The following is a 112335-nucleotide window of genomic DNA, read 5'->3' on the forward strand; positions in this document are numbered from 1 at the left end:
TTTTTAATTAGCCTAATGCATAAAGAGAGGATCTATTCAGACACTTTGTTGTCCATTGTCAGTGCTTCAGAATTCCAGTGACAGATTGAAGGGACAGAACTGTAACTGTTTTGACACATGTACATAATCATAGGTAGTCAAGATAGGGAAGACAGGCTATATTTGAAGGAAATGTTGACATAAACTACTGTTACTGATTTAAGTTTTACTCATCTCTGTATAAGGATAATACTTTTTCAAAAGTTACCCAAATCCAGAATCAAATATATTTGGTCATATACCTCATATATCGATGACATATCTTTTAAGCAAATTAAAGTGCAAGGCACGTGTTTGATGTTTTGCTTTGGTTTTTTTGGGTTTTTTTAATCAAGAAGAGGACTGCTCTTAAGTGTTTTCTGAATAAAACTGTATATGCAAATTTTCAATTAAATCAAATGTGCACAATCCCAGGACCTCCAATGAATGCTTTTTATACTTTTTTTCTTTTTTGGCTTGGTTATTCTGGGTGATATTTCCTCAGCAGGTAAGATAAAAAACTATGAGTTTTAATATCAGCTAGTGGCCCAAGTTCAAAAGAATAGAGTACATGTGGGTCAAGCTAAGCTTGGCTGTTTCTGGCTCAGTACAAGTCTTACCCATTCTGAAATGGGAACTCCTTGCTTCATTTTGTAGCTCTCACATTCCTAACTACATCACTCTGTTACATACACAACAGACAGATTCCATAGGATTTAGTTCTACAGCCTCCTCAGTTTTCTCAGCAGGTCTTACTCTGTATGACTAAAAGGAAAATGCTAAAATTATGAGATGAGTGATTCTCAAACTACAGAACAACAACAAAAAAAAAAATAAAATGCAGTTCTCTGTCTGCAATGATTGTGGTACCATCTAGTGGAATAACAACAGTTTTACAAGAAGTTACTGCAACCCATAGGTCAAAGGGTAAAAGGAGAGTTTGAATCTCTAACTGTGCCAGTGTATCCATCCAGCAGGGAAAAGTACACAGCACATAAATATTTTGGAAGTTCCGTGGGGTCTTTAACTGCAGTCATGTTACAGCAGTAAATTGGTGGCACCTGAGAGAAGGGTGGTTTCCATACCAAAGGGGTGTTAAGTTTCAAGGAAGGGAAGGGGAAACAATCATTCTCACTTCACCCCAAAAATATTTGCTTAAAAGTGCTGCTGAAAACATCAAGCTGTTGAATTCCAGGCAATGTATTACAAAATGATAACCTGCTCTACTGGCTCAGTACCAGAAATTTTACGACCAGTAAGTCACTGCTTGCAACAGAGAACTGAAAAATGAAAATTGAATTGAATTCAATATGAAGTGTTTGTGCTTGGAAGAGGATTGTGCCAAGCTGAGCTGGTAACTGGACTTCCAGGGAGAAAAGGAAAACAATTAAAAAAAAAAAAAAAAGCAAAACAAAAACACACCAAAATTCACAAAAAAGCCCAAAACAAACAAATAAAAACTCCCCAAAACAAACAAAAACAAACAAACAAACAAAATAACCCACCCAAAAATATTTTAAATCAAAGACTGGAGTACAATTATGGCAAGTAATAAAATAGGTATAAACCACTCATTATGGGCACATTTTAAGTTGCATGGGTGTCTAACCCTCCAAGGCCTGAGACAGAACAGTCTGCCTGTAGAGTGGAATGAGAAACAAGATAATTAGCTCTAAAGTGCTCACATAACAGACCTGCCCAGGACTGATGGGGTTTGGAGCTGCTGATGCAGGAAATCTCTTCATGCCATATTTCCAGATCTTTTATTTTCCTTCTAGATTTGCCATGAAGCAACACCTTGGAAGACATCATTTCAGTTGCAGAACCTGAGTCTGAATTTATCCTACAGTGAGCATATAAATCCCTGCTTCTGCTTATTAATTTTCAACCAACTAGTGTTTTTTATAATTAATTCAATTTTCTTTCTGCTGAAATTGTTTTTCAATAAGGTGATGCACTGTTTCTTCCCATGTTTCATTTCCCAGTCTTGAGGGAACATCCCAGTCTGACCATCCAGGAGGCACTTTGGGGGTCACATTCACACCACCCAGAGACTTTAGTGGGACCAAGACCCCTTCTCTGTGGGTGACTCCAGTGACCTGACAGGTGCCTCTTTCACTCCCTACTCACTTTCCTCTCACAGTCAGACCAGGTTTCCTTACTGGCTAGACCTCGCAGTTCCTGTAGCAGCAGCTCAGAAGTACTTAGAATAATGTAATCATGTTGCAAAAAACAGAATGACTCGAGTTGCTGCCTTGAACAAAGGACTGCTTGGGCTTTTACCCCCTCACAGGGTGCTCCATAGTCAGGGCTCTCCCTGCTGAATCCTCAGCTTCTGACATACTTTTTGTGTGTCTGGTGCTCTAGCTGGGCCACAGGTCCCAGGTACCTCTGTTGTGCAGTGTTTCAGCTGTTCACATACCTTGCCTCTGGCTCCTACCATGCAGTGCTCAACCTGCAGCTCTGCTGCAGCTGCACCCAGAGCTACCTTTGCTCATTTTGCTCTCATGTGGAGCTTTATGTGTTGTGCTCCTGTGATACAGGAGTAAGTGGCATTAAAATGATAGGTCACCACTAATCTGGCCTAGAGATTTTCTTGTCCATGTTAGCAATAGAACTCTTCTTACAGACTGTGATCAAAACATCATTATAGAATGTTTTAAAGGACAACAACTTAATAACATCTGAAATCCTGTCAAGATAGGTTTGTACAAAAGGAGGCAGAAAAAAAATTCATTTTCTGAGCTCTTACAAAGATTAGCTATGCAACCTGAAAAGAAATATTTGCATTTCTCATTACAACAGGTTGATTTATAAAATAATCAATAAAAGTGTGTAGGTTTGAACACTAATGGAATCTTTCATGTACATTAATTGCTCCTATAGAGACATCAGGCTCAGAGTTTAACTGGTTTTAGCACAGCAGTGGGAGCTGGGAAGCCCACAGAGAGAAGTGTGACTTGACAGCCCCTCTTGAAGGTGTAAAAGGTGAACACATGGCTCCCAGCCCCATTTTGGGGAGCATCCTTTGAATCTGCAGGAGTGCACTCCTGGTGTGTGCTGGCTGTGCCTCGTTCTGCAGTTCCGTGGTGATACCCACAGAGGGTACTCACGGATCACCCACAAGGTAGCCATGCCAGGAGTGGGGCGCAGCTTCTCTTCTGCCCTGGAGGAGCCGCAGGGATTTTACTGCAGCTTACACTTTGTAAATTTGCTTTGAGGGGGATCAAACAGATTTATCAGTACTCGTCGAGATTTTTAATTCTGGGCTTACAGTAGTGTCCCCTAATAAAAAAGTACTTAGGTTGGAAATGTTGTTACAGAACTAAATGGATTGAGACTTGCTCATGCTCCTTGTATCCCCTCCAGCTCTTTGCATCACCTTCTCCAAATGAGCCATGCTGAATCTTTTCAATTCAGATCCTAAGCCATTTATACCTCAGAATAGTAAACAGAAAATAAACTTAATGGACTATTGTGCCAAGACCTGCATTTAACCTCCTACTTTCCCCAGAATCTCCACAGCACAACTGATTTTTGACTCTCCAAACCTTTCAGGAACCATTATGGCGTAACCAGGCGGAATGTATTTCAGAGGCTCTGCCAGGTACTTTTTGAACATTTACTGTGAAAAGCAGCAAAACCTCTCTGCTCCCAGTCCTCTGGCTCCTGGTTGATTAAGCCAGGATACCAGAATCTCTTCACTGTTCCTTTGCACAGCCTCTGTGTTGTCCTTCTCTATTTCAGCAAGGTAAGCTTGCTATAGCCTGCTATAAACAGCTTCTAAATTCTAAATTTCTGCTGCTCTGGAATAAATTAATGGAGATGGTAAGAAACAGTAAGATGTTTGAGGTCAGACACTCTATCCAGAATAAATAGGTTTTTAACTAGAGCTGTTCCTTATTTCTTCTAGGAATCTATGAAATCTTATGTGACAATATCCACATTAAAAAAAACAAAAAACCAAAAAAAACAAGAAAAAAAACCACAAAAAAGCTGATTTCACTACAAGCATTATATAGTTCATTGTTGCAGACCTGAACCTCACTACATCAACAAATTTGTTCACAATGGCTACTACTATACACAGCTTTAACAGGGTCACTGACCTATACTTTCCCACTGAACCTGCCGAGGCAAACTTCCAAATCACAGACAGCTTTACACACCTGGGAAAAGAGTGGATCAAACACACTTGCCTTTCCTCAGGTTCCTTTGCGTGGAACAGATGGGACTTCAGCATCAGGGTGACACATCCCATGCTTTCCTTTTGCTGCAAATGAATGAATGTCAAAATGAAACAGAAACAAGACATTTACATTATTATTCAAAATCCAGCTTCTTGAATAAGTAACACCCTACCTTCAGTGCAACATAATCTAGTTATTTCTCAGACATAACAACCCCAACCACAAGCTCTTCTATCCTTAAAAATTCAGGGTTTCAATCTGCATATGAATCAGAATTCAACTCTTGAATTTATTCACCTGGGAAAACAGTAACCTTAGTGGAGCCTTTGTGTTTTTTTATAGGACAAAAACAATCCCTATCTGCAGCAGTTGGAATCTTTAAATTAATTATTTCACAGGTGCCACAGTGGGCCAGACTTGTGAGAATATTTAGGGCCTGTGAAAAATCCTCCAAAATATCAGAAACTACTGTAGTTATCTAAAGGTACACGCAGTGAGGTAAGCTCTCAAAAACCTACTGATAACTGAGCACCCCCCTACACCATTCTCACAGGCAAAAGGGCTACAAAAGTGAGGGAGGAGGTAGAGAGATAGTGTATCTCAGCCTTCCCAGTAAGCAGACAGAAAAGGACGTTGCAGAAAATCTTTGGCCTTCAAATGCTCATGTTTGGTCTGGGAAGGACTGATAGATGCATGACCTCTCCCGCACACTGCTTCAGACAAGGCTGGAGGAACATCAAGTGCTGGGTCAGTGTGGTACTTGCTGGTTTGAAGGCACCACAGAATGAAGGGCAGAGGTTAAGGTGGACATGGAGGCCACAGACACACCATGCAGGGCAACTTGTCTGCCACAGAGCTATGCAGCTATCAGATGTTACAAGGTTTCTTGTCTACTCTCCACAGGCACTTTTGTGGTCAGCATATTTTCACTGCAAGGACAAGGACAGGTAGTGATGCTTAAACTTTCCCCCTGAGCACAAGCATCCAGACAGTTGTTAGCACAAGCACAATGGACAAAGAACTGAAATGTCCCATTTGATGACAAGTGCCTGCTGCTGAGGAACTGGATATCCCCTAAATCAGTAGTTTAAAGTGTTTACTAAATATGCAGAGTAGGCAGCTGGAGTTTTTAGACAGGTGGGTGATGTGGGTGTACTACAGGTGCTTGTTGTTAAAGGTCAGCTGCAAGCAGATAAGCTCAGCAAGCCACACACTTGGTTGAAAATAAAACAGTTGGACAAAGACATCTTTTCTTGTAATGTCAGCACTGATTTCTAGTAGAATAGTCAAGTACCTTGATTTTATAATCAGATTACTTCACTTTTGAAGCTCTGAGGAGATCCCACATCTTGCAGGTGGCTATGCCTAGATAAATGCATTATTATCCTCTCAGCAGAGCACCTTAGTGACTCCTGTATCCACACCGGACATAACAGCCTGCCTTCAACTTCCATAGTTTCTTTGCTGTTTAAGCATCTGAGTTAACAGAATGAGAATTAGCTAATAAAGAATCTTCTTCTTTTTTTCAAGTCTAGACACCTTAAAATTAAAGCAAATCCACTGTTCCGGCAAGAAGGTGAGGGTTCTTGCAAGTCAGCCACAAAGATAACATTGAGGATAGTTTTGCAATCTTAAGCAAAGACTGGAAATGCAGAACTTAGGCAGGCCAGGTCCTCTGTGATATCTCTTTTCAGGGCAAAATCAGAATTCGTTAGAATCAAATCTGGCCTTTTAATGCATGCCATCTCACAGGCCCCATGCATCACTGAAAATTCTGACTTCAGCCCTACATCTCAGGTGAGCAGCCAACAGCCAAGTTAGTGATTGCAGTCATTGACTGAAAATTTAGGAATAAGCACTTAACCCAAGCTTTCCCTACCAAAACTAGAGAGTGAAGACAGTCTTGTTCTCTGCCACAGTCCATGCATAAAGCAAATGATCAAGTTGAGAAAATTCTCATGAGACCCACACACCTAAAATATGTACAGAAACAGAGTGGCAGGGCATTTGAATATGCTGGTGCTGCACATTTTCATGTAATATCACACAAATATTGAGATACAATTTGCATAGGTGGGTAGTACAGTGAGTTAGTAACTGGCTGCACTGCTGGGGCCAAAGGTTTTTGGGGGTGATCAGTGTTACAAGCTGGTGTCCAGTCAGGAGTCTTGTTCCTCAGCGTTTGATACTGCTTAGCATTTTTCTAATTAGCTGGACAGTGGGATAAAGAGCAGTCTCAGACATGCTCACAGTGTATTGGAGAGAGCAGTTCAGATAATGGGGGAAAGGATCCAGACAGCTAGAAGGGAGCAGCTGATGAAAACCTCATTAAGCTCAACGAAGCAAAATGCAAAGTCCTGCAGCCAGGATGCAATAGCCCACACAGTGGCAAGGGAGAGGATCTGACTGGGTGGAAAAGAGGTTCTCTTTTGAGGTGAAAAAAAAATGCAGGACAGGGTCAGGGGTTTGCTCTCACGGTGAAGAAGGCTGGGCTGTCTCAGCAAGCACACAGTCACTAGGATGAGGAGGAGGTTGTTCTCGTTCAGGCCACATTGCAGTACTGACAAGCTGGAGGAAGCACAAGATGGAAATTGAAAGCTTTCAGTTTGGAGTAAGTCTAGAGAACAGCTTCAAGGTGGTTGGGGCCTAGAGCATGTGACATACAAAGGGAGGCTGAGGGAGATGTGTGTGATGTCCAGCCTTGAGAAAGCTCAGTCTGGCCCTTCACACTTACTACAGGTCACAAGGCACAGAGAAGGTGAAGTTTGGCTGTTTCAGGGATGACATAAAAAGAAAAGGACACAAGTTAATGTGAAATCTGTATTTATATTACATGTATAAGATACTGGCACGTTTAGTCTCATTGGGACCAATTTTTCTAATTGTATTTCTTCAAAATTAGCATCAAAATTTGTCGTATGGAGATGCCACTCAGCAAGACTAAGACCATCAGGGCCTGATCCTATATTGAAGAATACTATTTATTGTAAATACAGTTAGCTTAGATTTTTAGGAAGCATGAAACCAAGAAAGAAAAGTATCATGCAAGCTCATGATAACATTCACATACTGGACAACTTAGTCCAGTTGGATTTATGAAGTTACCACAGTTTAATTAATTTCTTGTAAAACGTAACTTTTACTCAACCAAATTAAAGGGTAAATACAAAATACTTTTTTTTTTCCTAAAAATTATGGATTCCTTCTGCAAGAAAGAGGCCTTATGAAATAATTATGGGCTCATGTATAGCAATTTCATCTGTATTACAAAGATGCTATTAGTTTGTGAAACAAAGCAGAAAAGCCTGCTTTGAAAGCCACATCACATATGCACAGAGAACAAAGAAGTGATGACCTTTAATATATCTCTATTCAAAAATAACCTCCAAGACCAAGTAAACACTGCTGAACTGTCTCACTAGGGGCTCCCATGAGCTCTTTCTCCAATAACAGAAGGAAAGAAGAAGCATATATACAACCCTCTGGCTCTCTTTACAACTGTACACATGTCTGGGGTACCCCTGGCACACAAGGAAATGAGGTTTTGATCCTCAGCACTAGCTCTGATCATGGGTTTACTCTAAAATCCCATCTGTGTGATCCTTTAGAGTTAATTTCTCTCCCTCACAGCTAATACATGCCCCAAAGAGCTTCCTCCTGAAAATAACAGATCTTTCCATTCAGCAGCATGTACACAGAGAAGAGTGCTGTACTTCTGTATTGTATAAATATCTTCCTTAAATGCTGTTATATGCACAAGGTGCTTCACATCCAGTTCCTTCCCCTTTCCATTTATGCAGGAGCAGCAAACAGCACACTAGGCATGTGGTCTGTGCTGCTGACCAGAAAGACATTTTTGGTTTGCTGTTACTGGATGCTGTAGCTAGCGTGCTTCAGAACTTCTGCATGGAGTTCCAAAAAAGACAAAACATATCACAGTCATCCCACCATGCACACACACATTCTGCCTCCCTGGGCCTGCAGAGAGTCTGCACAATACCACAGGAGCACCCAGCTTCAGAATCCCTGCTGCAGGGTAGTAAAAGTTTCAATGTCGTATGCGTTTAATTTTTAACATATACATGATTCTACCATGAATCAAACCAAAGACAATTTCCTTCATGAGTAGGTTTGGCTGAAGAATTTAAGTTCTCTGGCAAGAGTGCTTGTACCTACATTTATAACACATCTAGAAAGAGTTTGGAACTCAGTATTAGCCCCTGCGAATGAGCCGATGGAGGAAATAAAGAAGGCCAAGAGTTTTTACTGACCGTGCTTACAAGCAGGAAGAGAGAAAGTCCTCTTCCCCAAGCATCAAACCTCCTCAGGACATAGCATATCCCATATGTGATGTTCTGTGCTTAGTAAAGTAATGTAAAACTCAGTAGAAGCACAGCCTTTTTATACATCAGTAAGAAATGTAAAGCACATCTAGATTTTCTGCTGAAGCAAAAGTACTAAAGTTAGCAGTTTTAAGAAACTTGTTCACTGGTTTCTCAAAGAAAATGCAATTATTAGTGCCCTCCACCAGCTCCCTGTGACAAAGTCAGCTTCTCACACTGTGGTTTATTCAAAAATTTCAGAAGCAACATTTGAAAGTATCCATTTAATAGCAAGACATTTGAAATATGACCAGGCACACCTTTGAACTCCATTGCACTGAAATTCAAGTGGGAAAAACAATTAATAATCCCAAGTATCAGTTTGGCTATTTTAAGACGTTTGTCTCCTTGTCACTATAACAAAATTTTGTTTTTGCGTGGGTTTTCTGCTTCATCTACTCTAGGCATAAATTGGAAGTTCTACTTACCATGTACCCAGGTGGATTCATCTTTATACCAGCTGAATACTACCTACCATAAATGAAAAGATACAGAGGTCAGGCACGGGCATGTGTAGCTTCCCTACCTCATCCCTAATCCTCTCTTGGATTGACTCATGCAACAGGGCCATTTCTACTGTAACATAAATGAGGAGAACTATCTTCATTTCAGGGAAACTACTCCAGAAAAGGATAGACACCAGGAATGTTTTTTCTAAGAAGGTAGAAAGGGTGGCTTTTGGGCTATTTCTACCTTTGTAAATAAAGAAAGAACATGTAGTCTATGCAGAAGAACTTGTAAGTACATATGAACAAACATAAAAAGACTGAAATATCAAGAATAAGAATGAGAAAAACAATCTGTTCCTAAAAAAATTCTAAGAATTTCGGAAATTCAAAATACAAATTTAGGAAAAAAAAAAATTAAGCCAGTTGGTATTACTCAACTGCTGTGGTATGACTCACATGACTGGATATTAAACTCATTGGTTACAGTCTATTTAGGAAAGACAGTGGGGATATTACATGGTTTAGAGCTGCAAAGAGTTCAGAAAAACAGAACTTTGATTGTATACTAATTCACATACTAAATTATAAATCACAAAATGGGATAGTGCTAAGACAACATAACAATTGAATAGCCTAAGGAAATAAAATAGCAATCCCCTTCCTTGTTAAAATGTTGAGGGAAAATGTGTTCAGCTATAGAGTGTCAATTTAGGAGGTTTGGGTGTTCTACAAGTAGAAATAAAAGTAAATCAAGCATCTGTCATTTCAATGATGCTTTCCCCATATTGAAATAGGATACAGTTATGATTAATATATGTACTGGGTTCTTTAAAAGATCCAGTCTCTCAAAGCTGAAGAAAAGACTGAACAGAAATAGATATTTAAGTACAAAGAACAATTAGGAACTACTTTTGCTTCTGCATGGTCCTTCCAGCAACCAAGTTCTTGAGTTAGCTGGGCACACCTCACACAAATGTCTACTCCACCTACTCTACATATTACAGGCAGTGCAGTTTCTGCCAATCTGACATGTATGGAAATTCTTTCTTAACTGGCCACCTGGAGGAAAAATTAATTTTTAGTACTTGAGGAAACATGAAACGTCCATAAGGTCTATAATAACACCTGCACCTTGCCTAACATAACGCCCATAATTGTAGCCATTTAGTAAGTATTTAGTTGATGACATTCTTTGATTCTCTCTGGAGCTCACAAATGATGAAGAAAGAAAAACTGTCTCCTACATCCCAGGGTGATCAGTAGAAGTCCTGTAGAAATCCTGGGACTGATACAATTTGGTTTAATAACCAGAACAAATGCTGATCAGGAATCCTTCAAACCTACCTTGGGATGACAGAAGAATAAAGTAGTTGAAACTGGTCAAATAAGGCTTTCCTAAATGCTCCAAACTGATAAGGATTTCTGAAAGTGGCTGTAACTATAAAAAAAACAAAACAAATCATCAAGAGGAATGAAGACATTTATAATGGCTGAGTATGAATGTGGTATGGAAAACACTTGGCCACTAGAAAGGATAATATTGGTTAAAAATACTAATAAAAGTTAAAGAAGTCAGTGAAATTCCACAGCCATTAGAATTAAAGAGAAAAGGATAGAATTACTTGAACTTGCCGTGGAAAAAAGTATTTAGCCAATAGTTATTAATTTGGTAAAACTATTGAGGATGATAACTAGCGATAGCCAGCAACAGAATAATTTATACATCAATTTGTAAGTTCAGCATCTTTTGCACTGAGCTTGGTGAGAAGTCGAGTTTGGAATAAGTTCCTATTCCAGTGAAACTTGCATCATCTTTGTTCAAAAGTTGGTCTTACACACTGCAAATTGCATTTTTGTGAACTTACAAAATGTCAAGCTAACAGCAGTCACAGGAAAATCAAGGAAAGTCTGTTCCATCAGAGAAGTATTGCAATGTTATAACACAATGAATGCAAATCTTAGCTTATGGGAGACTTGAGTAGCTGATATATCAGAAAAAGTATCAGAGAAAAGGAAATGTGTGTTTCTAAATATAATTAGTTCTTATTGAGGAAAATAGTAAAAAAACTCTAGCAATATCTAGCATTTATCAGTATAATTCATTGGCGGTGTAAATGAGATGTGAACTGATCAGTTATGTAGGCTGGCTGTGTGACTTCCTAAGGTACATTTGTTTCAGCAGCATCACTTCAACACAGCTAAATCCTATGCCAGATACCAAGAAACACAGCTGCCAGGTCCACTGTTAGGGCAGGAGGTGGCATCCTGGAAAGCAGCAGCACTGGAAAGCGCATTGGAACTTTGATGCCTGTGCAAGAAGCTAAATGCAATTCACAGATGCATTAGCAGGAAACCTGAAGGTGGGAGTAGGGAAGTAATCTAATACAGATATTACAGAGCCTCTCACTGGAATAATTTTTCCAGATTTGGTGTCAACACTTTCTTTTAATAAGGAAGCTGACAACTTTGAAAATTTACAGAGAGGTCTGCAATAGTGATTCAGTGAATTACAATAAGAGACAGAGGAAGTTCAATTTATTTTGCTTGTTCAAAAGAAGTTGTAAAATAGGCAGGGCAGAAAACTTTCCAGTAAGGTCAGAGTGTGTGAGGGCATGGTACATCATGTAAGATACAGTCTGTCTGGGCTTATAGCACATGGAAAAATTACTTGAACTCCAAACTTGTGAAAACACAACATTTGAACCATCTATTGCTTTCTAAATTTCTGTTGGAAACTCAAAATCAAATCTGAATTTTTGGCTGAAGTTAATCAGGAATCAAGTTCTTCAATTCCATGTTAAGTATCAAAGGAAGATCCTTCTGACAGACAATAAGTCTGCAGTTCAGGGGAAAAGAAAAAAATATCATTTGATTTAAAAGGAAAGAGTAGTTTTTTCTTTTGGCCTAGATTTTAAAATACACAAAATTCTACCAACCCTCTGCCTTTTGAAAAGTTCCCTGTTATGTGTCCTGAGATATGGAAGAAAATTTTAGTGAACAGTTGGGGTATAACAAATCAATTTATAGTCTGATAGATTATTATCTTTATATTAAATTCAGAACTATAATTTCTAAACACAAAGCCCCATATTACCTGAGCTAAAGAGAAGTAGCAGCTATAGCTTATCTTCTGATCCTCTAGAACATGCCATTAGTAGATGAAAAAAGCACACTTTGCTTATCAAGTGAGTCCTGTTACCTTTCCTGTAATGATGAAATTGTCCCACCCCACCTGTATCATTACTTCACTGAGTTTTGGTGATCTAAATTTATTTCCATTGTTAAAAATGTCTTAATTTTCCCTTGAGTGGAATTAAAATGCCTATAGCAAAAGAATTGCAAAGGCATGCAGGAAGAATATAAAGTGACTCATTTTAGAACTTGTAAAGGAGCCCTAAGATCTTGGATTTGCAGTCAGATGCCTGGAAACATAAGTAATCATAATCCACAGGGGGAAAACTGGAGAAAGCAGTCTTTTGTGGATGTCACAAAGGAAAATCTTGTAAGAAATACTTTCTTTCATGATTTTTCCACTCTCAGGATCTGAAAGCTAAGTGAGGTCAGGAATTACTGGTTTGAATTTGCTTATGTATATCAGCAGCTGCTCATTTAATAATCACGTTCACAAGCAATAAAAGAGTTGTGAGTAATATTCTCAGAACAAAAAATTAGGTTAAACCAGAATTTTTATTTCTTGGAGGCCTTTGTTTTTCACTACAGAAATATTTAACTCATTCAGTTGATTTTTTTTCAGTACAAGTAAGATGCACTTCTTTGGAAAAACATGTGATGTCATTCAAAGGTACACATTATGTATGACAAATGGACCATGTCTCTGTAAAAAAAAATCCATGTTTTTTCAGACAAAATCTGAATTTACATTGCCATTGATCTTCTCTCAACAATACGGCATCCTGCTTCATATAGCACAACGATTATGAGTGATTGTGAGTCAAAGCCTTTTGTCAGGTACAGCAGCCTAAATTCTGGATTAATTCATTGACAAGTCTGAGTAACTGAGAGCACTGTTCAGTTTATCATGGTCCTGTTTCTGGGAACTTGCTGTATCCTATGAGCCTTTGAAAACCTACTTGAATTTTTTTCTTAAGAAAATATTACTACAGAAATTTAAGAGTCTATGAAGGCATATTTGCTGTGTCCTTGTGAGGGATTGCACAAACAAAAGAATATAAATTCTTCCTGAAAATTGCATCCTGTTGGAATCAGTTATCTGATACTACATAAACTTTTCCGTGATGACTTTAAACTGTGACTTATTTCTGTTTTGGTAAAAAATCACACATTTTGTATTTAACTATTTTTCATTCTATATTATAGTGAAGTTTCTTGATTAATGGCTTGTTATCATATTTATCACAGTTTATCTTTTGTCCTGTGCGGAAAAAATACATAGTTTCTTGCTTCTTCTAAAGTAAATTGTTTCAAATAAGCTAAAAGGGAAGAAAACATATATTTAAAAGAAAAAAAAAATAAATAACATGAAAATTCTCCTTAGTAATCTTTTAAATGAGATAACAGGATCATTTTCCTCTGTAGGAAATACCATAAAAGAATCTGTAAAAAATTATCCGCTGAGAGTGCAATCACATGATTCCCATGGGGAAGGAAAAGGCCTGGTTGTTTAAGGTCACAGTTCAAGGGACAGAGCAGTTGATTCCTGTATGACATCAAATCTGGGAGCTTGAATTGTACTTACAAGACACTCTAAACTTATACCACAATGATAAGGTGTGGCTGCATGTTCAGATCACAAGGCTAAGGAAAAATACCATACATTTTGTATGTCAAATTGCTTCTGGGGAAAACAAATTATTAATAATGCAGTAATTATTTTTTCCCCAAATTTCAGCTGAAATTTATTGTTTTAAGGAATAACATTTGTGCAACCGTCTGTAACAGCACTCTCAGAGGCATTTATCTCCACTTTTCCAAATGGAGCATGTTAAGAAAATAGTTTCAAATGTCAGCATTGCAAAAGACCTGAAGAACTCTTTTTAGTTAGTAGCAATCTGTAAAAGAATTGGGAAAAAATATGGAAGTTATTTCACAAAATTTCCTCCATATGCATTTTGTATTACACTGAATCTTCATTTAACTATATATTATAAAATTATAACTGAGGACAATGTCATGTTATCATCATTTGTTTAATAGTATACAACATCTACTTGCATAAAAAAATCATGACAGTATGTTCCCTATGAAATTTAGTGAACAAAAATCAATACTTACACTGAAAAAAAAAAAAATAAACCTGTTCAGCACATTCATAGCTGGTGGGCTGGAGCTCATTTATATGGAAGCCTCTGAAACACATTTTTCTGGACCAAAGACCCATGTTTATTTCTGGAACTCTGAAAAACAGAGAAGGCAAAGGCCTGGGGTTACCTCTGCTCCCTGTGTCACCTCTTTTCTGTCTCACAGCACTCATTATCTCAGAGCATTGAAACCTCTGAAAGATGTTCAATTCATGCTTACTCTCTTAACCTGATACAAATTCCTACCTAATGCAAAAGAAAAAAAATTTGATTATTTTATTAGTTATTTATTTGATATTTAAAACTTATTTATTTTGTATTTAAAGATATTTAAAGATATAAAGATATCTCAGCAATGTAAAATATTTATCAAGGCCTCTCAGAGCAAAGGAAAGTCAGAGTAACCAGTGAAGCATGATGGTCCACGCTGGAATATTTTGAGTCCATCCAACATCTCTCAGCCACTAAATGCCTACACAGACCTAAATCTGCAGAGAACAGTGTCCTTTGCCATGCACTCTCACTTTTCTCCCATTTCCTCTGAGTGTCTGTAAGGGATTAATGAAGAGGGGAAAGAGAAAACCCCACAACTTCAAGACTAACACCTGGAATGAAGAATGTTGAAGGGTCAGTTTGTGATAGAATGAAAAAGGTAGAAATCTTCCTATGTAACTAGTGGGTCTGATTGAAACAGATATATTAGTTTGCTGGTTTTGATTTTGTTTCTTGGTATAATTGCTAAAACATTTTCTTTCAATATCTCCTGCCAAGTCTCTCTTCCACGCTGCATAAATCCATTGGTTAAAGTAGCACCCAGGGTGCAGAACAACAGATTCAAAACTCCTTTGTCCATCTGGAAGTTTGTCTTATTTGTTTGGCAAGCACCCTAAATTTTAAATATTAAGTGGGAAGACCCCAGTCTTCCCTACAGAAGGACCAGCAAAATAATAGGCTGCAGCAGCACAGATGAAATTCAGAAGAGGTATGAGAGAAGAAAATGGAAATACCAGTCTGAAAAACTTGAATTCCCCCATTCTGTGGAAGACTTGGCTGTAAACACTGCAAGGTGACAGCTGCCATCATGGTGACACTGACACTCATGCACTTAAACAAGTTACCGATGAGCCAACCCAGTGGGCATTGGGGAAAGATATTAACATGGGGAAAAATGGTGTATAGAAGATGGTCAGTGAAACCATCTTCATTCCTTCTCTCCAGCATCTGGTTCTGGTCTTTAAGTCCTGTCTTTGCCTCTGACCTTTGAGACTCAAATCACAACTGCTTAACTGTAGGAAAAATAGAATCATTAAGAGAAAATATTTTTAACTGTGATCTAAGGAACACAACACCACCAATGAGGAAGGACTTATCTAAAAATAAAATAATCACATATCCTAGAATAACTTCCAGACTGTTCCATTTTATAAATGAGGACTACTGGCACATTGTCTGCATCTCAAGGGATACTGTTTACTAAATACCACTAAATAAACATCGATAATCTCTAGTTTGACAGAATCTGAGTAGGAAAACCTATGCTGGAACACTTATTTGACATATTGTTCTACTTTATTTTTTTTTTTTTCTGAGGGTGATATTGGCAGCTTTGCTTATTCTAAAAGGAAAATTTCCAAAATTCACTCTTGCCCTGCCAGCACATATATTCATGCTACAACTTGCTGGCACATAATACTGAGTACTCAGAATGATTACACAGTATTGCATTTTTTCTTAATGAATGGGGCACATTCACAGAGTATTAATACTAAACTTTAATTCATATCCTATAGTTATTTTAAATTTTATTTCTGCAAAATATAGAAAATTTAGTTTTCACAGCAGGATTCTTCTTACCTAACAATAGCTATCTCAAATTAGAAATTTAATATGAGGCATTTGTACAGTTTCCCTTTATAATCACTGATCTATCCATCTGAAAAGGCATGTGAGCTGAATTTTCTTCCAGCCGGTCCCATGCATCTCCAGTGTAGGTAGAGGAAGCAACTAGTTCTGCTAAAGTTAGCTGAGACAGATCCCAGCCAATGACTTGGTAATCTGTACCAAGAGAATGCTGCAACATACAAATTACAATCATTACCTCAGAACAGGATGACTGATTTTCTTTCTTGAGGGTCATCAGTCTTGCATAAATTCCTATAGTGTTTTTAAGTTCATGGAGCAGATCCTCCTGAATTCAGCTGTTTTTTAAGCTGACCAAAGAAGCAATGGCTGGCAGAATCACTTTTCCTGTAATTCAGCCACTGCAGTATTAGCATTATATAGAGTGAAATAGCCTATGGAGTCTTTTTGACACTTCACAACAGAAAGAGTGTTTCCACTGAGTTTAGAGAATACCAATATATTATTTTAGAAAACACATGGCTAGTCTGGGTTTTTAGCTCCATAAATTACATGAGAGTAATGGGCAATGCTGATTGTCAGATTCTTTCACGGCAGTTCTCCAAAAGAAGTGATTCTACATAGGAAATTAGAATATTTGGGGAATAATTGATGTCTAGATTCACAAAGGAAAAGCAAGTAGCCAGTGGTGTTCACCCTGTGCTCTCTCCACTTAGCTATCTGAGTTGCTGGGCATTGTTGGGCATTTAGATGTGAAAACATAAATATGTAGAACCAATTGGCCCTTTTTGTCTTCATAAATAGTAGTCATCATGTATTTTCCTCATCTCCAGAGCCCGTTCCCCTGTCATAAACTGCTCCTTTACAACCCAACAGAAGTTGATGACATAAACATATCCCTTTCCTAAACACTTGGGTTGTGTGTGATATAACCTTTAACTCCCACTTGTTGTAGAAGGTTAGATGTCAAATATTTCTTGCTAGCCTTTGGCAAGGGTTTCAGTATGTTTTTGTCCCTCTTCCCCTAAGCAATGTAGGCTGCAGTTGCAGAAGCATCATAGGAAGGTTTCCCTTCCCCCTCTGGCCACTTCCTCCAAGCTCAAACAGGAAAACAGGGACAATGCAGAGGGACCAGCCATGGGCTCACAGTAAATCTGCAATTACTTGAAATGTCACTTCCTGTTTTTGAAACCTACAGAAGAATAAATACCCTTCTGGGCTGTGCTGTGAAGCCAAGGGGCCCTGGTGTGTGCACTGCTGGTGCTGCTGGGCTGGGGGCAGCAGGAACAGAGGGACGTGCCGCTCGGCCAAACACTCCGACGCTTCCAGAGGTGACAATCAATCTTCCTCTAGGGACTTATAAATGCTGTATGACCTGTGTAAATGACCTTTTTTTTCCCCCATAAGACTGCTACTTTTTTTGCCTTAGGAAAGAGCACTTTGATATGGAAGGAGTTTCATATGTATTAGAGGCCAATTTTCACTGCCAGTCTTTATGGACTTTAATTTGTCAGACGTTCCTGCCACTTTGTCCCTCAGAAAAATCCATATAACTGTTTTCAGTAGATCCTGCTGAAAAATAACTCACCACATAGTTCTCCCCCTAATGTCTGGGGTGAATTTTTCCAGCTGTATGTCATATTTAGTCAGGTTTACCAAAATGACAGCCCAAAGTGGGCTTGAACATAGGCTGCAGAAAGGGCAGGAATGGGTTAAGTCAACAGTAGCTTAAGAGAAAGCTACTTATAGAAAGAACTCTAGTGTTAGTGTAAAGGATATTTCAACTCTGTAAGCAGTATTCAAGCTGTTGAATAAGAATTTGCAGTAAGTTTTGTCTTTACATGAATGCTTTCCCAACCCTAAATGTAGACCAACTTCTGTTCTTTTGGAAAACGCAGAAGAAAGCTCTGTGAAATATCTCACCCCTCTGAGAAACATGGCAAGGTGCACTTCCATGTCAAGCTGATCATGCTTTGCCAGACTGAAACATACTTCATTCACAAAGCAATACATTTGAATGTTTAATTGTTAGCACCTCATGACCTAAGAACACCAGATCAGGCATAAAAGGGAAGCCAGTGCTGCTTGTTTTGAAAGGCTGACAATGGAAAATGCGTTGCCAAAGAGAGCAGATGTTGCGTAAAGTCAGAAACTGTTCTGTGAAGTAAATACTGCCCAAACTGTTTACAGAGAAATGCTACTTCAAGAAAATTGCACAAAGTTCTTCAGAAGTATTTAAAAATGCTTTCTTTGTTTTCTTCCTGGAGAACCCTACTGAATCCCAAAATATACCAGTTTTTAATTTCTTGGTTTTTTCTGCATTTATATTTACTATGGAAATGGACTGTGAGAGATTGAAAAGTTAATGGTTAATGATACAAAAGCCTTGACTATCTGTGGAAGTGGCAGGGTGCTTTGCTGAGGCCAGATTTGCAGTCCCTGAGGAGAACAAGGAGGTGAGATTTTGGGCATGTACAGGCAAGCCTCTGGTCCACACAAGAGAGAGAGGGTGAAAACCCACCACAGGAGGCTACAAGCCAGATAAGATGCAGACCCTGCAGAGAAGGAATGGTGCCTTTTATCATGGCAGCTGCCTTCCCCCACAGAAACTCAGGCTCAGTTGTAAAACTCCCACCCTACCCCCAGGGAAGGCCTTATCCTTCTGATGGGGCATAGCTGGCTTAGCTACATCCACTTGAGAGGCAGATGTCATGGTCTAGAAGGAGTCATAAATCACCAAAGACCCCCAGAGTGCCCCCAGATTCATCCTTTAGGAATTCCATCTGGGAAACTGAGAGGTCCCTCCACTAGGGGAGGAACACGGGCATTCCACCTGAACCTGAATGTATATTAAACCACTGGACTTGGTGTTTCCTGGGGTTTCCTTGGTGTTTCCCCCACCCCTAATGAATTAAGATGGTGACCATCACTTCAGCCAATGAAATTGCTACAACCAAATCTTGTCACTGGACCCACGGGTGGTGACTATATACCTTTCTACTCTATCTGTTATTCTTCCTTCCTTCCTTCCTTCCTTCCTTCCTTCCTTCCTTCCTTCCTTCCTTCCTTCCTTCCTTCCTTCCTTCCTTCCTTCCTTCCTTCCTTCCTTCCTTCCTTCCTTCCTTCCTTCCTTCCTTCCTTCCTTCCTTCCTTCCTTCCTTCCTTCCTTCCTTCCTTCCTTCCTTCCTTCCTTCCTTCCTTCCTTCCTTCCTTCCTTCCTTCCTTCCTTCCTTCCTTCCTTCCTTCCTTCCTTCCTTCCTTCCTTCCTTCCTTCCTTCCTTCCTTCCTTCCTTCCTTCCTTCCTTCCTTCCTTCCTTCCTTCCTTCCTTCCTTCCTTCCTTCCTTCCTTCCTTCCTTCCTTCCTTCCTTCCTTCCTTTCTTCTTTTCCCAAGTGCTATTTTTACACTTTTATATTACTGTATCACTGTAGATAACAGCCAAAAAGGCTACATACATGCCTGCTTTCATTGCAACCAAGTTGCTCCAAAATAAACCCTACCTATATCTATATTGGTAAACATAGCAATCATTCTGTGTCATTTCACACTAATATACCTCAAGGGATTTAGTAACAAGAACCTGAGTTACTTTTGCCTTCTGGGGCAGTTTAGGGATGCTGATCAGCAGCAGCTGAACATGAGCCAGGCTGTGCCCAGGTGGCCAAGAAGGCCAATGGCATCCTGGCCTGGCTCAGCAATAGTGTGGCCAGCAGGGGCAGGGCAGGGATTGTCCCCCTGCACTCAGCACTGGTGAGGCTGCACTCTCAATACTGTGTTCATTTCTGGGCCCCTCAATTCAAAAAATACATTGAGGTGCTGGAGCAAGTCCAGGGAAGGGCAACAGAGCTGATGAAGGGTCTGGAGCATGACTTTGATAAGGAGCAGCTGAGGGACATGGGGATGTTTAGCCTGGAGGAGGTGCAGGATAGACCTCATCACTCTGTACAACTGCCTGAAAGAGGAGGCTGTAGTGAGGGAAACAGCATCAAGTTGCTCCAGGGTGGGTTTACACTGGATATTATGAATGATTTCTCCATGGAAAGGTTTGTTAATCATTGGAACAGGATGCTCAGGGAAGTGGTAGAGGTACCGTCCCTGGAAATATTTAAAAGACCTGTAGATGTGGTGCTAAGGGACAGGGCTTAGGCAGTGCTGTGTTAACAGATGAATTTGATGATGTTTCCCCACCTAAATGATTTTATGATTTCATAAAGCTTGCTACAAACTCAGTTTGGTTCCTGTTCCAAGGGAACCTAATAAGAACATAAGATGCATTCCCATAGGGCAAGAAGTGGGGGATTTCACCCAACTCCTTGCAGATCAGCTGCCTGCTCCAGAAAAACCCAACAAAGCATTTGCTAGGGGATCAGAACTGCCAAATTTCAAAAAAAGTTCCCTGACTCTCCAGGAACAGCTTGGACAGGCTGATGACCTTGTGCTGAGGGGATGGTGAGGCAGGCAGGACCATGGCCTTGCAAAAGCTGTCCCATCCCACAGCAAACAAACAAAATGGGAAGGGAAGGAACCTGTGCATCTAGGAAACCGGGGCCTTCAAAGACAAGCATCCTCCCATAACAATGCTTTTTCCACCATGGTTTTGTAGGATGGTTTTGCAGGTGACCAAGGTAAATAAGGAAGACTTCCATGTCCTCACAACTGGATCAGCCTTGTAGGACTGGCCCTGGCACTGGAAGTCCAGTGCACTCTCTCCTTCACTGACAGTTTTGGCATTTAGGGGTTTCATCCCATCCTTAAATCAAATTTCAAAATACTAAGTCCTCCACACCACAAATATCCTTACAGAATACTCTAAATTATGTAGCACTTTAAAAATGCAGCCTGGAATGCTGCATTTACATTAACACCATGTTAGGCATTCAAATTCTCATTTAATATTTTCTACATCATATAGTATTCACTATCATATTGTATTCTCCATTTTTATGTATACAGTTAATTCATTCTACCAGTACTTGTCTGATACTGTTAAGAATAAGGCTTTTTCTTCTAGAATAGATCTTCATGTCTTGAACATATCCCTGGTGGGAATTCAGAGTGAGTAAAGCCTTACTTAAATGCCTTTTTAGCTCGTGACCACATAATAATGAGAGCAGAGGTGAATGTATCAGAAAATCCTAAATATTGTGTGCATTTGCAATTAAAACCATTCATTCAGAAATACAAATGGAATTCTTGAGGATATAAAGATATAAAAGGCACACCTTTATCCACTGTTTGTTTTTGGTTTTTTTTAATGGTATCATTTTCATGAATGAGTAATCCTGCCAAATATATTGGAAAGGCTTTTTTTGAAGCCTGCATTGTTTCCTGCCAGATCATCTGCTGGCTCTGGAGGTTCTGTGTTCTTAGACAAACTTAAAACCAAGATCATATCAATGTTAGGGATGCCAAGCTTTTGATATTATTAGGGAGCTGGAGCCATGTCCTGCTGAGGGCTCTCAGGGTCCACACCGAGCTGCAGACCCCCTGTGGCAGAGTTAAACTAGACCCTAGGGTTTGGACACTTTCCACACATTAGCTGGCAACCTAGAAAACTAAAAGATTCATAAATTAAATTTGAACCTTCATCATGTTAGAAACTTCTGTTCCCTTTACAAGGTCCTACATCTGCATTCTTCCAGTTTTAAGGTCACTTATTTAGCCAGGACTCCAAAGCAGTGGGAGATCTGAGGGACACCAATTATTCCTGGCTTATCTTGGGAAAAAGAGTTAAAAAGCAAAAATATTTTAATTTTTTCAATAAACTCAGACATTACCTTTCTGAAGAGACTATAACAATTTCAAGAAAATTATATGTATAATTTTCTAATTACAATAAATTCCTTGGGTCAGGAAATGCTAATTGATTTCTTCATAGCTTATATATTTCTAGACCTCAAGAAAGTCTTCAGATTTTTAGGGTTTTGTTTGCTTGGTTGGTTGTGGTTTATTTTCTTTTAACTGGGGGGGGGGGTGGGGGGGGTTTGTTTGATTTGGTTTAATTATTTTGTGAGTGTTTTTTTTTGTTTCATTTTTTTTATTTCTGTTATTGAGCAAAAATTTAAAATTAGGCAAGCCTACAAAAGCAAATACATTGATACCCTTAGAAACCCACTATGGATGTGCTGACTCCCAGAGGGTTACATAATTTTAGGCTGGAATCACTCATGGGGTTCCAAAAAATCAGACACACAAATGAAACTAACGACTGGAAAACTCACAGGAGATATCTTTCAACTAAGTACAAATTATTTCTGCTAGAAAAAGACATGGATTTTTAAAAAATTATGATTAGTGAAAAAAGTGCAAATATTAAGTGTAAGAGCAAAGTTTTCACTCTAATTTTCACTACTTTTATTAAAGTCTGCCTGTCTACAGATTGCACTCATTTGCATCAGTGTCTTTGAATGACTTTTTAGATCTTATTTCATTGATCATTTCTGACTTTTTCAGACTCAGTAGGGCAACCTACATATATTTATAACTGGGAGTAAATGCAGAGATTTATGTTTAACTTGCCATTCACTTCTGGGGATTTGGTCAAACCAAAGTTCATATTTTCAGACATTCCCTTAAGACTATAATATGATCACCCCTGAAAACCAGAGGATTTAAGAGACTTGGTGATTTAAGAGGCTTATTTCTAGTTTATATGAATACAATTAATATCTGCAAGGAATGCTAATTTTACTAGGTACTTCCATGCTAGGAATCTGTGAGACCAAATTCACTGTAACAATGATTATATTTTCACATTGCTTCTAACTAATGGATTCTGTTTCTTTCTAATGCACTGCTAATACTAATACACACACTAATAACTGTCCCTTTCTAATGCACTGCCTCAAGTGCTGTATAAATGAAAAGCAAATTTCATTATAATCTCACAGAAATGTTCAGTTATCCTTTGATTTAGGCAAATATCTACATTTAGGAAGTCATTGACATAATTAACTTTATTCGTGAGTACTCACCAAGAGAGAAGTCTCAGATCCTGCCATGAGCTGATCTATTAAAAAAAATCCTTAAATTTGGCATTTAATCTCAGATTTTATTGATTCAGCCTGGAAAATCTGTACAAATAATCAGGTGGAAATAAATTCCTTTGTTCCTCACATCTCTGACTACACTAGATTTTCCTATTATTACTATTATAATATCATGCCATAGTTTTTTAACCACTATCCCCAGGTAAAATGTATCCCTACCTTGATATTGAGGATATTTAATTTCTTTGTGGAGGGACAAAGATCAGTAATATTTTCGTACTGTTATTGTTTTCAAGGGGATAGAAGTGGCTTCTCAGATTTCAACATATTCTGGAGAATTTCCAAGGCCAGTCATAAACTAGAAGATTATATGAATTCCATAAATTATTAAGGGTCATCATTGGCCAACCTTTCTTTTAATTTCCTTTTGAGAGGAATAATAACTTCATTATGAAAAACTCTCAAAAGTATAGGAATGTGAAGAATAGGCAGCCCAAATCTGTTTAATAAAGGCAGATTAAAGTCCAGCTGCACTGTAATTTATGGGACAGACTGAATAGTATTGAATAAGCGTTTATATAAACAACAATCAAGCATAGGAAATAGCACAATTTCTGGAAATTTCAATTTGTTTGCCATTAGTTCATACTTGTGTTAAACATGAAATACCTTAAAAAATATGAAAGTGATATGAAACTTCTGCCAGCCAAAGTTGGCCTTCTAGGCATACTGCTTGTCTATTTTGCAGTATCTGTCACACAAAGAAATTAAAAAGCAAACTCCAGCCAAAAGGCTCTTTAAGTAACAGATCTTTTTCTACTTTATTTGGGCTGCTAGCTTGGTGATCCAATGGTCCTTAATTCACTTCATAGCTTACTGTAGAAAAAGCAGACAGCAAAACAAGAGTTATCAGCTAAGACAAATTTTGAAAAGTTCCTGGCAAGGCAGAGTGGGAGGAAGCCCTCATGTGATGTAACTCAACATGGCTCAGTTGAAATCACCAGTCGAGAAACTTTATAGCTTGGCGAGGATTTAAAACAAATGTCTCAGAACACATGCAGCCTTTATGAAGACTCTAATAAAGTAAACTTTCCATTTAAAACCAAATATCACAGAATCACAGAATATGCTGAGTTGAAAGGGACCCAGAAGGATTATGGAGTCCAGCCCCTGCCCTGCACCAAGAGTCACACCCTGGGCCTGAGAGCGTTGTCCAAACAATCCTTGAGCTCTCTCAGGCTGCTGCTGTGACCACAGCCCTGGGGAGCTGTTCCAGTGCCCAAACACCCTCTGTGAGAAAAGCCCTTTCCTGGTATCCAACCTAAACTTCCCCTCACACAATTCATGCCAGTTCCTCAGGTCCTGTCATATGGATCATACCTGCATAAAATGGTTCAGCTCCCTTTTTTTCCTGGCATGACAAACAGCTGTTGAACTTTTGTGGTCACTTGAAAGTGCTGAGGCTTCACCCAGTCTAATTATAAAATTGCTGTTGTTTGTTTTATACCTGTATCTTTATATGAAGGCACATTGCAGGCTTTGCCATTCTATCAGTTTGTTCCTGTCTTGCCAGATTTCACTTCATTAATGTGAATTACTGTGGCTTGCAGCCTGCCAGCCTCCTAGCAGCATGTGTGAAATGAGTGGGGTTTCCTGGGCTTTGAAGGGATGAGCAAAGCAGTATGGAGAGGTGTCCTACTGTAACAGGGAAAAAAATATTTAAAAATACATAGTCTAGTTATTGTAGATTTTATTTCCTCAGTTCTGACATTGGTAATATTCTTCAGGAAACTAAGTGATGTCATTTCCTTTCTACAGGCAAGTTACATAAATGCTGGAATATAGCCATTTCAAACAGTGTTCAAACAGATGTCTGTGTGTGTAAGTGCCAGCAAAGTGAGAGCAGCCACTTGCAGTAAAAAATGTTACCCCACACATGGTATAATGTTTATTTTATAACCTCTCTTATGGACTTACATGGCTCATTTTTCTAATTTTTCCAGGCACAAATCCCTTTGGAGGTAGCTGCAGAATACCAGAATGAAATGCATAAAAATTATATAAATAAAATATGGGCAGAATAAAGCTTAATGTCTCAATAGATACCAGTCACAATGCAGAATAGAATACAGACAGATCTCAATATCAAATACTTCATTTGTTAAGTTACTCCAGGATCAAATTTTGAGTACTAAACCAGTGAGATTTAAGAAAATCCAATTTGGTTCAAAGTATTCATAAAGCTTGGTAATTTAAGTAGAGGTGTAACAGCCAAATCCCTTGAGCATGAACTCCATTTACTGTAAGAAAAGAAAACCTGTCCATAAGTTGTGACCTAATCCAGAAACTGTACTCAGTATACACAGTGAGGAGGAGCAAACAGTAGTTTTGTTCTTGGAAACACAGCCATAAGGATGAAACCCACTACTACATGACTAACCTTCCCAGAAAAGCTCTCACAGCACTGTGAGCACAGTGTTTCATGTCAGAAAGGAGAAGGGAGATGGCACAAAGGAAGGGAACATCCTCCAGGACACACTGCAAGCCACCCCAGGAGACCTGCAGGCAGGGCAGTTGCTGGAGGTAGTTCTGCTTCTGCCTTTCTGTCACATGTCACTCCTTACATTTTACCATTGGGGATTCAGAATAAGGAAATACCAGCTGGGTCAGCTGTAGCATCTTACTGTGTCATGAAGATAATCAAGGGCACCCTGAAAGTACAGGGCCAACATGAAGAAATCAGAGAGGCCACCTCCTGGATTTATAAAATGCCACAATTATTTCCGTTACCAAAATCTTCTGACTTGATAAAACCATGCACTGAAAGCAGTGAGTAAGATATTTTTTAAAGGGTTGAAATTGTTCTGAGTGTTAAAATCTAAAACAATGGGAGAAGTCTCTAACTTCAAAAGGAATGGCAGAAGGCCAAAGCACAGCACTTCTGAAGCTTCTATCCAGGCAGCTTTGGGGGTGCTTTCTTTCATATCTGTATTGTGGGAGAAAGCTTTACCCTGGCTCCAGAACTGTGCCTCCAGTGCCATGTTCCTGCCTTGTGAAGATTGGGTTCTTCAGTGTAGCAGACTGATTTTTCTCAGGTCAGAAAATCAGTGGCAGGGAGATCTGGAAGTATATTTGCACCTTAATTTAATTTACTCATTCGCTGCAGCCTGATAATGGAGGCAACCACAAACCCATTACAGGCAATTTCTTTTTTCAAAGGTTTCTACACACAGCAATGTCCAATTCCCAGGAAAAATTTCTAACTCATCAGTCTCTTCCAAATGCAGGGATAAAGTAAAAAACAAAAGAGTTCTCGTGGATGCCACAGCTTATTTCAAGGACCTTAGCATAACAAAACCACACAGCTTATCTTCAGAGTAGATAGGGGCACTGCCATTTGAATTCCTGCTAGCAATGATAACAAATTGAGTCTCAAGATATTGCCTAGTATCATGTTAAGCTTGTTGGACAAGGGTCACTGAAGTTTCCAGGGAGCTGTGCTTGAAGGCAGAGATGTTTCATTCTCCCTCTTTGCTCTCTGCTCCCCATCCATTACAATGTCTCATGTCTGAGACATTTTTCTGGAGTGATTTACTCTACTGCAGAGGTTATTAAGAAAGCAGCATTTACAACATTAGAATCCTTCCCCACAGATCCTGCATGACTTGCTAGCACAGTATGGCATGAAGTTATAATCCATCACTCCTATAAAGGTCACAAACTTGCTAGCCTGCTAAGAACATAATTGTGAGATTCTGTGTAACAGCACCACACCTGTCACAATGCTATGCACCTCAGTTCTTGATTCAAACACTGCAGTAACAAAGGCCTCCCTATACCACAGCAGCAAAGGTCACCATTTTACCTTACTTTAAAGGGTAACAATCCATTTTTGATACTTTGGTATGACTTTTTGTCTCCTTGCATTACAGTCACGTAGAAAGAGAAATATGTATCTGTACTCCTTGAGTACAGATATATCAACAAAAAAAAAGTCTCAGACTTTAGCTGTCTATCTTCTTATGGGACAGAAGAAGATGGTCAGAGGTCCTAAAACACCCAGTTGTATAAAAGAAGCTGCACAGGATCAGGGTGTTCCTTTAATTATTTGCAGGAGTGATCAAAGCTAGTAGCATGGTGTAAATACCCTGCACAGGCCACAGTTTCATGCTCAGAGAACTGTCAAAGCAGATGAGAGAAAGGGAGATAGTAATAGGTGTTGCACAGAGCCCTCCATCCTTAATTCTGCCCCCAGAGAAGGACACCGTGTAACAGTCTGCTCCAGGAATACCCATGGAACAGCAAAATCCAGTGTTATCTCTTGCTGTGGCTGCCAAAGCCAAAATTTAATCTGAGTTATTTGCTCAGTTTGTCTTATCATTCAACACTGTGAGGGAAGATCAGCTCACTCTGGGGTCATCCTGTTCTCACTGTGCAACAGGGACAAGGAAGCACTTGAAGAAGGTACAAACAGGTGCTGGAAAATGGCAGCTCATTTGTGTTTCCCATCTGCAGCACTGTCTTTTTTCATCTCCAAGGAGACTGATTGACCCTCTCTGCCAATGCACCAGAGGCACAGAAATCCACTGCAGTGAAACCTCGACTCAGAGCTCCTCAATACAGCTTGAACTGTTAAAGAGCCAAGGATCAATACACTCTGCTGAGGAAACAGAACCAAACACACCCACTACTGCTGCAATCAAACCACTGGTTTTTCACTGCTATTACAAGTTCTTTACTTAAGGTCTTGTGACTGTTTGGAATGTAAAATGTTCTCCATTCAGTATGTTTCTCCCCTGTATTCTGTATGTATTTGATTGCAAAAAACAGTTTAGAGATCCTATTACCTTAAGGTAGAATTGTGTTCTCAGATGTTTTTATGCTTCTCTTGGGCTCTGCTGCCTGAACTCCACCAAATAGTCTAATAAGTTCCATATGCCCATTTTTTTGAAGAGCACATTTTCAAAGCAGCAAATGTTTTGACGGATTGGCTCACAGAGAGTCTGAATGCTGTTATACACATCGTTTAGCATTCCACAAGGCCCCCACTGTTAAATTCTGGGAATGTGGCCAGAGTGACCTACCTAATACTGCACTAACTAGCTTTAAAAAAAAGAAAATAAAAGGCAAAAAAAAAAGAAAATAAAAGGAAAAAAAAGAAAATAAGACATTCTTAACCATTGTGCTTTACTAAAGCATATTTGGAATTTGAATGTGTAGTTGCTGCTCTGGTAGTTTGTGTTTGAGGTGTGTGGGAATGAAGCTGACACATATCTAGACTCACAGAAAGAATGTTTTGCATAAAGATAAAAATATTTTTTAAAGTCGCTCACACATATCATCTAAAGCAGAAGCTGGGGCCCCTGTCTTGCAAGAAGTTAAACACCACCTGAATGGCTGAGCCTCCCACACAGTGAGTCCAGGCAAACACGAACCTGTCCAACACTCTCTAAAGAAAAAACAATTTGTTAGAGTGCTCGGCACTTCATTCAGAGCAAAACCAAAAATATTTGTCAGTGTGCATCAAACACATATTTCCTGTAATTAAACTATGTATTATGAGTGCATACAGGATTGGAAAGCAAAAACCAACATTCATTTTGATTAAAGAAATGTTCTATTTTTTTCAAAGACAACAACCCCAGTTTTGATTTTTCCATCTCCTTTTACTATTGGAAACTGTGTATTTCTCTCTTCACATACTACTCCCAGGTCAAAACATTCTGGAAAACCAGTGTGGTTCTGCTGAATTTTTTACATGTTGAAGACTAGGCACTTGAGCAGACAAGAAACAAATGACCAGTTTAGTACTGCAGTCTCTTATCTCCCATGTTGAAGCCAAAGACTCTTCTTCTTCAGGCAGAAAAAAGTAAAGGAATTACAATGCAATTTTTTTTATTTAAAAGGAGAAACTTCCTGACCTAGCACACTTATTCTGTGTATATAACCCAGACAAAATTCAGTATCTAACATTAGGCCAAAGAGAGAGGAGAGAAAACAGTGAGTAGGACAGATATATGGATGAAAGATATTCTGTGTCTGCACAAATGATGAAAGGCAAGGCAGGGTTCATGACTCAGGAAGGTTCATCAAGATCTAAATTTGGGAGCAGCAGTTATTAGACATATTCAGTAGCTGGTGTAGAAATCAGATATGTAGTTATCACAGGCCTTATATTCCTTATATTTCTTTCACAGACATAATTTCTTTCACCCAAGCCACTTGTATTGCAAACACAGAAGGAATGAAGTGCATTGTATATGTTTGTGTGCAAGTGTGAGTACATAAAAGCAACACTTTAACACAGTAATATATGTACCTGCAACAGTAAACTGGATTTCAAAAGCTATGCTACTGTTGGACCGCTATATTAGTGTCACACCTCTAGGCTTACTTGTTGAAGTTAGCCTTCATTCATGTAATGCTTGGTCTAAGAGGTGTTACAGGAAGGAAATAATAGACTGTATGGACACAGTAGACTGAATAGCTCACACAAAATTTGGTAATATTTTATGGGCTGATCCTAATACCTGCTCTGTTTCACATACAGATTTCTGTTGTCACCAGCAGCTATTCTGACCTGTTACCCCAGAGTTTGGAATGCTGATAGCTCTGCCTGTCATCAAGATGCAGAAGGAAAAAAATGAGACCTTTGCAAGCTCCTAGCAGTCTATAATGACAAATAGAACTTGTCTGGGACATGCTGTCAAAAATAAGACACCAGCTCTGGACAAAGATCAGTGGGGGATGTATTTCTGCTAAAGTACAAAGGTATAAATGATGTTGAAACAATATATTTAAATACACTCAACGGCTACAAACTGGAAGAGGGAAAATGAGCAAAACCAATTAACTGGAAATCGAACAACTTTTTGTTGGACAACTTTTTGTAAGATCTTCTTTACATTCTTCATACTATCTTGGAGTGCCTCATACAATTTACTGTGTGGTTAGAAAGGACAAAGTCAAACTTCTATCTTTTAAAAGACTAAGTCCTTGTCATCACTGCCATGTAAGATACTCATATCCTTCCCATACATTTCTCATTCTCACTCCTTGCCACTCTCCTCAGTTGTGCTGGCACAGCTGTTTGTGCAGCAATGTCATAAGGCATTGTGAAAGATCTTGTAAACAAATCTCATTTTTAGAAACACTCCCAAAAAACTGTGTTTTCTGATGCTGATGATGTCCTTGGTCTGATCCATCAACAGCTGCACAAACTATGCCATTGGAACATCTGAAGGGATGATGCATTAACTGGTATAATTAAATGAGGATAATTGCCAAAGACTTCATCTTCTGAAGTCACAACCTATTTTATATGTGTATTATGAGGTTTTTTTCTCCTAGGAAACTTTTTAGTATTTCTCCTTTGAGAACTGTCTGCAAATTACTAAACCAAATTATAGAGCATTCTATAATTTGCAACAACTATTATATGCAACAACTATTTTACTGTCATGTATTTTACTGTACTGTCATTGCCTTCTCAAAAGTCCTGAAAGACACAACTCCTGTTGCAGCAGAAACACAGAGTTTAGAAAGGGTACCTCTTCCAAATCACCAGGATCACCAAGAAATGCAATATACAGCAAATTCTGCAGTGTCAAGAAAAAATAAATATAGAGGTTATTCCAGAATTAAATTTTGGTCTACTATTACTATTTAGGTCTAATTCTAGAACTAAATTTAGGTACTGGGTTGCTCTGACCTCATTAAGCCAAATGAGTAGCAAATGCTGATTTTCAGTTGGTTCTTCTGCTCCTGCTGCCATCACCCCTTCAGAATTATTCTGCTTAAAAAGGTTTAAGGAATAACTTTGAAAATATTGTTGAATCTGTTCTGCATTTTGTCAGAACACTTGTTTTTTAGAAGAAAAAGGAAATCTCAACAGTGTTTTTGAACAATCCATATTTCAAAAGCAAGGATTGCTACAAGAAACTTTTTTACTTATCCAAATGATGATGTGATCCCAAACTGTTTGCATTTATGATTTCTAGACTTAGGCACAGTGGAAAGAAGCTTAATCACATGTTTTTTCTGTTCAGCCATCTACTCACTCATGAACAGCAATGAGCATTTTTTAGGTCACCTCTTAAAAGGCACTTTTCTCTAGAGAGAAGATCAAAACAAAGTTATTCTTATGTAATTACAGAAAAGACTTAGAATGCTTTTTTTCATGCACACAGACTGCACACACAAAGCTCTGTATTTTAGACTTCTGGCTGTGGTCTTAGCTGACCTCTCACTTTAAAATACTTGTTTATTTAAAGTCCTGCATGCCACTGCTTGATGTTTTCTTATTGTATTTTGGATTCAGTAACCAGAGGTCTCCTTAATCATTCGGAAATCTTGAAAAGTTACAGATTATGGCCTGTGATAATTCTGGGATTCATGGACTGCCTCAAGATGAAACCCCCAGGATCCCACACTGTCCCAGTGTGTCTCTTCCTGAGGTTTGGGGTTTTCCTTGTTACCTCACCTTTGGCCATAGCCAAAGTCTTTCCCAGCACTAAGAGAGTGAAAGAAGAAAAAAGATAATTCTCCAATGAATATGAACAATGTCCATACATCACACAACATAACTTAAGGGACAGTTTATCACAGTCTGCTGTGGGAGGAGGAGACAGGGATGCTATTTACATACACTGCTGTCCATCAAGGTTCTGTCAGTAAGGGGTTAGCTAAGACTCTCAGTTTAGCCGACTTCTAGATTGCTACTGATTTTGGGACTTCAAGCAGGTCCATGGTTATGCAGCTGGTACCAGCCCTTCTGTGGTTCTTGCTCTCAGTTTTTCTGAACAGAGGTGAAAATGTCATACAGGTTTAGCAACCATGAATGAAAGAGTGTAAAATTAAATACTTCCTTTTTAAAAAAACCTAAATTAAATCAGGATGCAAAAATGTAATTAGGATACATTTGAGTATTAGTACAGGATATGTATGGAGCAATTATCTGTTTAAAGGAAAAAACTCCACAAGATAATTAATTGCAAAATCTAGAGGACTTAATTTTGCCACAACAAGGCCCACTATTCCATCAGCAAATGCCATTGCCATTCTGGGAAGCACTCATCACCTTTGCTGTTGTTTCTTGCAGTTATTTGGAATAAGCTGTAATAGTATTAACAGCCAATGAGGTACTAAGAAGCAACACTTAAATCTTCACCATCTCTTCTCTCTGGTACCAAATGTTTCCTCTTAAAACAATTTCAGATACTAATTTGATCTTGTCTGGGTGTTTAAAATGTCATTTGCACGTAGAAAAAATGGCATATTTCTAAATATCCTGTACAGCAAAGAGAACCTGCAAGAAAAAAGCAAGGAGGTTCTGTGTCCTCTGTGACCTGGTTTATCAGGGTGTTCACTTGGTCAAAATTTAATGTAAATAGTGGCGGCTTCCTCTTGCTGACAGTCTGAGTTGTTTTGCTCCATCAGCACTAGTATGGGAAAGGGTAAGAGAAAGATTAAATGACCAAGCCACAGAAGAGAATTATGTGCAATACTGCAGTGCAGAAAGGACCTAACAGGGGTAGTATTTGCTTATTTCTTGAGTCTATTTATCCCTGATGTGATCTTGGGGAAAAAAAAGCACATGGAATTAGATGCAATTCTCAGCTGCCAGATCACTACATTGCCACATAGTGATTCCAACTGTGAGATAATTTTGAAGTGCAGGGAATGGGAAGAGATGAGGACCACACTAACCAAGTCTTTCTGGAGGGCCTTCAAGCAGATGGATCTATTGGCTGACAGGGCTGAGACAGCAGGACAAGCTGGTGGACCCTGCAGAGGAGGTTGATGGCTTGTTGTACTTCTGCCCAGAAACACAAAACTTCAGAATGCAACAGTAAGGAAAGCTGTGTTCCTGTGTGCACCAGGATGGAATTATTCCTGGGATGAGTCAGGTTAGCAAGGCTGACTCGTAATCATTTGCAGTCATGCAAACTTCATCCTGGGGACTTTTGATTTCTGTAAGATGCAGACACTTGTCTTGAGCCAGTTTCAAGTGCAGCATAATAATTCATTGCCTCTCTGCAGGGTGGCAGTCAATCACATAACCTAAATTTGTATAAGCCTGAAGCACCCACAATTTGTCTTTATACCAGAGGTGACAGTGTTTAATTTTGCTGTAGCAGCAAGACACATCAAGGGCAAGGGAGCTTTGGCATGGAGGGACAACTGGTATGTGGTGAGTTCTGATGGGAAAAATGGTCTAGAAAGGATCAATATTATTGCAGAGGCTGTCAAAACCTGAAGCCCCCTTCCCTGCCACGACATCCTTCTGCCTGTGTGCTAGTGCTTCTGCTTTTAAATTATAAAGTAAACTGAGATAATTAAAGGAAACTAGGATATGGAGGAAAATATTTTTCCAGACATAGGAAAAGTACTACATTTATCCAAAAAGTCTGCTTAGATCTACATAAACAAATATGAACATGGTCTCTTTGATGTGTTAAATACATATCTATCAGAACTTTGCAAACGAAGGTAAGACATATGCCAAGGCACCAGGGTCAAAACATAATGATCTTGTGACAGGGGCTGAGAAAAGTCTATGCACTAGAAACCCATCCCCAGGGCCCAGGTGGCCTGAGAGCAGTGACCATGCACAGGTATATCCAGCCAAGGAAAGCTTTGCACACAGGAGATCAGGACAGAGAAGAAGTAGGCTGCTAGCTGCTTATGTAGGGAAGGTGGTGAGAACTGATGGTGATGGACTGTGACACAACTTTCAGAGCTTAAATTCCCTCACAGCCCCTTCTCCCAGTGCAGCCCATAACCCTTCCAGGCTCCTATGTCTCTGGGCTCCTTCCAGCTCCTGAGGACTCTTCTATTGCCCAACTCCTGCCAGTTGCCTGGCACTTACTTATTCCAGCCGCTACCCCCATGGGCCTGCCATCACCTTGGATGATGGCAATGGAAATAGACAACTCAGATAGATTTTCTGATACTCATCACCTCCCTCCCTTGGCGAACATGGCTATTTTTGCCAAACCCAAATGCTGAGCACTGAATGATATGGCCAACACTTTCCCATTCTTTTCTTCTTCCTTGTCTTTCTCTTACTGAGGATGTCACAGCCTACTCTGGTTCCAGTCCACAATACAAGCCGTATCTGTCAGAGAACCCCATGGTGAGAAAAATTACTAAATGATATATTTTTATTTCATTTGCATTTCCCAGCTGGTCATCCAACAACCATATGCCCTTGGTGCTAATAATTAAACAAACCCCTGTATTCTTACAGCCCACCAACAAATGCCACGGGACCTGAATAACAGAGCCAGTCACACAGCTCCAGCAAAACTTGGCAGGAATATTTAGCTGGCTCTCTTACTTGTCTTTTCCTCCTCCGCCTCCCTGCCCTGACTCCTCTTTTGTTAGTTTTGGAGACACTCAATGACATATGTGAACATGCCACAGAAATCGATACTAAAATTCCTCAGGGTTATGGAGGCCCTGGAAAGAACTTGCATTGGTGCTAAGATGGGCAGTGTTACCCAATCCCATCCCCCAGGGCTAATTGCAGCAAAATATAAAGTCAGCTCCATCCAAACAATGGGGCTTAAGCCAGGGCCATCATTCTCCCTCCTCACCAGTCCCACTGTCCAATCCACCCCCAACACTGAGTCATCAAACTTGCCTTTAGCCTTCTTCACTGCTGGCAAACAAGCCAGATGTAACCAGGATGTTGCAACACCTCCACGACTTCGTACTGCAGTCATCCAATCAGTGGAAAATGACAGGAATGAAGAGGCAATCACGCTTCCTTTTTTGCTAAACAACATTCTCATTTAAAGTGACAGATGCAGAAAGCAGGTACTGGTACCACCTAGTGCTGAAAAAGGTTTTGAGGTTACTACAGTGGTCTGGAATATTTTCATCAGGAGGAAAAGTAACTGGCCAAAATAACAAAACAGAAGTGCAGGAGGAAACTCACTGGCCCAAGCCTCCTCTTACACAGACAGAAAAGTTTCCACTGTTTTCTGCAAGGGGAGTGTTATTACAATAGGCATGAAATGTCTAAAAGACCCTTAGGTCTCATAAAACGAAGGAGACTTCGTGATAAGCCAGTATAAATCCTGAGTCATGAAACATGGAGAGCAGAAAAGGTAAGGCATTTCCATTTTGTGCCTGCAAAGTGAAGCGTGAGAGCAGCCCAGGAGCTTGCAGATCTCCCTGCCATGATGGAGACAGGATGAAGGAATGTTGTTCAGCTTGGCAGCACATGGTCACCCTTGCTGTACACAGCAGTCTCCCAGCACGCTGCAAGGCACACAAGGAAGCAAGTGCTTTGCTTCTCTTCCTTCCTGGCAAGAGCAGGACGCAGACATTACCTCAAGAGACGTCTCTCACAGCAGGGTGAGATCCCAGTTTAGCATGATATTGAGGAAACAGAGGCAACCAAGAGGTTAAAGCCAGAATGCTCACTGGAAGCTCTAAAATGAGGAATAAATCCATATATCTCCTCAGGGACACCACAATTTAGCATGAGTTGGTGTTAAAAGACCCAGGACTCAAATGTTCCCAGGACTTTCTTTTGTTCACCCGTAGTAGTGTAACTTAAAAGAGGTACAGCTACTTAAAAGACTTAAGCCGACATTTTATTAAGGTAGAGGCCATTAATATTTTTCTAATTCTGAAAAAAATTTACATGAATATCTGCAATCATTTCCTCTTAAAAATAGAAGTTTGCACCTTGTTATTTTGCTGCATTTCTGTTTTCTGATTCTGCAAGGAACTTCTAACTTTGTGTACAGAATCCTTAAGAATTAATAAACAGCTAAAATTAGAAAAACCTACCAAAAAGTACAGATATTAACCTGCTATACACATTATTTTAAATGAGTGAAAGGATTTTTATATAATGCTTTTGCTGTCATGAAAAGGATCCTGTGACTCAGCCAAAGGCGCGTGAGACAGGGATATTTGTCTTATTTCATTTGATGTTATTCAGCCACATCATTATGCTGGCTGCTGAAAAATAACAAGGAATGTCTTAGGAGAGCTGGCACAACATGCCCTGTAGGCAGTGTTCTTCCTCCTGTCTACTGGAAAGAATCCCTGTTTAAATATTTAAAAGAACAAATCTTGTATTATTAACAGCTTTAGTTAAGCTAGCCTCAAGAGAGGAGACACCACAAATGGGAAAGAGATAAAGATGGACAGAAAGAAGGAAAAAAAAATAAAACTAAGAAAATATAAAAAAGAGAAAAACAGTTAAAATAAGATCAAGATTGCTTCAGATTACCCCCGTAGTGTGGGTTTTTCACATTTTACATGCTTCTCACTAATGTGATGGTGAAAAAGTCATCCTGGATACAGACATCTTTAGGACACAAATCATTCACATGTCAGTTGAAATAATTTGAAAACAGAGAAGAAATGGTTCAAGACCTAAGAAAAACAAGGCTGGTGCTTCGAAAGCAACATGATTACAATAATGTTCTGTGACTATGCCAGGCTTTGGGTCTGTACCTGAAAGGCAGAAAATGCTCTCAGTGATGTGCTCATGTGAGTCTTTGGGTAATTTAATTGACCCTCCTCCATTTTCCCATTTGTGAAATGGAAAGAGTTACACTTGCAGCCTTTCAAATATTTTGGATTTTAAATATGAAGACTGTATACCTGATTTCAACAGGATTCCTCTCTGCAGCTTGAATAAAAATACAGTTTTCACAAGGGCAGAAATTGCAGCAGATTTTATGGAAATCCATGGCTGAATGAAATGGAGCTGGTTCATACTGCAAGTGTAGCCCCATATGTTTCCATTAGTACTGTCACAAAATAAATCCTTTCCAGAGTTATCTGTGGTTGAACAAATATTTGTTCATATCTATGGATACAATATGTTTCATTAAAATATGCTTTATGTTGACAGATTTTTGTTCCCAAACATACAATACCAAATATACAATGGTGGGGAATTGTATAAAATGCATTGAATGATTGCATTTGCTTTTTCACTCTGTATTTAAGAGAGTGATACACAGATAGAAGGAGATAAAGCAGAATGGACTCAAAAGGCTAATGCTTATTTACATTTCTGTGCAAATCTCCCATCAGTTTTCTTTCATATTTACATTTCTATAAATGCCTTAATTCCTGTTTTATTTATTCATTGTGTCCTGCTGTTAACCGAAACTGTGACTGCCTTCTTGGTTCCCTTCTTTCATAAACTCTTTTTTTTTTAATTGCACATAATTTAGGGCAACAGGGCTGGTGGCTGAATACAGCTGCTTACACACGTGATGCAAGAAGAGCATGGATCTTGCAGGGGCTTGGGCCCCTCTTGAGCTGGCAGTGGAACTAGAATGGGTATCCATGATGGCATCTCCAGGGAGGGGGTGTTTCAAAGACTAGGGATAGCCTGAGATGCTCAGCTCACACTGTGTTCTCCAAATCCATGAGTGACAGCAAAGCTGTCATGGTTCCACCTGAGTTCCACAGTCAGGGTCCTGCTCTCCTTTTCAAGGAGTGTCTGCCTCCACAGACTGCAGAAATGTATGGAGGCTAAAGTGACACTAAAAGAGACACTAAAGTGAGGTTGGACTTTGAAAATGCCCCTCAGCAGGCATTTGGAGCTGTAAAACCCTAAAGCACAGTAAGAATCCTTTCTAGTTTCTTTACATCATGCTCCATCACTTGTAGAAAAATAAAAATGGCATAATCATATTGCTAATGAAGCCATCTTACAAACCTGTAGCATGCACTTGGAGAGCAATTGTAAATAAACTTTCCAAATATTTGTTAACAACCCAGAAAAACACCTCACCACAGCATTTCAATAAAAAGGAGATTTTAAATTTACTCTCCTCAGTAGTGGTATGTTGTATGAGATACTGAACAGACATTGGCTTGACAGGAATGAATAAACATCAAGGTTTATAGATATAAAAAGTAAATATTGCTGCAGGATGAAGGCAAGGTTAATTTTTGCCCCAAGATACAATGAATTTTGGTGACTTACAAAATTTCAGCTTAGCCAAGGCATCTAACACCTCCAGGTTAGTGGCATTAATGCATTACCAGTCTATGAAGTACACACAGTTGTATCAGTTTGAAAAGAAACTCATGTTAGTCTTAATGTCTCTTTTTACTCAAAACAATTGCCTGGTCTCATGGGTATAATTTTTGAAGACTCCTAAAATCATCAGTCTTATAGTAGATATCATTAAATAGAATGAGAAGATATGGAAGTGGATTTACTACAGTGTGACATGACTGAAGAATAAATGCAATGAAATTTTTTTCTCAATTCTGAAATGGCAGCCAAAATGAAATATGTTAGTTTTTAGCCCAAATAAAATTAACAACTTAATAGTTTGACTAAAAGAAACTTGCATTGAATTTTGATATGATTGAGAATAATCCTAGCAAACTCACGTAAAACAATGTAGAATTGTAATTTTAAAGCATTTTTCATCTGGCCTTTTCCATCTCATAGTGATAATTTTACTTGCATATAGTATAAATCTAGATCTGTTATGATTACCCAATCTGATTAGCTATTTTGTTACTTCAATGCCATATGGACAATTTCAGCAGAATTAAACCAGCAAAACAATGGGAAAATGCCATTGCAAATGCAAAAAGCAAGCTCAACTCTTTTCTGAAGTTTGCTTTTTCTGCCAGAAACATTCTCCAGGTCATGTGATCTAAACTCTAATTTCACAAAACAAAACAAAACAGAAAAAAACCGAACCCAAACACTTTAAATGTCCTTTCAAGACTTTCTCAGAAGCAAGGATTTCCCATCATCAATTCATCAGGTTCTTGTGCAAAGGGCAGACACGGAGGATTCTTGCGACATCAAAAACAAATCCATCCTTGAGGGATCTTTAAAGCATTTCAAAATATGTTCTCATCAAAACAAGCAGCACACACATGGCAGAACCATTTTATTGTCACTTCTTAGCCATTAGGTATTTCTCTGTGTAAATGATTTCTTACACTGTTATTCTACTACCTGAATGTTATGGTGCTCTCCTCAGTTCCTGAAAAAATGTAAAAGAGGGTTTATTATGTCCCTTTCTTTACATGTGAGACTGATAACTTGATAAAGGTTTTGCAATCACATTTCCAAGGACAAACAAGGAAGAAAAAACATCCAAATTCACATCACCAACGTGTATGGAGGACTTTGACACCAAACTACTTTGCCCGATGTAACCTCAAAAGGCACAGCATAGGAATGAGAAAAACATAGTTCTGAAAGTATATGATGTTGGTGTTGGCAATGAGTATTGCTGAACTGCTGAGAAACACAGGATGCTTCTGCTGTTTCCTTTTTTGCAGAATACATTTCTTTTTGGAAGGGTTATTTTAGCGTGTTTTCTGAAGATATAAACTACCTGATGTAAATGGTTTCTTTTACTAGTTTGATTACTTCATACAAATAATTTATTTTTGCTGATTCAGAAATAATTGCTTTTGACAAGGGCACATTTAAAGTTTTGAGCAATTGTGAAAGGGCTTGTATGTTGTTTTTTTTTTCAGTCACAAAAGTTGAAGTAGTTTGTGTTTGTGTATAGAAATTCAAGCAACTTGGGCACATATCCATGTAATCTTTAGTTGATGTTTATTTATCCTAACAGACAATAAAGTGGAAATATTCTGAGCTGAATTCAGAATTCATGCTTTTACTTTTGGGGGGAATTTGCTCAGTCCAAAGCCAGAATTGATCCAGAACTCGTTGATTATATTTTGCTAATGACAATGTTAATTGGAAGGAATGAGTTCATTATACTGTGTCCTAATTATTGGATGGTTTTAGTAGTTTGAGTCTAGCAGACAGTGTTAAAATAGCCCAGCAGTGTATTTCTCTATGGAATAACTTGAATGGAAAAATGTCATGGAACTGTGTGTACTGAAGTGAACTTAAGCCTCACCAAAGACAAGATTGTTAGTTCATGACAGCTTTGAACATTTGTAGCACCTTTGTTCCAAAGTGAACTTCAAATGCCTGAATTACCTCTGCAGCTGATAGACTGACTGACAGAATCTGTGGATTTTTTGTACTTGCCTCAGCTGCGTGGCGTGAAGCCCTGGACACACACAGCTTGTGTAGATCAACCAGATCAAGCAAGCAAGAGGCACTGCTGACACCTGAGCTCCTTCTCACACACCAGCAGCAGCCCTGCATATGGTCCTGTCTTCCAGGAGCTGCCAGACCACTTCTGTACTTCCCACACAACCAGCATGAGCCTGGTGTCCCAGGACAAAGGCAGCAATAAGAGAAGTTTGACAGGAAACAGTCACACTTACCAACAAAACTAAAAAGTGCCACTTCCCCTTCCCATTTCTTCCTGTGGCTTTGCAAGGGTCTCTTCAAATGTGAAAAATGTGGGACTCACTGTGCACATTCTACAGTGCCCATAAACAACAGCCAGTTTGGAAACTCCCAGAGAGAGTGTGGCAGCCCTGTATAGAAACTTTTGAGTCAGCTTCCAGTGTGCCAGCTGTACCTATCTGAGAAGTCAGGGTGGAGCTACTAGCTAATGTGCAGGAAGCTGCTTTGCACTATCTCCTCTGCAGAGAGGACTTCCAATGCCAAAACTGCTTTCCTCAAAATCCATACTTAGTTGCTGCCAAAAGAAGAATCATCTAAAATCTGTAGTTAATCTAGTTTCTCACACTGATGCACTCCAGGCAATTAGTGTTCTACTTTTCAACATGTCTAAAAACACTTACCTCAACCAGTCTGAGTAATTCAGCTCCCTACCTTCCCCATGAGCATACATTTCTTTCACATGCAGATACAAAGCTAGTCATCTCTGAACACAGCAGAAAATCAGACTTGGCACAAAACATGGTCATCTTCAGAAAATGAAGAGGTTCACTTTCAGCCGTAGGATCCAAGGTAGAGTGACCTGGCAGGAGCCTGTCACCAGATTCTTCCTCTAGACCTGGAAAATCAAAATATTAAACCCATATTTTCCACAGCAGCCAGAAACCCCTTCTGCCAACCCAGAGATGCAAGCGCCCCTTCTTCTCCCAGGAGTTTCATGTTTTCACATTGAGTGGAAGAATTTCATTGGGGGGCATTAAACCTTTTTTTCTCGCTTTTTCTCCACTGAACAGTCTCTTGTCCTCTGAAAACATATTCCTGTGACAAGAGACATGAAGACCAGAGACCTCTGAAAACCAGAGGATCTTGTACCTGCATGTCTAGCACCTGGGTCTCTAATCTCAGGGAGAATGGCTGACATTATCTCCTCTCCAGGAGAAAGAAATAAAGAAAGGAACACAACCCACCAATCAACCTGAACAAACCAACCCACCAAGAAGACAGAAGAGCTGTGTATCTTTTCTGAAGAAAGACTGTAGACACCTAATTTGTGGGACAGGAATCCCAAGGCAATTCCAGGTGAAGGGAGGATCTTTGCTGAAATCCAGCACAAGTCAATTATGTCTTCAAGAACAGTGGTATTCAGTTCTTGAAGACTAGCCCCAAATCATTTACTGAAAAATCACTTCACATATTTTAACTTTAATAGATATATTAAGAATAATATTTAATAATTAAGAATAATATTATATTCCAGGGGATAAAGCACAAAAGAGCACTGAGGAGACAAATTCATGAGGAAACCTGAAGGAGCCCAGAAGCACAGGGCTTTCAGACCTGTTCACCTTGTCCAAGTGTCACTCTGGGAGCACTATTCTGTCACTGTTTAAGGATAGATGTCTCTCAGGAACCTCTGCACTGTCCCTAATTCAGACAATGGGTCTTTGGCAGAACATGAATTGCAACCCCAAAATTTACTTTTGCCTACCTATCATGCCTGTCAATGGAAACATGACACTAACTTCAATTTGTCTTTTACTTTCTAAGTCAGAATACTCTCTAGATAGAGGAATAGACTAAACATGGAAACTTGAAGTTTCAGACAGTTTTTTTTTGTCAAAAGAGAGCTGTGGCATTTATGGAAAAGAAATATTGAGACAAAGATGAAAATTTCATTTTTAGAACTGAAGTTGTTTTCATTTCCTATAAATTGTTAATTGTTATATTATTCATGTGATATAGCTCTTTATATTTTTTTCTTTTCAAATTTGGCCCTGTAGAATAAAACTTGGTGTTTCCAAACCCTTAAAACCTTTTATAAGTCAGTCTTGTATGCATAAGTACTTCTGTTCTAAATAATAAAAGGATTTCTCCAAATATAGACTATATGTCTTTGAGAGAGCTAGGAAAGAATAATTCTACAAGGGATCAACACATAGATGTTGGCAAGTTTCACAGATAAACTTGTGTGAGATTTAGGAGGAGAAAGAAGCTGTCTAATGTTTTTTATTTCCCAGACCCTCCTCTGTCTACATTTTGCAATCTGCTGTCCCTGGTGGTGTGATTGTTTCTGGTCTATCAGACCCCTGTGCATAACATGGCTTAATCAGTAGTCTGAGTTACTCTTTTACTGTAGCAATGAAAGAAAAGCAAACAGTTAACAAGTGACTAGGAGTCTTTATAATTGCTGACCTTCAATAGTCTATATAATGTGACTTTAGGCCACTGAGTAATAAATAGACTAGTGTAATATTTACAGACATGTCTGGAATGCAGTAAGTTCCTCTCTTTCACGAAGTCATTAATGGCTCTGTGAGGAATCAGACTACTGCTGTTCGTGTTCCCCCAAAAACACTCTTTATCTCTTGACAGTTTATGCTGACCTTTCTACTTTGTTTTGATTTGTTGTTCACATATCCATTTCCCAAGTCCTGGAGTTTACAAACCTTTGCAAGGGGTTAAACATTTTCAGGAAACCATTCTGTGAACTCAGTTCTAACTATGGGTTCCCCAGCCCAGTGATCAGAAGACCACTTAAGAGACGGTGTTTCTCAATCAGTTCCTTTCAGGTGGAAAGGACCATTTTGTTTGTACTAATAGAATTTTTCCTGATGAAAGTACACAACTCTCCCTCTTTCCCAAACCAGCAGCCAGTTTCCACTGCTTTGAAATTCTGAACACTGAGGCAAACCTAGAAAAATATGAAATGTGTATGGAGAAAAGAAATGAAAACATATTGGAGAACAGTTTCTTGCTTTCCTTTCTAGTTGCCTCTAAGACGAAGTCTGAACATAATGGTGTCTTCTGACACGTCCAGCCTTGCAAAAAGGAACTGTGGTCTCTGGTCACTGAGAAAATTGGGTTCACAGAATTTACTTATAAGAAGAGGGAAGGGATTATTTCCAAATAATAAAAATCAGTGCTTTTGAAGAAGTAGAGCAGAATCATAACATTGTAAAGTTCCATTAAAAAGTTTAGTAATTGTTTGCAGCTGCCCATTAAATCTATTTCCTTTAAATCCCAAGGCACTGAAGGCAGAAAAAGTATTTATGCCAATTTTTATGCATGCTAGTGTTGGATATAAACTCCTTCACTGTGGTCCCCAAACCATTTTTGGTTTATTTCTGTTTTATTCCACATACAGAAAATACACACTTCATGTTCCAAACCAAAAATAAAACAATCAAGACATAAGGGAATGTACAGAAAATATATTCAAGTCTTTACAAAACAACAGAGAAGTATTTGGAAGTCCTGAGTATTGTACAGTTCATTAAACGCTTGATCTGTATCTGCCTTAGGTCATGCCTACTTTACAAAGGTAGGACCAAGCCTGGGTAGACTCCTTGACATAAAATACCACAGCCCAAGTCAAATCTGGTGTTTAGTGTTCACAGAGATTTTCATTCCGGCTTGTAATTTTCTTTTATTCTAAATGTGCATTTTGTCGCACTGTGACTCAGCATTTGTCCTCTGGGTGTATTAAAGAAGTGTTGCCCTCAGCTAAACTCATTTACCTGGAAATATCTACATTGCAGAGCTAAGTTTGGCTTTCAATACAATCACAACTATTCCATGGCCAAATTTCCCATCTGAACCTTACTTCCTTGGAAAAAAACAGCATTAATTAAGTAAAAGCCTAAGACATATTTAACACCACTCAGAGATGATGGACCCAAACAATATCTATTTTCCAAGCACTATGTGGAATGAAGAGTGACTGAAAATCTTTTTGAAGGAATTTCTCTGTGAGATCAGTACAAAAACAATTATCAACATTCAGTCATTTTTGCACAATAGCAAGTAAGGAAATATGAGAAATCTGTCTCATGTTATCATCTTCCTCTGATATTGGACAAGCTATTCTTGGATTTGTTCAGCAGTTTCTTTCCCTTCCATTCCCACCCTCCGTTTCTGCACACGTGCGAAAACCATCTGTGTTAAAGCAATGACACATTTCTCACTTTGGACTCATTCCTTTCCCTTTTCAGGGAGAGCTTCTAGTCTTCTCTAGAGGACTCAACAAGTGGCAGCATGCTAGTATTTATTTTCCCTTATTATAGAAAATACCATTTTTCAGCACTAAACATTACCGTTTGGACAAGAGATGAGATACAGAGAAGGCTCAGACTACAGCAAAGGTCATTTGCATTCTGCCTAAATCAAATTCACTTTGCCAAATATTTTTTTCTGAGAGAACCACTAAAGATGATCCAAGTAAGAAGGAAAAGAGCAAGTAGATACATCTAATTCAAAGATATCTTCAGCTAAGGAAGGGAACAAGCTGGAGTCTTCTCAAAAGTACTGTGTTGCTTGTTGGGCTAGTTAATGTACTTTGAGTAGATTTTGCTGATGCAGTGATTGGGATTACTCCAACAGTAAAGAGTCCTTTAAATTAATTTTCACAGAAAGAATTTACCATTGTGTCCCACACAATCTGTGCAATCTTGTTTGATAACTGCTCCTGTCATGCCCAGAAAGAAGCAATCTTTTTATTTTAGGTTATCCTACAGTGCTCTCATTTCCCTCTTACATTTTATTGCAATATCCCAATTTAAAAAATACCAGCACAGGCATTTGTAAATGAGAAGCACATACAGTCCAGCTTCTGTCCCCCAAAGACAAAGAGGTTACTTTTGCTACACAGCTTAGTGTTTCCCCATTAAATATTTTTATTTCCTTTACTAAAAATCCTACTATAAAAATAAAAAATTTCTCTTTTCTAATATGCCAGCAAGGAAATATTCACAATGTAGGTGCTTACACAACCCAAAGACACATAGTGCATGAGACAGAAACGCCATGTAAACAATAAAAGCAGAGAAGCAAGAGAATAATTATGAGAAACTGACAAAAGGAGAAGCAAAATATAAGCCAAGGCTTACATGACTTCCAGTGTATTTCTGCTTCACAAAATGTGTTTGCTTTTCCCTTTAACTATTTAATTTCTTTCTAGGCTTTCCTTTGCTACCCTATTCCTCTTCATCAGGAAGGATGAAGAGCTCTTCTGCAGCCTGTGTCCTTTCTTTGTGGTGTGTATCTGTCCACTGGCTGAAAGCATCATTGTCATGTGCACAGATGGCTGGAGCTGGACCTCCATTTCCCTTTCAGTCCTACAACAAGTTCATTTTTCTGCAACCCCTAAGGCTTTTTGTTCATTTGCCCTGTTTTTGCATGTTCTCCTTTTACCTGCATCATCTGCAGCAGTGCAAGGCTTCCTTCTGGAGCTGAGCCACTGGGACATCATTCTGTTCATCTTCAAATCTGACTATTGCTTTTGCATGGTGACATGGTTTTGGATATTTTTATTGGTTAACCCCTGGCTATCTTGTATTCTTGTATTCTCAAACCACAGAAAATTAACTCTTGATGCACAAGTACACTCAAAATCAACAGATGACTGCCTTTAATCTAGTCCAGACCTTTCAAATGCTGTCAGGTGACAGGATATAAAGTGGAAAACTGGGATCATTTGAGATCAATTTAAAAAATCTGGCTTGCAAATTTGTACTATTTCACTGTTTACTGTTGAAAAATATTTCACTATTTCACTGTTGAAAAATATCTCTATTCTTTAGCTTGCTTTGCTTTCCGTATTTTCTTTTTTGTTTTTATTTTTTTAAATACTTGTAATCAGAAGTTGAGTCTTCAGTTGGTTCTCCTAAATGTTTTTTCAATTCTATCTTTTTGAAAAAGGATTTTTGAACACTCTCACAAAATTCCTTCCTCTTTCACTTGTCTGACTTAGGAAACACTAAAGTTTCACCAGTCTGAGATGCAGTCTGCTAGACCGAGACACCTCTAGAGACACCACTGTGTTTTTCATATGCAAAAATCAAATAACTTTCACAACAAAACAAACACTCTAAAAATTGAGATCATCTTTGTAAATCATGCAAAAATGCATTATTCAATTGTCTCATAAAAAAAAAAAAAAAAAAAAGAAAAAAAGGAAAAAAGGGAAGGCAAGGGAAGGCAAGGAGAAAGGAAAGGAGCAAGTCAATGATTTAACAGGCTCTCAGGATTCTTTTTTACTACTATATTAGCCACTCCATAAACCATTCATCCCACCATCACCACAAGAAGAAGCACAGTTCTGAATGAGCCTGAAGGTCTTGCTAGCCTGAAGGTCTAATGCTACTCTCCAGCACATCAAGTAGATGGCTGAGGAATTGCATAAAAGAACAAGTACACAGTATTACCCTATATGACTTCCCATGTTTCTACCTCAGGATCTTCCCAAGCTGGGTGTAGTTTCCACATACTTGGTTATGCTTACTGTGCCCTTCCACCCTGAATTTTCATCTCTTGAGCCCAGGTGAGCTCCTACCTACGATACCATGCTTTGGTCAGGTGGTCTGTTTTGTAAAGAGACACTTTCTCTCTACTGAACCATGACTTTTGTCATGTTATAGACCATTTGTATATTGCCCCCAGGCATCTCTTTTCCACACAAAAGATTGCTAAGAAATTCTCATACTTTTTGACAATAGACGCATACTTTTTAGTATTGAGCAGCCTACGTGCCTGGGAATGGTGTTTGTCCATGTAAATGCTCTGCAGCTACTTGTGGAAGTTCATCACTTTTGCCCTCTGACTCCAGAATGTTTATATTCAATTTAATTCACCCAGTGTGCATACTTAAAATTAGTCTCTAAGTACTTGTGTTTGCTTCTAAAGCCTTACTGAGTAATAAATACATCCACAGTTTTCTAGGAGGCAAATAAAAAAACCTCTGTTCTGTGGTTTTGGTGTAAATGAACTTTATTTACAATTAAGAATTTAATTCTTGAAAATAAACAATCTCACCAACAATTACCAGGATAACAGAGTATAGTGTTTCTAATGAGCCACATTAACTCACAATCAGCAGTTTCTTATATGCACAGGCAGACACTCTGCAAAAAGCACATACCCCCAAAATTACATCAATTACATCATTAAAGCCTCACAGAATAACATGCTGGCTGAGAACAAAATTTCTGCCATGTTCAAATGGTGGGTCTTTTGGTTGAAGGAGAGCTACACCCGAATGTAGAAGGGCTGAATTAAACACCTCTTGCCTGCAGGCAGCAAACTGGACTCCACACAAGTCCTGCAGCTGTGCTTGCCAACACCTCCCCAGGCAAACAGCTTTTTTTAGCATCAGGAAGTACTGAGCTGCAAAATTTTTTCTTACCCTATTTTCTTTTAGTAAGCTAAATAATTGCATGCAGTAGTCTAATTAACCCAGATTCTTGACAAGCAGGGAGTTATCTGTTCCATTTATACACTACACCCTAGATGACACATTTTTATCTAGCTATAGAAACAACTGAAACTTTGGAATCATTTCAAGTATTATCTGATTCACCCAGTTGTATTCATCAGGATTCATTTCTACACTTATCTCACAAAGTTTATCTCTCATCTATTTTTGAAAACTATTCAGATGATGGCTGGCACTGTCACCATCCAGGCTGCAGGGCACTTGCAGATAAATCTTTGTTAGTACCTCAGAGATGCCTCAAAGAGAATGCCATGTGTGCCATATGATACCTGCCTCTTTATACAGTAAAATAATGGCTGTCTTAAAAAAAGATATTACTGTCTTTTTCAACATAGCCCTGACATCAAGAGAGCCATGTAGGCTGGGGTGCAGCTGCAGGTGCTCACCATGCTGCTGTTACAGGACACGTTTTCCTACCTGACACTGCTCACAGAGGGATGGTGCATGGGCGGTGACACTTAAAACAGCAAACCATCCAGACAGCTGGGAGATTCAGCCTTAGCTTTGCAAACTGTGGACCATTAAATGCGATATGCCTACAGCTCTGCTACTCAAGATAGAAGTCTGCTGCAAAAGCAGGTGGATTTACAGCAATATCTAGTCTAAGGAGCTGGATTCATCATCCTATACCAAGAGAAAAATTTTCGAAAGATCCCAAATTTGCCAAAAAACCCTGAATATTTTCAGCCTTTCTGTCAGGTGTTGCAAATCCCAACTATCTGTGAAGAAGGCTCCAGGAGCTTCTACAGGCATGCAAAGCCCAGAACAAGCCACAGGTAAGCAGGTGTCATGCTAATACTGCTTCACTGTGGTGATGATGGATAAATGGGTCCAGCTCTGCTTTTGGGAGCACAGCTCACTTGGGCACACCCTCCAGCTGAGTCAGACCCTCCACAGACTGCAATAGGTTCCTCTATTCTTCCCAGGCTACAGATGGCTTTAACCCTTCCTTTAGCATGAATGTGCCAATTTGTCTTTGGTCTTTAATTGCAAAGATTTTGTAGAGAGACACTGAAACAATTGAACCCTGACTCTTAAAAAAAAAAGAAGCTGTAAAGATGGCACTCTCTAAGTCTAACTTGTGCTTAAGCATTGAGAATCATCACTGTGTTGGCAGACAAGTGTAGAAGATATAAATGGTTAACCACATCTGTCCAAACCCTATTCACTTTTGATCAGTGGGTTTTTTGTTGTCACAGCACAAACCCATTATTTTTTATGAGGTCTATTTACACAGCTTCTGCATTATTTTCAATTTCATCAGATTATAGCAGGATTTCCTTGAAAATCCTGCCAATTACTCCAGTGCTTGCATGATTACCTGAATGCAGATTAGATCTTCATTGTCATACAAAGAGGAGACCACACTGACAGACAACATCCAGGACAAATATCACAATTAACATTTTAGAATAAAATATCAAATTAAAAGTCATAATTGTGGCTACTGATGAAATTAAATAAAAAACACTAAATAGAATGTATATTGATTGTTACAAAAGTTTTCCTCATTAACTTATTCATTTCAGTCACTAATTAAATACATTAGAAAAATTGATTTCCTATTATGCAAGTAGAAGTTTCCAATTGAGAACACTGTTTCTTATTAAAATATACTATCAAATATATCTTCCTAGTATAGATATACTAAGTTGTCTTTCTTATCTGTATAAGACTTCTCTACATACACATGAATTCATGTATACTTGTACTTAAGCATATCACTTTTAGTAGTATGAGTTTACAAGTGTATAGTTACTTTCTTTGGGCCCTTTTTTCCTGTTAAGAATGCACTTTTACACAAACGGAAAAGCAGCAGAAATGTGATTTGCAACACACTGAAAATAGCCACTCTAAAATCTATATAGTCTATTTGCCTTGAAAGAAAAGGAAAATTTAATATATAATTTAATTAATTAGATGATTCACAAATCAAAACACTGAGTTCCCCATATTGCCACAGCTGTAATGTCAACATTAGCTTTTAATGAACAAATATCCTTGTGTCATCATTATCTTGCTCAGTTTTCACTTCCCCATGAGCCAACTTTAGTCTCAGTCCTGGAAGTGGTGCATGAGTCACTCTGCACTTTCCAGGGCTAGCTGCATTCATAAACTGCAAATTTAAATGTGGGATCTAAGTAGCCTGAACCAAAAACTGAGGTCTGTCCTCACTGGTGCAGGGAAACTTTTAAGGAGGACTTTGGATGTAGTGATGTGACAGCAAAAGTCTAACAGGAGGTAACCCTGTTAATTTTTTTATCTGGTAGATTCTGGTGGTCCTCCACCTCCCCAACAGAGAGATTCTGCCATGCACATACCATCCCTGAATCTCAGAAAAAGGGATATGTCAAGGAGGAAGGTGTGCTGAGAAGTTCTGGATGGGGACCATCCAGAAACAGAGAAAACACAGTGGAGTGCTACAGAACAAATTCTGGTCCAAACAAAATCAGATGGCTTGAGAACATGGAAATGATGTGCAGTAAGTGAAATAATGGAAAAAAAATCCTCCTTGCCCCTACCCACCACCTCCTCTCACCCCAATTATAGCAAATTTAATGATTTCACAATACTTTGTGGTATTGCAATATTTTCTTGGTGTTGCTTTTGAAAAGAATTCAAGTACATCACTCATCACAACTATGTACTGATTTAGCAGAAAATCAACAGTCTCACTGAACATCAGCTTCCCCACACAGACAAGCCATGAGACCCCGGAGTTTGTACCCTTGGTGAAATTAATTATTAAAGAATTTAATAAAAAGTTAAAGCTTAAAAGTTAAGACTTTTAAAGAGTTGAACAGCAGTAGAGAAATGCAAATGTTTCTCCCAAAACTGTAGACTGGAAAGAAATAAGCAGAAGTAGTAAATGGAAAGACACACTACTACTCATTCCTTTTTTCTTCTAATTCTGACATGGGCTAGGGTAGCTGCAAAATTGCCATGTAATGAAGGACCTTGCTCTTCTAACCTGACACCCAAGTAGGAAGCAGGCAGAGGTGGAAGAGATGGGCTGCTCCTGACAATTCCACTGTGTGAATTTGAAATCTAGTTGGATAATACATTTCCCTCTCTTTATTATACTTCTGGACTTTTTGCTGTATATATGGAGTAGGAATCCTGTCAACTTCTGTTCCAGGGTTTCCATTTCAGATACATACTCCTGTTTTCAGTGGCGGGTGAATGGGTTCCTGCACTGAACTTGGATGTGTTTTTTTCACCTCATGCAAGAAGGCAACATATAAACTGAAATCTTTCAATACTCTTTGAAAGATGTTTTTGTATTATATTGCATATTCATGCTTCTGTAAGTCTCAACCAAAATGTGTATTGTTTACGGAGCAGATACCCCGAGATCCTTTAGCACAAACTGCAGGTGCACATCACCCCTCACCAGAAAGAGTGATGCTGTCATCATGGTCTTCCTGTGGTGCCACCTTCTGAGGAACTAAACTGACTAGTGCTAATTCTGATAGAAATTTGGGGGTGCACCTATTAGGAATTAGACCAGTCACGGTGTTTGCCATACAGACCGCACAGCTGGCAGCAGCAAAGACAGGCAGCTTTCAGGGAGGATCTTTTGCCAGTCTGAGTCTGTGCTGGCCCAGCACATCTGCAGTGTATCTCCAGCGAGCACCAAGAGCAGGTGTCTGATCCTGAATACGGTTCCCAGGCTGAGAGCTGCCCTAGACCAGACATCTATCAGCTGTTTTCACAGCAGCTCAATCCAAGTTTACGCAGCTGTGCTCTATCAAAGCTGACCTTGAATGAATCTTCCTAGGGTGAAAAAAATCACTATTTTTCTATAAAGGCTACATTCATTTTCCCAGACAACAGGAAAAGGGTTCTCGAACAACAAAAAAAATCCAAAAAAGAAAACATGGAGATGTAAAAAAATTGTTTCAAAACCTCCCTTTCTCCTGGTCCTCTTCGTTAAGAATAATACAGATAGCCTGTGACACGTGAGCAGCATGGAAACTGATATGGAAGATGTTTTCTAAGCTCCAAACAGACACTCTGAACCGTATGGCCTCTTGGGATCTAAATAGAAAGTAGCTGGATAACTTCTAAGAGCTAGTACTGTCTTGGATTCAGATGGTTTGAATGTATTTTGAAACTTCAGGGCATAGAGAGATTTGGAAAGAGGAGGTAAAAACGTGGGATAGATGAAGACAGGGTATTGCAGCATACAGTTGCCACCTCTTTTGGGGCAGTATACAGTGAGGTGTGCATTGGTACTGGGGGAAGATGCAGCACAGGAATAACAGGTTCAAAATGGGGGCTGATAAAATCAGCTTAAGACAAAGTTTGTATCAGCAAAGTAACAGAGCCATTCCTGCAATGGCCCTTCTAACCACTGGGAATATTAGTGTGCACTATCACTCATTGTCAGTCTACATACTTAAAAGAAATTCCTTATGGCAGCTTTATCAGTAGACTCTAAGCTACCTTGCTATGAGTTTTCAAGTTTTGCTTATCAATTTTCTCCAAATTATGGAGAAATTCCATCCTTGTAGAAGATGGACATGCTTAAAAACATTTGTTCTGTCATTAAAACAACATGTGTTCTGTGTAGGATACTGTTGCAGCAAACTCTTTGTGCCCTTCATATTTCCTGTGCTCTGATTCACAAGCCTGTTGGCTCTGGGAAATCTTGAGAGCAGGGACTTTTGGTATTAGTACTTGGCTCAGATGGTCTGGTGTAAGATGATGGCTCAGTGTAAATCAGTGGAAGTCAAGGTCTTATTTGCAAAATTTTAATATTATTTAAATGTGGAATTTGAATTTTTAAATATTATGGGTTTTTCCCCTTTGAAAAGGCATTTTTTTAAAAAAAAACGTTATTTAAAATCAGAATTTGTACATTTTCTAGCCTATAACAAAGACAGGTTGTACCTTCCAGATTTGGGGAGTCTCAAAGTTGAAGTGATATGGCCCTCCATTAAGACTTGTAAAAGGGCAGTGCAACACAAAAAAAATTAATGGCTTCTGTGTTTACAAGGGTCTACAAGTAGCAACCTCACAGGGTATTTACCCTTGAGATCACCTCTGTTGTAAAAGAAAGCAGTTTCCAGAAAGTGTTGGAGAGAACCATAAGTCCAGGCTCATACAGTCACAGACAACAATGTAAAAGAGTTCTTCAGTCCAGAAGGGTCCCCACAAACCACAAAAGACTTCCCAACACCCTGTAACAAGTCTACAACCTGTGGTGCAAAACACCAAAAGCCACAAAGACTCCAGTGTGGCACAGGAAGAGGGAAGGAAAGCTCCAGCTCACAACCACCACCTTTGGCCTTAACAAAAGCAAAACCCTGGGGAGAGGAATATTTTTTGAATTTGTCATTGGTAGTGCTTTTTTGATTTGACAATTTTTAGTCAAAAAAATTTCCAATTGTGCTGTAAAATGCTCCCAAATAGTATATTTAATTGGAGAGAGAAAACTACATAGTCATGGGTCCCTAAAACTATTTACCTTCTCACTCAGTTTTGTTAACTGCTGCTCTGTTTCTTCCCAGAGAGGCTGTGTGTTAGTGAATGCTAAACACCCAACAGCTTAAACTGAAGTGTCCTCCCTTGTAAGCAGAAACTGAAAACAGCATTCCTCAGCCTTCTTTGCCAACTGCATCTGTGAAAAACAATCATAAAAATGTATTCAAGACACAAACCTGTGATTTTGCCTCTTCTATTTTAAAGCTATTTGGAGTGCAGCCCAAATTTGGATTTTGCCCTCTCAAAATATCCTGTGAGCATCTAGTTGGGTTGGTGGTTGAGTTGTTTCTGTGCTTTCTACATGACAAGATATATTCATAGTCACATATAACCTAACACATATTTTTACTGCATTTTCAAAAAACAAAGGCCACAACAACAGCAACAAAAGTTTCATTCCAGAGAGATGTAGAGCCAACTTGGACTTGGCAAGCAAATGTTGCTTTAAACATGGCTTGACAGACCTCCCAAAACATAATGAATATGGCATCAGAATATGCTGAAATGGGAATTTTGGTTTGTTGCAAAATTAGAGTGTATTATTTTCCCTTCATTGCAGTTTTGCTGTCTAGTATATAGACTATTTTCTTCAAAAACTCAGAATCCTGCTGTTCTCAGTAGGAGTTGCATATTATGGCAGTGCTGTTGGAAGTCTTACTTAGAATGACTGAAATGTTTTTGCAGGGTGTCAACTTCCAAGTCATCATTAATGTTTACAGTCTCAATAGAAGTTTGCACTGCTATAGTAACTCTTAAAGGAACATTCCTAAACAGAAACTATAAGAAAAGGAAGCCACATTTTTACCAAACATTCATAACATAGGTATTGTTCCTGTGATATTTCAGAAATTTATATTTTAAACAAATGAGACCTTAAGAAAAAGAGGGTCTCTGGTGTTAGCAAATCATTTTTATATACTGCCAAGTGATGGGATGTGACAGAACTTGGATAGAAGCCCTCTCTTAAAAAATATAACCTCTGTCTGCTCTGATTGAAGTAAGTATGGGAAAGAGGATAAGGAAAGTGAGGCTTCTTGTCAGCAATTTTTTGTGTGTGTGGAATTCTGTGGCTATTATTACAAGAAACTAAGTCTATCATGATTTTTCTATTTACCTCTAAGCCAGCTTATAGAAAACAAAGCTGTATTTTGAATAATTAGTGCCATGCACTGTAGAGAGATCATTGATATGGTGGTTTATACCCTATAATGTCAATTCCTCAACATGAGGAATATGCAACAATGATTTTCCCAAGAAGAAGCAAGTTGTGTTTAACTCCATAAATCTACATAGTTGGATTTTTGCAAATGAATTTGTTCTAAGTTTCTCTAATATTTTGCACTATTAAAATCCAAATTTCTTTCATAGAGCAGTAACTAGTAATCTGCATTTATTAGGAAAATCCTGAATCCATTTTGCAAGCTTATCTGTCTTCTAGTAATGACAATGTGTTCTTGTCTTCCAGACTGCTTGGAATGCTACAGCTGGGGAGAGGCAATAAGATTTGCATGTTCTCAGGTTTTTGAAATCTTAATCATCTTGTGGCATTGCAAATGTTTCTCAACATTTTTTATATCAGTTATGACAAAAAGAAGCACAAAGTCTAATTTGACTTGCAGAAATATCAAACTCTGAAAAACAGCAAGAGAAAGCTTTTTAGAAGAAAAATTTTGCAAACAGGAAGTTTACAGGAATGAACAAAGTCCAAGAAGTAAGAGTCATATCCTAATGCTGATCTTACAAGTACCCTACAAACTTTATTTAGTTTGAAATTGCTAAAAGGCTTTTCCCTAACTTTCCTGCTAGTCTGAGTAAAGTGAAGACAAATTAATGTGGACAGGGCCACAAATTAAGTATCAAAACTCCAAGACCTCAGCTGTCTAAGATAAAAACATTTCAGATTAAACAGAAATCATAGTCTCTTAAAGCTAAGTCTGTTAAAGATAAGTTATAAGAGACCAGTACAGGTTTTCAACAGCTAAAATATTTTTTTTCCTCTCAGAGGCAAAGCACTAAAAGATGAATCTCCATTTTCTTGTCTAGATTAGGAACATGTAATAGGAGCTTGCATAATGATCCTCTGTGTCCCTTTCTGTTAACTAAAATTAAAAAATGCTAACCCTGGGTGAAATACAATTTTTAGATGTCAGTAAGGATGAATCAACCTGAACAAAATGTTATTAGCCAAACTTTGAAACTTCAGGATAAATGAAAATGAATAGAATAGAATGGAAGGAATGGGTCAGTTTAGATAGTCCCCACATGTGTCCCTCTCATTGAATTGGAACTCTGTCAGCTCACAAACACTGGTAAAAATCTCACATTTGTTGAGCTGATGCCAGAGACTGGGAAACTAAAAAAGAACAAAAAAGGAAGAGGCAGTTTCGCTGTATTCCTCATGATGTTCTATTTACAAGGTAGAAAAGGAAGATCCTAAAATAGGAGTTGAAAATTAGATAGTAAAGTTACTAAGAAGAAGTTATTCTAGAAAATTAGGATAAAGGACAAATGGGAAATCCTAGCTGAAGATGTATTTCCAGAAATTTAGAGAAAGAAGAACCAGGCAACAAGCAAAGGCAATATGTACTGCCTTATGTGAAAAGTGCAGGGATAGCTGTGCGGAATGCTACGAAACAAAGTGAGAAGAAAAGCTTAAAGAAAAGGGCACAAAGAAGACTGAGACTTCTCCATAGACTATATATCACATGACCAGCATCTAAATATCATAAATATCCTGTTAATTTTATAGAAGTTACCACCTTTGTTACCTTGAGAATGTTAAATAGGATTGATTAGAAGTATAGAACAAAATTTAATCTGGGCACTGCTAGCAATCAAGTGAAAGCTTTTGCTCAAGCTAGGTAATTTCAGTACTTTCATAGGAGATCTTGAGCTCTAATTCTATTTTGAATGTGGAGTTACTCTGTAGCATAAACTACACCTCTGAACCCCACTCTATTTAATCTCAGTTAATAAAAGCTATTTACTTGCAAAGGGGTTTGTGAGTACATAATAGAAATGTTATGTTCTATATTGAGAGGTTCACAAAAAATATATTTCACTATGCTACATGTTTCTGACTCAGAGGAACAAGGTACATGGACCAAGAGAAGGAGATGAACAGACAAAAAATCTGTTTAAATGATATCTGTCCAAAGGTCTGCACTGCATATTTTCATCCAAAAACCTTTTTGAAATTATTTATCCAGCCTTTTGAGTATACTTACAGAAATACAACAGGTCTCTCAGAGCAGTGTGCTACTTGAAGATGCACTGACTGAATCAGGGTGAAATAACCTACATAGTAAACACCATTTGATGAAGATTTCTGGAAGTACATGAACACAGAAAGGCTGTAACCGAAGTAGCTTCTGTATAAACAATAGAAGAAAGAACCATGTGTGTTTCTTCTTTTGGATGACTGATCCCAGCAGTGTTGTTTCCTGGCCTGTACAATTTATGAGCTAAACACAAAAATAATGTCACAGTCTCACGTAGATTAAGCTGACACCTTTCAGGCACTAGTTTGTACTTGTTTGGGCTTCTCAGTTACTTACTCATTTAGGTGAACAAATTCAAAGACGAGCTTAGTTCCTGGAATTTCTGATATATTTAATCTCAGATTCCCTTCTGCTCAATCTGTGTACTTCATAACTACAAAGACAGTCTTCCATAATGCGACAGAACCCATATTGGCAAGGATGTCTACACCCAGTTACCTTACATCAAATAAGACCCTGTGGAATTGAACACATTTTTCTGGATTTGCTTAGATCTAAATTGTGTATAATGCCTAATTAATGCAACTTTGCTTTAAAAATCACGAGGGTTGAGGACAAGCTTTCACACTGACACGTATAAACAGGGAAACGTGCCGCACAACAAAGACAGGTTTCAATTAACTGAGACAAATTTTGTAATAGTGGATTGTAAAACTATTTAGATGATTAAAAATCAAGGCATTTTAACCAGAATTTGCAAACACAGCTAAGTCAACTGTCAAACTCCATTTAACAGGTTAGGAATAACGAGCCAGACCCCAGAAGAGGCTCACATGTTTGGATGCTAAATATTATGAAGCCCAAAAGTCAAGCACCAGCTGTGGACTCAAAAAACAGAGCCAGAATATGTAATACACAAAAACAGAAGGAGCTGCAGCCAGCCAACAGGAAACACTGCCAAGAAGAATGATCTGAAATTCTCCCTCTCTTCTGGATATAACACCACGCCAGGGAAGAAGCACACCGTGGCCAAGACCCCTTCCTGAATGCAGGAATGTCCATGCACATGCACTGTCAACCAGGCCACAGATTCTGCCATGTTTTGTCAAAAGAGGAAGAAGTCACCTCCCACTATTTACTGAGTAGCCTCACAGTCAGAGAACATGGCTTAGGTATTGGTCTTTCTTGATCTTGATGGCTGCCAAACAGAATACTGTGCTTATTTATCTAACCTGGGTCGGGGTAATGCACTCTTTCAAATGAGATAGTATTGCCTACCAATGTATTTTCTGCTTGGATAAATTCATGGTCCTGAGGTAAAACATGGATATAGAGAGGATATAGAAAAAACTGCTGAACAACTCAATGTGTCTCTTGTTTTGGAAGAGCTGGAGGGCTGCAGTACTGGTAAGGCATATGATTCTAGTTCTAAAATTCACCATCTCCTCCTCAAGTATTCTGGCCTAAAGCAAAACAGACAGTAAACTAGCACTGGAAATTATCCACTCTCAGCCAAACATTAGTAGTCATCAGCTGAGTGAGCTGTTAGCTTCACCTGTTAGCAAATACCACTGAAAGCAATCTAAAATAATTGGGTTTGCCTCAGTGGTTAAGGCACAGACTGAGAGTAGTTTTACCTCATCAGAGTCTCAACAGCTCTTACACTTCTCTTTCTAGTAGCTTCTCCAACTCAATGATTTCTGAATTGCTGAACATGTTACCTATTTAAATCCCTGTGGCAGTCTGAGTCTGAAACACCCAGATTTGGGCTTCAAGAAGGAAGCCTTCAATTAAATAATTATTCAAGTTTATCCTTGATTCCAGGATGAAATATTTTCAAGACAAGTTTGAGGTCTTTTGATGAACCAGCATTTGGGTATTGAGGTTATCAATGTGCATTTCCTGGAGATATGCCTAGAGCTGTACTAAAATGAGCTATAGATTGTAATTTCAGATTTTTAAACAACAAGGATGCTTTTTGCCTCGGATATTCTATGGGCTTTATCTTTAACTGAATTTATAAAAAGAAGTGGTCAGCAAGTCCAAGTCACATGAGAAACTTGGCTGAGAAGTCCAAAGGCTGAAGTACAAATTCTTCCTTCATGTTTCCTTTGTCATACTTCGCCTTTTCCAGTTGTCAGCAGTGAAGCTTCACTGAAAATGTACTTTTTAGGGCAGTTTTCCATTATTTTTTTCCCCACATATTCCCAAGTGAGAATACTCTAGGGATAACATGAGCATCTGAACAACTATTTCATTCCTGTCAGCCTTTTTTTAATGGTAAATTAAAAGCAAATTCTCTTACATTCAGTCATTTACTGTGTGTGTGCAATGTCTGTAGCAGTGCAGGAAAGTGTATGGGAGCAGACAGTTTACCTTATGGCAAATTCCAAGGAAGTATTTAAAGTTCAAATGAAATTCCAGCATTCAAAGTGGGAGGTTTAAGGAAAAAAATGTCCCAGGTCTGTCAGTGAAAAGTTTAATTATGGACGAGATGACACACACATAGTAAAGCGCACAAAGGCGAAAACATCTCTGTGGAAGCACATTCCAATAAAATCTTAAAAGATTACTTTAATAATAAACCATGCATTCCTGAGCAAGCCATTGCAAGATTAGCTACCAGACCGCTTTGCTGCAAGCAGATTTTTCACAAACTGTTATTGATACCACTTTCGAGGCATTCATGAAAGCTGATGTCTTCCCAAGGTCTCTGCACTTCGATGGGGTTTTTCGTGCTGCTACTGCAGTTTCCACCCAGACTGGAATCCTGGTGATCCTAATGACAGCCTGTGGTTTGGGTAGAGTTAACATCCGGAAAGCTATAGAAAAACTCACTGAGGTGAAGGGTTCCAGCTGCAACTTCAAGATAATTTTAGACCTGCTGAAAAATGGCTTGTGTTTGGGAAGTGCTGAGGCTGATACTGTTCTGTACAGAAAGCAGTTAACTTACACAAAAAAATCCTTATGTGGGGGCTGAGCCTATGCCAGCAGTAGTAAAATCAGACACAAAAAAATATAAGTCATCATCCTGAGAAACAGCACTCATTCTATACCATAGCCTTTAAATGGTCACTCCCTAAGTCCTAACAGACATTGTGCATTTGATTCTGGTTTTGCTGTAGAGAAATAGAAATAATTTTACTTTTCATAAAGTGTAAAACATTTCCTCATGCAGTGTAGTATAGATGAAATAACTGAATTCCTGTGGGGCTTTCTGCCTGTATTCCTCCTGCATTCAGAAGGCAAGGCAATCCTATTACATATGTTTAATGTAACTGTTCTGAATTTTAGCATTTAGCACAACAATGTGAGACATCAGGAGAAGTTCTTAGCCAATTTACACACACACAAAAAAAGTGCATTCCTTCAAGTCTTGAGATATTTTTTTATTTTCTAAGAAAACTGTAATTTTTAGCGTTAGTTATTAACCACTTTTCAGGTTAAAAGTTTTTTTCCTGTCAGGCTGTTAGTGATGTTCCAAGTGCTGGTCCATACTGAAGGACCCCTTGTCATTTCTGTACTAGATGTAATTTTGTTGCACCCCAGAAGGGCTCTTAAACTGCACGCTTTTAGCAGATGTAAAGCATTTTCTGTTCCTCCAAATTCAACAAATAGTATAAATCATATCTGTAATCATTAGTGTGACTAGTCAAGGTATTTTGGTGAAATGTGCCTGGTGTTTGTTTGGGCAAAACACAGATGGTAATCCTGCTTATGCCAGCTCTGGGCTGGCCTGTTTCATAGAAGTTGCTTTGTTACTGCACCAGGTTTAAAGCAGGCACAATGTCAACCTTCATGTCAGGCAGCCTGAGTGACTCATAAAGGACGCTGAGCTAAGTATTATTCTTTAAAATACATACTGCCCCAGGACCAAGAAGCTACAGTCCTGCTGGTGGGTGTTTAGCACAAGTTGTCCAAAACAATGTACAGTGAAGTGCCAGCTGTACAAAACCAACATTGTTAAACATGAATATAACTGTGTCCCAAGGAATTCGGATCTAATCCTGCAAATACCAACGTGTGTGTGGCCAGCAACCTGTTAACTGTAGCAAAAGCCTCCTTACTTCTGCGACATGCACTTCCTTCCGTGAACATTAGGCTAGAGCATTAGAGACATTTCTCGTGTCCTTTTTGGTTAAAATTAGCACTTCCCAAACGAAAGGCTAATACGGACAAGTGAGACACAACTATCAGCTCCTAGTCACCACAGGCACAGGGAGGAATAGCACGGTCTAGCTATTAATGAAGAAAAAAGAACACCACACTGTATCTAGAAAAGCATTGTATCATTTAGTAGCTGTGGATGAGGATGTTTGCCAAATGCATTCACCGGTTTTGAGCCTTGAAAAAGTGGTAAAATAGGTTTCTGTTAAATATTACCATCTTCTGACTATTTTAAAATATCTATAAAATGTATTCAACGAGCAAGAAAAATATAGTGTTGCTCTTTTTTTTTTTTTTTTTTAATTGCATGTTGTTGCAGAACAAAAGGCACAGTTTTGAACAGAAATTTAAAAAAAAATTTTAAAAAAAGGTAAACTAGGTCTACAGCCTTGAAAAGAAAACAAATCATTCTGCTACAAGGACAAAAATACGATTTCTTTAATCAGAGGTTCTTTCATACAAGTTGGAAAACAGCTGTACTCTGGCGAGGGGGAGAAAAAAAAAAAAAAACAAAACAAAACACCAAAAAACATGATAGATGTTTGAATAAAGATGAGTGGGAAGTACAAAGGTCAGGTCTGCATGTGACCCAGAAACTGATTTGCACTGACCCAATATTGTGGTTCGGCTGGTCACAGGTTTGGGGAGATGGAGGATGGAGACGGTGGTACAGTCTGTGGGTGCCAGACGATTCCGTGCCCTCGCAGGGCCCACCGGTGTCCCCGCACTTCCCTCCCGCGTGTCCCCGTGGGCTCCGGGCCCCGCCGGAGGCTGTGCCCAGCTCCCTCCCGCCCCGCAGCGGCGGCTCGCAAGGGGTTAAACTTGTGAGCACCGACACGTTGAGGGGGAGTAGCCAAGACCAAGCAGCAAAAACATCGCAGCGCATTCCTGGGTAGTCCTCAGCTGCCAGCATCTGATTAAAACCATATCGCTCGCTGTGAGTGGCTGACTAATCTCAAGGCGAGAGTGCAGCCGAATATTTAACCGGGGCCCCGGTCCCAGCCAGGCTACGGCTGCGCTCGGCGGATCATGCACGGAGCGGCACGGATCTAGCCCGTAAGGAGCTTTGCGGGCTGGGCTCGGCGCTCGCACGGCCGGGGAGGGGGTGATGCGGGGCTGAAGGAGCTGTCACCGGGGCAAGGAGCTTTTTTTCTGCCACGACGTGCCAGTCGGTGCCCGCGGCGGGGCGCGGGGTGCCCCTGCGGGCTGGGGCTCCGGAGCGGCTCCGTGCGCCCCGGGCCGCGGCTGAGAGGCGCGGCGGGGCCCGAGCGGGGCTGCGGGACCGTGCCCCGCCTCAGGAGGGGTGGAAGCCGCCCGCATCCCGCTCCTGGCTCGGGCCAGGCGAGCGGCCGGGGAGGCATGAGGGCAAAGCGATATAAACGCGCGATTTCGGTCTGTGTGTGGAGAGGAGGGGGTTAAAATCATTAAACAGATTAACTATATAAGCACTAAATTTCCTATTTCCTATAACTAGTTAGTTATAACAAACAACTAGCATGAAATAATCTCTCTAATAGCAGAGATAATGAGAACACAGGTTAGGATGCTGCGAAGCGGGAGTAGGGTTTTGTTCTGTTTTTGATGAGCGCCCTTCTGCCTGCCGGTGAATTTCTGCGTGCAACTTCAGTCTGGGATAAACTGGGATAGCTGTAGATGTTGACGATTATCTGGAACTAGTCTTCTATCTTGACAGAGAAACTGACTTCTCAGGTGATGATATAGAAGGTCTAATGTCTATGTCTATGGTGACACTTAATGTTGGGACAGTGCCAGTGCAGCGAGCCGTAAGATAAACGCAGGTGTTGCCAACATAGACAGATCTCCTCAGCTGGACTTCTCTGTAAGGAGCTTTTACCCCTCAAAAATGTTGAGACTGGTTACTCGAATGCGTACTGCAAGTTCACTGGTAAGGCTGATTTTATTAATTTGAGAGTCGGGGATTTTTAAGTCTTCTCCTAATTAAGCTAGTTTGCCTTAAAAGGGTACATTTTTTTTCTTCAGAGGTCTTCTGTAACTTCCACAAACGAGGCTGTCCAAAATTAACTGCAAAATTAACTGAATCTGAGAGCATGAAGGCTTAGACTTGCACAATGTATGGTAAAGAATAGCCACAGGTATGCTCTAGGATGGCAACACCTCAGAAAATAGACAGAATTAAAGATGCAGATTCAGTTAGAGAGAATTGATTATGAAGGTGTGTGTTCTAGCTTGCTGTGAAGATTTGACAGGTGATGTTAAATTGAAAGGATGTCACTGTGTCTGATAGTGACCTGCTAGGAAATTATAATGCTAGCAAGTCTTTGTGTCAGCTTCCATTAGGACCTTCCTGGTGGTAGGTGAGGCTGCACACATGAATTGTAGTCCAAAGAAAATCTTTCCAGCTGATGAGGGAGTCACCCACTACATCTCTTCAAAGAATCACTGCAGTGTCTTCCAGCACAGCAATGTTTCTTGAGGCATAATCAGCTTTTCAAAATTCCCTGGATGGTGTGAAGATGTGGTCACATCTGAAGCAGAAATTTTTATTAGCAGTAGGTTTGCATTGGAAGGAGGACAACCAAATGGTAGCAAAGGTAAGGAGGATGAGAGTGCTAAATGAATCTCTGGTGAGTCACCAGAACAGAGGCTTAAGTAGCAAACATCATGATTTGGTGCATAGGAAAGCTCAGTGTAAAATGGAGTGAATGCTGAATCCTTCAGGCTTTATGTGGCTGGCATCAATTTCTTTTTGTGAAGGTAAAGGCGATTGTCTAATCTACAATGCTGCTAAGTATCTCTGCACAATCTATTTTCTCATTAAGAACATTACTTGTTAAACTGCCTGCACACTGCAGACCAGTAGCTGCTATGGCTATGCTTCTTATGCTTCTTGCTCAAGGCCTCTATTTCTCAAGCAAACATGAGAAGAAACACTCTAAGCAGATGGTTATAACCTATGGAAAAGGTAGATTTTGTCTCTGTGGGAAAGCAAATAAGTGAACTTAATATCAAGGAAGGGTGAATCCAGTGTGGATGCTCAAAAATCAAAGTAGAAGAGCTGTAGCTTGAGATATGATGTAAAGTGCACCAACATATTATAGCTGTCAGGTATTGTTGTGAAACCTGCTGATTTTTCTCTCCTGTTGATGGTCTCTTTTCCTAGTAAACTTCACAAGTTTAGGAAATTTGTGTGACCAGCTGGGTTAACCCTAGGAATGCTTGCAGAATTTATTTGGCAAGGATAGCAATATGTGACCACTACAGAAGCATGAATTTGCCAGTAAAAAAACAATAAATTCCACATCTGGAGAAAGCCAGCTTGATTTGGAAAAAGTGCTGTTGCAAATTCCACTTGTTGGCTAGATTCTGTCAAAAGAAATGATGAAGCAGTTTGAAGGTAACTTGTAATCTGCAAGGATTTTGGAGAAGAATTTTAGATCTTGCCTGTAGACTAATGGATTGTTAGTAGAATCGGGATGATATCACAGCTGGTGTTGTGTTAAAGAGATCAAATAGAATAAGGTGTCTAAGGATTGTAACTGAGAAGAAAAACTGGCATTAGAAACCTGACTCTGAGGCTGTCCTTGGGTTCAAGGGTCTCAGGGTTATAAAGAAGCTGGATGAAGCACAGTGTCAGGCCTAGTCAATAAACAAGAGGTACCAGTTTCAACAGGATTACCTTGTTTATACGAGCTGGGCAGCTGAGTGCTGAACGAAGCATCTTCTCCCATCCATGTCTTCTCAGCCCTAGCTTATGGAGACCTAGACCATTCTAGTCTCCCCTCATCTGAAAAACTGTGCCTTGCATATGCTCTGGAGTGCTTGAGGATGAAGTGCCTCAGCTGAAATGCCCAGTAGATCTTCACCCCTAATTATCCGTGTGATTTTTAAATTAGTTTTAAAAGCTTTTAATACAGCTTCATAGCTGGTGCATGTTCCCTTAAATCTAAAAGCTCAGACATTACAGGGCCAGTTAAGGACAGATTATTGGCCTTGGAGCTGTATTTCCTGCTGTTCTCTCAGTTCATGTTGCATCCTTAAGCAATAAGATGAGGATTATCTCTTCAGCAGAAAAAGTAGGTCTAAGACAGAATAATGAACCTTCACCTTGAAAGTCAGGAGGCATCATGACAATGTCAGCTAGGAAGTTGTGCCTCTAGCAAAGTCTACTCAAATCCTAATGCTGATGTGCCACACACCTAATAATTTTAGGCCAATGGCTAAAATGCCTATGGATGAAACTTTCCTCTTAGGAGGGGACAAAAGAAGTTGGGAGCACTGGGGATGTAGTTTTAATATTACAACCTGTTTTTCTACCTTGCAGATATCTTCTGTGCCCTGTCATAATACAGTCATTTGCGCTTTGAGGCGAGGGACAAAGGTCACTGTATGAGTAAGGACTAGTTTTCTAGTAGCTTGAATCACAGATCTGTCTGCAAACAGCGGCTACCCTGGTTGATGGAAGGTAAACTCTAGATACTCCTTGTATGCTTCTGAGGGATGTGGCATCCCTAGAATATGCTACCAAGACTATCATAGAGATGGGAAATTAGAGATGGGAAATTAGAGACACCCTGGTCAAGATTGCTTTATAGTCTGGATTTACGAATAGTACTATAAACATCCTCGAATATCTGTAATTATAATGGTAGGGAAACCTACTGCAGAACAGTCATCTGTGAAATTCTATTAGCTGTCCAGTAGGATTTCTACTATAAGAGCTGTGGTGAAACTCTAAAATTCCTAGTTAATCCTTTCTAACCTCTGTTATAGGTCTTTCTGTACCACTTTTTAAAACTTGAGTCTTCTGTAGTTATTCATTACCTTTCCTGCTGCATATACGAGGGAGAGCTGGGGGCCTTGGTAATAACTAATCTTAAAGGCAAGTATAACCCTTACATTAAGTAGTACGCTTCATAATACCTAACAAGACTGGAACTGTTGTAGAAGAGCCTACAAGTATGCTCTGCAAGCAGAATTTTTATCAGTCTTCTCAGAATACATAATGAACATAATTTGCATCTCTTACAAGAGGCAGTATGGAGTGACTCCTGTGACAGTAACCGCTACAACAATTCGTGTCTTCAGATGCACTGAAGTATCTGGGGGCTAGGTGGAGTGCTCTTCAGTTACTGCTGAAATGAATGTTTGATGATAGGCTTTTGGCTGCTCCTGGGATAACCAGGCTGGGTAAGCACACTGCAGTACTCAACAACATGGCCAGGATTACATGGGTTTAGGCTGTGAGAATGCAAGAATAATAGAGGAAAATCCTATATCTCATACGGATAAATTTGTGAACTGATTGAGAACACAGTTAAGAGTAAACTGTGCAGAACACAGGCAATCTCTTTCAGTACAGCTTGCATATACTCAAACTGCAAAGAAGGATAACTGTGCCAGGAGCAGACAGTTAACTGTATGCAGCTGACATAACCTATGATAACAGCTTCAATATGTGTCAAGTTCCTGCTCTGAGAAGGAGGGGTGAAAAGCATGGTTATTGGCAAGAGTCCTTCGCTATACTAACAAGCAAGAAGATCCAAAACAGGCCTTCCAGGCAGGAGGGATTTAGGAGTACAGTTGGAAATGAAGTGTTTGATTTGTTCGGTTCAAACTCAGTTGCATCTGAGTAAACACTAGATGCCTCGAATAACAACTGCTTTACTTCCATGTTGTTTGGTATATCCAGTGAGTCTCAACAAGGAATATTGAGCTATAGGCACTGAAGCCATATTGCTTGAGATTACTCATCCCAAGGGCAAGTAATGCTTTCCTTAGCAATAGCTGCAGCAGACAGCTGAGCTCTGGCTCAGGTGCCACTAATTTATGAGGCTTCAGATCTGCAAACTGGAGAGAGTTATAAAGGAGTGCTCCCTTAGCAGGTTGCAAAACATACTGTCTTTCTTGAAGCCTGATAGGAAAAAAAATTCTTGTGGATAATTTAAATATTTAATCTAATTTGTCTCTGTTTCCAAAGTAATAGTTCTGTATCAAGAAAGGTATCCCAGTATGCCCTTTCAATTTCTTTCTAAGGGAAGAATTTGGAGTTCAGATATTAGTACTTCTAGTACTGAAAGCAAAGGGTTTTCTTAATTCAACAGTTTAATGAATAGGTTACCATAGATAATGAACAGAGATTGGAAAGGCTGCTATCAAGCCTTGTTGCAACATGCTGTCTTATTCCTGGAACAACTCATAATTTGAGGTTGACTAGCTAGATATTTGGGCACTGCCTTTGGATACTGAAGTTCCTGGCTGAAAAATAGCTCTATCAAACACTATGACAGTGCTAGTTTCCTTCATCTTTTGATCAAGTCTTCAGGGAACCAGATAGCACTAGCTTATTAAATGCTTTTCACTCATAAATTGCTATTGTTCTATGTGTTCATCAGGTACAGCTTATTTTACCTGGTCATTACTTCTCTTGAGCCCCCTGCTTTAATCTTCCTGCAAAAGATGTATTTATTTCTATGACAAATGGGAGAAAAATCCAGAATAGAAGCACTACTGTAGCTGGGTTGACAAGTAACTAATTATCTTTTCAGAAATCATAGGATACTAGAATGATAAAAAAGTACAAATCCAATTGCACACTTTTGAACTGTGTGACCTGTTCAGTCCCAGCTGCTAACTTAGTGATACTCTCTTGGCTGTGATTCAAGTGTGTATGAAACACTTTCAGGAACCAAGTCTGAATTTCTGTGTTCTTGCTAAAAACCAGGAGGTTCAGAAGAGACTGATGTGATGAGAACAGACTGTTCTGTTCAACTGATGAAACAGCAGCTGGCAAGTTGGCTGAATGGTGAGATATCTGTAGGGTTTCACAGGCATGATCCTGCACCAGCAATGGTACATGCCAACATCTGTAGCTGCCATGGCCAAATAGTGCACTAAGAGCTTTATCTATTTTGCAGTTGGTACTAAGGAAGGGAGCAGCACAAGGGAGGTGTCTGATGTATCTAATGTTGCACTTCTATCTTACTAAGTAGATGAAAATCACCTTTCCCTGTTTCTCACTACTGGTTGTATATGATGAAGACAGCTGGACTATGTTCCACATCAGTGCTAACATCAGTATGTAAGTACTGTTGCACTTTATTCCAGATTTCATGTTGACAGAGGAAGTCCTTGGCATAAGTCTGCCTTTAATACCTCAACAAAGTATCAATCCACTTCTTGGGTAAGAAGACAATACATCAAATGGAGCTTGAAACGAAAGATACATATAAGTTCCCTAAAGTAAAATCCCATTTTTCTATAAATACATGGTCCAAAAGGTAAGCCCCTGGTTTAATTAAAGTCACAATATCAAGCAAATGATCTCTTGAACACAAATCACATTTCTACCAATCTACAGCCTAAGCAGGACAGTTCAAGAGGCTTTTTGAACTGAGTGATGGGTGCATTGCTAATTTTGGCCTTACTGAATTGTGGCAATGACAGCTACACTTGCCAGGCAGTGTAGTTTAATATCCTTTTCAGCTGTCTCTCTTATAAGACCAACCACAGGATCTTTGGTTGTAGTCTGAGGTATAAAAGTATATATTCAGCTATCTTTCTGACAGTACTGCTCTTGCATTCCAGACATGGTTAAAACTGGAGGTGAATAGTTCCCAAGCTGTCTATAAACTGTCTTCTACCTCTTGCCTTCAAGCAGGTACTTGTCATGTAAAAGTGTGAATACATCAGGTATAACCTACCTGTAGGTAAGGTGATTATTTCTCATGAACCTTAGTTGCTGGATGTGCTGGTACATAACAGAATAATTTGATGGTTTTAATAGAGAACACAGACTAATGTTAATGCTTGCATCAGAATAAGCATCTGGAATGTTCCATCTAAATCACTGTAATCTCTTGTGTCATGTTACAGAAGGTTTATTCAACTCTAACTCTTTAGACACTGTCAGATACCAGAGCAATGGGTGTTCTAGCAATGAAAGAAAACATTTAAGATTATATTTTATATGACTTCTCAGCATGAGTGATCCTGTTTAAAAAGCAAAGGTCTGATTAGCACTTTTATGTTTCTGATTTATTGATGCATGCCTAGGGCTTCTCAAGGCTACTACCATTGAAACAGGAAGTAAGCAGAAAATGTGATAATCAGATGGGGAGTTGTTAGATGTAAATGTCAGTCAGCCCTACAGGGGCTCACACAAATGCACTATTATACTCCTGATGTGAGCAGAAGGCTGCCAGTCAAGATAATTTACTGATAACAGATTATCTGGCTTTACAACTTTGGCTCTTGCTAGTGTTCATTGTGTGAATTGCTGTTCAGCCTTTTGTCTGTTTTCTTAGCTTGAAAAACTAAAGTATTGAATTCACTAACATAGCCTTCTAACCAGAAGAACCTGACTGATCCTTCAAGAACAGTTGGGGAGGAAACAACCTGCCCCAGAAGCATGTTCAGCAGTTGAACTATTGCTGTGCCTCCTGTTACTACTTCATCCTTACAGGCTGCATTTCACTTGGCAGTAAAAGCTTCCCTTGTCCTCTCCCGGCCTTGCAGATTCTAATTCAAGGTTAATATTTACATGCAATAGCTCTTTAAGCTGAGTCATGTACTTGTAGGGACAAAGAAGGAGCACAGGCTGAGAAGAGGACAAAGTATTAGGTTGATGAGCAGATGTTTAGCTTATCTTTTTGGGTGTCCCTAACCTTCTCTCAGATAATCTCTCATCAACTTTGAGACATTTATCTTCGCCTGATGACGAGGGGAAAAGCCTGTGTGTTGGTGAGGATTCTGTTCAGTCCTTAATTCTATGACAAACTACAGCCATAATGAAGATTCTCAATTCACTTGAGCACAGGACAAAAACATAATCATTAATTGCCATAAAACATAAAAACATAATCATGTTGCCACCCCTTTCTCAAATAAAAGATATCTGTAAAAGCATCTCTAGTGGAAACTAAATGTTGCTCAACAAAATTGTTCAGCATGTTCTTCCAAGTCTTGCTAAGAAACAGGTATTTCAGGGCTGACTTGCCATTGCTGACAGCCCTCCCTGCAGAGAGTTCAGAGAAGACACCAAGAGTGCAGTATGCCAGAAGTTTTAAGACTGAGAAAGTTTTGACTAAGGTAACTGTGTAGAAATTAAGTTTAACTCTTGAAAGGAGAGCAGTCTGACTTGAGACAGTAGGTAGCAAGTCGTACATCAAGGACTGTGTGTTGGGAGCCTGACATGATGTTTATCTGAGGAGTCATCAGTATCTATCTGCCCTTCACTGGACAGTCCCTGAAGGAAAGGAGGAAGATCCAGCTAGTGGTCTCTCTACAAGCCCTGTCTGGAGTAAATTGACAAGTGGCTGAGAAAAATGTGTGTGATATGTGGTGATACAGGCAGAGTTTGGTGCACTTCTCCCGAGGTGGCAGCATTGTAAATCTGTAGTCTTTGGATTTTTGAAACAGTGCATTTAGCAGAGTAATGAAGATAAGCCATATAACTGATTAGTGAGTAATTAAGGTGTGGTGATAGCAGTGGACTCATCTACATGGACAAGACTAAAACTGCTTTAAATTAAGTGCTGACATAGATGTTGGGGGAATGATCTTGCTCTTTTCTATACCTGAAGACATGACTCTCCTTTCAAGCTTTCATAAAAGCACAAGAATTTCTAACCTTGCCATGCTTGCTGGCTGACTCTTTTGAGATGACCTCAAAATTAAAGTGTAAGACAACAATTCTAATCTTGTTGCCTTCCACCTGCAGCTGGATTAAGGAAATTCTAAAAGGCTGAATATTGTGAAAGGAAGTCCCCAAGAAACAAATGGAAGGTTTTAACTTTTAGTTACTTGTATGGTAAGCACACCATTCCATTAAGATAACATAAACGTAAGGGTCATGAAGACCTTGCTGAGTTGTAGTTTGAGTTTAAAGCCCAGAATCCATATTTACTTGTGGTTGAGGTTCTTTTATTGTGAACAGAATAGATTACTGCTAGCTCAATCTACATGTTTCTCCCCACCCCAGAGAAATTTTATGGTGAAGCCAGAGATAATTCAGTGTAGACATGTGGCTTAACTTAAAATATGAACACGTATTAAGGTTGCCTTTGTCTGTAGATGCCTTGAAAGGCTACCTAGAACAGAGGCTAGACAATGTTAAAGGAATAAAGTAGGTATTTATTAAAAAGGCCATCAAAGGATACCTTTGTACCTTGGGCAGTACAAGAGCCTGGCTGTGGCTACACCCAAGATGGACACTGGATCACACATTTTCACACTTTTATAAATTTGGTCCATTTGCTTATTGGGGTCAATTGTCCAGTTACAGCTTCAGGTTCTGAAGTCCCATCCTCCCTGACTGCTCTCCTCAATTCACCATTGTTTATCCTTTTGGGGGTCTGAAGCTGAAACAGTGTCCTTGGTTCTTGGGCTGGAAAAGGATTGTTTTGTCTAACTAAAAACTGAGAGGAGAACTTGCTAATACTTTATATGAAGTTCAGGGTTATATACACTAACGCAGTACAGAATCTGGAAAATATGAAAGCTAAAACTTAAGGCATCACTATCATTGCATTCTTAGTTTAACTAATTCTGTTGTTTCTCAGGTTATTTTCAAAGACACTGACTTCTCCAGAGGTATGATAAATTATCGTGTTGTGATGTGAAATTTCACCAGGGAACATGAGTTTTGCCAGATCTCAGACATGAGAGTAGGTCCTGCAAAGTAGCCAGATAGCCCTAAAATTGCACTGCTAACACTAAAAATGAGTTTTTCCATAGTAAGGCAGGATATTTGCAAAGGTTCAGCCACACTTGTGTAATTTCTGCCCATCTTACTCCACTGTGGGTGTTTTTTGCTATCTGGTTTTATTAAAGTTAGTGGTCTGACTTCCATACAATGGAGTCAAATGCCAATGATGACCAGAGATGCCTTGAATTCAATGATGGCAGCTGAACATATAGATATAGACCATTTTACAGTTGCCAAAATGAGGACTTGCTTGTGCATATTTGCTCTTTCCTAAATTATTTATTTTTTATTGCCTCTTAATTTTACTTCAATGTGTGATACAAGTTGTAAACCACAGTTGGGTGTAGGTCTACTCATTAGAGGAAGAAGGATCACTGACAGGCAGGATTCAGTGCCATGAGTTTCTTATTTCTTCTTTCCATAATGGAGCTAGGCAGAATGTCCTAAAGCTATAACTCAGCTTTTTGAGAGCAAGGCTTATTTCTCTTTTCTGGGCCTTTCCCTTCTATTCTCTCAACAGTAACCTTCCATATAGGATTGGGTTTTTAACTAATAGTCCAACTTTAACTCTCTTTCCTTCTTCATTATTTCTGAAGGACTTCATAAATCTAGGGAGGGATTCTTTATGCTTACAAAAGCTATCTCCACCCAAAAATGATACTCTTTATATATATATATATATCTTTTGTTTTAGCACTGTAACAAGTATTCTGCAAAATCCCTGCTGGCTTAATAGTTTTCCTCTTGACCTTTTGTCAGAATGGACACACAAGCCACTCTTTCAATGATAACATTTCTTAAAAAACCATGGCTTGCCAAACAAACTCTTCCTCTGACATCTCTTTCTACTCAGAACCACTTGAAACTTTCACAGCAACACCTTTGTTCCCTTGCATCAAATGTTCCCTAGCTGTGGCCAGATAAGTTGCATACAGAGGAAAACAGGTATACCTGACAGTTCTTTCCCATTTGAGCACCCTTATCTCTGTTGATTTACTTGACCAATGCTAAATGCAATTCACAAACCATCTGGTAAGAAGCTAGGTCTAATTTTGCTTAGGTTAGCTAGTTCCCTAAAGGCCTTCCTCCTGGTTAAATGGAAACTGAGGTTTTCAGAGTGAAATTCTCTCTTTAAGATCTAGGAATTTTTCTTCTTCCTGTGTTAAGAATTGATATCCATTACTCAGGTAGTGGCAAGCTGGTTGAGTCAGTCTAGTTACTGACTTAGCAGAAAATTGGGGGAGGAAGGGAAGGCAGGAATGAGATCAAAACCCTGAAAGGACATTTCAAGTAGTGGGTAAAGCACCAGCTATTACTAAGGCAAACAAGGAATTGACTATTGAGAAAAAAAAACTTCTAATGCAAGGGGCTATGCAGCTCTTCTGCACTTTTATGTACATACAAGTTGTGTCTCAAATGCTGGAGTAAAGGGGTAGCAGCTTGCCTGAACATAGGGGTAATTAGAGGGGAGCCTAATTATTTAATCACCTAAACAATTTCTTGACTTCATTTGTTATCTTAAAATTCAAGGTATTAACTATAGCCATTGCAATATCCCAGACAAGATTGATAGAATTGTTTCTGTAGCAGATGTGGATATCTAGTTCTTTCTGTCTTGATTTAGATCTTCATGAAGCTTCTCTGAGTACCTCTGTTCTGTTGGAACAAAACATAGCGACTGTAAATTTTTTTTTAAATTTGTGTCTCAGAGAGAAAAGGGTCACATGGCATAGAGGTAAATCCTAAAAGTCAGCAGTTTATTGTCAATTTGCAGGGGTTTTGAAAATGTGAAGGTTACTTGATTACTTGTTAAGACAAGTGTGGGGGCGGTTTGGCTTGAGGTTCTGTTGTGTTCTTACTGGGACAGTCTGTCTGCAGCCTGAGGAAATTATTTGGTTTTACCTGTTGGGTGGTATAACCTCTGACTTTTGCGGGATATAGAAACATGAATAATATCTACTGGCATCTTTGGGGTGTTTTGGTGTCATCCTCATGGGTGTTTGGAACAGATCCTAGCAAATGTTTCTTGCCTTCTCTCCCACACTACTTTAGAGGTGCAGCTGACAGTGCTGAATGAGAATAGCCCAAAATACCTGAGGTTCTATAAATATCCTTAAAAGGTAAAAAAGCTAAAGATTGACAGGTTGGCTTGTATCAGTGCAAGTAGAGCCTGTTGATGTAGATCAGTGTGCCCTACTGCTAAGGTATTTCTGAGGTGAGGGTTCATCACCTCCTGCTGTAACTTCGTGCTCTGACTCTGAGCCAGACTTGCCGTATGATCACTCCTTACACATTCAGGCTTTGTCAGGCATCAGTGTTCAGCAGAACTCTGATGGACTAACAACTTTAATCTTATATTCGATAAGAATATTTCTTCTTCAAGGTAAAAATAGTATGTCTGAATTCTAACTTCTTATTTGGGTTTTCAAGCCTACAGTGAACGTAACTGGCCACAATCCCATCATGTCTACTGAAGCTGAAACTGCTGCTCCCAACAGCCAGCCTGAACAACAGGCTCCACCAAAGGCACAGTCTTCAAAGAAGGAAAAAAAGAAAGGTAAGAAATGCTTACTACTTGCACAACTCCTCTATTCTGTGTTCTTAATCTTTTGCGTTTGCCTAAACTAAGATCATCCATCCCACTACTGCTGAAATAAGTGAGTTTTCCAGCTGACCAGAAGAGTAAGTAAATATGCCAGTATAATAAACTTAACCAGAAGGTAGGCTTTTAGCGTTAAAACTCCTTTCTAGCCTTAAGTTCTAAAGCTCTCTGTTCCTCTGTTAAGTTGTTTGCTGAGCCTGACAAGTAAGGAAGAGCCCAGAGAAGCAAGAGCCTCCTGAGGAGGTGACCAGACCTTGGACCACCACAGCACCCATTAGTCTGAACTTGAACCCGACTCCTCCCCTGTCACAGCGTGTGCTGCAGTGAGATCCCAGGGAACAACCAGTGTCTCTGAGCCCAGAGATGATTTAGGACAAAGGGATGGTTTCTCATTTGCCAATCCAACAACTGGTTTATTGAACACAGCCTCAAATAGATGCAGGGATGAGAACCAAGGATTGGGTTAAGGGCACAGGGTTAAATGAGAGGCAAAAGGGGCAGATCTGAGGGTCAAGGTTCAATAGGGACAAGGGAAAGTGGTGCAGAGGAGTGAATAAGGGTTGGGGAACCAAGGGGATAACAGGAGTAGAACACTGTGGCAAAACAGAGCCAATGGGGGCTAAGGGAAGGAAGAACGTTCTAGGAAGGGTACATGAATGGTAAACAGGGGATGAACAAGGTTGATATCAATCCCCACACACTATCAGAACACCAGAACCGAAAAGGCACCAATATGGCTGCAAAAGGCCCATGGGAGGGAAGCCTTTTCTTACTCTATTCTAGAAGAGTGTCTCTCCCGTTTTGCCTCTGCCCCTCCAGGGTTGAGGCATTTTGGTAACGGGGCCCTGGGCCTCCACACTCCCCCCAGTCCAGAAAGGAGTGCTGGATACAAATTCTTATCCAGGGAAGCTAGAAAACGCATTCCATGAGAATTATTATGAAACTGATAATAGATTTTTTGATAGATTAGGTCATGTAAATATAATTACCTCATATAAAAATACATACCTAGGTGCATACATGAGCTATGTTGAGCACGTAGAGAAGAAAAGCAAGCAGTTCCCAGCAGGAGCAGCAGAAATAACAAATTAGTTAAAATCCCAAATACTTAGAAGGACAAGAGTACCAGGACTCATTGTAGAAATGATGGTGCTGATATCAGGTTCTAGTATGGGAACTGGGAGATTATTTTTGCACAGCAAGAACGGATCTGCCTACATCAGAACACAGGGACAACACCTAAAGGCCTTACTGAGCACCCTGTATGACCATGGGAAGTACCATTTTTGCATGGTATTTTTTTCTTAGAACACCTTACTTTTGCTTATCCATATTTTAGGCTTTTATGTGGTGAACAATTGTTCCGAAGCTCCCAGACAATAAGCACGAGGCTTCACTCTTTGAACTGAGGCCATGTTCTGCAAGAGTATGGTGACCATAAAGGAGTAACTGTCTTGCAGTGCACATGGATTGTTAGTCAGCTGTACTCAAGAGACAGTTTTAACATAGACATGGTGTATATTTTTTAAAGATCACAAATATCAACATAGCCATTTCAATCGTAAAAAAGAAAAAAAACCAAAAAACAAAACCAAAAACAACCAGCCAAGAAAAAGAAATAAACAAAAAACCCAACTCACCCAAATATAAAAATAACCTCAAAAAAAGACCCACTAAACTTTTTCTCTGTTCCCAGGGCCAGAAAAAACAGATGAAACCCTCTTGGCTAGATTCAAAGGTGATGGTGTAAAATACAAGGCTAAACTGATTGGCATAGATGATGTTCCTGAGGCAAGAGGAGACAAAATGAGTCAGGATTCAATGATGAAGCTGAAGGTAAGGGCTTGATCTGTGACGTAAGGAACAATCTCTGGTTAGCCTTCAAAAAGCAGATCAAACAGTCACTTTGGCAAAATTTCAAATACAGATTAATGGTGATGAGTTACTAGTAGCACCCTCTAGATGGATGTTGCTTCCTAAACCTCTGGCTCAAACGACATTTCTCTGAAAGTCTTGGAACATTCCTTTGGGTCCACAGGCATCCAGTATGAATGCTGGCAGTATGAATTTCATCACAAATGATGAGCTTGGGTTTTGGAGGGGAAGGGGTGATTGCTGTGCAAGTTAACACTGACCTCAAAGCACAAGTTGGCATCCTGTATCAGTGGTGACACTCAGATACAGAGAAACTAAAATATAAATTAATCCCTGCAGCAACAAAGACCATTACTTCTGCAGTTCTGAACATTCACGTACCTTCAATCAGACTGGAAAAGCAGGTAAAAGATGCCGCTACTGCAGCAGTTTTGTGGACTAAAATCTGTTTTAAGAATCTAAGACAGAGAAAACTGCCTGGATCTGTGGTATGACTTTAGACCTAAGCAATAATATGTTACAAAAAACAAGTTAAAGCTCAGTCCAACAGAAGTCTCATCAATACTTTGGCATTCATTCTCTTTAGGGAATGGCAGCAGCAGCCCGTTCCCAGGGTCAGCACAAACAGAAGATCTGGGTAAACATCTCCCTCTCTGGAATCAAGATTATAGATGAGAAAACTGGGGTAAGATATAATTTATTTTCTTAATGTGATTCTCAAAGCTAGTGAGGCACCTGGACGTTGAAGCGATATGAACTAGATTCTTACTTGGGCACTGTACCCCATTTCCACATATAAAAATTGGCTTTTGAAACGTTTGTGATGCTGAAAACTCCTGTCAGAAGACAGCTGCATCTTATTGTAGTTAGTCAAAGGCTGATAAATACGAGATTTAGACTGAAGATTTCTAGCAGTCTCAATCATTCTAACTACACAGAACAGTGGTGATTATATTTCCAGAAATTTAAACCAATAGTTATTTTTATCCCAATTCCAGGTCATAGAGCATGAGCATCCAGTAAACAAAATCTCCTTTATTGCTCGGGATGTAACAGACAATCGTGCCTTTGGCTATATATGTGGAGGAGAAGGCCAGCACCAATTCTTTGCCATAAAAACAGCCCAACAGGTATGAATCAGACACTTTCTTTCACATACTATGGATAATGTTGTTGTGTAAACATTTAACATGTGATAAAGGTCTAGTGTTTGGCTGGAAATCCCACAAAATTCCTTTGGGGAATCCAGCATGCATGGATAGATTTTATTGAAAGAAAGACAATAGGAATTGTCTGTGTCACTACTGGCTTCTGTCTTGCACAGTTTCATTGTAGTCCAGAATAAAAGCACTCAAGTAGTCTTGCTTACTGTGATTAACAGTGCTTGTCTATGTACCATGAAAGTCATTAGTGAGAGGAACAGAGCTATTAACACAGTCTTCCCACTGTGAAAGTACTAATTCTTAAGTAAAATAGCCAGTTTCATTCTGAATTAACAGGAATATAGAACTACATTAGCCTAGTTCATGTCATGCTTTGCCTTGTGCAGCAGGAAAATCACTTATTCAATTGAACAAAGATTCTGGGGCCTGTAAGTGATACGTCTGGTCCTCCTAGGACCTCTTAACCCTAACTTGCTGGGAGGGATTCTGATCCTTCTGTGATAAGTTCCTCACATGCAGAAATCCTGTGTGCAAGGTTAATCTCTCTCTGAGGGGAATCTGTACGTAAGCAGTACTGGAAAAAGCTACTTAAAAATACCACTAAGAATTATTCAGCTTCATAAACAACCTGAAGTTAGGTATTTTTTGTTTATCAGCTTGTCTTTATTATGATTTCATAATATAACTGAGGAGCTCCTTGTTGGAGCATGTTACTAATTCAGTAACAGCTACAAGGCCTTCTAAGTCTGTTGAATTTGTCAGCATTCTGACCAATAATTGTATTGATTTCAGTGGAATTGTAGATTAAGCACAAAAGCCTTTTGTATGTACTCTGGACTCTATTCCTTCATTTCACCACAGGGTGCTGCTTGCCAGCCCTTGAGCTCAGCCAGGCCTTAGACAGGTCTTGACTTGCTACTTGGTGTTTTTGTCATAAACTTGCCGAGCTCAGAAGCAAGGACTTCTGCAGATCTAGTCTGCTGCAGCTCTACTCCTTGTTAAAGTTAGTAATTCTTGAAATGGATCTTCCTGCAGCTGCATGTCTAAACCCCTTGATTGGGAGAGGATGGTGCTCAGGTGTAAACAGTGAGATCTGTTCAAAGCATTCTCAGCTTGAGCCAGTGGTAGTGGCTGAAGATGGGGATGTGTCCTACTCTAGACATTGACAAGCTGCTGTATGTCTGACACAAGTGTTCCAAAGCAGTGTAGCTGAACTCGCCACCTTCTCGACAGCATTCTTGTTAATGGATGTACAGGGCATGCCCTGCCTTTCTAATTCACATTAAACTGTCACCATGTCTCAGATCCCATTTAAAGCTGGTCTCTGCCTCACACATTTGAGGAGATGATAATCTTACCTTATGCTCACATTGCTCATTTGTTATTTGTATACTGTTTAAAAGAGAAGTAGTAATATGTGTGGAAGCTTTCTCCACACTCAGTGATAGAGTTGGTAGCAAACAGACAAATGCAAGGAGACTACCAGAAGGCTTGGATGAATTTTGCACTTTGAGGACTTGCTTACACTTAAGAAGTATTGCTACCAGATTTTTAGCAAAAATATTAAAAGTATTGTTACTTTGTGCAGTTTTAGCACAAAACCTTTATGCATGGTAGCACAAATTTGTGTACAGACGCTTTTGTAGAGTTAGTAACAGTTCTACACCGATTGTGTCCCTTCCCCTTGGATTCTGCATGAGCAGACTCTTGTATGAAGACAAAACAGGTCATTAAACTCTTGCTTTTCCTGTTATCTCAACCCAAGTCTTACACCGTTTAGAGAAGTTTGGCTTGTTGCACAGATTGCTGTTTTAGAACTCCAGGTAAAAGTAGTACATGGCCTAAAATCTACATTCTTTTCCAGGCTGAGCCTCTGGTTTCTGATCTTAAGGACCTCTTCCAACTAATCTATAATATGAAGAAGAAGGAAGAAGAAGAAAAGAAAAAGGTGAGTAAAAATATAGAAGCTGCATGACTCTGCATAAAGCTTGCTTCAATTTTGGCTGATTTGGGGGCTCTTATAAGACTTGATACTAAGCGCTGCCTAAACCCAGAAACACTGGGAGCTGTGCCACCAGTTTGGCTGCCTGGGTCTGGTAAGCTCCTCCAAAGTGACAGAATTTGACTTTTGTTGATATCCTACATGATGTTTAGGTATTAAAAATCTTCTTTTTTTCTTTAGAGTGAAGAAGCAAGTAAGACTGAGGTAAGTCACTTCCACTCAGCCCCTCTTGATTAGATATGCTGCTACACCACATCTAACTTTGACTTTCATTATGCTGCCAGCATTATGAAGGCAGTATCAGATGCCAAATTACATTGAAATGGAAGTGAAAAGAGTCTGTGGAACTAATACTGAATAGTGATCTCTATCATGCTTCCCTTCTCCATTACTTGCTTTTTAAAGCCTGCAAGTCCCTTGCTTAAGGCAAATTTTGAAATTACAATTATTTCTGACATTGTTGTCTGTGTGTTACAGAATGGTGGTGAAGAACTGCCTGCTGATCAAGCTGACAAGGCGAAACTGGTAGGTTCAATTTTAAAATGTCATTTGATGCTATTAAAATGTTCATAATTGAATGTCTCCATAATGTGTAGGAAATGCAATGTTTATAGATAGTGTTTACAGTGCTTACTGCAGATTTTAAGTAAATCTGCATGATGCTTCTTCTTGTGAGAGCTCTAACAGATGCCAATTCTTTCAATATTTCTGGATTCAAGGGAGTTGACCAGATGGACTTGTTTGGGGATATGTCAACACCCCCTGATATGAGCAGCCCCACAGTAAGTAGACTCGAGCTTACTTGCCTTGGCTTTTTCTTAGGAAGCAAATTCAGTCCTAGTAATAAGTGTTGCATTTATTGAGGCATCTGCCTAGCAATCATCATTGTACTAGTGGGGTAGTGCTCTAGAAGTATCCACTTGATCACACTAGGTATCATTCTAATACTTAATTCTACTAGTGTCATTCCAGTATGTCTAGCTCAAAATTTGGCCCAATTGCACAAAGGTGTGCAAAACCTTATCATAGCTCAGTATGACTGCAAAAATCCTATAATTTTAAATCCGGCACTATAAGAAACCATCAGCACGGTGCAGCTGGTGCTGTCAACCCAGCCAGTGACCAAGCCTTCCCCTGCATGCTTGGTGGAGAATTACGTTACCTTCCACTGGCAAATAGCTCTTCAGCTTTATTCTAAAGCTGAGTCTGCAACCTGAAGTCTTACTAAGGCAGTGGGATTTCACAACTTGTCAAAACTAAGGACTAGGACTCAAACAGGGGTCTTTGACTCAAGTGAAAGTTTGTGTAATTAGTTCTTACTGACTCTACAGTCACTAGACTGAAGACCAAGAATATGATGTTTAACTGTGGGATCTGAAAACAGATGTTTCAGTATTGGGTTTCAGAGACCAAATAGCTGTAATTTGACTATGGATAGCAGTGCCTGCCTTTGTGATTTTGACTGTTTAGTGGTATAATTTATAGGGTACTTGGATCTCTTCTTTTGCAGCTATTTTCTTTGAGCTTTTTCACTGTGCAGCAAAATCTATGTATAACTAACTTCATTTTTCTCTCTGAAAAAATAGGAGGCTAAAGAGATTCTGTTAGTGGATTTTAATTCTGAAATTGAGACCAAACAAACCTTTGCAAAAGAGGATCTCTTCTTGAATGGCATCACAGCCTCTCTTCCACAACCAAAGGCACAGACACCCTTCTTGCCTGAGAGTTCTTTCTCTACCAATCTCAGCTTCTTTCCTACACCTAATCCAAACCCTTTCAGTGATGATCCTTTCACACAGCCAGCCCAATCTGCACCACCTTCATTTGATTCTCTAAAATCTGATCAGAAGAGAAGTCCAACTACATCAGGGGGTAATGGTGCTTCAAACGGTGATATTGACTACTTTGATAAACAGTTTGACCAGATTTCTAATAGAACTGGCAAACGAGAAGCACTGACATGCCTGTGGCCACTTGAGAGTAAGTCACCTGCAGCAAGAATTCCCAATGTGATACCAGAGAGAGAACGGAATGGCTTTCTTGAAGTCCCAACAAAACTGGTTGTGGAAGGTGCTTCCAAAGGAACATCTCTGCAGAATGGAGTAAATCTGGATTCTGAAAACAATATCCAATTTGTGCCACATGAGCCTATAACAATTAGCCCACCACCACAGAGTACCAAGCCAGGAAGAGGAAGGAGATCTGTCAAGGTGAAGAGTGTTCAAGTAACTTATGGTGATATGCATGATCTTACTTGGAGAAGCTGGCTGAAGGAAGCTTTTCTTTCTTATTACTGTATAACTGGATACCTAGCTTTGCAACACATCTACTTCTGCCTGCTCTGCTCACACTAACCTCTCTGCAGCCATGATGCCTTCTAATATCTATGAATGTTTCATAGTAGCCATGGTCACTAAATTCTATACTCTCTTCTTTAATGCTGCCATACTCCTGTAAAGGTCTGGTAAGTATGCTGCTATGCATAACACTTAACACTTGATATAATGCCAGAATCTGTTATGATAGTAGTATAACATTCATGATAGCAGTATGTATGCCCATCAACCTAGGGTTTCATAACAATAAGATACCAGTACTGGCTTACCAAAACCCATGTGGTTTTTCAGTATTTGCCTACTGAAGGAAATTTCAGTGGCTTGCATGACTAGGCACAGGGTGGCTCTGGATCAGCTTCATTTATCTTGTACTTAAATTATGCAAAACTCCTCTGGCCTTGACATAACCACAGGGGTTTCTGCAGACTAAGCAGTAGTGTTTAAAGGGATAGGGTGCAGAGGGAAGCTCACTTGTAGCAAATAATTCAGCCATTTTAAGTCCTGCTCTTCTTCTGTTGTCTCATGTCTACTATATATTTTACCTGCTTAATGCCAAGTATTTCCATAAGCATGAACAAAAGGGTGATGTTTGAAAATCTTATACTCTAAATGATACATCAAAACTCCCTCCTCTGTTTTAGATGAAAAAGTCTTCTAGCTCTGGACTAGGGAGCCCTGATCTTGCTAGCATGTGTTCTACCATGGCATCTCACTTATATTTTTCTTTCTAGACTGCATCGAATGACTTACTCAGCTCAGACTTCTTTGTGCCATCTACGGAGAGCCTTAACTTGAGCTCAGGGTCACAGGCAGGAGCTCAGCTGACTAGTCCACTGGACCTCTTCAAAACAAGTTCTACCATAGCATCTCCACTGGCTGGTCTAGGTTAGTTTACAAAAATAAAAGTCTTGTTCCACTCCAAGATATCTCCTAACACCAAAACATGGGTTCTAGTTTTCCTTTACTTCTTGTGCTGTACCCTTTAATCCAGGTGCTGTTTGCCCTAAACTAGTACATTCAGCAAATAGAGGGCTAATTCTGCATCCTTAACTGAATCAGGATTAAAACAATCAACTATTTTAATTTGGACAGCAGCTTCCTACTTCAGGTACCCAAGGCTTAAGTGGGCCAAGCACTACTTGTAAGGTCAGGGTAATGTTGCTGCACAGTGTCTTAGTTACTTCTGTTTACATGATTGTTGTGGCAAATCCACCTGTCACTTCTGTGCTAGAACTATGTTTGTCCTTCCCTTACAAAAACCTCAGTTATGTCCTTGCAGCACTGAAATGCAGCAAAGTAATAAATTAAACCCTTTCTCCCTGCTTCTTTCCCCCAAATAGTTTGATTTCTAAGTGCAAACCGAGATTTTCACAAACAGTACGTGAAAATCTTTTGCTGGTACCCTTTATGGAATTGATATGCTCCTGCTTGTAGTCTTCAGATGACTGAAATGCTGTGTAACAACAATCTCCCCCCAGGTGGTTTGCCAGTCACTTCATCACCATGGACCCCGCAAACAGTTTCCTTCACTCAGGCTACATCAGTCTTCCACGGGTCTATGATGTCTGCGCAGTCTCCAGGATTTACTCAACCACTTGCCTTTGGCACTCAAGCAGTGCCAGGCTGGAACCAATCTTCATCCTTTGGTACCACATCCACTCAGTCTTCTGGTCTCTGGCCGCAGCCAGCACAAGTTCCACCTAGTTCTTGGGCACAGCCAACCAGTGCTGTAAATCCTTTCCAGAGCAGTGTGTTCACATCTCCAACGCTACCAGCTCAGACAGCCTCGGCTCTGCCCTCCATGTCAACATCAGCTAGCCCACCTCAGCCACCACCCAGAACTACACAGCAGAAGGAGCTGTCCAAGAAAGAGAGCGATGCATTCATTGCTCTGGATCCACTTGGGGATAAAGAAATGAAGGATGTCAAGGAAATGTTCAAAGACTTCCAGCTGACAAAGCCACCTGCAGTACCAGCAAGGAGAGGAGAACAGCAAAGCCTTTCAGGTGCTTCTGGAGTTTTCAGCAGTTACTTTAGTAGTAAAGTAGGCATTTAAAAGATAGTACAGATCATGATGAAATGGAAGCTAGCAAGCTGTTTGCCAAAATGGCTGGTAACATTTTGGAGTTAATGGTTACTGAAATAGAGGGTTGAGGGGCTGTCTCAACTACAAAATTGAAGACTTGATCAGTGGCAGTGGTGAAATACTGACACCTAGTGCCTCGATGACTTGACTAGAACGAGGTAAACCTAAGTCTGAACGTTAGAATTTCCATCTGATTTAAGCTTAGTGAGGGACAAGCAGGAGTTAATATTGTGGCTCCAAGCAACTTCCATGTGATTTTTTTTTTGTGTGTGTTTCTAATTAGATGAGCTGTGGTGTTGCTATACAAGCAGACCTGAGTTCTTGTTAATTATGTCAAGTGATTATAGCAGTATGTCTCTCTTTTTTAGAACCACCAAAGCCTGTTCCTCGACAAAGTGCGCTGCCAGCTGATGACCTGTTTGCAAGTCAAGATAAAACAGACCCTTTCGCTGCCTCATCTGTAAGTAGTAAAAACCCAACAAAACAAACAAACAAAAAAAAAAAAAACAAAATACAAACAAAAAAACAAAACAAAAAAACCCCACAAATACCAAAACCTCTAAATGACATTACCACCACAAAAAAAGCCATCAATTTTTTTTTTTTCTCCTTAGTAACTGTGGTGCCTATGTTTGAGCACTAGTTTAGTTCTGGCTTTAGAGGTGCTACAACAAAAACCTTTTGCATCTTTGAGGCTAATATGTAATCTAGTAGAGTGTAACTGTTGCAAGAAGGTTAACAAAGCATTATTCCATTTGGCTTGGCTCCGCAACCAGTTTCCCAAGGTGCAAAGTTCTGTAGTATTGGGACCCTCTACAAAAGAGTATCAAATAATGTAGCTGCAGAAATACTCCACTTTGGTTAGATATAAGCCTCTTTGGAACAGACTGAGCATTATGGATTGTGAAGCTCTCTAGCTGAACAAATGGGAAGTTCCATGTTAAGGACTCTGTGGGGGAGAAAGTGGCTTCACTAGATCACTCTATTTGGGACAGAGCACTTGAAGCCATCAGTGAAAATTCTGGACCAATTCCAGAATGCTGATTTAAGACTTCTAGCATTTGACTAAAAGACATCTCATCTTGACTACACTGGCTCTAAAGGAGTGTTTGGAAGCAAACATGGTTTTCTGAAAAATACCTTGCCTTGGACTAGCATAACAGCTAACACAGCTTAGAACCCCCTTCTTTTGTTGAAGAATATGGTAAATGTGTATTTATCAGGTGCTCTGAAGTATTCTTTCTAGGTGTTTGAACAGGAAGTAGCTCATAGAGCTTTGCAGTGTAAAACTGGTGAAAACTGTAAATCCACTAACAGCTTATCTCTTTCCTTAGAAGGAATCTCAGAATCCACCTTCTGGCCCTTTTGGTCATGAATTTGGCAACCCATTTGCATAGATCAGGTAAGTCTTCCACTAATAAGCCAACCTACTTCATCCTCTGAAATTTATTGAGGAAATGTTCAGTAAAGAGATAGCTAAAAACTGCAGGAGTTTAGTACTAATGCTCTCTGAAATGTGGCAAACAGTGCTTGGTAGAACTTCTGGTATAGTACCTCTATCAGACTTGTACATAGCTGTATTCTGTCTAAGCCTAGTCAGCTTCTTAAAAATAAAGACTTGATTCTTCCACAGACTCAAATTCCAAGCCCACAACAGATCTAATTTTCCTTTTCTTGAAGAAAAATAGTGACTGTATATTTGCTGCAGAATTCAGAGGGACTGACTTTAATACCTTCAGATATCTGTGGGAGAATGTTAGAGTGCCCTGTACACAGTGTACAGCTTTCTGAAGTTTAATCACCTTAACAACTGCAGTTTTGGACTCTGAGTAAATTGGAATAAAACAAGAATAAGGCTATTAGACTCTTACTCTGATTTTTAATCAAAAGCTGTTACAAGTACTTTTGTTGCTGAAACTAATGTAATTTGAAATTTCATAGCATTGACTGAAGAACATGGTCTATTGATCCAGCAAATCTTCTGCCATACCTTCCAGTCTGCCCCTGTCTAGCTTTTGACAGAAGACAAGAGTTGATATCTATTGCTTTAGTTTTGTTCCTAGTGGCTCTGTTTAAGCAATAAAGCACATCTCATAGCCATCCTAACACTAATTCCTTTCCATCATACCAGGCATAACCAGAAAAGGACAAATGGAATAACTGGACCTCTTCTCAACGTGATTTTTCTACGTGTTTCACTTTGCTGTCTGCTATTCTTGCTGTTGTTTCATGATGTCTGCAATCTAAAATATATCCAGGTGGATTGAAGCATGGACCCTCAAAGAACATGCTGTGAAGATGATAATTCAGGGCAAAGCAAATGGGGATATTGACTCACGCTGAAAACCCAAATTCAGATTGGTGGATGTTACCTTTACTTTAGTTCTTTGCACTCCTCTACAGAGAGGTTGGCAGCACTGAGTAATGTCTTGTACCATTTCCCTTTACATGGCACTTACTGTCCCAAAATAGAGGAACTTAATGTACCCTAGGGGAGAGTTGTTGCCTTTGCATAAGGGTGTTGAATTAGTAGCTAAAACTCCACACATTTAAACAACTAGGTCAGTTGCCCATTATGACAGCAGCAGCCAGTTGTAAAGTGGATGCTACTCAATTCTAACTGGTGACTAGACAGATGACTTGGTCTTCTAGCCACAAAAATTTAACTATGTGTAGAGGAAAATAATATTACTCTATTTAACTAAAAGTATCATTCCACCACAAATGTGTCATTAAGGGACTGCGGGGTCTGTAACAGCGCTGCTGAAGCCCTGAGTACTAGAGGCCTACACTGTAAGCTGCAAAACTTCTTGCAGAACATTTAGGTAGTTGTGGACACTAACTGTTGTCTTGGTGCTAATATGGCAGTTTTCAGGGAGGGAAATCTACTAGGATTACTTTTCTATTAAGGTGGCTTGGCAAACAAATGAAACAGGAAGGTAGGGTTCTTTCTTACATCTCAGTGAATCCCTGATGTGCTAAGTTTGAGTTGTCATGGTGTAGTGGGGTATGTTTCCAGCATGCTAGAAAACAAAAACACCAAAATAGCTTCACTCCATGCCTAGGTTCCTTGTGAACAGATGCACCATCTCTGTGCTATTAATGTGAGGTAGTACTCTATCTTTTGGAAAACATGCCTCTTCTCAAGAGCCTCTTTACTAACAGGGTTTTGAACCAGTTACAACTGCCTGTAACAGCTACATTCTTGGCCAGTGGTGATGACTGATGTGTCAGAAGTTTTTCTGTTATTGTTAAGTATAAACTTGAAATGTTATTGTTAAATCAAATGCCTAAGCTGTTGCTAAACTGGAGAGCTAAGAAAGTCAACTTGAATACAGCCTTAGTATCCAATTCAGCCAGTCATGAAATTAGTTGTGTATACAAACTTCTCTTGCACTTTCTGTAATGCAAAAAAAAAAATTTTAAAAAAATAAAATCACAAATTTAAGTATTTGTCTCAAACTGGAAATGTAGAAACTTATTGATGTTACACTGTTATATAAAACTGTAGTATCTGTTACTTAATGACATTAAAAAGAAGCAACTCTTCATACCAAATAAGCATCAGTGTGGCTGTTAATTCTGCCTTCTCTTAAGTCAGTCTTGTGGCCTAGTTGACATCAGAAGTTCAAAGCCTGCTGAGAAGAATTCCTCACAGGTTCTGTAGCTGTTTGAAGAAAGTGTCTTTCTGTAACTTCTTGCATTGGAGCTGTTCAAAAAATGCTGTGCCATATTAAGAAATAATATGATTTAGTAGACGCTGTCACTAGAACTTTTTCCCTTGGGCTGCTCAGCCTGAGCTTGTTGCTGCTAAATATGCTTTCCTGCTTCTTTCTGCAGAGCCATGGGAGCTAAGTACTTAAATTGCATTGCACTCAGAAGTTTCAATAATGCACCTTCTATATTCCAGCTTTGCAGGAGATCTAAAGTGATGCTGGGAAATCTCAAAACATCTTCTTGAGTTCAGAGGAAATTATATAACTCCTTCAACGGAGATAGCTATAAAAATAATAAATCTGTTATTAAGCTGCTGCTTTAGACTATTCTAATATTTAGAATAATTATAATGCTTATTTCTAATATTATTTGATGGTTAAGGGGCTAAAAACAATTAATTGCAAAGTATTTGTTATCCAGCTTGAAATACAGGTTTTAGGGGGGTGGGTACAGAGTCACAGTGGGGCTTTTTTGGTTGGTTTTGTTTGGTTTTTTGGGGATTTGTTTGTTGGGATTTTGGGGGGTTTTTTGGTGGGGTTTTTCTTGGTTGGTTTGGTTTTTTTTATCTTCTTGACTGCCTGGCAACATACAATTTAGTATTAAAATGAAAAGGATAATTGACTGCCTTAATGCCCATATGAAGGAATATGTTTACCAGCATTTGAGTTAAGGATTTAAATCACTGCTGTTCAGATTCTGAAATGGCCATCAAGATACTCATTTAGAGCAAGATCTTCCTACAAGATGGCCAAAGATGCTTTCTGGTCTCCTAGCTAACTTTGAATAGCTGTTTACTCAGAGTCACCATCTTAAAGAACCATGAACTGTGATAGCAGTTTTGATGAAATAATACAATATTACAAGTGTCTGTGTCTTGCATTCTTGCCTAATAATGAGTTTATTGTAACTGGACTCATCAAGCTGAGGCTGCAGCAGGTGAAAATTTCTCTAAATGAAATAATCCAAATCAAAGTTTGTGCAGGGGGGAAATTTGCCTGCCTTACTTTACACACTCTCTGCACCCTGCCACAAAAAGCAAGGAAGAGGAAAACAATAAAATTACTCTTATTGTTTTTTCAATTAGCCACAGAAATTTCGAATATCTTTATCCTGGATCATTATTTCAAGATTGTATTTCATTATTATTTATTCGTTTATTATTACAGCAATGTAATTCTAAACATCAAGTTATTTATGAGTGAATTGTGACTTGTGTCCAACACGTGATGGATTAATCTTAACCTGATTACAGCAAACTACTGAAGAGGAATGCTCTTCTAAAGAGCTGGTTTGTGGTTTGGTTTTTTTGTGACAGAGTGAAAGCTAAAAGAGTTTTAGTCTCATTCAAAGCCACAAAAATAACGTGTTGTTCTTTTATATTGGCTGGCGGAGGAATAAAAGGAGAATCTTGGGACTTTAGTCCTCCAGTTCTCCAAATGAGGATTCCAAAGCTGTTATACACTGAACTTGCTCTTGTAAACAGCTCTGCTTTAGGAACTATTTGTTCTTTACATGAGTCACTGTTATGACAGCTTTTTTACTAGGCAGTTAATGGTTCTCTTAATTCAATATGAAACGTCTTTCCTATATTTGAAAGGTAGTGTTAAACAAAATTGGTTTATTTTTAACCTGGAAAGTACTTCACGGTATTTCCCCATTCAGGGAAAAAGTGGAATTTTCTGAAAAGTGGACTTTAGAGCAATTACAGTAAAGCTGTTCTGGCCAGTTACTGGCATTCTTCAGTACACACTGTTTTTTGTTTGTTCTCTTGGTAATAAATAACAAAAGGAACAAATAAATAAATTACAAATTCAGTCATGACATTTCTAGTCTGTTCACCTACAAAATGAGAATAATGCATGTTATTCTGCAGCTTACAGCCATACTATGCAATGTTGCCTCAGTTTGGGGGGAAAGCAGAAGGTAAGTGTTCTTTTTCTTCTGCAGCTGTCTTCACTGTTTTGTTTCTCTAACAAAAGCATAAACATCCACTGTGGACATTTCTAATGGTACCTTGCTCAGATATCCCACAAAAAAAGCACCATTTCTTATTGTACTTTTAGGAGTCAGATAGCAATGATTTATTTATTTTGGATATATGTCACACAATAAAGGTGCCTGATAGCTTTGCAGGCAGGTAAATCTCACGTACTCTTTTTTTCTCCTGCGTGCTATGTGAAAATACCTAATCTCAATCTATTTCTTTCTGAAGCTGCTCAGTTCTATGCTGAAAGTGCTTCCTTTGGTATTTAAAGTCTCCTAGATTATCTAATCTTTGGAAATACAGCCTTTGTGTTTTCAGTGCAAGTATCACTAGGAGGAGAACAAAAGCCTAGTCCCTACCAAATGGTCATGTGAAAACAACTGAAGAGCTACTCTACCACAAATGTGTCATGCACAGGAATGGTACATAACTAAGTGAAAAAAAATGTGAGCCTTATATGAAGCAAGTTCAGAGCAAGCCAGGATATTAACTAGATGACCGAAACACCTACCCTGCAACTGAGAATGTTGGGTCTGACCTTACAGTCCCCAAACCTTCCAGTATCTGAAGGTGCCTACAGGGAACCTGGAGATGTACTCTTCATCAGGAACTATAATGATAGGATGAGGGGTAATGGGTGCACTCTGAATGAGGGGACATTATGGTTAGATGTTAGGAGGGAGTTCTCTGCTGTGGGTGTGGTGAGACAGTGGAACAGGTTGCCCAGGGAGGCTATGGATTACCAATACTGGGAGTGTTCAAAGCCAAGTTGGCTGAGACTTTGAGCAAGCTGATCTAGTGGGAGGTGTCTCTGCACACAGCAGGAAGGTAGAGACAAGATGATCTTGAAGGTCCCAGCTGGGCACAGGGACACCTTTTACTAGACTGGGTTGCTCAGAGCTCCATCCAGTCTGGCTTTAAATGCTTCCATGGATAGGGAATCCTCAACTCCTCTCTCTGGGAAAGCTGTGCCAATGCCTCACTACCCTCACAACAAAGAACTTCTTCCTAATATCTAATCTAAACCTACTCTCCTTTAATCTGTTCCCCTTTATCCAGTCACTCCATGGTCTTATAGAAAGTCCCTCTACATCTTTCTTGTAGGCTCCCTTCAGGTATGGGATGGCTGCAGTGAGGTCACCCCTAAACTGCCTCTTTTCTAGGTTGAGCAATCCCTATTCTCCCACCCCTTGCTCACAGAAAAGGTGCTCCATCCTTCTGATCATCTTTGTGGCTTCCCCTGGACTCTGACAGATCCATGTCTTTCTTGTTCAGAGGACCCCAGAGCTGGGTGCCCCAGCTCTGGATGCAGTGCTGCAGGTGGGTCTCAGCAGAGCAGAGCAGAGGGGCAGAATCCCCTCCCTCCCCTGCTGCCCACGGGGCTCTGGATGCAGCCCAGGACACGTTTGTCTCTCTGGGCTGTGAGTGCCATGGCCAGGGCATGTCCAGCCTCTCACCCACAGCACCCCCAGGTCCTTCTGGGCAGGGCTGCTCTGGGTCTGTTCATGCCCAGCCTGTGCTGATACCAGGGGTGTCCCAAGGTGCAGCACCAGCACTTGGCCTTGTCAAACCTCATCAGATTCCAATGAACCCACTTCTCAAGCTTGTCCAGGTCCCTTTGAATGGCATTCCATCCTTCAGGAGTGCAACAGCACCACCCAGCTTGGGGTCATCTGCTAATTTGCTGTGGGTGCGCTCGATTTCTTCATCTGTGTCATTATTGAAGATATCAAATAACACTGATCCCAGTACAGACCCCTGATGGACACCGCTTGTCACTGATGTCCACTGGGACACTGAGACATTGACTATTAACCTCTGGATATCACCATCCAACCATTTTCCTATCCATCATTCAGTATGGAATTGGATCCATCTCCCTCCAGTTCAGAGAGAAGAATGTTGTGAAGGGACCATGTCAAAGGCTGTACGTAAATCCAGATAAATGACATCTGCAGCCCTTCTCTTGTCCACTGATGGAGGCATTCCACCATAGAAGGCCATTAGATTGGGCAGGCATTTATTCCTTATGTTTTGATGGTTATTATTATTTTATCATTCAGATCCTATTAAAGCACAGGTTTAGCATGTTCAGTTAGAAATGGTCCAGACAGAAGTTATGACTATTAGAGGAAATCAGTAGCAGGCAACACTGGCCAGCAGCTTGGCTCCCCAGCATACAAAAGGCTGTGCAGCTTGAAGGTGGTGCTAGCAACTACAGTTGGCAAAGTTTTGCTCTCATGTGATGCTATCATGTCTTCAAATTCAAGAGAGATGTGCCTTATTTCTTGGTCAGTGATGATTATCAAATCAAGATTTATTTTTTTTTTGAGTTTTCCATTTTTTAACTGATGAAGTCAAGAGCTCTCTATTCTGAAGTATGACTAAGCACCAAATCACCAGAGCCGCATGTCCTGAAGTTGCATAGCGTGCATTGTGTAATCCAAGACAAGGTGCAAACCGTTCTGTGTACTGATTGTGAAATGGTTTTTTGCTTTCCAAAGATTCAAACCTCTCAATAAAGGATAGCAAAGAAAGTATTTTTATTTCCATGCCCACCTCTGAATTTTGTGCCCTCAACTGTCACCTTCACTGATGTTCTTCAGTGACTGAACTGTTTTTACCTCCTCTGCTATTTGAATTGTGTGACTTAGCATCTTTTTCAATGTGGTTTTCCAGTAACACTTTTTCTTCAAATTCAATGTGGAGTTGACAAATTTACAAATTTTTGTAGTATCTTAATTCTTTTAAACAATGTTGTTGAATATATGTCCCTTTGATTTCCCAGATAATATGAATAGTCAATGTATAAGTGATGTTTCAGAGTTTATGCATCACTTGCAATGAGATTTTTCTGATTTTTTAAAATTTTTATTTCTCCAACCTCAAATAAATTCAAAACCCTAAATCTGAATCTGCAGCAAATCATGTGAATCTCATACACTATGCTGGAGAAGGCCCATGGGTGTGTGTACATCACTCAATGAATATCCTTGCAAAAGTTGCTAAATTGTGATTATCATAAAATTATATAATGACTTAGGCTGAAAAAGTTCTTCATTCAAAAATGTTGCTACCTGAAAGTCAGTCAGAGAATACCATCAGCTCTAGCTTGCAACTGATGGCAAGATTTCCATTTGCATTGGAGACTTCTGCTCAGTCTTTTCTGCCTGTGAATTTTTACTTAAGACTCTAAATAATGCCTTACAACAACCTCTGGGAGAATCTCTAGAACCTGAAGTAGCTTGAGTCTGATTGCTTCTGTAGGCACATGACCTCTTTTGATTAATCCTTATTGCCTGTAAGGCTTTTTGGCTTTATTTTACAGCAATAATTTAACAGTTCATAAATATATTTCAATGTAAATTTGTCTAACATCAGAATTCTTGGTAACTGCTAGGAAGAGATAACTATCTGCTTCCACACATCCCATCAGATGCCTCAATATATCTTATAGGTCTGGCATCTAAGGGTTCTTGTCAGTCTTCAACCCAAGATGCCAGAATAGATGTTGTAACTCAGAGGTTTGCAGTCCTCCATCAGTAAGAAGATAGAAAGTCATCCTACAGGTACAGTAAGGAGCAAGCCAATTCTCACCCATTTACCAAAGCAGCTTTTAATTTTTTCCCACAGTTGATGCCATGCCATGCTGCTTGGTGGGAAATACATAGAAAATTGTACAGGAGCATTTTAAGAATTACTTGCTTAGCATGAGATACCTGTAAGATGAGCTGCTTACAGATGAAAGACTTGGTTTTGAAGAGGCTAAGGAGCTACATGAAATTCCAAGTACAATACAACTTTCCAGAATTTCACTCAGCTGGAAATTTAAATACATGGGAAAGTCTAGGTTGAAAGGAACTTCTAGAGATCTGTTCAAAACAGGGCTTTAGATTAGGTCACCCAAGGGTCCTGATAATAGTGTTGCATACTTCCAGAGAAGGACATTCTTCCATTTCCCTGGGTAACCACTTTCTATGTCTAGTAGCTTTCATGGCAAAATGTTGGGCAAGTCTGTGATCCCTGAGCTTGTTAAAGCTTGATAGCTGAAAAGAGGTAGATTTATTTCTATATAACAATTTAGTAGATATGTAAACTTTACATAGAATAAGTGGCACCAGAAAGTTGGACCAACTGCTATGTCTTCGTTGTCCAAACAGCCGATTTCTTAATCTTACGGAATCAGGTTACATTTGTTTGGACTGCTGCGATATTTGTGCGATGTAAGAGGATCAAAGAGCAGAGGGCAGAGCCCTGCCTGCAATGAAAACCCATAGGTACCTTACACTGAAGGAGCTGAAGATCTGCCAACCATCTGGGCTCAGCAAAGAAAGCCCCATTGTAGAGCAAAAGCAAGAGCATTAACTTAGAGAGATGCAGAGAGAAAATTGCTTCACAGGGAGTGAATACTCATAATGTAAGGCCAAATTGGAATAAGTTACTGAGAGTAAAAAAGGCAAGTCAGAGTTCAGTGCTCCTTTATTCCTCTGCTGTTGTGGAGGATGAAACAGAGAAACCTTATGAATATGATTGTTCAGCAAAAGATTCTGAAAATATGAAGCCTAAAATTGAAGTAGAAATGAGCGCTAGCTTTGAGTCATAGGATACTGAGTGCTATCCAAAGAACAATAGCCTAGCCAGCTAAAGGAGAATCCCGGTTGATGAAACAATGTCCTCCTGCTGATAAAGAATCCAAAGGTCCAGCAGCAAGATAAGAATTTGTAAAGCTTTTAGAGGTTGAAATGTAACACTGTATGGTAATGTAGTAATTCTTATAAGGTATATGTAAATTTTTTAGTTGGTATGTCTCATAGTGATTGATTACTGGGAATTAGAATATTCACTGTAGAAAAAGATATATTGTATTGTAACAGGAACTTCGCTCTCTTGTTTTTCCCTCTTTCTCTCTCTTGTTTTTCCCCCTCTTACCCCTCCCTTGTTTCCCCCTCCTCTCTCCTAAGCGCCCCTTGTTCCCCCCGCTCTCCCTCTCTCTCTCTCTTGATTCCTCCCTCCTCATCTTTAACCTCTCCTCTCCTGCTCTCCCTGCTCCACTCTGCTCCCTGTCCCCCAAACACGTGTTCACCGAGGCTGGTGGCAGACACGGGTCTCTCCCTCTCTTTACCCTTATAATAAACCCATAAAATAAAATATAATACCTGAAAAGCTTCACCCTGGAGAAGTGTCTCGCCATGAGTGAGTGTTTTGTACTACAATACTCTGTTATTTACCATAGAAGATAAGGTCACCAGTAAACTACTAGCCTTGGCTTTTAAAATAGACTTTTTGATAAGTCATTCTATAAGGCATCAGTTTTTAATATCTGCCAGTGGGTGCTTTAAAGAACCTTGATTTCTATTAAGTAATGGCCTTACATATACTGAGAGCTGAAAGTTTGATGACATTTAAAACTGAGCCCCAAAATGACAAGTCGCTCTAAAAAAAAAACAAAATAGGCCTAACTGCAAGAGTATTCAACTTGGCAAGCTGAAGAATAATAAGGTAGCTAAACATTTCTGTTTTTTCTAGCAAATCCTCTTCCTTTATTTATGAGTCTTCTTTCAACTCTGAAAGGCATTTATGCTTTTATCCAGGGTTAAGAGCACCACCATAGAAGTCAATTAGCTAAAATCACCAAGATGACCCATATGAGATGTGCTGATATGAGTCAGTCTTTAGCTTTACATATTGGGGAGCACAACCACTGTCTGAATAGGAGACTGCAGATGTTCTCTGTGTATTATTGTTTTATTCTCTTCAATAACATGACCCACCAGAAGAGTATTTGTATGCACAAAGATCTACAAAAGGGGAAAAGACCTGGCTTATTAAGTCTTCAAAGTTGTTTTTAATGTAATTTTAAACAACCAAAGAATTTAATATTAGGCAGCTGTTGATACATCTGGTATGAAAGTGAAACAGAAATCAGCTTGAAGATGCTTCCAAAATATTGGTCTATGGTTTAAATACAAACTCACATGTCATTTTAGTATACTTACCAGGACTGTACTGGAATGTTTTGTTTGACAGCTCTTCAGAAAAAGCTTTCCACAGGGGAACAAGGGAACTGAATGCTCCTTCTTCAATAGACTGCAAACTGAGCAGCTGGAGTGCATGGGGGCCCTGCGACCCATGCACCAACCAAAGGGTAAGCTGACCTCGGAAGTCTGTTCCAAAGTCACAACCAAAGGGATATCTGTCTGCCTGTTGGCTGTGAGAAAGTGTCAGACTGCAGCTTTTAATACTGTATGTTCATGATTTGATGAAACCCACAATAAGGTCAGATTTGGGGCCACAGAGTAAGAAAAAAATATATCCAGTTGTGAAATACTGCTCAAATGTTCTCATTCAAAAAGGTTCCTTCATACAAAGTATCTATTTTGGCCATGTGTATGTTTCTGTTTTAAACATTATTTTTCAATACATTTTTCCCTTTTTAAATTAAAAACAAACAAACAACTTCCCCAAAAAACAACCCCCCCAAAAATAAAAAAAAATAAATAAAAGAAACAACAACAACAAAAAAAAACCACCTCACCACCTCTTTTCCAAAGCAAATTTTATTTTCTAAGGGGAGTTATTTTAAGGCTTTAAAAGATCAAAGGCTTGAAAACATACAAAATATAAATTATTTACACTGGAGAAAAATAAAAAAAACAGTGAAGTAAACTACATAGTGAAAATTTAGCTTTACATTCTAGTTATGTATTAGTTATTAATACATAATAGTATAATAATTTTAATTATTATTTTTATTTAATTCAGTTATAATATTATTATGATAATAATACATATTATTAATAATTATTAACCATAAATATTGATTCAAAGTTATTTCATTTATGCATTGTGCCTGTGGATTTTCAATTAAAAAAATTCACAAAAGATGTTTAGTTTTGAAAAGCTCCAAGCTCAGCTGGAAACCATGATGTTCTGGTAAAGTTCTCTTTTCTCTCTGAGCAATATTAATAGTGCTATTTTTCTTTCAAGTTTCGCTCCAGACGTATTGAAAGATTTGGGCAGTTTGGTGGAAAAGCATGCCTGGAGGCCCTAGGAGACACACAGATCTGTAAAACCAGTGAAGTCTGTCCTGAAGAACCAGAACCAGACTGTGGCACTGACTTTCAGTGCAGTTCAGGTAGTTTTTGTTCTCATGCCATAGCAGGTAAAGCAGTAGCTCAGAAACCACATTTTAGTTCTGTGAAAAAGTTACATCAGCCTCATGCTAGCATTTGAAAACAGTCCATGGACAGGTGGGTTCAAAGCCACAATGCCAAAACCACAGCAGCAAAACTGCTTAAAAAGGGGCACATTCCTCTCATCTTCCGTTTTAATTTGCAACTAGTTTAAATTGTTCTGTAACTTCTGCTCCATGGTTAGAAGCTGACCATACTGACCATATCCTTTCTTCTGGCTTAACTCCCTCTCTTGCCACTGAATCACTAGGTTTTGTGAAAAATCACCAGGATAAAAACTTGGACTAAAGGATTTTTAACAAATGGATATGGACGTTTACATATCTAACTGTATGATAGATGCTAGTTGGAGATCAGCATGCATCTAGATACAAAATAAATATAAATTTATAAAGTGATACAAATTTTGTAAAGTGATACTGTAGTGCTCAAGATTAATCAGAAATCAAAATAAAGTAGGCAAAATTAATAGTAGTAAAACTAGTCAAAACAAAATCAGAAAGATGGTAAATGAATTTGAAATTCTAAGCCATTTTTTTAGATTGCTTTTAATTTGAATACTGAAAAGTGCAAATAAAGCAATTTAAAATTAGAAACTAGGCCTTTAACTACTAGTTCAAAGGGATTGTGTGGCGTTTACAAGTGAGGTTGATTATATCACAGTGTTATTTTATTCTGGTACATCTAATTTACCAAAGTCTTTAAATCCTGTAGAAAAAAAAATAAATGAATCTTTGTAAAACTTGTGATATGTAAACTCAGAAAAGTTACCACTTCCCTGTTGCTTTAGAACACAAATCACTATAGTTTTGGACACTACATATCCATATTATTTTAATAATATAGCCCAAATAGCAACAATTTAAATGATTTAGAAATATTTTTTTGTTGATGTTGAATTGGTATTTCCCCCAAACAACCTAACATTTGAAGTTTACTATGGAACGGTCTAGGATGCAACAATTTTCTTCAGATCACAGCAGTTATCCTTCCACTCACTTTTCTCAGTCATCCCAGTAACTTGTATGTAAGGGTTTTTTCGTTTGAAAGTGCCAGAGCATAGGATTTTAATCCCTCATGACAACAGTAGAAATATACATAAAGGAAGATCTTAATAAAGATTAGCTGAGGGTGCCATTTAAAGACCAAGCTGACAAAAATACATTCAGGCAATGTCTTATTCCTCGATCAGGTCGATGTATAAAGCGAAAACTTGTGTGCAATGTAGACAATGACTGTGGAGACTATTCTGATGAAGATGACTGTGAATCTGACCCACGATCACCTTGTCGAAACCATGATATTGATGTGTCTGAAGTTGGCAGGACTGCAGGACATGGGTACGTAGTAAAAACTAATATTGAGCCTACTGAAGAGTTTGGGATTGTCTCAAACACCAGCTGAAAAAACTGGGGCCCAATGGCATTCCCAAAAGTGGAATATGAATCATGGTAGCATGTCTATTCAGAAATGCTAAGTAGCATTAGCAAAAACACTTAACCACCCTATTTATTTTGTATACTTGTGAGGATAAAATATGCTGTAAGTGTAAATCAATTATAATGTCAGTAAACAGAATCATGCATACATGTCACATGAATAAACTTACATTTTATTTAAATGTAAAGTTTATACATATATAGATTTGTTTCTAATGGTATTTCACAACGAATCGGTAATTGTAAATTACTTTGCTAAAATGCATGTCTTCAAGGGAGAAAATATTTCTTGACTATTTATACAATGGGATGCCCTACTGGAACAACACTTTATGTGCAGCTTTCTAACAGTATTGCATTGTCCACTTCCCAGATCTTTGTTGTTTACAGGAGATTTCATCATTAATATAAGCTGAAAATGAATCTTTCTGTTCTCAGATCCTGCTAGATTTCTTTCATCTCCAGCAGAAAGAAAACATATTGTTTACCTACAAATAGAGTTACAAGGCAGCAATCCAAACTGAACAGAAAAGTATACTACAGCACCACCATGTGTTTAATGAAAATTATATATCCTATGAATTCCATTTCTTACTTTGCAAGAGCAAAAATTCTGCTTTTTTAGCATGGGGAAGTAAACCAAGTATGCAGGCAATTTTAGAAGTTTCTATTACAATCTGTTACTAAAATTTTGCATCCAAAAATGTCATACAGAGATGCAGTAATGACACTGGTGAGTTTGATGACTTCTTTACCACTTTCTACACTCACAAAGGTACCCATACATTTGCCACATGTAAATATTGGAAATACTGAAAAGATTGAAATGTATGAAAGAGGCACAAAAGGGCAAACAAATTATACTGAATCCTCCAAGGAGTTATTTTTGGAAGTATTTCTTGTACATCAGTATTTAGATGCATAGAGCTATACAGCTGATGTGCCAGCCTCCCTGGTTTTGTAATGGTTTAGATTTCCTCTCTTATGCTCCAGGAAATGCTGCTATTCCACTTGGTCACACCCAACAAGAAGAGACAATGCTAAGAGTAGCTGTATATTCCTTCTAAAGATTTGATGGATGTTGTACAGGCTTGATAAACAAGCACCTACCAGAAAACAAATATAAGTTATTAAAATATATATAGCTGTTGAGAAGTACATTTTAAATCTACAAGGAATGCTTTCTCACAGGTGTACTTGTCAAGAGCAAATGTTTTTTCTCACAAATATATTGGTCAAGCAAAAATGTTTTTTACCTTCTGTTACGCCTAAGATTTTCACTGTATTCAAGGTTTAATGTCTTTTATTTGTTTATTTCTCATGCATGATCCTTTAAGAACTCTACAAAAGATGTAACTATCTCTAGTACACAGATGAGAAACCACAAGAGATGAGGGAGGCAAGCTGCCTCAATGGAGCAGGATTCAGTTTCACAGTCTCCATCTCTAATAGAATACAGCTTTTTCCAGGTGTGCTGACACACCCTCTTTTGAAGTATAACTTCTCTTGTACTTCTCTTGTAGAATCAATGTTTTAGGGATGCAACCAATGGCCAGCCCATTTGACAATGACTTTTTCAATGGTCTTTGTGAACGGGTGCGTGATGGGAACACGCGGACGTACTACCGCAAGCCATGGAATGTGGCTGTTCTCTCTTACGATGTAAGTTCAAGTCCTTTGTGAGATAAGACATGTTTGATCTTGGCATACTCTTGGAAGACTCAGCATATCTCTTGAGCCAGGCAGCAGCTTTTTAGGCTCAAGCTTGTGCTAAAGTCCAGAAGAAAAGAGGTTCTGTTGTCATTTACTTCGGCAGTTAAGCTCAGTTGTGCCAGACAAATTCCCACGTCTTCATGCTGCACCTTTGCCCACTAAATGAAACTATCTTTCTGGAATGTTTAAAATATGAGCAGAAGAATGAACAGAAGATGTACAGAACGGATTACAGTACCCAACTTTTACTAGGTAGAAGAGCAAATAATCTATATTTTCAAGGATATGTAAAAGCAACTGATAAAAAGGCAGACATAATATTACAATATTCAGGTCCTACTTGTTTTTTCTAGCCAGTGATGATTTTCTCTGTCCCACTGGGAAAAAAATTTTTTTAGTCTTGTAAGTTTCAGACTATGATTTTCAGTGAGTCTTGAAAACCAAAAATGTTGATTTTTGAAAAAAAAGTCAGATACTTATCAGAAATCAAAGCACAATTTTTCCTCCTAAATTACTGTAAGTAGGAACTTGATAAAAGAAATACAATTTAAACCAGGTCCTTCCTAAAATGAATAAATCTGACCCAGATATCGATCTCTGGTTATGTTTGCTTTTGATGTATAACAATTTTCAGTCACTAAAATGTCCTGCTGAAGTATAATAAAGTAAACAACACTGAAACAGGTATTCTGAATTAGTTATTGTTTGCTTTAAGAAGGCAGAATCATAATTCTGACTTATTTCCCAAGTCAGGAGCTATGGGAACTGAACCAGCTGGGATGGATAGTGGCTTAGCTTAGGTGACTTGTACAGAAGACATAAGCCTGAGACCTGGGAGGAGGGATACTGAAAGGATGGAAACTAGAATGCTACTGGGATCATTCCATAATAGGCCATGTTTCTGGTTCTGGCTCTCAGTTTGTTCAGGACCTGTCACATATAAGATTACATCCCTGGTCCGTGTTCATGATTGGTCCCCTGCCCTCAGTTACCCCTAAATATTGTTAAGTTCACCACATCCCTTGGTCTTTGGAGCTTTACCCCAGAACATGCAGTTTCTGTGGTTTGTTATTTTACCACCATTTTACCATTAAAGTTTTTTATTTTTACCATTAAAGTTTTTTTTATTTTACCATTAACATTACCAATGTTATTTTACCATTAAAGTACTTCAGGCAGCTCCATTTTTCCCATCCCTCCATTTTGCCAGGCCCACCCGGCTGGAGCAGTCCTGGAGTCACAGGAAGCCAACTGTGACAAGGAACTCTTAGCAAATCTTAACTGTGTTTTAGGAAAGAGAGACTGTTATTCCTCACATAGAGTCATAGAATCTCCTGAGCTGGAATGGATCCACAAGGATCATTGAGTCCAGCTCCTGGCTCTGCACAGGATACCACAAGGGTCACACCTGAGAGCATTGTCCAAACACTTATTTGAGCTCTGTCAGGCAGGAGCTGTGACCACCACGTTGGGGAGTCTGTTCCAGTGCCCAAACACCCTCTGTGTGAAGAAACTTTTTTAATATCCAAACTAAACGTCCCCTGACACAACTTCAGGCCATTTCTTCAGGTCCTGTCACTGGTCACCAGGGAGAAGAGATCAGTGCCTGCCCTTCCTCTTCCCTCACAAAGAAGTTGTAGAGAGTGTATAGGGACTGTTGACACACACAGATTGTTTTCACAGTGTTACATGCTGAGATTTAATATTCACTAAATTATTGTCATTGCAGTTTTCTGTTCACTTTTGAATAACTGATCTGATCCTGATGAGGTAGTTTGTGGAAGGAGTGTTATTTCCATTTGTTTTGGTTTAGAAGGAAAAATATCTGCAAGAAAATGCATTGATATGGTCTGCAAAAAGTACAGTTTTAAAGTGCTACACAGATTTTTCTACCACTGTCTGTTGTTTTCTCATACAATCTTTTTTCCTATCTTTTCTCAGACAAAAGCAGACAAAACATTCTCATCTGTGTACTACCACGATCGTGTGAATATGTTACGAGAGGTTTACATAGAAAAGCGGAAACATTTTAGTGCTGACTTCTCCCTGAAATACACACCTACTGATGGAAGTAACAAAAATGCTTCAGAAGGAAATTTCAGATATGACTACAGAAAGAATTACACATTTGGTTCCATCCTGCAAAGCAACACAGAAAGGGTGAGATTAATTCTTCTAAAGGTTTTAATGTAACTATTTTACAAATGGTACAGTATATGCAGTGTTAGAATTAGGAAATAATAATCTAAGTATTCTAGTCAGTTGCTGCTGCTTTTTTTAAAAAAATATTTTTTTAAGAAATAAAATACTGATGAAAATAAGGTTAAGATTTCAGACATGGACAAATGTCTGCTCAAAGAATCTTCTTCTTCCCACAGTTTATCATGGACTAGCAAGCACCCTCATCTTCATCAAGGGCTTGGTGTTAGAAAGGATAAAGACCTCTGGTCTTATCCTGATTAAAGACCAGCTCTGATCTAGTGTAATCAATTAGAAAATTGATTACAAAAATTAGATCAAATCTTATAATGAAAAATTGTCACTGAGCACACCTATGAATTTTAGGAATAATGACCAAAAGGTCAGATCTCAGACATTTGTGTACATTTGTACTAATAAACTAGCCAGGGCTATAAGGCACGGGCACTAGCACTGGTACATGATAATCCACAGTTTTACCAGCATGCTGCCACGACTTTAGTCAGTGCTAGTTCTCATAAGCAGTTCCCATCCTGCACTTCCCCACAGCATGTTTGAAGGGAATGTTCTCGTAGGCAGTCTGGAGAAAAGCAAGTCCATTTTGGGATTGTGCATAAGCCACACATCTCCTGCCCTTAGAAACAGTGGAAAGACCCTACTCCATTTTGTTTGATAGCAAAGAAGTAAGCTTAACATTATTGAGGTCAAAATGAGATAAACCACAAAAAGTGATGCTAGACATGTTGTGGTTGAGTCCCAGGCAGCAGACAAGCCCCAGGCAGCTGCTCATTCACTCTGCCACCATCAGGCTCAGGGAGAAAATGAGAAGGGTAAAAACAAGAGAACTGATGAGATAAAGTTTAACAGGAAAGCAAAACCCATGCACACAAGCAAAGAAAAACAAGGAATTCTGTCACTGTTTCCCATGGGCAGGCAGGTGTTCAGGCTTCTCCAGAAAAGCAGGGCTCTATCACATGTAATGTGACTTGGGAAAACAAATACTATGACTCCAAATATCTCCCCTCCTTCTTCAACCCACTTTATATACAGAGCCCACTGTCATATGGTATGGAAAATCCTTTGGATCAGTGTAAATCACCTGTCCCATCTGTGTCTCCCCCCACCACCTCCAACTTCCTTGCCAGTACAGCAGTACAAATGCAGAAAAGGTCTAGGCTATGTGTAAGCAATGTTCAACAGTAATAAAAACATCTCTGTATTATCAGCCCTGTGTTCAGTACAAAACCCAAACATAGTCCCATGCTAGCCACTGTGAAGAAAATTAACTTCTTCCTCAGACAAAATGAACAGAACACAACGTTATGGCATAATCCAGCTGCTGTGTGCTAATGGAATTAACTGATCAGGTCCTTTTCCACACTTTATGCCAAGGACTGTGATTACAATATGCTGTAATATGCAAGGCATATCAGCTCCATAGAACTGAAGTGCACCATGTGCCAGGAATACTTTGCCTCACCTAATTAAACTTTTCAGGTTTGTCAGTCTTGTTGTCTATGACCCATCCAGAGCTCTAGAGGTCAAATAGATATAAGGGAAAGCTAAGCTAAGTTTTATCACTGATTAATTAAAATAATGTTGAAGACAAAGATCTGCACTACAAAGATAAGCTGAATTCAGCATTGCCTTTGTACTGCATGAGTTTTCTTGGGATGGAAACAAACCTCAAACCATGAATCTTCACAGATATAAAAGATCAAGTTCTATAGCTCAGGGAGTTTTAATGTCTGTTTATAGTCTAGTGGCTAGTGATAGGAATTTTGGACTCAAATTCTTGCTGAGAGATAAGTTCAGAGAACTAGTCACAATCTGCCACAAGCAGAGTTCTATCACTGCAAAGTCATGTGGCTGCAGGATGGTGAAGTAACAGTCCCTGCATGAGCTCCCTTCAGGGCCCACCTGAAAGTTAAAGTCAGAATCCTGGAGGTGCCTGGAGGCACCTGGAGAGAAATGATCTGTGAACACTGCTTGGTAAAAATACTGGGCCTACAGAAAGTTCCTCACAGTGATCTAGGTGCCTGAAGATTTCTGCCAGTCTTAAGCAGCATCTGAGTCAGCAGTTTAAGATCCTTTAAATGGTGCTGGATAACATGGTCAGGTGCCAGCTCCCTTTTACATACCTCCTATTGGGCACTGCTATTAAGGGAGTCACATAACTATTGAAAATAATAATGGGGTTTGGAAGGCATGTGTTCCCTTAGAGTCTGAAGTGCAACTATTTCACAAGATTTTACTTCACAAGTTACAGGCAGCAGCTAGGTCCCAATTTAGAATATGATATAAAATCACCTGGAGTGTAATTTAAAAATATCAGTTGCTATACCTAGACTTACACTGTATGTATGGCTCAAATACATAATATGGAGTTTTTCCTCATTAATTTTCCTTTCATGATGTTGGTTTGGTGTTTTGGGGTTTTTTTTGTTTTTAATTGGAGCTGTGCCCTTCTTTCTAACAGTCACGAGGATTTTGTTTTTAATTGGAGCTGTGTCCCTCCTTCTCCCAGTCTGAGAATAACAGGGAAGTAATCCAAAAAGAGAGAGAACTTAGGTCTGCTCTGACTACAAACAAAGAGGAAACTCCATCTGACCTGAGTGGGCAGCTTCTTCTATTTAGCAGGCTACATAGAACTTTCACAACATGAAAGTCAGAAAGCCCCTTTTTGGTAGGCATTGTGCTTCAAGAGACCTGTTGCCAAATAGATCACAAAGGCCTTGCTGAAATGAGTAAGGGAAGAGTTCTACAAAACTGGAAGAACTAAAATGACTCTCTTGCTGCTTCCTTAATTTATTTCAGAGAGCTTTTTAATTTTTACAAAACAAGTTTGTCCCATTTCCATAATGCTAGATTGAATGCCATGTTAAAAACTGCAGCAGCTTTTTTACAAGTAAAATAGATTTTCATGCTGTGCTGAACACCAGAATGGCACTCTCTTTTCTTTTTTTCTCCCTGCATTCAGAACCAAACCTTTCTACATGTAAAAGGTCAGATTCAGCTGGGAAGGTTCCAAATTCGGAGTCGTGATGTCCGTCTCACGGATAGTTTCCTTGAAGATTTGAAATTTCTGCCTGCTGAGTATGACAAGGGGGAGTATTTCAAATTCCTAGAAGATTATGGAACTCACTATGCGGTCTCTGGAACTGTAGGAGGAAAATATGAACTTGTTTATGTGCTGGATGATCATGCTATGTCTCGACTAGGTATTGGCCTTGCTATTGTATTGGTATTTCTGTTGGCCTTGTTATGACCAAGTTCCCAGACTTTCAAAGAGACATGTGATCGTAGATCTGTGTATGTGGAAAATACTGAGAACAGCACAGCTCAGTGCATGCTGCTTTGGCAGACCAGTGACATTACAGAATTACATGAGTTAACGAGGAGTCAACCTTTATAACTTACAGAACTATTTGAAACCTCTGTTTTAAGTCTGTGACTAAGAGGGGCAAAAAAACCTTAAACAAACCTTGTGAATATATTATCAATAATTGCTTGATTCACAAGAGATCTCCAAAGCCAAAGAAAACTGACCTAAACCTGAAATCCTATTTGGTACCCTTTTGTGGTACAATCACTCTTAGAGTATGGTAGTGACAAAAAACAAGGAATAAATTGAAGTGTTCTCTAGAAACCACACAGAGCATGTGAGTAAGCTGAAATTAATTTCATAGCTTTCAACATTCACACTGGAATATTCCATACCCTGATTAAAATAGCAAAGTAGAAATTTAATCTTCCCTCATTTGCAGTTCAGATATATGCGGGCTCTTGCCGGATTAAAGTGATAGCATTGGCATAAAGTGGGAAAAGGCAATTCTTACATTGATTTTAGAGATCAGAAAATAAGCACGTGCTGCTTGCAGAACCAATAAAAATATTACTATCAAATATTCAGGCTATGAAAAGTGACATAGAACAAATATGTCCCTTTCATTTCCCACTATTAGTCTGTTAGCACCTCAAGATTGTAGTTCTGGATTTTTTAAATCCCAATTTTAAGCAAAATTCTTTCTGAACAAAATGCTGAAGTTGCAGATGATATGCTTGGGTTTAATAAGAAGAAAGAAGATGCTAGAAACAGTAGTGGGTAAAGGAAGATTAGAATTAATGGGAAAATCATACTTTTAAGAGATCAGTGGCTTTGATTAATTTTATGTGGAAAATTAGTGTAGAAATATAATTGAGGTTAGAAGAGAGAGACAGAGAGAATTCAGTAATTTAGTATATAAAAAGAATAAACATTGAACAACTGCAAAAGACAAAATTGCAATATAATAAAAGGAAAAACATGGTTCCTAAATGGAGACCTGCTTTCAACTAGATAAGAGAAAACAGATACTAATTTTTGGTATTTTTCTTGTCACCGTAAATCTCACCTTCATCTTTTCAGGCACTTCAATTATAGTCATCCTCATATTCATTACATAGACAAGGAAAAAGTAAAAGGTAAATGGGAAAATGAAAGACACTAACATTTCCAATAGTCCTGAAATGTATTCTGTAAGAATAATGTCTCATTATTTATGCTCATCTTATTTATCTAATTACCTGTTTCTACTTCCAGGAATCACTGTAGAAGATGTGAAAAAATGTCTTGGCTATCACTTAGATGCCAATATTGCATATAAAAACATACATGCCAATTTAAATGTTGATAGTGGTAAATGTGAAAATATTCATGTGAAGGAGAAATGTAAGTATATCCTTGATTTACGTTATATCTTTTGCTTATGGAAAGATAATACCAGTTGCTTCTGAATAATCAATATAGTTATTGCTGTTAGGAAAAAGACAAATCCAGTAAAGCAATACAGGTGAGATTCACATTCTTCCATGCTCCCAAGTCATGACAGCCTGAGAATGTCTTCCCAGTGTGCACACACATGAACACACCAGCATGATTCATATATTCATACATACACACATCACTGGTCACAAATAAATACAGACAAAATACAGACAGCACTCAGGCAAACACAAATGACACAAATGGCTTCATCCTTTTTCCCTCTGCATCTGATCAGGGAGAAAGTCTTTTAGTGGGCAATATCACAGAATCACAGGATGGTTGAGTGTTGGGAGGGTCCTCTGGAGGCCACCTTGTCCAAGGCAACACAAGCCTTGGATATTTCCGTCCCCCCACAATATTAATATATAATCAGTAGAGATAACTCCAGCAGCTGACCTTAAATATCCAGTTGACTCAGAAACTGCATTGTTAGCCTCTCCTGTTAGTGACAGATATACAACACCAGGCCCACAGCTCCACTCCAATGGCTGGTGCAGTTTCTCTGATGCACACCAAGACACACACTGAGGATGTCTCCAGGGACTGGCCAAAAGGTGCTCACTTGATCCAGCAATTGGCCCTCTTACCTCTTGCCTCTTACCTCCAGTTGCCTTAGATAGAAATGCACTCATATGCAAACAAATCCGTCAAACCCAGAAACCTGAAGTCTCTCCAGTATTTGGCCTACATCTTTTATTTTCTTTATTTTCTTTGTTTTCTCTACTTTGTTTCTCCCAAAGCCAGTTTGAACCATCCCCCCTTACCTTTTCAATGGCACTCCTGTAAATACAGTTATATAGTTAAGTATTTAAGTATTTAAGTTGGCAATCCCAAAATGCCATTCTGTGCATCCAGAGAGCCCTTCTGTTGACTCACCTTGCTGATGATTCATCCTCAGCCCCATCCTGCAGGACTAATGGCTCTGCTGGAACAGGCCTGGGAGGAGTCAAAGCAGGGGCACCCTTTCTCTGATTGCCCTATTTGTGTTCCTCTGCCTGTCATTGTTGCCCTCTGCTCTTTTATTTGTCTGGAGGTGGGCTTTGTTTGGAATAAGAATTGCAAAAGGGAAGGATAATTACTACCAAGTGCATAAGAGGCAATTATTTTCAGGGCTCTGCTCTTGTATTTTAATTATGAAGCAAAAGCTCCTATTATTCTAATTCCTGCCCTATTTTGGTTTAGCTCAGGGGATACAGTAGAATTACAGATAAAACTCATTATCTTTTGCTTGTCATCAAAGGACTGTGATCTCCATAATGCATCTCAGTTTGTCCTATCCTTTCTTTTCCTTTCAGATCTAGGGCTTTCTAATTTAATTGCAAAATAAAAGATTTCCTCCCACATAAGAGAAATGATCAAAGAGATATTGAATTCTGTTACAATGAAGAGTTCTTTCTATAATCATTTTACATAGAGGGACTGGCAGTACTAGGAGGACAGCTGTTCTTCCAGTTGCATGAACATTAAACATCCTTCTTCATCCTCCTTTTTTTTTTTTTTCTGCAGCAGAAATGAATGATAATGCTGTCATTGATGATGTCCTTTCCTTAGTTGAGGGGGGAAAGATTGACTTTTCAGTTAAAATCAAAGAAATGTTACTGCGAGGATCCAAAGTGGTTGATGTAGAGGATTACATACAGTGGGCTAAATCTTTGGTTGATGCTCCAGTAGTGATACAGCAACGGGTAAGTACAGATTATTCAAAGCTGTGACTTTTTACAGTTTGAAAGCTTTTGTCCTAAGATGGAAGTGAGACTCCAAGTTTATAATGTACTTTCACACATTGCTTTTATCTTAACTGTTTCTTCAGAGTTTTATTCTAGTGATGGTTATATCAAAAGGATTCAGAACTTTGATATGTGGGCTTTTTTCCTTCTACAGCCTTCTCCCATACATGCACTTGTTCCAGTTAAGATGAGAGATGCATATTTAAAGAAACAAAATTTGGAAAGAGCAATTGAAGACTACATTACCGAATACAGTGTGTGCAAATGTGAGCCCTGTAAAAATGGAGGCACCCTTGTGCTGGTAGATGGAGTCTGTACATGCCTATGCTCAAGTTATTTTAAGGGAATTGCTTGTCAAATTCCCAAATCTACATTAGTGAAAGGTTAGTAAATACTCCTGATAAACTGAAATGAGAGTATCTGTTGTAACAATATGCTGACAAAATGAGCCTTCATAAGAACAGAAGCATTTCATAGCACTTCCTTCCATAGCACCTACTGCTGTCAAATCTCAAGAGCAAGGTGTGGAAACTAAGGTAAATTACTGGGTTCTTTCCATAAAGAGGGTACTCTAGTCTGGAGTTCATTGTCCCATATACATTACTGTGTCTTGGAATGACAAAAAGTTCGTTTAAGTACACAGGAGTATTATTGAAACCTGGTGCAGTACTGGCAAACTGATTTCAGGCAAAAGCAATCTCACCATGTCTTAAACTTCTTTGTCTTCAGTTTTCTGCAAAAGCTCAGTGTCTGCTAGCACATGATAGTGTTTCACAATTACTGTACTAGTTTAACATTAGGTTGGAGAAATGGGAAAACAATGCAGTTCCACAACCAGCAATGTAAAAAATTTATTGTGCAGTAAATTCATTCTCTATGGCCAGGTTTTTAATGCACAGGTGCCCAAAATGGACCTTAGAGCTTGTTTACTAGCATGACAAAAATGTTGAAAGGCCAGGGCTCTTATGCATTGCCACTGACAAATGCATTTTTAAAAGCCAAACCTTTGTGATGGGTTGTGTTTAGGAGGCTGCAGTGATCTGCAGAGTCACCATAACTGAGCTGAATCCTGGTCTACTTTGTAAGTGGTAGATGGTCTAATCCCACATGATGTCTTAATACCAGCTGTGACTGATGGAGGCTGGAGCTGTTGGAGTGCCTGGTCCACCTGCATCAATGGAGAAAGCACTCGAACTCGCCACTGCAATAATCCTGCACCAGGGCCCGATGGAAGACCATGCCAGGGAGAAAGCATTGAAAAACGGCCCTGTGAGGAAGGGAAATAATTGTGCTCCTCAAAACCGGGTAAGCAGCCTCTTTAAATGTGTTACTGCAGTTTAAAATAAATGCTCAGCCAATATTTGGGGCATTTCAGAAATGCACTTGGTTAAGTGATGGGTGAGTTCACTTACTTATTTCACTTAAACCTGTGATTTGATACCACCTTTGATCAACAACCGTAGTGAATTTACAAATGGTTAGGTTTGTATTTAAACATTTTGACAAGTAATGTTATATTACAGAACTCAAGATTAGAATAGAATTCTGGATAAGAATAGACTAAAAATACAGTTCTCAAAAAAACTAGATTGCATCTCTAGTCAGGCTACCCATCAAAAAGCTGAGGGAAGAGATTTATTTTCCAAGAAAAAAAAATATTAAGACAGTTTAGGAGACTAGAGTCTCTTACTTGATAGATAGAATGCTGAAATCCAACAAAAATAGTGTTACAGCAGATTTGAAACTTTCAGCTCGAAGAAACATATTTTAAAGGAATTTCTAAGTAAATGGTTTTGTCACAGGCTTTTGGTAAGTTTTTTGTTTGCTGGGCTTTATCTATTATTATTATTATTATTATTATTATTATTATTATTATTATTATTATTGAAAATATAAACAAAAAATCAACAAGAAACAAAGAAACAGAACAGGATTTTTAGGCTGTATGCTCTAGTCTCCAAAATGGCAAGGCAGACCCAAATTTCTTCACCTGCTGAGAACAGCAGTAGTTTTTATGCCCAGAAAAAAGGTTTTATTCTTAACATGTTGCCATAAGATTCTTAATGTCTGAGAGGCCACAAGAGGAAAAGAGGTGGAAAGATAAGGAAAAAATGTTAAATGTTTCCCTACTGAAACTGCTTGATGGTAAGTCTTGCAGGGTGTCCTCTACCTACACCAAAAATATGAATCAGAAGATTTCCACTGCTCTCTCTCACTTTCAATAGATCTCAGCTACATCTAGTATTTCACCTGTGAAGCACCCTGAAAAGAAATCATAGCCAGCAAGACAGCCCCACATAAGGAAATTACAAACACCTTCCTAGAGCACCACATCTCCAGACTGTTAGAACTACTTATTCCAGAAGTTATTCCAGAGATGGAAAACATAACACTGGGAGAAGAATATGGTACAGCTCTGGAAAATCATGAATAATATCACAAGGACAGTTATAAGTAGTGTAAACTAAACAAACCAGCAAGTGGTAGATTTTAAACAGACTGAAGACCCATTCTTCACACAATGGGCATACCAAAAGTGAATATGCATTTTAAAACCTCAACACAAAAAAACTGAAGGTTATTAAAGGTAGGTAATCAAGTTCACTCATGAAGTCTCTGAAGAACCAGCTTTTGCAGAATTGGAAACTATTCTGGGAGCATATTTCTATGTGTTTGTCTACTCCTGGACATTGCCTAGGTCAGTGCTATTGCCCTCTTGTTAAATTCAGGCTATGAAGTTAGATTTTGCTTGATTCAATGAAGCTGGTTATTAAAATAAAAACAAACCTCATAAGCAGATTTGATTCCTGCACTGTATCATTAACATGTTCTCCTTCAGCCATGAAGGATTATTCATGACATGAACATATTCACTGTTTCCTCTAGTATGTCTTAGAAAAAAAATATTAACCTAACTTTGGCTTCTGATATTTATATGGTTTCAGACATGTGGAGTCCTCACTCTTGAAGCAGAAGTCTCATATTTAAGTCTTCTGAAAATCACACTGTGAGTTTTGATTCATCATTCACAGAACCACAGAGTCTCAGAATGAGTCAGGTTGGAAGGGACCATGCTGGGCCATCTGGTCCAACCTCCCTGCTCAAGCAGGGTCATCCAGAGCACATGGCACACAGTTGTGTCCAGATGGTTCTTCACTAGAATTCTTTTACATTACAGTGATATTTGGGACACAATAAAATCATGATCTTAGTGACCTATGAGTGTAAAATGTCTTTTAAATTTCTACCAAATATACAGGTTATAGCTACTATCTCCTATCAATTTTTCCCTTTTTTTATCTGTTTTTTTAGAAAACATTAATGGATTTCAAGCCAGTTCTACGAATCACAGTTTCTGCTGGCCAGCTAGCTACACCAGAACAGTGGTATGACATGATTTAAAAGCACCTACAGCTTAAATGATGTGTAATCAAAACAAAGTAATAAACTATAAATATATTAACAGAGATGTGCTGATAGAGTAGCTGTGGTCAACCTTTTATTTGTCTGTGGCTCTCATCAATACATGAATACTCAATCTTTGTTAGTCAATGGAGTGCCCCTTTATCAATGTTTTTTCATCATTATTTCTAGCATGTTTTCAAACTGATTTTCAAGACCTCAAATCCAGCACAATTATAAGAGTAATGTATATAGCATCATTTGATTGATGGTACATTGTTAGAGAAGAACTGTAGGATGTCTCAAGGTTCTTTTTCTCAAAGTCAGGATTAATGAACAAGAGAAGGTATTCTTGCTCAGACTCAGAGATGCTTATTATTTCTTATTTATGTTACCTTCCCAAAGAATGTGAGTTTTTCAGCACAGTAAGCTAACAAACTAAAAGTGGAGCTCCAGGTATCTCTCTCCAAGGCCTTTTAGTGTCAACTACACAATTATGAAATGCCAGCTAATTTATTTTTGCTATAACCCAATAACCAAACACCTGTGTTCTGCACTGCAGACTTTTCCACCCAATCACACAAAATCATCCAAACCCAGGAAGAAGTGAAAAAGCAAGACAAACCTACGCCCTAAATCCTCCATCCTGCTATACATATATGACTACATGTCCAAACCTTAAACTCTAAATTTTCCACCATGTGATATAACACACTTCTATTCAAACTACACATTTACATTCTCAGTTCTATCACTCAGTTTTGGAAGCCTTTTCCATGGCCTCAGGTCAAACACA

At 39.1% G+C, this 112335-nt stretch overlaps 2 protein-coding genes across 9 annotated transcripts; both read left to right on the forward strand.

Moving 5' to 3' along the window:
- Positions 1-61616: 61616 nt before the first annotated feature.
- On the forward strand, positions 61617-86916 carry DAB2 (DAB adaptor protein 2). Of its 8 annotated transcripts, none has more exons than XM_086870134.1 (15): positions 61617-61663; positions 73725-73851; positions 75593-75732; positions 76358-76456; positions 76770-76901; positions 78799-78882; positions 79117-79140; positions 79414-79461; positions 79656-79718; positions 80523-81146; positions 82004-82157; positions 82751-83278; positions 83727-83818; positions 84693-84760; positions 85490-86916. In XM_086870134.1, the coding sequence occupies exons 2-14, from the start codon at positions 73758-73760 to the stop codon at positions 84753-84755; spliced, it is 2145 nt and encodes a 714-aa protein (XP_086726260.1). In that variant the 5' UTR covers positions 61617-61663; positions 73725-73757; the 3' UTR covers positions 84756-84760; positions 85490-86916. The 8 variants fall into 8 exon arrangements, with proteins under 8 accessions (XP_086726260.1, XP_086726262.1, XP_086726261.1 ...); XM_086870136.1 differs by having other exon boundaries at positions 84696-84760; XM_086870135.1 differs by having other exon boundaries at positions 73732-73851.
- Positions 86917-88889: 1973 nt separating this feature from the next.
- On the forward strand, positions 88890-111604 carry C9 (complement C9). The gene is made up of 12 exons (XM_023944542.2): positions 88890-88998; positions 95087-95204; positions 96047-96194; positions 97445-97592; positions 99215-99353; positions 101346-101564; positions 104584-104824; positions 106186-106314; positions 107917-108095; positions 108292-108520; positions 109263-109442; positions 111450-111604. The coding sequence occupies exons 1-11, from the start codon at positions 88922-88924 to the stop codon at positions 109421-109423; spliced, it is 1788 nt and encodes a 595-aa protein (XP_023800310.1). The 5' UTR covers positions 88890-88921; the 3' UTR covers positions 109424-109442; positions 111450-111604.
- Positions 111605-112335: the final 731 nt, after the last annotated feature.

This window comes from Cyanistes caeruleus, chromosome Z, assembly GCF_971803275.1.
Source record: "Cyanistes caeruleus chromosome Z, bCyaCae1.hap1.1, whole genome shotgun sequence".
Taxonomy (NCBI): Eukaryota; Metazoa; Chordata; class Aves; order Passeriformes; family Paridae; genus Cyanistes; species Cyanistes caeruleus.

What these genes read in the sequence shown, in the direction of transcription:
- C9 (XM_023944542.2), top strand. Translation starts at nt 88,922, where the DNA reads ATGAGAATAATGCATGTTATTCTGCAGCTTACAGCCATACTATGCAAT. An exon ending in GTTTGGGGGGAAAGCAGAAG is followed by an intron (nt 88,999 to 95,086) that starts GTAAGTGTTCTT and finishes TTTGTTTGACAG; the next exon opens with CTCTTCAGAAAAAGCTTTCC. An exon ending in TGCAAAGCAACACAGAAAGG is followed by an intron (nt 101,565 to 104,583) that starts GTGAGATTAATT and finishes CCCTGCATTCAG; the next exon opens with AACCAAACCTTTCTACATGT.
- DAB2 (XM_086870134.1), top strand. Translation starts at nt 73,758, where the DNA reads ATGTCTACTGAAGCTGAAACTGCTGCTCCCAACAGCCAGCCTGAACAA. An exon ending in CCATAAAAACAGCCCAACAG is followed by an intron (nt 76,902 to 78,798) that starts GTATGAATCAGA and finishes ATTCTTTTCCAG; the next exon opens with GCTGAGCCTCTGGTTTCTGA. An exon ending in AAGAAGCAAGTAAGACTGAG is followed by an intron (nt 79,141 to 79,413) that starts GTAAGTCACTTC and finishes TGTGTGTTACAG; the next exon opens with AATGGTGGTGAAGAACTGCC.